The 144179-nt window shown below is 37.9% G+C and overlaps 5 protein-coding genes and 1 long non-coding RNA gene across 13 annotated transcripts in view; 2 read left to right on the forward strand and 4 right to left on the reverse strand.

Annotated features, from left to right (window-relative positions):
• LOC120301028 (membrane primary amine oxidase-like) overlaps positions 1-1936 on the reverse strand; it is an 8442-nt gene extending 6506 nt beyond the window's left edge. The window contains exon 1 of the mRNA XM_039327686.1: positions 1-1936. This exon is cut by the window's left edge and continues 6506 nt beyond it. The gene's annotated coding sequence lies outside the window, so the exon portion shown is untranslated.
• Positions 1937-11329: 9393 nt separating this feature from the next.
• Positions 11330-29062, reverse strand: PSME3 (proteasome activator subunit 3). 3 transcript variants are annotated; one of them, XM_039327675.1, is made up of 12 exons: positions 28855-28995; positions 22106-22204; positions 21237-21269; positions 20841-20903; positions 20593-20697; positions 20352-20400; positions 19157-19269; positions 18130-18198; positions 16379-16446; positions 16205-16259; positions 15273-15359; positions 11330-11950 (listed from the first exon to the last, which is right to left on the reverse strand). In XM_039327675.1, the coding sequence occupies exons 5-12, from the start codon at positions 20650-20652 to the stop codon at positions 11870-11872; spliced, it is 582 nt and encodes a 193-aa protein (XP_039183609.1). In that variant the 5' UTR covers positions 20653-20697; positions 20841-20903; positions 21237-21269; positions 22106-22204; positions 28855-28995; the 3' UTR covers positions 11330-11869. The 3 variants fall into 3 exon arrangements, with proteins under 3 accessions (XP_039183609.1, XP_039183607.1, XP_039183608.1); XM_039327673.1 differs by lacking the exon at positions 22106-22204 and having other exon boundaries at positions 28855-29059; XM_039327674.1 differs by lacking the exons at positions 18130-18198; positions 22106-22204 and having other exon boundaries at positions 28855-29062.
• Positions 29063-29132: 70 nt separating this feature from the next.
• Positions 29133-39908, forward strand: BECN1 (beclin 1). Of its 3 annotated transcripts, none has more exons than XM_039327670.1 (12): positions 29133-29279; positions 30889-31017; positions 31333-31400; positions 31633-31691; positions 33205-33295; positions 33513-33649; positions 34312-34506; positions 35032-35178; positions 35872-36021; positions 36157-36217; positions 38278-38420; positions 39135-39908. In XM_039327670.1, the coding sequence occupies exons 2-12, from the start codon at positions 30891-30893 to the stop codon at positions 39301-39303; spliced, it is 1347 nt and encodes a 448-aa protein (XP_039183604.1). In that variant the 5' UTR covers positions 29133-29279; positions 30889-30890; the 3' UTR covers positions 39304-39908. The 3 variants fall into 3 exon arrangements, with proteins under 3 accessions (XP_039183604.1, XP_039183602.1, XP_039183605.1); XM_039327668.1 differs by lacking the exon at positions 29133-29279 and adding an exon at positions 29327-29966; XM_039327671.1 differs by lacking the exon at positions 29133-29279 and adding an exon at positions 29327-29814.
• CNTD1 (cyclin N-terminal domain containing 1) lies at positions 39412-49257 on the reverse strand. The gene is made up of 9 exons (XM_039327672.1): positions 49203-49257; positions 48354-48417; positions 46015-46207; positions 45840-45915; positions 44902-45058; positions 44213-44375; positions 42661-42805; positions 40282-40378; positions 39412-40135 (listed from the first exon to the last, which is right to left on the reverse strand). The coding sequence occupies exons 3-9, from the start codon at positions 46184-46186 to the stop codon at positions 40028-40030; spliced, it is 918 nt and encodes a 305-aa protein (XP_039183606.1). The 5' UTR covers positions 46187-46207; positions 48354-48417; positions 49203-49257; the 3' UTR covers positions 39412-40027.
• Positions 49258-65593: 16336 nt separating this feature from the next.
• Positions 65594-114102, reverse strand: WNK4 (WNK lysine deficient protein kinase 4). 4 transcript variants are annotated; one of them, XM_039327650.1, is made up of 20 exons: positions 113426-114102; positions 90856-91028; positions 89472-89692; positions 88274-88431; positions 87403-87491; positions 85872-86091; positions 84889-85222; positions 84445-84554; positions 84259-84317; positions 82817-82958; positions 79018-79134; positions 78734-78910; positions 78263-78320; positions 77330-77482; positions 75959-76461; positions 75351-75447; positions 73824-74148; positions 73531-73733; positions 69699-69796; positions 65594-67769 (listed from the first exon to the last, which is right to left on the reverse strand). In XM_039327650.1, the coding sequence occupies exons 1-20, from the start codon at positions 113957-113959 to the stop codon at positions 67767-67769; spliced, it is 3774 nt and encodes a 1257-aa protein (XP_039183584.1). In that variant the 5' UTR covers positions 113960-114102; the 3' UTR covers positions 65594-67766. The 4 variants fall into 4 exon arrangements, with proteins under 4 accessions (XP_039183584.1, XP_039183583.1, XP_039183586.1 ...); XM_039327649.1 differs by having other exon boundaries at positions 65594-69796; XM_039327651.1 differs by lacking the exons at positions 65594-67769; positions 69699-69796 and adding an exon at positions 72622-73094.
• Positions 114103-114315: 213 nt separating this feature from the next.
• Positions 114316-118797, forward strand: LOC120301009. Its single transcript, XR_005554803.1, has 3 exons — positions 114316-114545; positions 114653-114824; positions 116545-118797. It is a non-coding gene; the product is annotated as an uncharacterized LOC120301009 (long non-coding RNA).
• Positions 118798-144179: the final 25382 nt, after the last annotated feature.

A 144179-nucleotide genomic window follows, 5' to 3' on the forward strand; every position in this document is an offset into this window, starting at 1 on the left:
GATTTTTCATCTGCCCTCACTCTGTCAACCAGGCAAACAACTTCTGTGTTACACAGAAATATGTAAACACTCTGCTTTCCTACCTTCCAGTAGAAACAATTAAATCCCCCCCCCCAAATTAAAAACCTGATTGGAATAACTGCCATGAAAAGGGAATAGAAATTCTCTCTCTCTCTCTCTCTCTCTCTCTCTCTCTCTCTCTCTCTCTCTCTCTCTCGTCTCTCTCTCTCTCTGTGTGTGTGTGTGTGTGTGTGTGTGAGAGAGAGAGAGAGAGAGAGAGAGAGAGAGAGAGAGAGAGAGAGAGAGAGAGAGAGAGAGAACAAAACTGGATGGAGATAACGAAAAAGGAGGCAGGAAAGGGAATACTGTTTACACATTACAGAAAGGAGTTAAAATTCAGCAGACAAACAGACTTGATGTATGCAAACATTTATGATTGGAATGGGACAACTCACTGCAGCCAATCTGCCACGACCAACTTGTCATGAGCCAACTTATCACAGGACAATTCAACAATTCAATTCAATTGTTTAAAATAATTAAAACATTATTTTAAGTTTTGTCATTCACATTTCATCCCTTTTTTTGCATCCTTTAATGATTCTATTCCACCTTTTTTTTTCAACATTAGCGTAACTTTTGTCCTGTCATCTCATGACAAGTTGACCATGGCAAGTTATCCTAGACTCAAAGGGAACCGTTAACACCTCAAAAGCCTGTTGGAAGGTCTGCCACATTAATGTAAAGAAGCTCTCTTGAAAGGACAAGGACTAGGGCTTCAAAATATGAAGGCTCTTCAATGCCTCAGTCCTGGATATCCAACACATTTGGTCATGGAATCAAGTTATTTGAGAAACTCATATTTGAAACTACTGAAACAAGCAACAGTTTCCTCTACAAAAAAATATCCTTGTAACTTTATTGAGAATTTCCAATGTTGAGAAAAGGCTAATATATCCTCAGATCTAATGCTTACAATTCAGCAGGAATTTGTGCTAGGATGAGGGATGGAGACAAAACAGGCAGATACACAGAATGTCTTGCTGTGGTCTTGGAGGATTCTTAGTCCTCTTGTTAATTTACATAAAAACATAAAACATCATAAAATCTCCAAAATGGTATGGTAGTCCAGCAGCCATTAACATACCACTCCAGATAAAATCATATACTAGACTGCTCTCTAGTTCATTTTAACTTCTTCCAGAAGGCAATCAAATTTGAAGTCTCTCTCTCTCTCTCTCTCTGTATTAGCATTCCAGGGGACTAGTACGACTACCAGCAATTCTCAGCAAAATTGAATTGGTTGAACCAACTCTACTGTAAGAATCCTGAAAGTATGCAATAAAAAAAAAATTAAAGGTAAAAATCAGCACTTCAAATTGTACCTGAAAGGACTTCTGGTCCTGGGCGGTAGTGACTGGGCTTGCATATTCTCCACACCCCCGCGGCTGATTTCGCCCTGCCTGGGGACCCTAAATGGGTCTAAGTCACCCCGGAGAGGCGACGAAAAAAGAAGGGTGCTCCAGCGATTCTGGAACGGTGGCGGTCGTTCCATTCGACTTGGGGAAAGCTTTCTAACCTGACAGGAGAAAGGTTGGCTCTATTGCATAGACCAACCCAAGCTACTTGCAACCAAAGTCCAAAAGTACTAACTAGCACAACTGTGAACAGCGTGCTTCAAACTGGGTGAGGAATTCGATCTTCTCTTTTCTATTCTATATTTAATTTCCTGGAAAAGACCCCCAAGAAGCAAAATACCTCCGAAAGGGAAGGAGGGGGGTTTCTGCCCCACCTTTATACTAACAGAAGTGGCGAATTAATCTTTTTATGGAGGATCAAAATATATGGAAGTGAAATAAATAAAAAACCTGAAATTTAAAACTTAAATCTGGATAAATCTAAAATTGTTTGAATGGTTAAGACTCTCATTTTAAAGATAATTGTTCATTTTGGAAATTGAAAAACAAATAGTTGCTGACACCTAGTGGTGGATGAAGACTATGACAGCTATGACTTTAATATAAGACTTGGCAAAACCTGGGAAAAGCTAATCTATGTTGTGACCTTCAAAGCTTTATCAACAAAGAACAGCTGTGACAAAAAAAAAGAAAAAGAAAAAAAGACAATAATGTGGGCTGTAGACAGAGAATTATAAATTTCAGAAAAAAAATATTTTTTGAACTATTTGGATTACAAATATCTACTTAATTGGGACTCTAAAGCTATTTGCAGAGAAAAGAAAGGAAGAGAAAAACTCAAATTCTTGGCCATCGTGGGTCAGAGACATGTAGAAAGAATATATCAAGAAAACATAAATACTTCACAGGAGGAGATATATATTATACTGCAACTATTTCAAATAACACTGACTTTAAACCACAAAAAAAATCCAAAATAACGTTGAAAATAGCAATCAATCTATTTCTAAGTTAACTGTACAACAAAAAAATTCCCAGAAAAAAACAAGAGAGAAGGAACAGATAAAACAGATAAATGGATATAGAATTGAGAATAGAGACTTAAATATGGAACTTAACAAAACAAGGAAATGTGATTTAATCCTAGTGGAAAAAAATTCACAAGAATTGGAAAAAACAACTTATCCTTTAAGACTACAAAATAAATTTGAGGACAAGAAAACAGAGTGGATAAAATGGACTGTAGAGATGTTAGGAACATCAGAAAGGAAATGATAAGAGAAGCAGAGAGAAAGAAAAAGATTTTCAACAAACATGGAAAGGCAGAAGCCTCGTACAAAGACACTTCACCTGATTTACTTTTTATACCTACAGCAATATTTACGAACATATGGAAAACTTTTTGATTCAGCAAAATACATTGATTAAGAAAGATACTGGGCAAAGGAAAAAGACTAAAGTGGAAACCAAGAAAATAGATGATGGGACTTACCAGAGAGAATACTTAAAAAAGAAACATTTGTTTGAATATGGTTAAAGAATAGAAACATTTTGGAATATATATGTCATTCTAAGAGGGATAAACTTCCTAAATAATATAGTATGCTTTTTTCCCATTTTGGTTCTCTTTCTTGATATGAGTAATATTAAAAAGTTGAAATGACTTAGATAAAGGAAATGTTTTAGATATTTAAATGTGATTGAATTTAAGAAAATTATAATGGATAAAAATGTTTTGAATAAGAGTTAAAGGATTAGATGACTAGATGTATTAAATGGAATGTTTAAAAATTAAACATATTTTTAATTATGGTTAAAAAGAATAAGAAATTTAGGAAATTATATATATATTAGCGTAGGAGGGATATATATTTTAAGTAGTATGTTATTTTTTTTTCACTCTTGCTCTCATTTCTTTTTTTAATTGTTTTATCTATTTCTTAAGAAATGTAAAAGTGTGAGATGGTTCATATAGAAAAATAGAATTAAATTTTCAAATGTAATTAATTTTTGAGAAAATCTTAACCAGTAAGAATACCTAGAATTTGGTGGGAGAAACAAACTAAAATAAGGACTGTAAAAGGCTCTATGATAAGGCAACCAGAATGATTAGATAGAAAAGAAATATTATATTGATAGGATTATTATTTTTAGGAATATTGGGAAAAAATTATATATTGAATTGTTATCTATCAAAACAATAAGAATTGTATTAACTCAATGTCTGTAAAAGAGGATATTTTGGGAAAAGAGGAAATCAATTAAAACCATTATGTGGATTATGGATTATAGAAATCAATTGTTAATGATTGTTTTACAAATGTAACCCAGACTACACACTGTTCACCAATTATTAAGTGATTTATGTTTTTTAAAAATCAATAAAATATATTACAAAAAAAAACTGTACCTGAAATCCTATTGGTAAAACCAGTGCAGGTTCACATGCATAAAGTTCTCTCGCTCTGGTGAGCAATGGCTAACATACAAGCTACAGTACTTTAAACTAAGTTGAAACGTCAGCTTTAAAGGCAGCCCAAAGTAGGTACTGCAGTGGTTCGAGTTGTGATGATAGCATGATAGCACTGTAATAAAGTTTTCTTCTCCTAGGTAGGGGTACAATTAATGAAGCAGCTAGAGTTGGCAAAGGCTTCTTGGCTATTGCCACCTGCTGTTCCTCCAAAGGTGTAAGTCCAAGATGAAACCCAAATCATAGACTGGGTCCTTCAATAGTGCTTCCCCATCAAGAGATACCATTAAAGCAGCCTATAAAGAACTGTGAGATTAGCCTTCAAGAAGAGGAGGAAGAACTACAGCCAAGACAATAATCAGACATAAATATTGGCCTAAAACAGGAATGGAATTTAAGAATCTCAGACTCACCAACAAGCAAGAGTCACTTTAAACACAATCAGTTTACAACTACCATTGCTGGAATAAGAGAGAAATAAAATAAGGCAATGTAAAAAGAAATTTAAAAAACAAAATGCTGCTCTTCTGAGAGTGTTAGGAGGTATTTATAAAATGAGCAAATCCTGTTCTTTCTTGCTATATTTTAATTACTTAGTATATACATACAACTCACCACAAAACCAAATTAGAAGCCTCACAATAAATCATGTGTAAACTGCCAATTCAACTTGGGGTTTGGATAAAGGCAGATTATGTATACTTTGCCCTAAGAGTACACTGAATTAAAAAATGAAAATCTGCTTTTTCATCCTTTGCCAACTGTTGCCAACATGATTTATATAGCATTTGCAAGTGGATACAGTGGAAGTAAACGAAAAACAAGCTTGGCATTTCTGACGGCATATTAGTTTGAGGTACTACATCCAACCGATTTATGATGGCAAACTGTTTTAGACAAAACTCTGCAACCCTTGCTGTGAAAAGGGGCTAAGCACAAAACTAATATCATTGGATGAATTCTAGGGGTTGTCTGGCCTAACATACTTACGCAGAAAAATAGTTCAAATTCTGTACTTTCCTTCCTCCTTTGTTACCAGTATTTTTCTTCTCTTCATCCTATAAAACCAAACCAATAAACCATAACACCACAGGAATTTATATCCTAAGAATTTAAATTATTAGCCTATTCAGTGTGACAATCTCGTCAAAAAAAACCATCTTGGCTTCCGATTTTGCGCAGTAGTGCAGCAGCCGAGAGATTGCAGGGCTCCACACCCTACAGTTGATTTCTGTAGGGGACCCTAAATGGGCCTGAAGTTGCCCTATAGAGGCAACAAAAAAGGAAGGAAGTCCAGCCGATTGCGGAGAGATGATGATTGATCCAATCGGCTTGGGAAAAGCCCTCTAGAAACTGGCAGGACAAAGGCTAGCTAACGTCAGAATCTAGCCCAAGCTACAAGCAGCTGAAGCCTAAAAGCACTATTTTAAGCTGACTATAAATGTGTTTCGCACTGGGTAAGAACAGTGATTTTCTACTTGAAAATTTTTTCCCTGTGAAAAAAGAAACCCTCCCCCAAAAGCAAAAAGCGTCCAAAAGTGAGGAGGGGGATCTTGGCCCCATCCTCCTACAGACAGAAGTGGCAAATTAAACTGTTCAGGGGTAACAGAAATATATTGAAATGAAAGGATTACAAGACTTAACTTGGATAAGTTTGAAATTGGTGGAATCTGTTAAGATTTTCTTTTTAAATCATGAAAATAGAGGTAAACAATTGTTTATTACTGAAAAATAAAAAAAATGATCTGGTGCTGACATCTAGTGGTGGATGAAAATATACAATAGCAGTTACTCTATTATAGGGATTGGCAAAGCCCAGGAAGAGATAACTGCTTCTTGATGACCTTCAATGTCTTAATAACAGAGAATAGCTGTGACAAAAAACCCCAACATTTTGGGCTATCTATGAAGTGAGAACTATAAACTTTTTTTAAAAAAATGATCTTTCTGGATTACAAATACTAACTCAACTATGATTCTAAACTGTCTGCGGAGAAAGGGAAACCCTGACTTTTGGCTATCATGAAAACTCAGAGATTTGCAGAAAGAATGTACCAAGAAAAAACAAATACTTTCCAAAAGGAGATCTATGCTATGTTGCAACTAATTCAAACAACAATTATCTCAAACCACAAGGAAATCAAAAATAACTTTGAAAATATAAATGGACACATCTCCAATTTAACTTTATAACACAAAAATTCTCAGAAAACAAAAATAGAGAGTGAGCAGAAAAAACAGACAACTGAATACAAGACAGAGGAGAGAAATTTTAAGATGGAATTTAATAACAGAAGAAAGTACGACTTAACCCAGAAGGAAAAAAACTTACAGGAAACACTAGATATGGAAAAGATAACCTACACTTTAAGATCACAAAATAAGTTTTGAGGACAAGAAAAAAGATTTGACAAAATGGATTCTGTCAGGAGAACTTGAGAGACAAAAAAATGATAAATAAAATCAAGAAAGGAAGATTCTCAATGAATACAAAAGGGCAAAACCTTCTATAGAAACATCTTACCTGTTTGCCCTTTATACCTGCAACATTTTCAAGATTATGGGAAGTTTTTTTGATTCAGTGAAGCATACTGATCAGGAAAGATGTTTGGCAAAAAAAAAAAAAAAAGGCTAAAGCAAGAATTAAGAAACTAGATGATGGGATTTACCAGAGGGAATATTTAAAAATTAAACGATTGAATATGGTTAAAGAAATAGAATTTGGATATAAATTAAAAATTAGTTTAAGAGGGATGAATCTCTAAAGTAATACAGTATGCCTTCTTTCTTTTTTCTTTTGTGTTTTGTTGTTTGATATGAGACATGAGAAATATAAAAATATTATGGTTTATATAAAAGAAATGTTTTCTGTTTTTCTTTTTCTTAAGATATGAGAAATGTAAAAATGTTGGGATGGCTCGTATGCGAAAAAAGACTTAAATACTTAACTGTAACTAATTCTGAGAAAATCTTAACCAGTAAGAATGCTTTGAATACTGTGGGGAAAACAAATTTAAATAAGAACTTTGTAAACAGGATCTATGACAAGGCAACCAAGATGATCAATCAGAAAAGAAATTTTATATTGATTTGGTTATTTGCAGAAATATGAGCAAAACGTTTATATTTGTCATTTATTCAAATAATAAGAACTGTATTAATTTAAGGTTGGCAAAAGAGAATATTATTGGAAGAAGAGAAAATCAAGCAAAGCCATAACATGGACAATAGATTTATAGAAATTCTCATTGTTTTTTAAATACTAACCCAGACAACATGCTGTTTACCAAATATTAAGGTGATTATGTTAAAAAAACAATAAAACATATTTTTTTTAAAAAAACCCTTCTTCACAAAAAGAAAAATACAGAGTCCAACCAATATCAGATCCATTAAAGGAACACATTCAAAATCTCAGTACTATAGACCCAGGTTGAGTTAGTGTCAATTCTGCTGCATGGATTACTTTACTTTCATTAGGAATATATCATTATATGAAAGTGCTTAGACATCCCTGGTCAATTTGTGCATGTTAATGATAAAACCTGTTTATGGTACAAAGATAAAACTTGTGTATGGTACAAAGATAAACACGACATTTTCCTGAAAATCTGACAGCATGCATATTGTTTATATAAGGCCTAATATTTCTGAGAAACGCTTTGCAAGAAAAAGTATTTGTGTGTTTGGGGGAGGGGAAGTCCAAAAACAATATTAGCTATCTATGGCAGAGGTTTCCAACCTTTTGGGCACCAGGGACTGCTTACATGGAGACAGATTTTTCCACGGATCGGAGGGGGTGTGGTTTTGTGTGCTGCCTGCATCCCACGGATGGGGCTTTGTTTGTTTGTGTGGCCCGGTACCACAGCATGCCAGAGGGTTGGGGACCTTTGATCTATGGGAAGCTTTTGGAAATTGCATTTCTGCCAAAAAGTGTTTCAAAGACTGAAAGAGTGAGCAAACCTTTGCACCTATCATTTTGCATTTATCATATTCATTATTCTTTTATTCTCAATCTGCAAGCTGCACATTAAAAAGCTTGCAGTTACAGAAAGATGTAATGTTTAATTCTACACTATGAGAGCTTGAACCATCTATTATACAATTAGGGATTTGACCAGGAGTGCCTAAATTTTTGTATAGAATTGTACCTTGCTTTAAAACAATGCATTTAATCAGATGATTTGCTGACAATATATAGAATATTTGAGTATTTCCCATACAGTGGATAGTACAGCAGAAAAATGGAATCTCTCATAGAGCAAGAGGCTTGAAGATAAGTTACATCTTGCTACTCTTAAGTGGAATCAAATATTCTATACACATTCCAGGCAACACAGGTGTTTATTCCTATGGGAAAGAGATCTCTGCATAGCTAGATCTTACTATTTCAACCATACACTTGCTGACTCACCATTACTATGCTAAACTTTACTTTATCACATTACTGGATTCTTCTTGCACCTTAGAGTATGAAATGGAATTCATGATTGCATTCATTTCATTCAGCATAAGAATTAATTGGGAGGTAGAAATAAAGCATTGATAACATAGAGAGATCCGTATGAAGAGCTGCAGAATTCACTAAATTGGAACCTCAGACCTTTGAGTTACCTGATCAAGTTTTTTTTTTTTTTTGCCTTTACTGCCCGATCAGATTATGAGAAGGAATTCTCCCACACCCAGGATAAACTCATCCGTATCTTCATTTAAACATACACTCTAATATTACTCCTTTTGATGTCTCCAGAACCTATAATTACTCACCTGCATTGGATAAATCAGATTTTTCCATACTATGAATAATTTTATTCATCTCTTCCCTATTTGTCTGCTGTGATGGAATGCTGGAAGGCTATAGCTCTAAAACAGACATGTCAAACTCGCAACGTCACATGATGTCATGCAACATATCAGAGCTTTTTTGCCATTGCCAGCAATGGGGTGGGCACGGCTGCGGTATGATGAAACCGGCCCATGGGCCGGCAGTTTGATACCCCTGCTCTAAAAGCTTTAAGTATTCAAATGCATAATACAAAATTTTAGTTGAGAACAGAATGAAATGCACTAGATCTGCAAAGTAGCACTCTTCAATTTCAGTTCAGGAAAAGTTAACAAAGACTATGGAACAGCATGACTGAAGGGACCAATAGTAAAGAGATACATGTTTTATTTAAGAAAACACACTCTGGCACTATTCATTACTAACCAACACTATCAATTCACACATAAAGACTGCAATATATGTATCTGAGACTTTGCTCCTGTCCCCTTATGATGAAATTCTGTTTCTTGTGGTTTCTTGACCATCCTAACACAGAGGTAGGCAACCATTTTTTTTCCTTATTTATTTCTGTGGAAGGCCATGTTCCTCTAGAACAGTGTTTCTCAACCTTGGCAACTTTAAAATGCGTGGACTTCAACTCCTAGAATTCCCCAGCCAGCAAAGCACAGTGGGGAATTCTGGGAGTTGAAGTCGATGCATCTTAAAGTCACCAAGGTTGAGAAACACTGTTCTAGAAGTAATCAGTCTAGGATTGCATCACATGCTGAGATGGACAGAGCTAAAGCAACTGATCCATTTAGCCAGAGCAAATTACATTGAGCTTATTCTTTCTGAAATCCCCCTTTTTTATCCATCTTTCCTTATTCCAATGTATTCTCTCTCTCTTTTCCTCCTTACAAAGAAGACAGATCAAGGATGCATTGCTTTTCTAGAAAAATGAACTGACTGATTGTAAAGGTCTTTCAATGTCAAGCTACATGAAATGAGACCAGAAATTGCAAACAGTTTACTCCTGCTTAAGCCCATTCTGAATGATCAATATTCATTCAACTTGGAAGCCAACTGGATTTCAATGTACACTACAAAAGAAGTATGAGTGCCTTCAAGCTTCATCCAGGAGACAGGAAAAAGTAAATACCACCACAGAGAGCAAAAAGCCTAAGGAACAAGATCTGAAAAGGGGCTTATTTCACATCACCATCATTATTGATAAAGCTCAGAGCTACCATTACAGAGATTTTTCATTTTACCCCATAACTTTCTAAAATGTCAGAGGAGAAACTTGGGAATAAACTGCAGACTCAAAATTATAGCTCCTTTTCATTAACAGGTCTGAGATAAGAATAATAAAGGGCAAAAGTCAAATGGATACAGACAGAAATATTGGTTACCAATGCACTGGTACCTATGAGGATGATTAGATTCAAAGTTCCCGTTACTTTTAATTTGTCGGCATAATAGAAGTTGTACAGAGGTTCAGTGTAGAAAGGGAATATAAACAATCCAACAAAGCAGCTGATACAAGGAAACAAAGACAGGGAAGGCTGCTCTCAGGAGCAGCTAGTGAGGGCAATTGTTATGTGATTTTTTTTTTAATCTGGGTAAGAGTAAGGCTTACCCAGCTACAAATGACAGTGAGGCAAAGGCAGTTGCAGTAAGTTCAGGGCAATGAACCTCCTGTGCCTTGGGAGATGGTAGAGAAAAGCCCTCTTTAAAACAAACAGGGAAAGAAGTCAACAAACTTCATTCATCGTGCCACTGTTGCTGTTGTCTATTTTTAAACAAATCTAACACCACTAACAAGACTACAGCACAAGATGGATATAAAGATAAATAGTAAATCTGAAAAGAAACTGCAGCATCCCACAGATAGCATCCCCTTTCTGTTTTCACGAAAACCAGAAAAGAGTAAAATGGAAGAAGCCAGCAGGATTTATTCAGACCTAGCAGAATATCTAAGACACTTTGAGCATTGGCCAGGCAAGGTCTCCAGAAACAAGTGCTAGGCTCATTTAATTAGAGTAGGAAAAAGAAAGGATTATGATGAAATATACTTCAGGTCTTCCGTGCTTGATCATTCATGCTGAAATCAGGCAGTCCAATCTTGCTAAACCATCTAACAGGCTTGCCTTGCCCCAAGAAAAGACGTGTGTGTGTGTATATGTATGTATGTGTGTGTGTATATATATATATATATATATATATGTATGTATGTATGTATGTATGTGTATATGTATATGTATATGTATATGTGATATATATATATATATATATATATATATATATTATATATATATATATATATGTAGGTCTTTGGTTGTTCGGGTTTTTCTCCCGCGTAAAATTGGAAGTGTCTTGGCGACGTTTCGACGAAGTCCATTCGTCATCTTCAGGCTGGTGTTTTCAGCTTCGTGCTTCGAGCAGCTCGAAGCACGAAGCTGAAAACACCAGCCTGAAGATGACGAATGGACTTCGTCGAAACGTCGCCAAGACACTTCCAATTTTACGCGGGAGAAAACCCGAACAACCAAAGACCTACATACAAACACCCGCGAAAACCTCAGAAAACATATATATATATATATATATATATATATATATATATATATATATATATATATATTCAGAATGATAAAATAAATGGAATGGAAGAAATACATGTAGAAAAGAGAAATTTATAATGGCATTAGAACTTGCATGATTGGACAAGTCACAAAGTTAGATAAGGGCAAACCATGTTGAGATGAAAAACTGAATTTCAGTGGGAAGACTAAAGTGAAGCTTATGACCAGAAACATCAGCTCTGGGTAGAAGTCGACAGTGCTCTTGGCAGGCACAAACTACCTACAAAGGAGTTTGTCAGGGATGCTAGATCTGGACTGTTTAGGGCTTCTGATCTTGGGATTCTTGCCTGGAACAGCTTAGCGAATCTCCTATTCCTACCAATATAGTAGGAGATGGTCTATTCTATCTTTCTATATCTCAAAGACATGGTAGGAAAAGGGAGAAATTCAAAGATCCAACAAAAAAAAAAACCAACCAGAAAAGGACTAGGAGAGAGTTTCTTTAGATGTTTAACTAAAAGTATGCTGAGGACTGTTTCCAGCCAGCTTCCCCATCTTGATAGTCACATAAACTGAGGCAAAGACTGTCTTGAGCCTACTGAAGAGTTCATAAGTTCAGAGTACAGCCACATCAGTAGAGGGTCTCTGCATTGCTGCTCCGGGGTCGCTTGATCTTCTCAATATTCTTTAGAATCATGTCATGCAGAGTCACCTGGAAGGAGAGAATCTGGCTGTTAGTTTTTTTCCCTGACTCTGACAAGTATATTTGTTTAGCCAAGAGTATCATATTTTTCTCCAGAGAAAGTCAGAAAGATTATTGCCCAACAACCTAACATTCTATACTTCAATGAATGCAAGGTCAGTTTGGGAACCAGTGAGTTAAAATTAAACCAATTTCATGGAGTCATGGGTTTCCCACAAATATTTCTAAGACACTATCAGCTGAACAGAAGATTCTTTTCACAAAATTATTAAAAATATAGTGGCTGAGAGATTGAAAACTGTAAGAGTGGTTCAAATAAGCTTGTATTTGAAGTATTGACTTGAATCTTGAATGCTGTTGTACTTGAAATGATAAACTGACACATTTATGATATCTACCAAAAGTGCCATAAGACTGAAAGTTAAATAGAAAAAGAATACTCTACCTTCAAATTAATCAACATATTACAGTAACACAGTCTTTCCTAGTCCCACACCTAACAAAAGTCATCAGATTTCAACTCCCAAAATTTTTCAGTCAGTGTTATCATTTGCCATTCTCTTGTCCCAATATTTTCGATAAACGAAAAGCATTTCTTTGGCAGACATTAACGTCCCAGACAGAATCCTAAATACCAAAGTTTTGAACAGTCCTGCCATGAGCTACAGTTTGGGAATTCTATTTCAGATCTGGAGGGCACTAGCAGGTCCAACAGCATGGAAGTACCTAATGCCTCTCCTGTCTATCATAATGAATACACTTCACAATGTTTGTCACTTTCACTTTCATCACTTTAACACATCACAATAATGAGGACAAGTTATCAAAAGACCTGTCAGGTTTATCAATGAGAAATTTGGAATTGCATTTCCATTAGCTACTCTTATAGTAAAGTATATAGAAGAAATTCTAAAGTGGACACAACACAATGGTATAAATTAGCTGCATGGCCTATGATTACCGTATTTTCCGGCATATAAGATGACTTTCTAAACCATGAAAATCTTCTCAAAAGTCGGGGGTCTTCTTATACGCCCAGTCGTCTTATACATTGGAAAATACGGTAAATATATTTTTCTTCCAATTGTAAAAAAAATATTAGCTGCTATTGGTCAATGTTAATGACTAACAAAGTGTCACTTTCCCACAACGTGAAAGCTTCTAAACTCCTGGTTGTAGCTGTGCCACATAAAGGGAGTATAAGAAAGATCTCTAAGGCTGAGAAAGAAACCAGAATTTCTCAAAGTGCTTCTCAGTGTGCCAACTGCAATGGCTGTCAATTGGCTTAGAGTGCAATGCAATGTGCTGATTATCTAAAAAGTCCTGCATTTCTTAGGTCCTGGTTACCTAAGAAACTAATTCCTGTTCATCAGTTAAGCTCCAGCAGAATGGATGTGCTGCAGGTACCCTCCACTAAATGTTGCCATCTTATGGGACTAAGGAAGTGTACCTTCTCTGTTACACCCCCGCCATGCTGGAACCGCATCCCTTAGACATGAGCATGGCACCCTCTCTTCTAGGGTTCTGGAAGGGTTTGAAAAACTGGCTTTGGTCCCAAGGGCTGATGGGGTTGCTGTTTGTAATTTGTTTAATGGCCCATTTTGTTTTGTGGATTTTATTAGAACATTTAATATTTTTGGCTGTTTTTACCTCTTTTTTAGTTTTGTGTACCACCAAGACTCCACTGGAATTGTGTGGTCAATAAATTTAAATAAATAAATAAATAAAAACATTAATAGCAATAAGCAGATAAGCATTTCAATAGCAGCCTTATTTGAAAGAAATGTACTTAAGTTTCACATTCTTGATGATTTCCTTAAACCAGTGTTAGTATTTAGGTTTACTTGGATTCTGTATAAATATATTCTTTAGCTTTTTGAAAACAATTTCAATATTTCTTTCACTGAGAAAGAAAAAGGAAGGTTTCTGTTAGAAAATTCTCTTTGCGTGTTGTAGTACTCCGCTATTAAGGAATTTATAAAAGGAAGTGAGCACATTTCCAACATTTCTCAGCAGAATTCTTATCCCCTCAATTAGTTTGCTGCAAGAGACTTTACACATTTAATTAATTTCAGATATGAAGCAATTTTAATTTATTGTGGTTTTCTCAATATAACATAAAAATATGTAAAATGGCCAAATAAACCAGGAATTTTTTTAAAAAAACTGTAGAAGTAACATAGCTAATTGATCATGTTTTTATCATTATACCTTGGTTCAGAGACTATACTATGCTCGTTTGTTTAAATATGGTTTGTGCAAAAAGCCATAATTGCCTGGGGTTACATAATATTTTGGTTTGAATTAGGCTTAGATTGTTATGTGAGCCCAATCTGTAAGTTCTACATATTATGTGAATAGAGTAATATTTCTCATTTTTAGGTTCACCCCCTCCAAAAAAGCATAGGATCTGTGTAAAATAGGGATCTAATTATTAAACAAGTAAGCAAAAATATTGTGTATTCTATCTTTATTTTTCATTACATTTTTCAAAGAAGCTACTCAGACTGATCAATTCTAGGCATGAACAGAAATTAAATCAGCATCACTTAAGCACTTGTCTGGTATTTGCAGATCCAAACAGATTGGAAAGTCTCACGTTATCAAAGGGTGATTCCTTAAATAAGCAGTGGGACTGTTCTACAATCAAGAACCCTGCACAATTATATAGAGACACAAAGCCAATTACATGGGGATTATGCTTAAAGATCTGCTGGTATCTCTCTAGCATAACACAGAGATAAGTTTTACTTCTGGTTTCTTTGTCTGTTTCTTGTTTCGTTAAAAGATGTCCAAAGGTTTACCTGTTAACTAGCATATAATTTACTGTATCTCTCGAGATTTCAATGGTTTGGGCAACATTAACAATTATTCTCAGATGGACAGCAATCACAATTTCATATACAGTTGTATTACAAACTAAAAATTATTTCTTCTTTCTTGTAATAATTTCAACCCTTTTCTCAAGACTTCCAGTATTTATGCAATTTGTTACTTACTAGCTTGCCTATATAAGTATTATTCCTTAGAATAATGCCATATCACTATATTTCTTTCAGCAAGGTTGAGACTTGATAATTGCTTCTGCTGGACAAAATGATAAATCTAAAGAAATAATCCAAGACAACGGCACAAAAATACAGTACTCAACATACTATTTATTTGGAACTTCCAATACTCCTCACTTGACTAAGGTAGCTAAAAGTTCTAGAAGTTGAATTCAGCAACAGATGGAGGTCAAAAAACACTTATCTACTTTTGTTAAAGGAAACTCTTAATTTATTAGAAGGGATATTATCTTCCAATCTGGGAAGAAACAACATTAACTTACATATTGATTTCTGAGCTCTGAAATGATCAGCCGGAGACTGATGTATTCTTTTTCATCCATTTCAGTCACTGTGCGGCGGTAATCTTCCTACAGAGACAGTCATTTAATCAGAACCATTTAGTTTCTACCATGCAATAAGCAGGAGTGAGGAATTTTTAGGATCCTTCATTATTAATGCTATTGGAAGCTGCAGTACAGATTTCCCATCTCTATACTAAGACAACTTATAGCTAAGGAGTTTCATTCCATCTCTCAGTTTTAACAGTACAAAAATCTGCTATCCTCAGGGTTTTCATAAACTGAACACCAATCATTTTGGAATGTTATTAAATTATAAAATTCTAGTTAGAAAATAGTCTTATGTGACTAGTTTACCTCCAGAATGGGAATCTGAAGTAAGGATGTGCATTTAGGGTAAGACCAGTTAACTTTTTCCAATTAGGGAAGTGGGAGGAGAGGGTTTTTTTTTTTTTTTTTTGTCTAGTGACAAGGGCTGCAAGTTAAGAAAGCTCATTATCATGTTTTACTTATACTTTTACTCTAAATCTCCAGAAAATATAATTAGTTATTCAGCAGTACAATTATGTGGGTTTCTAGGGACTGGCCACTTTTTATCTAATATAGGTCTAGGCATTTGATTCATAACGTTATTTCCAAGGAGAACACACTCTAGAACAGAGGTCCCTAACCTTTTGGGCATCAGGGACCGGTTCCGTGGAGAGAGGTTTTTCCACAGACCGGAGGGTATATGATTTTGTGTGCTGCCTGCATCTCGTGGATGGGCTTTGCTTGTTTGCACAGACCGGTTGCTGGCATGCCACGGCCTGGGAATTGGAAACACCTGCTCTAGAATCTTTTCAATTATTTCTAATCCGCCTAATGATCCTAAATCTAATCCAGTAATTAATTTAATATCTCCACTTAACACTTACCACATGAGGATATTTTGCTATTTTAGAAACCAACTTTGCTCGTGTGATGTAGTATCTGAAATAAAATGGGAAAAGTGCTACAATAGATGGTGTAAGTGACACACAACAATTTATACTCTAGAGCATTACCCCATTGGGGAAAAAACTTGAAATGCTCCGCAAGGAGATACTCACCTAGAGATCTGATCCAAGTATGAAGCTGCCTCACTCTCCACAGTTCGGAGTTCAGCTACAGTCTCTTCCTGCAAAGAAAGAAGCCAGCAAGAAAATATTAAGAGAAGACTTCATACTGAGGACAATTATAATTGGATATACCCAGATAGCTTTTATAGGTAGAATACAGGACCTTGTTTAGCAACAGCAATTGGGACTTGCAGCTCTGTTAAGTAAAATGGTTCCTAAATAGAAAATCAACTATAAGCAGTCCTCTACGTACAGCCATTCACTTAGTGATAATTCAAAGTTACAAAAGCAATGAAAAAAGTGACTCACAACCATTTTTCACACTTACAACAGGTTGCAGAATCCTCATAGTCACCTAATCAAAATTCAGGGGCTTGGCAATTGGCTTGTACTTATGACAGTTGCGGTGTCTTGGGTCATGTGATTACTTTAACACCATTCTGACAAGAAAAGTGAATGAAGAAGCCAGATTCACTTAACAACCATGTTACTGATCAACTGCAGTGATTCATTTAACAATTGTAGCAAGAAAGGTCATTAAAAATGGGACAAAACTCACTTAACTGTTTCACTTAGCAATAAACATTTTGGACTCAATTGTGGTTGTATGTTGAGGATTACCTGTAATTGGGACCACTTTCTTTTCTTTTTCCTTTTCTTTTTCTTGCTGGCTCAAAGCTGAAAAGACTAATCAGTTTCATACCCTAGGCTTTTTTTTTTTTTTTGCTTCTTAACCACTCCCCTTTGGAATGTTCATCCAGTTGCTGGGATAATTAGCAAGAATGGAATTATTATTTATATTTACATTTACATTCATTGGAGGAACAGATTACTAGAGAGAAAGTAAACACATAATTGGAAATAGACATTGAAAGCAATGCTGTGGTACCAGGGCTGGGAGCCACAAGACAACACAAAAAGCCTAGTATATTGCCCATTGTGCGCCTGCTAACTTTCTTATAATCTGTTGCTTTCCAATTTCTCTGCTCTGCAAGGGGAGACCAGGCAATTTTGGTAGGCAATCCTTCTATGCCTGACCCATTTTCACCCCTCATAAAGTGAAGAGATTGGAGATGGAGTACAAGAGAGTAGGTAGAAACACAATGGGGTATTTGCATGGCATGCTCGTGCATCCCAGCCTCAAACTAGTACCATTCATTCCTTTTGTATATATTCCCCATTCTGTGATTGCTTACTCCCTTCCTCTCTAATCATTCCTTGCTCTACAAGAGGGGAATAAAAGAAAAACAACAGGCCAGACCCCGGACAATGCATACCAATCATAACGGTGATCACATGATTGAAGAACACCAGCAATGTGATGTGGGCATTGGACATAATTTTTCTTCAGCACTATCATAATTTTAAATGGTTTCTGAATGAGGCAGTTGGTAAGCAAGGACAGTCTGTGATTGCAGCCATTAGGCTTATGAATTCTAACTTCCAATTTAAGTAACCTGAGCCAAATGAAATAAAAATAATCAAAATGCAGTAAAGTATAAAACTCTAGCACAATAACAGAATAACAGAATTGGAAGGGATCTTGGAGGTCTTCTAGTCCAACCCCCTACTCAGGCAGGAGACCTTATGCCATTTCAGACAAAAGCAGGGAAAGCGCTTCCTACAAGTCAGTCAAGTTCTAAATAATGATTTGTTCTTCCCCCATTAAGAGAAGGTTCCACCTATAGTACTTCATCCATAGGCCTAATTTCCCAGAGTTATCTCCTCAATTGTCAATTTACCTGAATAGAAACACCAAAGTTGTTTCCATCCTCTATCCTGGGAATCAGCAACTGTACCCACATTTTGACCTGAAGAACAAAACAGCATGTTAAAGAAATACTAACCTTCTGGATAGTCATTTTGCTAGCTGAGCTCTGCATGAAACATTTGCTTAGCTGAGGCCATTTTTTTCCAGAATAAAAAGTAATAACTTAACAAACATTTGATCCTTAGACTCTTATGATCAATTCTAACATTGAGTTAACACTGATGGATGAGCTACAGCCCTTCAGACACCAGAGCAAATCATGACTGACTGCTTTAGTCTTCCACCCAATCAACAATCCTAATAATAATTGTCTCTACACAGGAATTATCTTTGTGCACCACAGAAGCAGCCAATTACAACCACGCTTCTCTACCTTCTCCACTATATGGAACCAATTGTTTGATAGATGACATATAATTTAAAAAAATAGAAGATACAAGTAATCCTTGATTTACAACCACAATTGAGTCCAAAATTTCAGTTGCTAAGCAAGACAGTTGTTAAATGAATTTTGCCCCATTTTACAGCCTTTCCTATAACAGTTATTAAGTGAAACCTTGCAGTTGTTAAGATAGTAACAGAGTTATTAAGTGAATCTGGCTTTCCCATTAAAACTTTGCTTGTGAGAAGATTTCAAAAGGCGATCATGTGCACTGCAACCATCATAAATACATGCCAGTTGCCAAGTGTTTGAGTTTTGATCATATAATTATGGGAAATGCTGCAAAAGTCGTGTGGAAAATAGTTGTAAGTCACTTTTTTCTGTGGCATTGTAATGTCACTAAAGGATTAAGTCAAAGACTACTTGTAACAAATTTTGCCTTAATATAATACCTCTACAAAAGGTATCCCAAAGGTGCGGAAGATATTTATTGAATTTGTGTACTGCAATTTCAGAAAAGCATTTGATTTTATCCCTTCCCTCTTAAAACCAGCATTTCTAATAACTGTCCTGTAAGACAGAATCTCATAAGCAAAAAAGGCAAACCAATGCTTACTGTATTGCATTTCTCAATCAGCAGCCGAATCTCTGGTTTTACTTTCTCAATGATATCCACCAGCTGCTGGTTGCTCTTCAGCATCCCATTAGGCATTACAAAGACTTTGGTACCTAGTGCCATAGAAAGAGACTAGTTGTCAGGTTCCTGCCAGTTCCTGCCATCAAAGGCTGGAGAAGGGAGGGGAGGTGGACAAATGAGCAATATGACTGTGTGTACATGATGGGAAATAGGGAAGGGGGAATGACAGGTAATGAAGACCAGAGAAGCCCGGAATCGGTTTATACCAGAGATACCAAGGCCATGCCCTAAGCAAGGAATGTGAATTGCCCACATTTCAGTGTTCTCATAACATCTTGGCAAGCTCTGACTGGCGAAACATGGACTGGTCACAGAGAGGAGGGGAGAAGAGAACTTTTTGTGTATTTTATCATGCAGGAAAACTTTAGCGCTAGCCTGACTTTACTGCAACCAATTTCCTTAGTAAAAGAACCTTTTCCTTCAACCTAACGGAGTTGAGGGTCTTTCTTTCCTAAGGGACAGGATGGGAGCAGGTCTGACACTAGTTATTTATTCTAGGGAAGCAACCTACTCCAATTTCTCATGGAAATTCAAGTCTTTTTTTCCATTCCACTTTTAATCCAATTTTTAAATTCTATAGTTCAAGTGATGTTGATCTTTCTCATTGAGATTATGGACATAAGGTAATCAACTTCCAACCCAAAAGTCTTTGGGTTACATCCAATTCTGGGATCTCTATTCTGTATTCTTATTGGAAAAACTCAGTTACAACAATGACAAAAAGAAGTTGAAAACAACACTCAAATTAAAACTAAAGCAGCAGTGATTTCCTTAGAGAAACAAAATGGTTTGGAAATAACACAAATAATTTTTACCATCACTGACTGTTCAAGTTATATAGAGACCTTACTCTTTCTTTTTTTAAGATAGAAAAACAGCATTTCAAATTCCAATGAGCTAATCATATATTAAGCTGCTATTTGTAATATACATTTTGTTCATGTTACGTCCAGATGCAAAAGGCATAACATAAAATATGTGAATTTTGTTACCATATCAATCTTTTAGGATTCTGGACAGCTTTACGTACTTTATGTTCTCAGTGATTACCTCAATTAGGGCGAATTTCCAAAAACACAATTGGTAGCCAATAATTAACCAGCACAAAATCTACCTTGGAAGGTCTCTTCACAGTCTTCCAATTTTCGCTTTTTCATATTGGACTAAAAAAAAAGAGAGGAAATATTATATACATAACTCTTCTCTTAAGAGTAACCTCGGGAAACATGCTACAAAGCAGATACTTGCTTCAAATGTCAGAAAGCTTTGTTCTCTCTCCATAACTTATCAGCAAGTATAATTAATATGTTGTTTTGATCAATCGCTAAATGTTACAAACAGATGACCAATCTTACCCCATCCAGTCCATCGTGACTGTTTGTCAGCAGAATTGGGTCTGGAACGGGAAGGTTCATATCTGAATGGATTTGTGTGAGATCATGAATGTTCAGAATGGGATCCTAGGACAGAATATCCAAAAGAGTAAGGTATTTATGCTCAGGAATGGCATTAAAATATAATAACAACGGGAAACTTTTATTTGATAATGTATCATTCCTGAAATAAAGGTCGCCCTGGGAAAAAGCAGACTACCAGCTCTTACCTTAAGGAACCCATCAAGTTCTAAAAGCTTCTTTGGAAAAAAATTTGCCACTAGATCCTCAGCCTGAAAGAGAAAGAATGTCATCTATGATGCATGCATTAATATAACTGATGATTCCACAAAAGGAAGGCTAAGCCTAAGTCTTGATATGGACCAGGAGAAAGCACCAGATAGATAAAACTCCTTGAAAGCTGAGCTACTTCTAAAGATACACAAGTCCTACAAATCCCTGAGGTCAGTAAGCACTAAACTATAGGGCAAACTTGCAACATCACGTGATGGCCGGCAGTTTGACACCCCTGTTATAGGGAAAGTCTCTTTTATGAGAACCAAAAGCAAATGTAACTGAAACCACTAAACATTAGTTGAAATTGCAAGCAGAAATCAGGTACTTACTTCACCTGTGATTCTCTCCCTGAAAGAGTCTACCTGCAAAAGAGAAAAGGTGCATCTTAATACAGCATATCTGAATTAAATGCAACATAATCATTCCAAACATTTTACCTTTCTCACCTGCATAAATTACAGTTCTCCTCAGATACAAACTCCTATTTGCCAATGATCTTTTTGAATCATTGTTACATATCTAAAACAATTAGATACTAGAATGCCAACAGAAGAGTATTAGATTAAAATAGTTTTTAATGATTTTCTATAATAGGGCCCAATATAACCTTCTTCTCAAAATTTCACTGTTTTTGGAACCATATACCTGTAAGTCCTCAATTTACAACTACAACCTTAATTTCTGTTGCTAAGCAAGTTGTTAAGATAGGAACACAGTTATTAGGTGAATTTAGCTTTCCCATTGACGATAAGCGAATCTCTGCAATTGTTAAATGAATCATGTAGTTAATCCAACTTCCTCCACTGATTTTGCTTATCAGAAACTGACCCTAGGATGCTGTAACTGTCGTAAATACGAGCCAGTTTGCCAAGCACCTGTATTTTGATCATGTGTCCATGGGAATATTGCAGTCATGTGAGCACCAGTGCTAAATCACCTTTTTCAGTACTGCTGTAACTTCAGTCATTTAATGAATGGATGTATCACTTTTTGCTTCCTACTTTTAATTACAGTGCATATACTTTTATATTTTATTTATTTATTTATTTATTTATTTATTTATTTTTATCACATTTTTATGCCAAGCGACCTGGTGACCTAGAGGTGAAGACACTTGCCTCCCACCCAGAAGGTTGAGAGTTCAATCCTAGGAAGCGACTGATGTTTCTCTATCAGTACACAAAGAGAAAATATTTACTGTGAACTCCACGTAGGCATTCAGGAAGGGCACCCAGCCAGTAAACACTCAGCTCCATTCAGTCGCCCCAACTCAACCCTGAATTAAGGAATTACAAGGCTGTAAAAAGGAAAAAAAATCAATTTTTTCTGCCACCCATCTCCTCTCCAAGATGGATTTTTAAAACAGTCTGTAGAAAATAGTTTGAGATATTTGTCACCAATGTTATTCTTTCAGGAAGAGAACTACCTTTTTTTTACTCTTCTCTTTATTTGTTCACATTATTGCTTGAGCTTATATATATATATGAGTGTTTTCTCCAATATTTCAAAAATTCATCCTTACAGTTTCTACCTAAATCAGTATTCAAATTATCATTCTTCCATGTTGAAATTATTTTACTGATTTTTATCTTCTTGTACCTTACCATACTATTACATCAGCTTTTCTACTTGTTTAATTTTAGCTTCTTCAATTAATTTGATCAGTTCTTTCCTTTTTTCCAATGTGATCAGCTAGTGTTTTACATTAAATTTTAATTACTGACTTTTCAGTCTGAAATCCTAGAAAGACTAACTCAAGTAACATCACATTGAACTGAGTGGATTTACTTTTGTAACATGTGCAGAACTGAACCATACTTTCCTGTCGTATCTTGATTTATCTTCATTTGATCTGAGTTCTTTTTGTTTTAACTTATCCCAATTCAAAAGTGTATCTTTTCATTAAAGTTGCAATATTTTCATCTATCACATATTATTGTCTTATGCCTCAAAATTTGTGAACAGAGTCACCAAGGTCTCCTTTTATAATAATTATTATAACTTTCCTTCTTAATACTATATTTGACTTATTTCTTAATCTATTCCTAGATTATAGTTTGTTAATGTTAGCTTCTTTTAGTTTCTCCTAACTTGTGCAGTTCCTATCTTTCCCCTTTCATTTAAGAACAGCACCCAAGAACTAGAACCTCACCTAAAGATAAAGATTTATGTCAATAAATTTTACCATTGTCCTATTTTTATACAGTGCATTCAGAAAGTATTCAGACCCCTTCACTTTTGTCAATTTTGTTATATTGCAGCCTGATTCTATAGTTGTTGAAATTCATTTTTCATTAATCTACACTCAGTACTCCATGACAAAATGAAAACAGAAGTTTAGAAATGTCTGTAAATTTATTAAAAAGAAAAAAACTGAAAAATCACATTGGCTTAAGTATTCAGACTCTTTGCAACACTTGAAATTTAGTTCAGATGCTTCCCATTTCTCTTGATCATGGCTGACATGTTTCTACACCTTGATTAGAATCAACCTGTGGTAAATTAAATTGATTGGACATGATTTGGAAAGGAACACACCTCTCTGTAGAAGGTCTCACAGCTGACAATGCGTACTGTAGCAGAGCAAAAGCCATGAGGTCAAAGGAACTGCCTGCAGAGCTCAGAGAAAGGATTATTGCAAGGCACAGATCTGGCGAAGGCTACAATAAAATTTCTGCTGCAGTGAAGGTTCTTAAGAGCACAGTGGCCTCCGTAATTCTCAAATGGAAGAAGTTTGGCACAACTAAGACTCTTCCAAGAGCTGGTTGCCTGGTCAAATTGAGCAATCAGGGGAGAAGGGGCTTAGTAGGAGAGATGTGACCAAGAAACCAATGGTCACGCTCCAGAGATCCTGTGTGGAGATGGGACAGAGTTCCAGAAGGACAAGCATCACTGCAGCCCTCCACCAATCTGAGTGGACTAGAGAGAAGCCTCTCTACAGTGCAAAACACATGGAGCTTGCAAAAAGCATCTGAAGGACTCTCAGATTGTGAGGAACAAGATTCTCTGATCTGTTGAAACCAAGATTGAACTGTCTGGCCTCAATTCTAAACGTTATGTCTGGAGGAAACCAGGCACGGCTCATCAACTGCCCAATGTCATCCCAATAGTGAAACTACGTAGTGGCAGCATCATGGTAGTGGCAGCATCATGCCATGAGGGTGTTTTTCAGCAGCAGGGACTGGGAGACTGGTTAGGATTGAGGGAAAGCTGGTCAGAAATGGAGCAAAGTTCAGAATATCCTCAATGAAAACCTGTTCGACAGTGCTCAGGACCTCAGACTGGACAGAAGGTTCATTTTCCAAAATGACAATGATCCTAACCACACAGCCAAGACAACACAGGAATGGCTTAGTGACAATTCTGTGACTGTCCTAAAATACATACGTACATACGTACGTATATACGTACATACATACATACATACATACATACATATGAGAGTTCAGCTTTTATACACTTCTGGCAATAAGGCTCATTAAATTTTTGTTGTTGTTGTTAGTTGCGAAGTTGTGTCCGACCCATCGCAACCCCATGGACAATGTTCCTCCAGATCTTCCTGTCCTCTACCATCTTCTGGAGTCCATTTAAGCTCACTCCTACTGCTTCAGTGACTCCATCCAGCCACCTCATTCTCTGTCGTCCCATTCTTCTATTGCCCTCAATCTTTTCCAGCATTAGGCCCTTCTCCAGTGAGTCCTTCCTTCTCATTAGGTGGCCAAAGTATTTGAGTTTCAACTTCAGGATTTGGCCTTCTAAAGAGCAGTCGGGGTTGATCTCCTCTAAGACTGACCGGCTTGAACGCATTGCAGTGCAAGGGACTCGCAGGAGTCTTCTCCAGCACCATAGTTCAAAGGCCAAAATTCTTTGGTGCTCAGTCTTTCTTATGGTCCAACTTTCACAGCCATACATTACAACTGGGAAAACCATGGCCTTGACTATAGGCACTTTTGTTGGCAGGATGATGTCTCTGCTTTTTAGAATGCTGTCTAGATTTGCCATAGCTTTCCTCCCCAGGAGCAAGCGTCTTTTAATTTCTTGGCTGCAGTCCCCATCTGAGGTGATCTTGGAGCCCAGGAAAACAAAATTTGTCACTACCTCCATTTCTTCCCCATCTATTTGCCAGGAATTGAGAGGGCCAGATGCCATGATTTTGGTTTTCTTAATGTTGAGTTTCAAGCCAACTTTTGCACTTTCCTTCTTTACCTGCATCAAGAAGCTCTTTAGTTCCTCTTCATTTTCTGCCATTAGAGTGGTATCATCTGCATATCTTAGGTTGTTGATATTTCTCCCAGCAATCTTAATTCCAACTTTTGATTCATCTAGCCCTGCCTTTCTCATGATGTGCTCTGCATATAAGCTAAATAGACAGGGCAACAGAATACAGCCTTGCCGGACTCCTTTTCCAATTTTGAATCAATCAGTGGTTCCGTGTCCAGTTCTCACTGTTGCTTCTTGACCCACATATAGGTTTCTCAAGAGACAAATAAGATGGTCTGGTACTCCCATCTCTTTAAGAACTTGCCACAATTTGTTGTGACCCACATAATTAAAGGCTTTAGCATAGTCAATGAAACAAAAGTAGATGTTTTTTCTGGAACTCCCTAGCTTTCTCCATGATCCAGCGTATGTTGGCAATTTGATCTCTAGTTCCTGTCTCTTCGAAATCCTGCCTGTACTTCTAGTAGTTCTCGATCCATGTACTGCTGGAGTCTAGCTTGTAGGATTTTAAGCATACTTTTACTAGCATGTGAAATGAGTGCAATGATGCGATAGTTTGAACATTCTTTGGCATTGCCTTTCTTTGAAATTGGAATGTAAACTGACTTTTTCCAATCCTGTGGCCACTGTGCTGGCAAATTGAATGTAGCACTTTTACTGCATAGCCTTTTAAGATTTTGAATAGCTCAGCTGGAATACTGTCACCTCCATTAGCTTTGTTGTTGTTCAGATTTCCTAAGGCCCATTTCACTTCACATTCTAGGATGTCTGGCTCGAGGTCAGTGACCACTTCATCATGGTTATCTGGGACGTTAAGCTCATTCTTGTATAGTTCTTCTTCTTAATCTCTTTTGCCTCTGTTAGGTCCCTGCCATTTTGGTCCTTTATCATGCCCCTCTTTGCATGAAATGTTCCTTTCATATCTCAATTTTCTTGAAGAGATCTCTGGTCCTCCTGTTGTTTTCTTCTATTTCTTTGCACTGTTTATTTAAGAAGGCATTCTTATCTCTTCTAGCTATTCTCTGGAATTCTGCATTCAATTGGGTGTATCTTTCTCTTTCTCCCTTGCCTTTTGCTTCCCTTCTTTCCTCAGCTATTTGCAAAGCTTCCTCAGACAACCATTTTGCTTTCTTGCATTTCTTTTTCTTTGGGATGGTTTTTGTTGCTACCTCTTGTACAATGTTGTGAACCTCCGTCCATCGTTCTTCAGGCATTCTGTCTATCAGATCTAATTCCTTAAATCTATTTGTCACCTCTACTGTACAGTATATACATTAGGGATATGATTTAGTTCATACCTGAGTGGCCTAGTGCTTTTCTCTACTTTTTTCAATTTAAGCCTAAATTTTGCAACAAGAAGCTCATGATCTGCTCCTGGTCTTGTTTTTTTGACTGTATAGAGCTTCTCCATCTTTGGTTGCAGAGCACATAGTCAATCTGATTTCTGTGTTGACCATCTGGTGATGTCCATGTCTAGAGCTGTCTCTTGGTTGTTGGAAAAGAGTGTTTTCTATGACCATCGTATTCTTTTAACAAAATTCTATCAGCCTGTGCCCTGCTTCATTTTGTACTCCAAGGCCAAACTTGTCTGTTATTCCAGTTATCTTTTGGCTTCCTATTTTAGCATTCCAATCCCCATGATGATAAGGACATCATTTTTTGGTGTTAATTCTATAAGGTGCTGTAGGGCTTCATAGAACCGGTCAATTTCATACTCTTCAGCACCAGTGGTTGGGGCATAGCTTGGACTACTGTGATATTGAATGGTTTGTCTTGGATTCGAACTGAGATCATTCTGTCATTTTGGGGATTGTATCCCAGTATTGCTTTTCCTACTCTTTTATTGACTATGAAGGTTACTCCATTTCTTCTGAGGGATTCTTGCCCACAGTAGTATACCTGATGGTCATCTGAGTTAAATTCACCCATTCCTGTCCATTTTAGTTGCTGATTCCTAAGATGTCGATGTTCAGTCTTGTCATCTCTTGTTTGACCACGTCTAACTTGCTTTGATTCATGGATCTTACATTCTAGGTTCCTATGGAGTAAAGATCTTTACAGCATCAGACTTTCCTTTCACCACCAGATGCATCCACAGCTGAGCGTCCTTTCGGCTTTGGCCCAGTCGCTTCATTCTTTCTGGCGTTACTAGTACTAGCCCTCTGTTCTTCCCCAGTAGCATACTGGACACTTTCCAACCTGAGGGACTCATCTTCCAGTGTCATATCTTTTTGCCTTTTAGTACTGTCCATGGCAAAGATACTGGAGTGGGTTGCCATTTCCTTCTCCAGTGGATCACATTTTGTCAGAACTCTCTGCTATGACCTGTCTGCCTTGGGTAGCCCTGCACGGCATAGCTCATAGCTTCATTGAGTTATGCAAGCCCCTTCGCCACAACAAGGCAGTAATCCATGAAGGAGCATTAAATTTTACTAGTCTTATTTTTGAGCAATTTTTTAGGATTGAATTGTAAACAGAAAATTTAAAAAACTACATTCATAATTACATTTATATACCTTTCTTAAAATATAAATCCAACACCACTGGTCAAATTAATTTGGCCTAAAGTCTGCTCTTTTATTACAGCCACTAAAAGGAATCCATTTTACTTTATGCAAATTTTTCACCCATTCAATCACTCAAATGGTGAGATAGGTGGTGTATAAATTTAATAAATAGGATTTTGAAGCATAAAGTTAGATATATATTTCTCAGAATACAATTACTATTGTGTGCAAATCTTTTATATACCAGGATTTACTTTTAAAGTATACACAACTAACCCTATTTCTGACTATTGCAGAATCACATTTTTATTTTCTTTGGAAATTATTCAAATTATTCTTTAATTACATTTTGTTCATAAACTGATTATGCTTACTAGACATATTGAATGATATTGCTCTTTTAAATGCAATTTAAACGAATCCAATAACATAGTGAAAAAATATCACAATCTCGATATTAAATGGAACTACTGTTTTACCCAGTAACTATCTTTTTTTTTTAAAAAAAAAAACCTTTGTATATGCAATATTCAAATAAATAGTAAATGATCTTGTATAGCCTTCGTAGAATAAAAAACTAGAGAACATTTTTTAAAATCAAAATTATTCCAATAAAGCTTAGCCATCTTAGCCATTTCAAGAAGCATGCTGGCTGAATTATTAAGAATCTTGAATTATGTTCCTAGATTATATAAATTGGCGTGTTCTTCAAGGCAAATAATAAATATTCCATCCAGGAAATGTGTGAAACATACGGTTTTTCGTGGAATTCAATAATCTCGCCAGATAAAAATATTATATTCTAACCCAAACATCTGGATTTCATTGCCATGGGAAGCTGTAAAGGTTATTGCTTCGCGGGTTTTAACTCCCATAGTAAGAATAAATAGCAGTCTGCCGTGCTTATTTGGCTACAACCTGCACAACTAGAGGAATTTTCGTTTCATAAGCCGACTGGGTCGCGAATGAAAGACCAGTAACGCCGTAAAGTTCCCAATGGCAGATCACTTGACACCAACAGATCCAAACATGTAGCGTTCAACGGATCTGTGGTTTGTCACTGTACAAAAACTATTATGCTTTGATCACGGTTCGACTGGCAAAAATAGTTGTCGCGGCAGAAGCTTGTCTGGATTCCTCTTGACCTCCTGTAGCACTTTGCACATGCCTAAAGGCAAGCTCGTGGCGGGTTTATTAGAATTTCCCCCTCCTCCCATACCTTGATCTTAACTTCCGGGTCCACCTTGAGTAGAGAGGCCATAGCGGGGCGGGGAAGCCGGTTTCCCTAGCCAGATCTGTTTCCTTTTATCCCGCGCGCGCGACCACCTGAGAAAATCACCGGCTTCGTTACCGCCGGAAGTGAGAACATAACGCCCCGCCACTGCCCTCTCTTGGCCAATCACCGAACGCGATTTTAGTCAACGTGATTGTTCCTTGTGCCTTTGTCGGACGGGCCTTATCCGGTGCTGTGCACATGCGCTGAAGAAACAACTTCCGGTTGGTATGGGTGGAGCTCGGTACAAATATGTGAAGTGATTGACGTGGAGCCAAGCAGCGTAGAAGTAGGAAGTTGAGAATGGTTCGCGTTCGAAGTGACTTTTTTCCGGCAACTTAGAGATTATCTTCCGCTGTGTAAAATCCTAGGTATTATTTACTTCTGTAGCCGGTTCTTTAGTATTTTTGCCCCTAAGAGATGACCTGCCTTCCATGGTTCTCTTTTTTATTATTGTACTACTGCCTTTAAACTGAAGTATTTTTCTGTTATTAGATCTGGGCTGCGTTATTATGGTCAGTAGATGGCAGCAAAGAGTCAACCAGATTGTCCCAACATTGTCGTGAACCCAGTTCGTGGGCTTCCTCTCTACTGTGAATATGAGGGTGGTGGTAGTAACAGTAAAATGTTTCATGTGCGGTTTTTATTCGTACAAGAAGGACATCGCCGACTTTGCATCTTTGCAAATAGCTGTTGCAGTCCAGCTGCGCCGTGGCGGCACAAGCCCCATCTGATGCCACGGAGAGCGAGAAGGCGGTCCGGTTTCGGCGCCTCCTTTGGGCGTGAGCAAAGAGTGCGATATCTCCGGAAGAAAAAACTTTCTGCGAAGCCGTTTTGAGAGACTGCGGGGTTGCTTGGGAAGGCACTTTCAGGGAAAGAGAAAGCTGACTGTGTATTGTTGGGAGGGTAAGGTAGCCTGGCAGTGATTTTTACCGATCGATTTTGTTCGCTCCTGGGGAAACTTTAAATACATATCGCTTGGGCATCCCGCTTATCGTCAGGGAATCTGGTTATGGCCCCTTAACAAGCACATTAGTTCGTTGTTGGGCGTGAAGTAGGTAAGAACGACGGAGACATTTAGATAGAATCAAGGTAGATTCCAACAAAAGGTCATTGGAATTTACCTTTTTGTATTCCTAGCCATAATCTGTCTACCAGCTTCAGTTTAAACTGGACTAGAACAGTGGTTCTCAACCTGTGGGTCGGGACCCCATTTGGGGTCGAATGACCATTTCACGGGGGTCGCCAAACAAGGCTGTCCGCCATTTTTTCCCCTTTTCTTTGGCCACGCCCCTGGCACCCGGTGATGTATAAGTGGTTGGGGGTCACCACAACATGGGGAACTGTATTATGGGGTCGCGGCATTAGAAAGGTTGAGAACCACTGGACTAGAAGAAGGAAATTAAAGCTGACCAATATGTGCTATTCACAGGTAGTAAATGTCAGTAAACTACAGTAGGCCAAATTGTGCCTTCATAGTACCTCAAAAATAAGTATGTGTATTGTTCCAAAATCATGTTTAGGATTGAACTGATACCTGACTAATTTTTGTTAGTAGAGCCTAATTTGGACAGTTCCTGTTTTCCCAACTATACTTAGTATCAGAACATAACTGATTTCCTTGGGAGTTACAGCTGAAATGGTGGTGATAAACCATATGTTATTACTTGGATTGATTCAATATGTGTCATCAAGTTGTTGTTGACCTTTAGCCATAGAGCTAAGGTCTGTGCAGAGATAGGATATATAGATAAATGTTCTCTATGATAATGCAAGAAAAGGTGGATAATCACTGTAATGATAATGGCAGAAATATCAATTCATGCTACATGAGAGAAGGCAGTACACTAGTAACTACTCCTGAATTTTTAAATAGAACTACGCAGATAGAAAACACAAACTGGATAGCAAATATAAAATATATACTTTATACAACAAAATATTAGAAGCATTGTATTGACTATTTTTCTACTTTCACAGATATGGATGGGTATAAGTCACCTGCTTGCACCATGCAAGTCAGCTTTGTTTGCCAGCGTTGTAGCCAGCCTCTTAAATTGGACACATCTTTCAATGTTCTTGACAAAGTTACCATCCAGGAATTGACAGGTAAAAAAAATGTGCATAAAACCAGTGCAAGCCATAAATTCCATATTGTGAATGCATACACTTCTCTATTGCTGAGAAAATTTATTGAAAGTAGAATGTAAGGTTGTTGGAAACATTTAGTAACACATGTAGTTATGAAAGATTTCAACAGCGCTTAATCTGAGGCAGTTCTCAAATCTGAAACTTGTTTGAGAACCTGTCCTTAGAGTTGGGAAGCAAAAGCTCAAATGGAAAATAATATGGACAGATATAATAATCTTTCTGCTGAGTTTTAGCATTTATTTTTCCTTTGGTAATTGTTTATCTTTTGTCTAGCTCCTCTGCTTACTACTGTTCCAGCAAAACTGAGTGATGCACAGGAGGAAGAGATCCCTTTGAATGAGGTAAAGAGTTAGCATATGATTCTAAATTAAAAGCAGTGAGCACAAGGAATTAAACACCAGCCATTATTAGGAATTATTATTTTCTTGGCATTCATTCTGCAAAACCTGCTTTTTAAATTTTCCTTGTGATACGTGTACATTGCAAAGTGGCAGGTTGTTAAAACTGCTTATGGGCTCAAACATTTAACTCTCTTTGGTAAGGAAAAGATGCTAATGCTAAATTTCTTTTTAGGAAGTGTTTGTTGAAAACCGCCAGGATGGAGTGTCCCGAAGATTCATTCCCCCAGCCAGGTATTAATTATTATGTTCTCTGCTCTAATACATTTATAATAAATACCATTCTTTCAGAGGTTGGAAATTTTGACCAAACTCTGACAATGAAGTCTTTCTGAGGTTGTTGCATTTTAATTTGGGTGGAAGATCTACACACACACACACACACACACACACACACTCTCAACTGCCAATAAAAGCAAAAAAAAAAACTCTTATCTATAAAAGAAGCAAAAATTCTCTCTATCTATAGGCAGTGAAGGCAAAGTATACTTTAGTTCTTCCATCCTTCCTTTGAAAGGAAACACAAATAACCCTATGACCTTGTTTAACGACAATTAAGGATTATGACAGCACTGTCAAAAATGACTAATGAGTGGTCCTTACACTTATGATCAACGCAGTATCACTGTGGTCATACGATCAAAATTTGAGAGCCTGGCAACCAGCATGTATTTATCATGGTTGCAGCATCCCAGGGTCATGTTTATTACCATTTGTAACTTTCACGGAGAGTTTTCAACTAGCAAAATCAAGCCTAATGACTATGACAAAAAAGATTGTAAAATTATAAAATCATTAAGTGTGACTCAGTAATTGAATTGATGTAATGGAATCTGATGCTGAGCTATGGGAGGGAGGAATAAAGTGAAACATCAGTCTTGAGTTGTTGTTATGCAGTTAGTGGTGCAGAAGAGACCCTCATTTCTTCACAGTATTTATTTGATAGCTATGTAGAGTGTGCGTTACTCTGGGAAAATTCTGTCTTTGTGAACAGCAATTTAGAAAAAACTTTGAGTATTTACACGTTTAATTGTTGATTCCCCACACCTGACAATTGCTTAGCGATAGAAGTTCTAGTCCCAATTGTTATCATAAGTTGAGGACTTCTTGTAGTTCATTTTCAACTGGATTCTCTATTATAGGACAACAGTTTTCAGAAGGAATTTTGTAAAAGTCTGGGAATTAGAGGAGTTGGTCCAACATTAAGCCAGTAGATTCAGGAAGGCTAGTTTGGTTTGTTAGAAAAATTTAAAAAGCTAGATATGTTTCCCCCCACAGTAATGAAACCGAAGTATCCCTCTATTATTTCTGCCATAGGATTAATACATTTATCCCTGCCATTTTTTTTCAGATCAAAATAACCATTCTGCAAAAGTTTTTTAAGTGGCATGGTTCTCGATAATTTGTATGAATTAGCTAATGTATATTCTAATGAAAAGGGAATAGTTTTCTAAGAGGCTTTTAAATGGAATCCAAGTAATTCTTGGATGCAATGGATCCAAACATGTTTTCATTTCTTTGAATGGTATTGTCTATCTGTAACAATTCAGACATTTTCTCCTTGCAACTTAAGCCTGTAAACTGTAGATTTTCTATCAAATATAGTATATAGAGTAAAACACATTTACTATTTAGGAACTGGAAATAGTTTGTGGAACAAAATGTAAACTACTATGGCTTAATGTCAGATTTTTGGTGAAAATCTATGAGAATTAATCTTTTAACAAAATCATGCTGCATTTTTCAGAATGATGTCAACAGAAAGTGCCAACAGTTTCACTCTGATTGGAGAGGCCTCAGATGGAGGTACCATGGAAAATCTCAGCAGAAGACTCAAGGCAAGTTGTTCCCTAGTCTTGAATGTACTATCAGTATTTAGAAAAGAGTGATTGTTTGGGAGAATAGAATGCAGTAATTTTGCACTTTTTTTTGTTTTATCAAAGCAAAGCTCTGATGAATAGTAGTTTGGCTTGACAAAAGCTTTCTGTCTCATTTAATAAACTGTAGAACTGTTTTCTCTTTCTTTTGCTAAAATGAGCTCTTCCTTCCTTACAGGTCACTGGAGATCTGTTTGACATCATGTCTGGCCAAACAGATGTGGATCATCCTCTATGTGAAGAATGCACTGATACACTTCTAGACCAATTAGACACACAGCTTAATATAACTGAGAATGAATGCCAGAATTATAAGTGAGTAATAGATTTCAGAAGCACTACAATATCTTGACAGAATAAAGAAACAGTTTCACCTTGGTTCACTAAAATATTTTTTTACTGAAGAAGGTATCATATGCATGTCTCAGACACATATATATTCAAGCTGTGGCAATTCAGTTTCTCTTTTAAAGTAGAACGAATTGCAGTTAGTCCTTGACTTATGACCATAAATGATGAGAAATATGTTAAGTGAATTTTGCCCCATTTTACAACTTTTCTTGCCACATTTGTTAAGTGAATCACTGGAGTTGTTGAATTAGTAACATGTTTGTTAAGTGAATCTGGCTTCCCCATTGACTTTGTTTGTCAGAAAGTCACAAAAAATAATCACATGACTTCAGGACACTGCAACTATCATAAATATGAAGCAGTTGCCAAACATCTGAATGTAAATCACATGCCCTTGGGGATGCTGCAATGGTCATAAGTGTGAAAAACAATCTACATAATTTTTTTCAGTGCCATTGTAACTTTGAATAGTCACTAAATGAACTGTTGTAAGTTGAGGACTACCTGTATATCTACACAGATTTGATACTCGGGCTACTGGTTGGGTTTCAGGTACATAACTGAAAGAAAGTGAAATGGTTTTGTATGGCACATTGCCATCCCATAAAATCACAGTTTTTTTGTAGGAAGTGCCTTGAAATTCTGGAGCAAATGACTGAAGATGACAAGGAGAAATTACAGTTGGAACTGAAAGAATTTGCTCTTGAGGAAGAGAGGTTAATTGAAGAGTTGGAGGAAGTAGAGCAAAAGCGCAAGGCACTGACTGAAGATTTTGAGAAGGTTAAAATTGAGGCTGAGAAGTTGGATCAGGAGGAAGCTGAGTGAGTGTGAAATCTTGCTACTAACAATATTCCCAATGTTGTAATTTTTTGACTAGATACCTTGGAGTTCATCCCAAGTTTTCATGTTTATTGGTGACGGATTTTTCCCATTTTTTTTCCTTTATGCCTGTACTAAACATCTTTCCTCTTTTTTTATGCTGCTTTCCCAGCTGTTGCTTACTGCATCTCTGCCACACTGTTTTCTCCTTATCCCTGACAGACTTTTTATTGGTTCTTGTGTTTTTCACATTTGCTTAACACCCTGCCTTCAGCTCACTTACTCTAGCTATCCTATTTGATAGGAAAGTCAGAAAGAAGTATAGTGTGCTATTTTTATGCCATCTGTCTTAACACTAGATAGAAACTATCTTTTTTATTCAAATTAATTTTCATGAAATTAATTTCTAATTCATCTGAACATTTTTGAAGCCTATCCTTTTCTCCCTCTTAAGAAACAGATTTGTTCTTTTGGATTTGGCACTATTCTACATGTTGAATGATTTATTCTCTTGATGTTTCCTGGAGGTATCAGAAAGAATACAGTGAATTCAAGCGGCAGCAACTAGAACTGGATGATGAACTGAAAAGTGTTGATAATCAAATGCGTTATGCCCAAATGCAGCTGGACAAGTTAAAGAAAACCAATGTATTCAATGCTACCTTCCATATCTGGTAAGAAAAGCAAGTTGGATAGACTGGGATGGGAGTTAGCAGAAATGTAGTGGAGTACCAATAGTTGAATCTGGTTGGAGGAAAATGCATTTAAGTTGCAACATACATACAATAGCATATTTGGTCATTTAGGCAAAGTTGAGAAATTCAGAAGACTCTGGACAGTATTAGAGTGGATATAATAGTTTCAGTTTAACTTTGCTGCAAAAGTGTGACTGGATACTGTTTTCAGTTTATACTTTACAGTATTCAATCATGGTTGGATTCTCTTTCCACTTTTTAAGAAGCAACTCTTCTTTAAGAGTCTTAGGTTGTTCACCATAAATAAATAAGCTCTTTAATCAATATATTATTCCCCTTTTGGAGGGTACTATCTGTAGTATTTTTAATGAAAACTAATTAGTAATATTTCACACAGGGTCTTGTCCAAGAGCCTTCCATCCTTATTTTAAAATTTCTTTGCCAAACTGACTGGGCCTCATAGAGTTCAATTTTAAATAATCTGGGCAATACCAGGCTGACTTTCTCTGCTATAGACAGATTTTCATAAAAGCTATGGATCTTGATGTTTATGTTTGGAAAATCATTTAAACTTTGGACAAGTGTCCAAAAATTGCTTAAACTTGTTTGTACTGTGTTTAAGATTTTTCTGTTTCCCTCAAAAGCTAGCTGATTAGATTTCTTCTTGCATAGGCATAGTGGGCAGTTTGGCACAATAAACAACTTTCGACTAGGCCGCCTCCCAAGTGTCCCTGTGGAATGGAATGAGATCAACGCAGCCTGGGGGCAGACTGTTCTGCTTCTCTATGCCCTTGCCAACAAGATGGGTTTGACCTTTCAAAGGTAGATACAGAGACAACAAGCCATCACTCCTTTTGTCAGCCATAGAAATGGCAAGATTAGTTAACTTGTTTGCTGGTTTAGAAGGCCATACAGTACTTTTCAGTCAAATTATTCTTAAGTAACTGTTTCTTGCAGATACCGCCTTATTCCATATGGAAATCACTCTTATTTAGAGTCTCTTACTGACAAATCCAAGGTAAGAGATTTCCTCACATTTTAGTTTCCAAGAATCCTTTTCATCACCTGCATTTTGGACTTCTAGAGTACTGTATCTGTTTATACTTAGAAGAGATTAGTCAGTTCAGAACAAGCCTCTAGAACACTCAGTGAATTTCTTTTTTTTTTTTTTTTTTGAGCAATTCTCCAGATGCTGAGTTCTAAAAAAAAATCTAGGTTGCTCAAAGTTTTTAAAAAACATAGCTTGGCTATTCCACTTTAAACATGTTGAAATATATTGGCTTTCTGAGTATTGATGGGAAATGGGATGCTAACTTAATAAAATAATACAGAATGATTTAGCTAATAACATTTTTAGGCTAATGAAATACTCATACATGCTAAAATTTAAATGATAATTGAATCTATATTTTAGAAATATCAGTATAGCATTGTGTTTTATGCAGTATAAACAAATGTAAATATACAGCTTAAATATGTGAACATCATACTACATGTGTATTTAGGGATGTGTTTGAATGTTATCTTACAATTGTACTGTTTAATTTGATATATTATATAGTCTTCTTAAATATAGTACTGAATGTCTGGAACATCTGCATGAATAAGTGCTTTTTGGTAGCATCTCTCTACACTTTTTTTTTTTACCCTATCGTAGAGGCTGCCTATGTTTTGCACTGGGCATCAACCCCACCATGCAAGAAATGTAAAAATGAATTATAAGGTAGACTCTGTCTGACGGATCTGTATCAGTCTAGATGGAGAGCAGTCATTCATTCTCCTTGTGCTGAACTAGAATGGAAGGGAAAATGTCCATGGTTCTCCATCTCAAATGAAAAGGATATTTTCAGTAGGGCTTATTTTCTTACTGTGAATTTAGAAATTGAAAAATCATTGAAAAACCTGGATCCCATGAGGGAATAGGTTCTGCTATTTATTTGTATTTTAAAATGCCCTAGATCAGGGGTCTGCAACCTTAAACACTCAAAGAGCCACTTGGACCCGTTTCCCAGAGAAAAGAAAACACTGGGAGCCACAAAACTTGCGTGCACCTCTCCCCTTTCTTTCTCTTTCCTCTCTTTCTCTCACTCTTTCCTCCCCCTCTCTTTCTCTTTCTCTTCTTTCTCTTTCTTCTTCTCTCTTTCCTCTCTTTCTCTCCTTTCCCTCTCTTTTCCCTCTCTTTTTCTGTCTCTCTCTTTTTCTCTCCCTCTTTCTCTTTCCTCTCCCTCTCTCTCTTTCTCTCCCTCTTTCTCCCTCTTTCTCCTTTTCTCTCTCCCTCTCCTCGCTCTCTCTTTCCCTCTCTCCCTCTCTTTCCTGTTTCTCTCTTTCCTCTCCCCCTCTCTTCCTCTTTCTCTCCGTCTCCCTCTCTTTCTCTCTCTTTCCTCTCCCCCTCTCTTTTTTCTCTCTCCCTTTCTCTCTTCCTCTTTCTCTCTTTCTTTCTTTCTCTCTCTCTCTCCCCCCCCCCTTCCTCTCCCCGATCTTCTGCTCACCTGGCAAGCTGGTTTCAAGCTGTTCTCCAACAAGCTCACACACATTCTTATTGGGCTGGCTCTCTCCTGCCCTTCCTGCTTCCTGCAGAGACGCAGCAAAGGGAGGAGCCCCACCCAATAAGCTTGTCAGAGAATAGGGTGAGGCCACTCTCTTTTTTACACACAAACACACACACACACACACACAGAGAGAGAGAGAGAGAGAGAGAGAGAGAGAGAGAGAAGGGAAGCACAAGTGCCTCTCTCTCTCTCTCTCTCTCTCTCTCTCTCTCTCTCTCTCTCTCTCTCCAAATGGCAGAGGAGGCTGGGAAGGTTGCCGACCCATGCCCTAGATGCTAATTGAAAAAGAAGCTGAGGTTTAAAGGAAACAAGAATAGTTTTCCATTGGAGTAAAACAGATTTTATCTTCTTGTTTCCTGTAGTCTTGACTTGGTTTAGGGGAACAGTAATAAACAACAAAGATGATTCATGCTACCTAAGTTATAATGGATGCTCTTTATTGAGTAAAGAGGCAAAGCAGCTTCTTTAAATATTGTAGAACTGTAGGACAATTCCTTTTGTTTCTAATATTTACATTTATGTCTTCAAGGAGCTGCCTCTCTACTGTTCAGGAGGTTTACGATTTTTCTGGGACAATAAATTTGACCATGCAATGGTGGCATTTCTAGATTGTGTACAACAGTTCAAAGAGGAAGTAGAAAAGGGCGAGACCCGTTTCTGTTTACCTTACAGGTAAATGTCAATGGTGCAGAAAGTAGATTTCTTTTACAAACTTTTTAATTCAGTCTGGTTAATCTAAATTAAGTATCACTTGCTAAACTATTATATAATTAGATGCTATTAATTTTAAGTTATCTCATGTATACCAGAAGTTTTGCTTTTCTGTTTTTAACACAATATATATTAACAACAGCTGGATTACTATGGTTCTTCAAAGTACTAATGCACTAATAAACTACCACATTTAGTGATCTTATTATGAGATTGAGTCAGATAGCTGACTACTATTGGAATAGTACTGGAATAGTATTTTGTTTTGATACTGGTAACAATTTTTCAAGCACTGCAAATATAACTGCTCTTGATACAGTGTTTCTCACATTTCTGGCTGCTTTATCAAGTTATTATTTTAAAGCAAATATTTATATACTTTCTTTTAAAATATCTTTTTAGACTTACTGTTAAAAATGTGTATCCCACTGAATTATTAAATTTCATTTTTTTAGTTTAGTCTGCTTTGTCATTTGGTTGTTGAAATATTGTGTCAGATAAAGAAGATTGAGGTACTCTCTCAGCAAGATCTTTAACATAAAACCTATGTCTAAAGATTAATAAATCAAAGCATTACAAAAGAAGAATGGGATTTATTAGAAAATAATGTAGTGCTAATCTGAGACCAAATGCCAGCTGTTTTAATGCCTAATAGGATCTGTTTTTCCAATACAGAATGGATGTGGAAAAGGGCAAGATTGAAGACACAGGTGGAAATGGTGGTTCCTATTCCATTAAAACCCAGTTTAACTCAGAGGAACAGTGGACAAAAGCACTCAAGTTCATGCTGACAAATCTGAAATGGGGTCTAGCTTGGGTTTCTTCGCAATTCTATAATAAATAACGATTATGAAGGAAAAACAATGCAGCATGATGCAATGATGCCAAAAGTAGGACTTGGGACTGTGACAGCCATACATTATTTTAGAAGAAGAAAAATCTGCAATCTTGACATTTCATTATAAAATGGAATGAAGGAAAAAAAACTTCATAGCATAATTTAGATAACATGTAAATAAAGTATACAACTGAGTTTAGGGGAAAAATCATGATGTATTTTCTCCAATAGGACAGATAAAGGAGACAATATTAGTGGTAGAGACTCTGTTTAGTTATGAGATTATTGCAGCTTCATTATTTCACAGATTTATTTTCAGAATAATTTATCAGTTCTAGAGAGAGTAACACATTAATGTATTTTTTTCTCAAATACATTTATTGGTCTGTGCTAAAGCTTCTGCTTTTACATGTAACATTTATCTCCATAATCCATACATCTAATATCTGTCTTAAGCTGCTACAGTTCTTTGTGTTGTAATGGTTATGCAAGACTGCTGTAAATGGTTTTGATGCCCTAGTCATGGACAAAATACCTTTCTTTAAATCTTATTCCCTCTTAAAGGATTAACATAACAAAATCTGTGATATCCATTAAACTATTGAAGCGCATGAGAATGTACAGTGCCTTTTTAGTAGTTATCTGCTTATGAATCCTATGTCTATGTCAAACACTATATAGTACATTTCTTGATAAGCAGGCTCTTCAGCTTGAGAAGAACAAAGGATTTCTAACAACTATCCACTGTACTACCGAGACTATGCTTTAGAATTGCATAGACTGCCTCAGTAATGCTCTGAAGACTGATGCCTGTGGTGCTATTGAGGTAGTCCACAACCTTTCAAAAGAAAGAAAGAAAAAGTTTTAGATTGATAAGCCATATCCTGTAGCACTAGGGTTCCTAGGGGTAGCAAGCCAAATTTAGGAGAGAAAAAAATATCTTGATTTAATACATTAATGGACTAAAAGATAAACTATATGTACCTGATTCCAATCTTCATGCTTTAGCAGGAAAGAACTTGCACCAATTACTCCTACAGCTAGTAGCATGAGGTCTTCCTTTACAGACACAAATTTGGCTCTGTGAAATTAAAATGACAAAATGATGTATTCCAGCAATAGTAATAATGCTGTACATTTAAATGTACAAAGCTATTTAGATATATCAAAGCAATATGATTAAACAGTTGATTATTTTTAAAGCATTTCTCTATTACATTCACTCATTTTTAAAATTAAAAGATATGTTTTGAAGACTTCCGCTTATGATGGCTAGTGTCAGAATCCAATTATATTTCATCTTTAATTATCAAATATAGAAACTCCCAATTCTGCCTTCTCTGGATTCTGCCATAAGAGGGAGAGAAGGGGGAGAACAAAGGGGCTTTATGGCCCTCACTTCCTTCAGTACACTTCAAAGAGCTGAATGCTGAATGTGTGTTTATTGTAATCTCAAAGCGTTAGCACCAGAGGACCTTATCATAACAAAGAAGGGTATTTGCCTTTCATGTAGTTATCTGAAGTCTCCATCCAGACGGAAGAAAGAAGAAAGGGGGTGGAATTGTGATACTTGAAACTATCACTGGAAGGGGGGTTGATTGGGTGGGACTAATGGGGAACCCCTTAAAACCTTGAATGGGAGAGCTTGAACCCCAAGTCCTGTCTAGCATGCCTGCAACCATTTCTTCTTAATAAAGGATTCCTGTTGGAAGAATTATTCCAAGAGTTCTGTCTTCTTAAGATGCAAAGTGGGGTGGGTCCTTACAGCTAGAATACCTATAACATTAAACTAAAACAGCACATTTCTCACAAATCCATTGTATTGGTGGAGCCCACTTTTGGTAAATAGGTATTGCTTACACACCAAAAGGAGGAGCTAATTTTCAACACAATGTATTCTGAGATGAGGATTGCTGCGTTAACATGGACTATCTATACAATAAAACAGATGTTTTTCTCTACAGTTCTCCTATTAGATTGAGTATATTAACAACAGTACTGAGTCATGCTGTATTTTGCTGGCAGATAACAATGAAGAGGTGAATTTAATGTTTTCATTTCCCAAAAAATAAACATTAACAAAATTCAGTGTTGTGTATAATTAAATAATAGCAAAATTCCAGTAACCCTACCAGCATGGGAAAAAAATTGTATTTTTTCAATTTCAGTGTATTGTGCTAATGGGTGGGAAATGTAACATTTGAGAACAGAAGGATTTCTTAAGAAAATATGCAAATTTAATAAATTAATTAAACATTTCTGTAATTAACAAAAAACGACCCCAGATTCTAAACGGTTATTTGAAATGTTAAAAGGCAAGTAAAAGGATCCAAAATGAAACAGTTTCTATCTAGAGGTTAACTTTAATGCAGGGGTCCCCAACGTTTGGGGCACCAGGGAGAGAAGCTTTTCTGCGGATGGGGGGGGCGTGGTTTCACATGCTGCCTGAATCCTGGGGATGGGGCTTCACTTGCTTGTGCGGCCCGGTTTCTGGCATGCTGCAGCCCGGTGCCAGTCCATGGACCAGGGGTTGAGGACCCTTGTTCTAGTGAACCCATATAGCATCTCCAAGAGGATCATCATGCATCATTTTAATAAAATATTTTCTATAAAAAATAAGCCAATATTCATCCATTGGCTGTAACAGGAATTGACCAACTATCTTGTCAGTCAAACATGACATCTTGGACTGGGGGGAAATGACTTGCCCCAAGTTATCCAGTCAGCTTTCATGCCTAAAATGAGACTAAATCCTGGTTTCTATCCTGGAGCCTTAAAACACTAAACCAAATTGGTTCTCTGGCTATATATCAGCTGCTCTGAGAATATTTATTCTGAAGGATAGCACAGAAAAGATTAATACAAAATATCTAGAGGGAAATATTTATCCAGTTTAATGACTTTTTAAGTCATTTTTCAGTTCTGCTTTTATTTTAGGCTACAATAGCTCATACCAGTGATCTCTAAAACAAAGTAATTATATCTTTCCAGTAACTCCTCCAGTTCATATGCAGTAATTTATCATAGGGAATACTTAGGTATATTTAAGGTTCAAAACTATCTCATCCAAGTAAAGGATTGCCTTAAGCTGAGAACTGCCCATATTTAAACGTTCTGCAGAAAGAAACATTAATATGATCCAAAGAAAAATCAGAACATTGTTGACGTATTGAAGCTAGATTCTATTAGGACAGCATTGTTTACAAACATCTCTGTTAAAATCTGCTAGTGGAAAACTAACCCAGATTTTCTTGATCTATAAAGTTCTTTCTCCATTTGTTCTTTTCAATATGCACAACTTCAAGTTTTGATTTTCCTTTACAGCACACATTTATTGTTAGCTTGCTTCTTTCTAGAACTTACAGTTGAAGTTCACTTGGCGAGGAGTTTTCTATTGAAGACTTCAGCAAGGTATCATAAATATTGTTCCGCAATAGATATGATAAACTCAATAAATGTTTGCACATTTCATGCAGCTCTTTTGTCAGAAGTAAATAGCCATTGTATCCTAGTATTGGGGGGGGGAAAGCCCAAGAATTAAATGTTGCAGGGAAGACAGTGGGTTTCTATACTTGTCATTTAGTTAGCTCCATATCCAAGGCAGGGCTAGATCTTATTATTTCCTGCTTTCTAGCCTTGTGCCTTAACCACTACACCAAACTGCTTCTCATATTATAAGAAACCACAAAACTTCATTAAATCTGTGATGCCTATGATGATGATTGAGAATGATCACTGATCCACAGTCCATTTTATTAAAACATTTTGCTTTCTAACCACCAAGAGCAAAAAAAACCCAAAACAAAACAAAAAGACAAAGAAATAATAGTATTCCTAAGAACAACAGGGACATGTTGTTCATTAGTAACAAGAAAATGTGTGGCCACTGCCTTCCCCTGAGATGTTCTGTGAATTGTCAGTTTATCCTACTGCTTTAGGACAGGGCTTTTCAACCAGTGGTATGGGTACCACCTGTGGTACATTGGCACCTGGCAGGTGGTACATGACCATCTTAGAAAAGTGGTAGCGGGGGAGGGGAATGAGCTGAACTGGTGGCAGCATCGCACAAACCTGAGCAAGAGATGGTTGGAGCTGCAGGGCTGTTAGGGCTCAGGGCAAGCGCCAGGATCAGCGCCAGGCTCCAGCTGGAGCTCAGCGCTGATCCTGGCGCTTGTGCTGAGCCCAGAAGAAGCGCTGATCAGCTGGAATGTTGCAGCATCTCCAGGGTCTTGTGATTTACATTCAGATGCTTGTCAACTGATTCATATTTATGACAGTTGCAGTATCCCAGGGTCATGTGAAGTGACCAAAACCTGCTGTAACCACCCAGCAGACGGGGCAAATAAAAACCAAACACCCCCAATCTACCCCCACTGCCAATCCTCAACAGAAATGCTCACAACAATGAAAACCTCGGACAGGAGGAAGAGTGCAGCCAGGCGGGCAGGCAGATGTCTTGCTTGGCTGTGTCTTGGGGGGCACTTTTTTCAGTGCCATTGTAACTTCAAACAGTCATTAAGCGAACTGTTGTAAGTCGAGGACTACCTGTACTTTACCACTTTTTTCCTTTGGGGGGGGGAGATCATCAAGTTTTTGACACCTTGCTAGGCGACTGGTGGTACTCGGATATTGCCATATCCTAAAAGTGGTACAATGGGTGAAAAGGTTGAAAAGCCCTGCTCTAGGATGTGACTTAAAGATTTTTTTTTAAGAGTAGCAAAAGTTGACTAAGTGCTGCCACCTGCTGTAGAACCTAAGCAATAAAAAGATTACCAATTTAAGTGTGGCTGCTCAGTTAGGAGGGATAGATAAATCAGCATCATATCAATATTTTTACTAGCAGAGCAATATCAATATTTTTACTAGCAGAGCAAAGCTGTTTCATGACATAGACTATATTGTTTCCTGGGTTTACCTAAAACTTCTAGGAGAACTTCAACATAGGCAAGTGGAACTGGAACATTGACTTGAAAATGCAGAGCTTTCAAAATAGCTAGTTCTGATTCTAATAATTCTTCTGTAGTATACGAGAAACCCAAAGATTTCAGAAACTTTAGAACCATTTTGTTATTAACAATCTGTATAAGAGAAATAAGAACATTACATCCAAAATGTCAATTTTGCTTCACCATAGTTACTATGTTTTGTTGGAATGGTTTGTATTGTATATGTTGCTGTTTTTAACCCAACATGAATCAAAATGATACTAATAAGCTGCCCAATTAATTAACATTTTTGTTTATACTGCTAATAGTTTATATTTATTTATATATCAAATTTCTTAACCATCCCATCTCCCTCATATTTGATACTTCATCACTGTGAAAGCCAACTCCATATACAGTATTTCATACATTTCATTCATTACTAACCCAAGCTATTTATGAAAAGACACCATTGCTTAGCAATTTATAACATCTATTTTCATCTTCTGATCAGATTCTCTAGCAAGAAACAATTATATTTTTCCCAAATGCACATGTGTACTTAACTGTCCTTTTTCTGTCATTGAGAAAGTCCATAAGATGGCTCAGAAATTAAAAAAAAAATGAATGAAAGTTATATAATACTGTATTGTTCAAGGCAAATCTTGAATCTCCTTACTTTGTAATGAAAAGAAAGCTTGCTGGCAAGTTGAATGCAAGAAACTAAACGCAGTATATATGTACCCTCCATTTGTACTTTCAGTGAGGCCCAGCTGCTGTCTTCTTCCTTTTCTGGAGTCAAATTAGAGAACTCTTCTAAAAATTTGAGCATATATCTAAAAATACAAAAACATAAATAATATATCTAGAGAAAAGAACAGGTACATACTTGAAATTTGCTTTACAGTTTATAGAAACAAATATCAAAACCATGTAACCACACTGATTTTACAGAGCAAAAGCTATTCCAAAGATCATGAAACAATGTATGAAACAGGTAGAATAAGCTTTAGGACCTTCACCAGCCCCTCAAGAATCAAATTGTCCATTAGGTCTTTCCTGAGTTTTCTCATGGTGCAATATGTTCACAACTGAATATTAACTGGGATGGCACAAAATGTTGTTTAAATACTCCAGACTTATTCTCAGGCAAGGTTTTATAAAAAATGAGCTGGGAAAGAAGTATGCAAGGAATGAAAAACAATCCTTGTGATGTAAACTGTATCTGAGATTGTATTTGTAGACTGAATGCATTTTTAGTGGTGCCCACAAATTCCGTTTCTGATTGACTTTGGGATTTTGCTATTCAAAGCTAGTCATTAAAGACCTTTGGATTTGTAACTGTAACTAAGGTATTCCCCTCAAACAATCCTTTTAGATTTTAAAAAGGAAGAGTATATATTTTAGTTTTTTTTATTTATAGGTTAAATCTGTGACTTGGCTGTTCTAACTACATCTACAAAACAATAAAAGTATAAGTTACAGGAAATAAAATTGGAACTTTAAGGACATCTACTTAGAGGTAAATCCTACAAAATGAATATTGTTTACTCTGTGGTAAGCATATAAATTAATAGTTTTCTCCTAATATCAGTCAAAGAGAAAATAAAGAAATACCTTTCAAATATCTCTATTGCTTGATAGGTGGCTGATTCACTTAGATTCCACTTCCCAGCTAAAAGAAAAACAAATTCTGACAGAGACACAAGAGAAAATGATCATAGTTAGAAGTTCTTCTAAAATGTCTTTCAGAATTTCATCTGTTTAGAGAACCTGTTAAGGCCAATTTTACCTACTATCTGTGTGTCTTTGAAGCAGCCTGCCTCATCGCACAGCTTACTCAAATACCGCTCATTCTCCATAGCCATGTGAAGGAAAGTATCTTGGATAATTCCAGGAGTCACTACTCCAAAGATAGGTTCTGAATACTGGTATTGGGCTGATACTTGTGCAGGTAAGCCCATCCTAACAGTATTGTTAATACTCTGAAAAAATAGTAATGTATCATTAAACTACAATAATTGATTTCTTCCAACAGTTCCTTCCAACTGTTTCTATTAATAAGGAATATAATGATGGTTAAAACAGAGTATAGTGGCATCTATCATATTAAGATATTATATACTTCATGTTAATGCTGTTTGTGTAAACTACTTAGATTTAACAGTATTGAAGTAGTATTAAAGCATCACAAATAAAAACAATTCAATATAAACTTTATGAAAGGCCCAAGAAGGAAATTTAGAAATGAAAAGATAAAACTGATATAAAATTGTGCTCTCTTTGAGGTTCCAGTTGCTAATATTCCTAAATGCATCTATGACTGAAGATTAATTGATGGGTAAGAGAGAAGAAAAGGGCACCCTGGATACCGAAGCAGTAGATACATCCATGATATGGTTAAATGTCTATGGAGATTCTCAGTTATCCAGGTCATAATTATCTCAAAGGTACTTTTTTTACGAGGCAACTAGACTTTCTTGTTTTATTTTGAAGATGTTTTGCTTATCATCCAAGAAGCTTCTTCAGTTCTGACTAGATCACAGCTGTCAAACTCACTGCGTCACCTGTGTCATGACATATCACAATTTTTTTCACATTGCCGGAGCTGGAGTGGACACGGCCTCCGCATGATGCAACTGGCCTGCAGGCTGGCAGTTTGACACCTCTGGACTAGATGGTGGAGAATGGAAGGATTTATATTCCTTGCAGACAGCTGCTCATTTGCATTCTTTTAGAGAGTCATTGAGGCCACATGGAGGTTTATCTGTGTCCTCAGGGTCACCTGAGTAGTGCAAATGGGTGTGGAGCCTTCTTAGAACTGCAGAATGGACTGTGTTTTAGACTGGAGATAGTTGATGTTGGATCCCCCCCCCCTTTGTTGAGAGAGGGCTGTTCAATTTTGGCATAGATGGCCTCATTGACCCCTCTTCTCTCTGTCCAAAATGTGGACTTGGCTGTCTTTGAAAGAGTGGCCTTTGTCTTTTAAATGCAGATGGACTACTGAATGTTGTCCTGATGGGTTTCTTCTATGTTGTGCCATGTGTTTATGAAGTGGTTGTTTTGTTTCCCCAATGTAGAGATCTGCACATGGCTCAATGCATTATACTGCATATATCAGTTTGTGTCTAGGTGATTTAACCTTGGGATGGACAAGCTTCTGCCTTAGTGTATTCATGGGTTTGAAATGTGCACGTGTATTGTATTGGCTGAAGACCCTCTTGAGCTTTTCCGATATTCCTACAATGTATGGAATGACAATGTTGCTTTGCTTATTGGTTTCTTCTTTGTCTGTTATGAAAGAACTCCTACTGAGTCCTTTTTGGGATTTGTTGAAGGCCCACTTGGGATAGCCACATGTTCTGAGGGCTTCCTTGATGTGTTTTAGTTCTTTTTCTTTCCCATCTTTGCTAGCAGGCAGACCTTCAGCTCTGTGGTGTAGAGTTCTGATAACTCCCATTTTGTGCTCCAGTGGATGGTGAAAATAAAATATAAATATTGATCAATGTGTGGGTTTTTTTTGTAAATTTCAATATTAAGGCTTCTGTCTTCTTTAATGTATATTGCACAGTCCAGGAAGGCCAGACTATTTTTCTTAACATCTTCCCCTATGAATTTGATGTATCTGTCCACAGAATTGATGTGTTTGGTGAACGTTTTCAATTCCTGTGTTTTCATTTTGACCCAAGTATCATCCACATACCTATACCAGTGAGTGGGTGGAATTCCTGTGAAGGAATTTAGGACTTCTACCTTTTCCATGTAGAGATTGGCCACAATGGGGGACACAGGTGAATCCGTAGTGCAACCATGTTTCTGTCTGTAGAAACCTTCATTGTTTCCAGAACCTTCATTCCAGAACCTGAAAGCAAGAGGCCTTACCCCGAATGTCAGGGGGCAATGGCTATCAGCATTGATCAGAGAGTGGAGGAGGGGAAACCCTCACCCTTAGAGGTTACGGAGGCGGTAGCTAAAATGTAGGTGGGAGCGGCAGCCATGATGGGGAAATGCAGGGGGAATGCCTGAGACTAGGTGATGGCGTGGCTCAGCAAAAACGCAAGGCATCCCCCTGGGCGTGAAGTTTGACGGACACCCTCAATAAGTTGGGTTCTTCCTAGCTCATGTCCTTACCTATATGGAAGAGTCATACTTTTCTGAGAAGATAGCTGAGGCAGGACCTCACACATGTGCAAATCTGTACATTGGGGAAACAAAACAACCACTTCATAAACGTATGGCATAACATAGAAGAACAAACCCATTAGGACAAGATTCAGCAATCCATCTATATTTAAAAGACAAAGGCCAAACAGCCAAGTCCACATTTTGGACAGAGAGAACCACTGGTTTGAAAGAGGTGTCAAAGAGGCCATCTATGCCAAAATTGAACAGCCCTCTCTCAACAGAGGGGGAGGGATACAATATCATCTATCTCCAGTCTACAATACAGTCCTTTCAGCAGTTCCAAAAAGGCTCCACACCCATTTGCACTACTCAGGTGACCCTGAGGACATAGATAACCTCCAAAAGGGCCCAACGATCCTCTTAAATGAATGCAAATGACCAGCTCTCTGCAAGGAGTATAAATCCTTCCATTCCCATCCAGTCAGAGCTGAAGAAGCTTCTTGGATGATAAGCAAAACATCTTCAAAGAAAAACAAGAAAGTCCAGTTGCCTTGTGAAAAAGCACCTTTGGGTCACAATATGGCTAGTAATATATTTCATATAAGCCTATCTTTAGAAAATTAACAGCAACCTTATTTAAAAATTCCCGCTTTGTTTAAGGGGACAACAGGAAATACGTTCAGAGTTGTATCATTAAATTGCTAAACTCAATTAGAATGTGTGGATATAGTGAATATATTAAATACCTAGTCAAGGAAAGAAAAACTATGCTTCTCCAAGTTTTTAACCTTCACTTTGAAGGGCAGAAAAAAGATACATAATTAATTTAAGGTTAAACTCTTTTCAATTCCTCACCTATCATACCGTGTCATAAAGTTTATGACATAAATAAATTGTCAGTTCAAAATATATGTGACTCCGCCCCCTTTACTTAGTGTTTGCCCTCACCAAAGATGGCAAAAAAAGCGTAATCGTCCCAGTAACAGTCGGGTTCTTTTTTAAAATGGCTGACGTCGTGACAAGCGTAGGTCACAGCCCTCACCAAAGATGGCTGCCCGGTCTTCACTGTCTTCTGGCGTTGGTATATACTTTCTTGTCAAGGTCCTGGGAAAGATGTCGGCGCCGCAACAAGGAAGAGAGTTTTCGCGCGTGCCGCCAATGAATACCAAGCCACAAAGAATGGCACCCGTTGGATTTAATCCAGGGCCGGGCATGGGGATGGTTCGGCGAGGGATGAACACTCGCAACAACGCCTTAGCGCTCGGGCTAGGAGTTGCCGCCGCAGGAATCTGTATCCTTTGGTAATCTGAGCGTCATGGCTGTCCGAGAGGGAAAAGCATGTCGTGGGCAAGTTCCGTTGTTTGTGTCCCTGGGCTCCGGGGAGCGCGTTAGTAATCTTGTCTGATTCTTGCGCGTCTCCATAAGTCCACAGAAGCAGGTTTAAAATAAGGGGCGAGAGCGGAAATTCAGATATTTTCTATTGTACGGTAAGCAGAACCTTGCGCCCTGCAGACCTACTAGACGTGGATTGTTTGTTATTCTAGTTTTCTCTCCCTGATTTTATGAGGGGGGGGGGAGAATCAAGATTGTCCTATTTTGCCTTAGTTTTATTCTTGCAGTTATAACAACGCAAGAAATGACTGGCTGACAATTACTCTTCCAGTGCCCTGGTCCAGTGAATCCAAGGTTCTGTTCTTATAAGTCAAAACTTATTTACTATACACCATCTGAAACTGAAATTTAGCAACTTTGGGAGATGCCAGATTGTACTGTTTTCACAGTGAATGGCATGAAACGGAGTTTCCTTGTATGTTTTTGTTCATAGCTATAGGGAATCAAAATGCATTGCTCCTAGCAACATTCCAGCCTATTTCCTGGATCCAGATGGCTGAGAGTTTTGAGCTAGAATTTGCAGGTATCGAGATATTTTTCTGTTCAAGGGTATAAGAGGGGTTTTGAAATGTAAACATGTATTTAACTACATTTTAGTGGTCCTTTCTGCAGAATATGGGCCCATCATTTGTTCATGCAGAATGAGGTGGACATTGTGTTTCTTTGTTAAAGCACTTCTGACATAATTTTTTTTTTTTTTTTAGGAGAGGTAAATTTTGAAAGACAAATGGTATTATCTTTCTTAATTTTTCCAGACTTTTCCTTTGCATCCAGTTTAGGGCACAGATAGTGTCATGGTGTAATGCCTTTTGATTGGTGGTGGAAATGACTAAGTTTTATTTAGTAGGGGCATGCATAATGTAATCTTTTTCCTGAGCGTTCATGTGCAGATGCCTACACCATGTATGCTTTCTCCCAAGATGTCTTGCTGAATGAAGTAGAAACAGAGGCTGAAATCATGCGAGCACAGGCAGCAAAAACCTCATCAGATTGAGATTGAAAAAAACTGAAGAATTACCCATTGTAGATGTTGAAAGTCAACATTCCTCTTTGTTGCTGAGACTACTTGAGGATAAGTTATACAACTCTAAGGATAATGCCCTGCATTTCAAAGTGTTCATTGATAACATATATTGCCATGTCTAAGCTATAAAAGCTATTTAACCCTTTTATCTGCTTTGTGAAACTCCAATAAACAAACTCAGTGGAGGATAATTGTGTGTGAGAAGTTGTTTTAGGGTAGAACTCCAAACTGCCTGAGGAAGAAAGCTCAGAACTTTTCAGTTCTGAGTTATGTTTTAAAATACATTTTACATCTGAAAGAAGATAATGATTTATCTTCCAGTAGTATAGATTAACTCTTTGTTTTCCTCATATACATGTAACTTACCAAGGTATCAGTCTTTATCAACATATATTTATTAGAACTATATAAACTTCAAAGGGGTATTTTATTTTCTTGGTGCTTTGGGGAAGAATACTCCTTCAAAGCTGCTTTATGAAGTAAATAACTTCTACTGTCATACCTTTGCTTTATATTCTGTAGTTCCCTCCAGCCACCCCCCTTAGCTAGATGTCTCAATAAGGTTACCAATGTTGCCTCCACAATGCAAAACACTATTAACCATGTCAAATTCTAAATTCCTTGCTAAGACCAAACATTTATAAACATGACAGGAAGCAAATGTAATAAGAATCTTGTTCAAAGGATTGATTTTTAAATATTTTAAAAATTCTTAGTTGGAATTGTAGGTTTTCAGTATATCTTTGAAGACTATTGGCCTAAAACATATGTTACAATTATATTTGAATTGTTCATTTTTTTCCAGCAGCTGGCTGCATAACTTTTTAGTCATTTTTTATACTTTAAATCTTTAAAAATTGGTAATTATTAGTAGCAAAGAAATAAATACTAGCTGTCTTGAAACTCTCACCACCCATCTTAAATAATCTGTTTAGAAGTATGAGAGGTAGATATAAAGATATGGAATAGATACAAAGCCAGGTTGTGCCCAGAAAAACTTCTGTGGATATCAGCACAAAAAGCATTTTGATAAAAAATAATAGGCAAAACACAAATGGTTAATTTACTGCAAGATACTAAAGTTTTGTCAATTCTAAAATGAAACCAAGAACTGATGGCAGAAGGATATGTAATAGTAATTCTCTTATTTACAATTAGAAAAGTAGGTAAGAAATTATGATTTTGAACATTAATGTTTAATTTGAAATAAAATTCTTTACAAATATGAAAGACCTGGAGGAACATTGTCCATGGGGTCGCGATGGGTCGGACACGACTTCGCAATTAACAACAACAAATATAAACATGTAATTACTGAAATGTATAAACATTTATTGAAATTTGAAACTAGAAGAACAAGTAAGAGAATGTATGATAAAGGTGGACAAAGGTGTGGCAGGCCCCACTTTCCTGACCTTTCAGAAAGTTATGAAAATTTAACCCTGGCCTTGTTTGGAATACACAGAACAGCATGCAGCCTTAGGGCTGGTTAGCACCTGAAAGCCTTCCCTGCCTTTTAATTAATTTTTAACATTGATTTTTATTTATGCTTGCTTCTTACATTTTGTATACTGTTTCTGTGTTTTAATGTTTTATCTGTACACTGTCAGAGTGACTCTGTGAGGGAGATGGATAGTTTCAAAGTTTTTGGTTATAATATCCAGATGGAAGCTATTCACAACTTCACAATCCCTTTCCTAATCCATATCCATATTGAACCCAATCATCTATGATTAGAAGGTGTTTTTTTTTTTACCAAAATCTGAATTTATTACATTTTTATATCAAATCACATGCCAATTTAATCCTTGCCTCTAAATGTTTGCAGCAATCTACAGTCTCTTCAACTGAATCATCTAAAATTATATTATAAATAATATAATAAATAAATAAATTATATCAATTCATTGGAAGTTAAATTAAAAATACTATCCTTTGGAAATACTTTATTTAAAACTAGTTATTGTAAGACTTGTCTTTTCTTGAAACATTTTTTTATGCTTTTTATGCTTTATGAGGTATTAAAATACCTCATCGTGTGGACAGTTTGCTCAGGATGATTTTGAAAGTTATAAACAGTGTCTACTGAATCCCACATTATACATGTATTTGTTGCTACTTTAGATGAGTAAGCCAATTTAACTTTCCAAAAAAATTGTCTTGTAATGTTAGATTAACTGGTCTATATTTTCTTGTTCTCTTCTTATCCCCAAAAAGATAAGACATCTTTTTTAAAAAAGAGAAATGTCTGATTAGTGTCTTCTAGCACAGAGGTTGCACTTGGGATTACAGTATGTTAGGCTTGAAAACAGACTAAAATCAGCTTCTATAATTATCCAACTGCCCAACTATTAATTTTATTTCTTCTTTTAATGAGTTTAACATTAAATCAATATTGAAATTTCTTTAAGGATCCTAAAAATATATATATTTGCACCCATTATTGTTGTTTTACATTCTTTTTGTTGTTTAATTACCAAAAGGAAATATAGGCACTGCCTTACTTATGAACATTTGAGTTACAAACTTTTACAAACAAACCTGTCCATGACTCCAGCCTTGAAGATTCTAGAAAATAGGTTAGTTTATGGCATGCTATGAGCCTCCCATCAAGAAGGTGGCAGCACCCCACACCCTTGAGCAGGAGCGTGTTTGGTAGGCTCCACTGAGCCTTGACTGAGTGAAGCAGGGATGGGCATGAACATGCCTGAAACGGTCCAAACACCCCAGGAAAATTGCTGATGCATTAAAACGTTGTCTCAACCTGAATGCTGACACAGGAGTAGGCTCTATCAGAGAAGAAAAATTGACTTGTGCACATGCTTGGAGAGACTTACAGCATGAAAATGGGGTTGCACGAGAATGGGCCTTGGAGCTGGGAGTCTTCCACTCCTGGGAAGCTCCCACCAAATTTGCTCCTGCTTATTCCTATGGAGAATGAAATGGTGTGGGCTGCCTACCGTTGTTTGTATGGTCAAGACCAAACAATGTGCACCTCATCCTTTTGCTTATGGGTTGTGCTGGTTACCTTGCTGGCAGCTCTTCCCCAGTGAGGGTCCCAGTGATCTGTGGGATGACTGGCTTGCCCTTACCCCAGTGCTGAGGTCCGAGCAAGTCAGTGAACAGTGAGAGAAAGCTAAGATGCTCGCTGTTCCTTAAAGGGCATTAAGAGTTAGGGTTAGTTTGCAACTAGTCAGGTGAAGAAGAAATGTAACATAACATTTTTTAATATTGGATGAACTTATGAAAAAGGCACTTAGTAATAGCCTCTCGGAACACAATCTGTTCATAAGTAGGGGACTTACTTTTCTGTAATAGCTACCATGATATTATTCATTAAGGGATACTTGGCTATTTGGACTTAAAGATACTTTGCTTACCCTCAGCCTATTTAGGATTTATCAAAAACACACGGGATCACAATTCTATTTATGTAGAACAAAAGACAGGCAAGTCTCTTAAAACAGCCTTTTCAGATCAGATTTGAAGATTGATCCTCAAGATAGCTTAGGCTAGTAAGGTCAACCAAGGCATGACTAATATATAATTTCTACTGAAAATCTCCAGGGAATTAGTACAATGTTTAAATAAGATAATTCTATTATCACACATAATTAGTACTAGCATACTAATATTTTTCAGTTATTAGAAATACATTAGTCACATTTAATTTTTAACAGCCTTGCAAATCGTATTAAAATACTTCAGAGCATCAAAAGTAACAATATTTAATGAGGCTCAGAATATCTGAAAGCCCCCTTTCAAAGTAAAAGTGCTTCAGGAAGTGGGATTTCAGGGTAGGTATGGCAAATGAAAGATGGCTCTGCCAAAGCAGAGCCAAAGATCTTTGCCAAAGGAATTGGTAAGTTGATTCCTTGGAATTTCTCTGGATAAAGAGCATGCTACAGTTATTAAGTGAATCACTGCATTTATTAAATTAGTAACATGGTTGCTTCCCACTGACCTTGTTTGTCAAAAGGTTGCAGGTGATCATGTGACCCTAGAACACTACAACCCATCATAAATATGAGTCAGTTGTAAAGTGTCCAAATTTTGATCACATGACCATGGAGATGCTGCAACAGTCCTAAATGTGGAAAAGTGTGGGAAATGGTGATATGTCACTTTTTCCAGTGCCATTTTAACATCAAATAGTCACTAAACAAGGGGTTGTGAGTCAAGGACTACTTGTATGTTCAAAATATATTATTGAAGAAATATCAGATGTAGAACAAATGTTATTTGACAAGATAAGAGATGGTATCAAAAGAGAATGATTTAGAACAGTGGCCCCCAACCTTTTGGGCACCAGGAACTAGTTCCTGGAAAGAGGTTTTTTCAAGGACTGTGCACTGCCTGCATCCCACGCATGCGCCGATGGGGGCTTCCCTCATTTGCGTGGGCCTTTTCTGGCACACTACAGAGCCAGTCCCCAGACTTCACTGATTCTACAAAAGAAATTAGTTAAAGTTTGAAAATTAAAAGGGAAATACAAATGATAAACCAAGAGAATGAGATAATTTTTCCCAACTAGAGTTTCAGAAAAGGTGGGGTGGAATGTATCTATGAAGGGGAGGGGAAGGATTAAAGAAAAGCAGCAGATTCCTTACAAGGAGGGAACACCTTTGAAGAAGGGGGAGGGGCAAAACAAGAAACATCCATCACAGAGCTGAATTGTAGGAGGAGAAAATGATTTAGGATAGCCAGCCTTTAGAATCTCCCAAGATATATCCATCAGTTTAGGGTAGGTTTACTCTGGCAAAAATCTTCCTATACAGTGTAAGCAAATAAAAAATTGAACTTTGGCCGTTTTGTTTTGTGTTGCTTTGGGGCTAGGCCTGACAAAGTTTGAATATCTTGTGTGATGGGACAAAGAAGAAATGAAGAGAAATCAAATCCTACAATATTTAACAAACTAAAGATTAAGACTGTTAGAAGTAAAAGGAAGGAATATAAAGATGGATTTCTTTGAAACAATTAAAATAAGATACATTGTTATTTCTAGCTACCCTTTATGGATTTTCTGGTGAAACTGGGACAGAAAAGATAATGCTTTATGGAATAGATAACAGATTGATGACCTGGTTATATTTTTGCAAGATCCAAAAAATAATACAGAATATCTGATGAGAAAATTAAATGAGTTTGGAATCTTAGTGGGGTTTAAAATAAAGAGAAAACAACAATGCTTATTAGGAACATGACCTTTCAGGACTATGATATATTGATTTAAAAACCTGGTTTTAAGGATGAGAAAAAGGTGAAATATCTGGGGGTTATATTGACAAATAGAAACACAAAAATGTTTCAAAATAACTATGTGCCTCTTTGGAGGAATTTATTAAGATAGGATAAATTGCATTTATCATTGTTGGATAGAATTTCTGTAATTAAGATGAATGTTTTACCAAATATCTTTCAGATGTTACCAATACTTGCAACTGATATTCCTTTTAAACAATGGCAGAAAGATATTTCCAAGTTCATATGGCAAGGGGAAAAAAACAAGAATTAGACATAAACTTTTGCAAGATGCTAAGGAAAGAGGAGGTTTGGGTCTGATGGATTTGAAATTGTATTTTGATGTTGCTATTTGGTCTGGCTAAAAGAGTGGATAAACCTCCAAAATATGAGGTACTTGATTTAGAAGGTCATGAATTAAGATTTAGATGGCATGGTTACCAATAGGATGACAAAGTAAAGTAAATATTGATTTTAATAACCATTTTGTTAGGCATGCCACCCTAAGAGTTTGGAATAAATAAATAACAAGGCTTTCTGTAAAGTTGCCTCTGTGTGTGTTGCCCAGAGAGGCAGCATTTTTTTAAGAAAAGAAATGGTGGTGATTATATACTTAAGTCTAAGGAGGAGTTAGAATCAGAAGGAAATGATTGCAATTGGTTTACATATTTACAACTGAAACAAAGATTTAAAGCAGATAGAGTTATGGGTTTGATTTGTGAAAAACAAACTAGAAATCTTACTGTGTGGTAGTCATGAATATATTGTTGCTAAAGTTTACAAATTGTTATTGAATTTGAATTTGGAGAATGAACATGTAAAGCACTGCATGATTCAGTGGGCAAGAAATTTTGGATATAATGTCATGCTTGAACAATGAGAATATGTTGACGAAAGGTTTAAAATTTACATTAAATTATAACTTAAAAGAAAGTAGTTATAATATGTTGTATTGTTGGTATTTTAACACCAGATAAGTCGTCAAGAATGTATAAAGTTATTTCATATGAATGTTAGAAATGTAAAAGTAAAGAAGGGACCTTTTATCACTTTTGGTGGACATGTGACAAAGCAAAGAAATATTGGAGTAGGATTCACATCTTAATACAGAATATTGTAAAAGTGAATATGAAGATAAAACCAGGAACTTTTTTTGGGGGGGGGGGGTTCAATGGAAAAAGACTTTGGGAAAAAAATGAAATTTTGATGCTATATATGTTGATGGCAGCAAGATTACTTTATGCACAAAAATGGAAAGACGCTTTGATTCCCACAATGGATGAATGGCTGCAGGAGTTGATGGAGTTAGCAGAGATGGCTAAACTGACCGCTTTGATTAAAGACAAAAATACAACTACTTTTGTTTCTACTTGGAAGCCGCTCCTGGACTTTGTGCTTGAGGTGGAAAAAAATGAAACTTTGATTTTGGGTTTTACTGATTAGATTGTTGTTGTTGTTAATTGCGAAGTCGTGTCTGACCCCTCGCAACCCCATGGACAACGTTCCTCCAGGTCTTCCTGTCCTCTACCATCTTCTGGAGTCCATTTAAATTCACACCTACTGCTTCAGTGACTCCATCCAGCCATCTCAATCTCTGTCGTCCCCTTCTTCTATTGCCCTCAATCTTTCCCAGCATTAGGCCCTTCTCCAGTGAGTCCTTCCTTCTCATTAGGTGGCCAAAGTATTTGAGTTTCAACTTCAGGATCTGGCCTTCTAAAGAGCAGTCGGGGTTGATCTCTTCTAGGACTGACCGGTTTGAACGCCTTGCAGTCCAAGGGACTCGCAGGAGTCTTCTCCAGCACCATAGTTCAAAGGCCTCAATTCTTTTGCGCTCAGCCTTTCTTATGGTCCAACTTTCACAGCCATACATTGCAACTGGGAAAACCATGGCCTGGACTATAGGCACTTTTGTTGGCAGGGTGATGTCTCTGCTTTTTAGTATGCTGTCTAGATTTGCCATAGCTTTCCTCCCCAGGAGCAAGCGTCTTTTAATTTCTTGGCTGCAGTCCCCATCTGAGGTGATCTTGGAGCCCAGGAAAACAAAATTTGTCACTACCTTCATTTCTTCCCCATCTATTTGCCAGGAATTGAGAGGGCCGGATGCCATGATTTTGGTTTTCTTAATGTTGAGTTTCAAGCCAACTTTTGCACTCTCCTTCTTCACCCGCATCAAGAGGCTCTTTAGTTCCTCTTCACTTTCTGCCATTAGAGTGGTATCATCTGCATATCTTAGGTTGTTGATATTTCTCCCGGCAATCTTAATTCCAACTTTTGATTCATCTAGCCCTGCCTTTCTCATGATGTGCTCTGCATATAAGTTAAATAGGCAGGGCGATAGTATACAGCCTTGCCGGACTCCTTTTCCAATTTTGAACCAATCAGTGGTTCCGTGTCCAGTTCTCACTGTTGCTTCTTGACCCGCATATAGGTTTCTCAAGAGACAAATGAGATGGTCTGGTACTCCCATCTCTTTAAGAACTTGCCACAATTTGTTGTGATCCACACAATCAAAGGCTTTTGCATAGTCAATGAAGCAGAAGTAGATGTTTTTCTGGAACTCCCTAGCTTTCTCCATGATCCAGCGTATGTTGGCAATTTGATCTCTAGTTCCTCTGCCTCTTCGAAATCCTGCCTGTACTTCTGGTAGTTCTCGATCCACATACTGCTGGAGTCTAGCTTGTAGGATTTTAAGCATAACTTTACTAGCATGTGAAATGAGTGCAATGGTGCGATAGTTTGAACATTCTTTGGCATTGCCTTTCTTTGGAATTGGAATGTAAACTGACCTTTTCCAATCCTGTGGCCACTGTTGAGTTTTCCAAATTTGCTGGCAAATTGAGTGTAGCACTTTTACTGCATCGTCTTTTAAGATTTTGAATAGCTCAGCTGGAATACTGTCACCTCCACTAGCTTTGTTGTTGCTCAGATTTTCTAAGGCCCATTTCACTTCACATTCTAGGATGTCTGGTTCGAGGTCAGTGACCATCTCATTGTGGTTATCTGGGATGTTAAGCTCATTCTTGTATAGTTCTTCTGTGTAGTTTTGCCATCTCTTCTTAATCTCTTCTGCCTCATTTTGGTCCTTTATCGTGCCCATCTTTGCATGAAACGTTCCCTTCATATCTCCAATTTTCTTGAAGAGATCTCTGGTCCTCCCTATTCTGTTGTTGTCTTCTATTTCTTTGCACTGTTCATTTAAGAAGGCATTCTTATCTCTTCGAGCTACTCTCTGGAATTCTGCATTCAATTGGGTGTATCTTTCTCTTTAATAATAATAATAATAGTAAAGTTGGAAGGGACCTTGGAGGTCATCTAGTCCAACCCCCTGCTCGGGCAGGAAACCCTACACCATTTCGGACAAATGGCTGTCCAGTCTCTTCTTAAAAACTTCCAGTGTTGGAGCATTTACTGCTTCTGGAGGCAAGCTGTTCCACTGATTAATTGTTCTAACTGTCAGGAAGTTTCTCCTTAGTTCTAGGTTGCTTCTCTCCTTGATTAGTTTCCACCCATTGCTTCTTGTCCTGCCTTCAGGTGCTTTGGAGAATAGCTTAATTCCCTCTTTCTCCTTTGCCTTTCACTTCCCTTCTTTCCTCAGCTATTTGCAAAGCTTCCTCAGACAGCCATTTTGCTTTCTTGCATTTCTTTTTCTTTGGGATGGTTTTAGTTGCTACCTCTTGTACAATGTTGCGAACTTCCATCCATAGTTCTTCAGGCACTCTGTCTATCAGATCTAATTCCTTAAATCTATTTGTCACCTCTACTGTATATTCATCAGGAATATGATTTAGTTCATACCTGAGTGGCCTAGTGCTTTTCCCTACTTTTTTCAATTTAAGCCTAAATTTTGCAACGAGAAGCTCATGATCTGAGCCACAGTCAGCTCCTGGTCTTGTTTTTACTGACTGTATAGAGCTTCTCCATCTTTGGCTGCAGAGCACATAGTCAATCTGATTTCTATGTTGACCGTCTGGTGATGTCCATGTGTAGAGCCGTCTCTTGGGTTGTTGGAAAAGAGTGTTTGTTATGACCATCGTATTCTCTTGACAAAATTCTATCAGCCTGTGCCCTGCTTCATTTTGTACTCCAAGGCCAAACTTGCCTGTTATTCCAGTTATCTTTTGGCTTCCTACCTTAGCATTCCAATCCCCCATGATGATAAGAACATCATTTTTTGGTGTTAATTCTATAAGTGCTGTAGGGCTTCATAGAACCGGTCAATTTCATCCTCTTCAGCACCAGTGGTTGGGGCATAGATTTGGACAACTGTGATATTGAATGGTTTGCCTTGGATTCGAATTGAGATCATTCTGTCATTTTGAGGATTGTATCCCAGTATTGCTTTTCCTATTCTTTTATTGACTATGAAGGCTACTCCATTTCTTCTGAGGGATTCTTGCCCACAGTAGTATACCTGATGGTCATCTGAGTTAAATTCACCCATTCCTGTCCATTTTAGTTCGCTGATTCCTAAGATGTCGATGTTCAGTCTTGTCATCTCTTTTTTGACTACGTCTAGCTTGCCTTGATTCATGGATCTTACATTCCAGGTTCCTATGGAGAAAAAATCTTTACAGCATAGGACTTTCCTTTCACCACCAGATGCATCCATAGCTGAGCGTCCTTTCGGCTTTGGCCCAGTCACTTCATTCTTTCTGGCGCTACTAGTACTAGCCCTCTGCTCTTCCCCAGTAGCATATTGGACACCTTCCGACCTGAGGGGCTCATCTTCCAGCGTCATATATTTTTTCCTTTTAGTATTGTCCATGGGGTTTTCATGGCAAAGATACTGGAGTGGTTTGCCATTTCCTTCTCCAGTGGATCACATTTTGTCAGAACTCTCTGCTATAACCTGTCCGTCTTGGGTGGCCCTGCACGGCATAGCTTATAGCTTCATTGAGTTACGCAAGCCCCTTCGCCATGACAAGGCAGTAATCCATAAAGGGGACTGATTAGATAGGTTTGTTATTATAGAAATGGCTAATTTGCGTAAAAATACAAAGTTGAGATTTGATGTTATTTTGTTATTCTGCTGCACCAAAGGAAGTCAGAAATCAACACTTTTTCTTTCTTTTCCCTTTTCCCCACACTTTCCCCTGCCCTTTTCCCTCCCCTATCTTTCCTACCATTTTCTTTTGTATTTTTGCATCTTATAGTATTAATACACAAATAAATTTATTTGAAGAAAAGGAATAGATAACAGATGAAATATTGGATAAAGTGATAAATGTTTGTAACTTTAGTGAGGCTGAAGAGTTATTAAATTTTATACTTGTGATGGTTTGATATCACCTCTTTATATTTATCTTTTGTTCTTTTTCATTTTTCTTTTTTTTACACTTTTTATTCCTTTTCTCTATTCTCTTTAAGTTTAGATATATTTTACTATTGTAATCGATATTTTTAATAAAAAATATATAAGGGTGACTTCAGAAAATAGAAAAACTTGACATATAATATTTAGTATTTAGATGAGCCTGTACTTTCCCCCCCCTTGTAAACAAATCACTAGCCTACAAGGACAGATCATTTACCTAGGGTCTGTAATCCGTGCTCTTCGGGCAGAAATTAGGTGTCCAGTTCAGCCCCTCTACTCTAGTAAGCCTCCCTGCTATCAGCCCCCTTTACCACAAAGATCCTGCAGGAAAAGGGCAGTGTGGACAACCGTGGGATCTGGCAGGGTGAGAGCTGTGAACCATAAACACAAAGCTTTCGCTGTGTCCCTGCACAACAGCTACAGTGCTCTTGCTGACCTTAATAGGGACATTAAGGAGACTGGTAAAGGTATTTGTGAAGATAACTCAAATAAGCAGGGGATTGTGGTCCGAGATGAAGAACTAGATTTTGACAGGGAGAAGTGTGAATCAGGTATTGCACATCAGTCATGCAAGAATAGAAAGGCTCCCAAAAAGAGAAGCTACCTTCTGGTAGGTGATTCAATTATAAGGGATGTAAATTTAGGAAAGGACACAGAGGCTTTGAAAGAGGTCAGGTGTCTTCCAGGTGCTACTGCCAGTAGGGACAAGAAGCGTATTTCTAAAATAATCAAGAATGGCAGCAAGGACTGTGATGTGGAGGCTATTGTACATCTTGGCACTAATGATCTGTCCCAAAAAGATGTACTCTCTGTGCAGAATGATTTCCAGAGCTTGGGGAAGGAACTTAGCAGAATAGGCTGTAGGCTTACTTTCTCAGAGGTTTTACCAGTGTATAAGGAGCAAAACGGAAAAGGCCAGCGCATAGCACAATTCAATATGTGGCTAAAGGAGTGGTGTAAAGGGGAAGGCTTTGGATATATTAGTCACGATGTCAGTAGCTGGTCCAATCAAAAGATGTACAAAAGAGATGGTTTGCATCCATCAAAAAAAGGGACTGAGTTACTCGGCTATAAATTCACAGATTTTCTGGAGGGAAATTTAAACTAAACAGCGGGGACAGGGAGTTAATTGATACGGAACAACCCTGTCCCCGGCAATTTAAAAACTATAGGGCTATCAGTGCATGTAGCATAGATGTGTGTGTGGACAAGAATACCAACCTTGCTACCAATCAAAATGAAGCCTCTAATAGCGAGTGCCACATAAAGTGCACTAACCAAATAGGTGGTAAGACAATAGGGGAACTCAGGCACCACACAGGTTATGTAGAAAGGAAACACAGGGCCACCCACAAAGGACTCAAATGTTTATACACCAATGCACAGAGTATGAACAGCAAACAGGGTGAACTAGAAATTCAGGTTAATGAGGGCAGATACGATATTGTTGCCATTACGGAAACATGGTGGGATGAAACTCACACATGGAACACACAGCTAGAGGGATTTAAATTATTTAAAAGAAACAGACCAAATAAAAGAGGAGGTGGAGTTGCTCTCTATATAAGAAATAACTACATCTCCACAGAAATAGAGTACAACAATGATAAAAACTCTCTTGAATGCATTTGGGTCAATATAAAAGGGGGGGGGAAATGACATTGCCATAGGTGTATACTACAGACCACCCAACCAAACAGAGGAAATAGATGAACTTTTTGCTAGTCAGCTAACTAAGGTATGTAGGAAGCACATCACAATAGTAATGGGGGACTTTAACTACCCTGACATCAACTGGGAGACAAACTCCGCACCAAGTGGAAGATCAAACAGGTTCCTGGCAAACCTAGCAGACAACTTTGTCTCCCAAAAAGTAGAGAAGGGAACTAGGGGATTAGCCATTTTGGATCTAATTCTCACTAACAGAGATGAAATGATAGACGGTGTTGAAGCCATAGGAACCCTGGGAGGAAGTGATCATGCAATATTAGAATTCAACATTATAGAAGCACAACCAATAGAACACAGTCAAACTAGAGTCTTGGACTTCAAGAGAGCTAATTTCAATAAACTTAGAGAGGGCTTGGGAAGGATTCCATGGATGAGAATCCTCAAGGGGAAAACAACTCAAGAAGCTTGGGAAATTTTGAAAAATGAGATAATAAAAGCACAGTCTAGCACAATACCAACAAAGAGGAAAAATAACAGCTCTCAAAAGAAACCAGCATGGCTGCATAAAGAACTCTCTGACAAATTGAAAGATAAAAAGGACAAGTACAGAAAGTGGAAAGAGGGGAACATAACTAAGTCAGAATATCAGCAAATAGCCCGAGCCTGCAAAGATGAAGTGAAGAAAGCCAAGGCTCAAAATGAACTAAGGCTTGCGACCAAAGTCAAAAATAACAAAAAAAGCTTCTTTCAACATGTAAAAAACAAGAAAAAAGTGAAGGAAATGATTGGTCCATTAGTGGGTGGAAGTGGCAAGAAGGTGACAAGCAACAGGGAGAAAGCAGAACTATTTAACTCATTTTTTGCATCTGTCTTTACACAAAGGGAAAAAACAGACCAACCTATCAAAAATAGTGCCATAAAAAACAAAACAGAAACACAAGTTAAGATAGGCAAGAAAATGGTTAGGGAGCACCTGTCCAGCCTAGATGAGTTCAAATCGCCAGGACCAGATGGATTACACCCCAGAGTTCTCAAGGAACTGGCAGATGTGATATCGGAGCCACTGAACTATATTTTTCAAAGATCCTGGAACACAGGGGAACTACCAGAGGACTGGAAAAGAGCTGATGTAGTTCCCATCCTCAAAAAAGGAAAAAAAATGGATCCAGGAAATTACAGACCTATCAGCCTGACCTCAATACCTGGGAAGATCCTGGAAAAGATAATCAAACAACGAATCAACGAACACCTAGAGGCAAACAAAGTCATTACTAAAAGCCAACATGGGTTTGTCAAAAATAGATCATGCCAGACAAATCTTATTGCATTCTTTGACCAAGTGACAAAATTAGTGGATCAGAGGAATGCTGTGGACATAATTTACTTGGACTTCAGTAAGGCATTTGATAAAGTAGATCACAACCTACTACTTGACAAGATAGAAAAATGTGGGGTAGACAGAACCACCACCAGATGGATCCGTAGCTGGCTGACCGGCCGTACTCAGCGAGTGGTCCTCAATGGAACTGCATCTATATGGAGGGAAGTGTGTAGTGGGGTGCCCCAGGGCTCTGTTCTGGGCCCAGTACTCTTCAACATCTTCATCAACGATTTGGATGAAGGGATAGATGGGGAACTCATCAAATTTGCAGATGACACCAAGCTGGCAGGAATAGCCAACACTCCAGAAGACAGGCTTCAGGTACAGAAGGATCTGGACAGACTTGAACACTGGGCACTAACTAACAAAATGAAATTCAATGGTGAAAAAAGCAAGGTTCTACATTTAGGCAAGAAAAACCAAATGCACAAGTACAGCATAGGTGGCACCATGCTCAATAGTAGTAACTGTGAGAGGGACCTCGGAGTCCTAGTAGACAATCAGTTAAATATGAGCCAGCAGTGTGCGGCAGCTGCCAAAAAGGCCAACACAGTACTAGGCTGCATTAACAGAGGGATAGAATCAAGATCACGCGAAGTATTAATACCACTCTTCAATGCCTTGGTAAGGCCACACTTGGAATACTGCATCCAGTTTTGGTCACCACGATGTAAAAAAGATGTTGAGACTCTAGAAAGAGTACAGAGAAGAGCAACAAAGATGATTAGGGGACTGGAGGCTAAAACATATAAGGAACGGTTGCTAGAATTGGGTATGTCTAGTTTAACGAAGAGAAGGACAAGGGGGGACATGATAGCAGTATTCCAATATCTCAGGGGCTGCCATAAAGAAGAGGGAATTAAGCTATTTTCCAAAGCACCTGAAGGCAGGACAAGAAGCAACGGGTGGAAACTAATCAAGGAGAGAAGCAACCTAGAACTAAGGAGAAACTTCCTGACAGTGAGAACAATTAATCAGTGGAACAGCTTGCCTCCAGAAGCAGTAAATGCTCCAACACTGGAAGTTTTTAAGAAGAGACTGGACAGCCATTTGTCCGAAATGGTGTAGGGTTTCCTGCCCGAGCAGGGGGTTGGACTAGATGACCTCCAAGGTCCCTTCCAACTTTACTATTATTATTATTATTATTATTAAATGGCAAAAAATCAAAAATTCTTATTTCACAAATCCCTAGCCCTGAATTACTGAAGTTTTTTTTTTTTTAATTAAGCAGAATTCTAGCAGGCTTTGGCAGTTCATTTCCAGGCCATATACTTTTTGATGTGCTACTCTGACAACTGTATTGTTGCTCTTATTGTTTCTTACATGTTTAGAGTAAGTGAATCATTAAACCAGTAATTGACTAGAAGCCAGACAAGGCATTTATCAAATGCATATTTCTTTAAAGTTCAAAGAAAAGAATTTTCTTTTTTATAGAAAATTTCCCCTATATTATTTGTTTGCAATTCAGATTTCAATAGCAAGAGTTTCCCCTCTTATTAGAATTCTAGAATATTTTCAAGTCTAGAATTAGGGCAATTATAGCTTAACCTTCTAATTCTATTTCTCTAGAGTGCCCAGCAATCTATTTATATGAACCAAACAAACAGGATTGAGCCCAATAACACTCTACCACATTCTTGGAGAGTAAACTACCTAAATAGTTGAAATGTGTGACAGTTCCTGCTTGTTGCTTTCACTCAGATATCTCCCATTGCAAATTTCATCCATTTGTCTTTATTGTTTCTGTTAGATTCTCTCCTCTGCTTATAAAGAGTTTTGATCATGAGATTGTTCATCTTTGGTATATCCCAGCTATGGTAGTTTTTATAAATATATTTCTTTTACTGTAGAATGTGCCTTTTGCATCAAAGAGGTTTATTATTAAAATCATTTTATTGGAAATGGGGGCAACAAGAAAAAGTAGAATGCAATGCTTTCTTGGATTGTGTCAGTATTGAGAAGAGGTGCATTTTATAGTTCTTTCTCTTTTATTCCCTTGGAAGTTCTGCTGATGATAACGGAGCTGAATTCATCTGTATCACTATTACCATAAATTTGCTGCTTTTTTGCACATTTATGTATTTATAACACCAAGGAAATGGAAAACTAGAAATCTTCAACAGCAATGGTTGTTTTTTGTTTTGTTTTTGCCTCTACCAATAATGCTGATGTGCAGAACTGGAAGTCAAGAGAGGTGGGATCACCCCTCAGTGCAGGAATGCAGCCTTCCTTGCTCTGTGAGAGGGGGATTCAAAACAGCTTCTAGATCCCAAAGTACTAGCTTCCTAATAAATATTTTATTGTGCTAGTGCCTGCCTTATTAACAGAAATACTTGGGGGAAGGTATGGATCAATGCCATTGTTTCCTACTTGCAACCCTTGTTTTTTCACTACCTGCTTCTCATTTTTTGAATCTAAATGGAGGAAAAAGGAATACTCTCCTAAAAGCTCTTGGCCTGAACACAACCTCAATGGGGAGCTCGAAATATAATAGTAAGTATTGTACAGGGAAGAGAGAGGGGAAAAGGGTCAAAGAATCTGGACTGTTTTTTTCGGAATTATGTTTATTTATTTTCATTGTTCACATTTTTTATTTTGGCCAGTTGGTGTTGCCTTATGCAATATCAGCTTTCCTTTCAAAGCCTGTCTTTATATATATTACAATAGATGTACAGCTTCATGTACAAGGCTTTCACTCCAAAGTGCAGATACCCTTGTAAGAAAAGTTGAACCTCAATCAAGGCAAATTTTTCCAAAAGTGCAGAGGAGATCAAGTAGATTGCCACTGCTGTTGGGGCTCAACTTGCAGCTGAAGTAATGAGAAAAGGACCTATTTCTTTTAAGACTACGGCATAGTCATTTCCCATAAGACAGCTGTTTAAAAATTTAGAGAAGCTTGAGGTGGCTTTGGGAATTAAGGAGAGCAAGTAAGATCTATTCTAAGTCGATCTTCCTCTTATCAAGGCACATAGACCAATAAGACTTGAAGCATAAGGATTCCACTCCAGAGCACGAAAGATCCCATAGGGCTCACTTTGCTTCTATTTTAATTGAATTCCTTTATAAGGCAGAAGCAGCAGAAAAGCATGCACATCTTGACATTTTCATGAGAAATCCTCCCAAATTGCAGGGGTTCAGCATCCTTTTGCATATCTGAAGCTTAGAAACTCAGTAGCACTGAAGTGTTGTCATCCTTACTTGATTGGTGCAGACACAATCCTCAGAGAAATCAATTCTATTCCTTTTATCAAAATATCTTTGCCATACTGAATAATAGTGCCTGCCCTTATAAACAGAGCAAAAGGCGTATGTTGCAGAAGGCCCTTTTATTCCATCCTTTTGAGGATGGGCAGCAGGCTGAGGTAGAATCCACAAAAGTATCCACCAATGGTCTGCTTACTGAAGAAATAAAAAATAATTTGTGAGAACAATGAATTTTAAATAGCAAACATTGGATGTCTATTGCTGGTTGATGAAATGGTTTTACTTTATGTGTTAAGCCATAAAAATGCATCATTTTTGTAGAGGTTATAATAAGATCATCCTTATTACTCAGTTGTTACTATACTTCAACTCATAACATGCCTTGCTATTGGTATTGCTGGCTAGGGCTAATGGAAGTTTTAATTCTGGAGTGTCACAAGTGGTTCACTTCTGGATTCACATGATATTTGAATCTTATTACATGGTTTAATAGATCTGATTTAGCACAATATATGTGTGGTTTATTTCATTTATCAAATTTATACAGCTGCCCATCTCAATGATGTGACTCTGGGTGGTGTATAATAAAACTAATAAAACAATTTTTAAATAACCATTAAAACAATGGTTATTGTTAGGCTATTGTCAGATTAAAAACAATTAACCTAAAACCAACTTTTAAATAATAATTAAAACAATGAACTTAAAATGCATCAAATCCCACATACATTATTTCATGGGCTCTCTGTTATTATAGGGTCCTCAAGCCTGCTGGAAAAATACCACTTTTAAAGAGATTTCTGGAATGCCAATAGGATTGAGTCAAATCTTGCCTTGAGGGAATGATACTCCAAAGTGTTATGGGTGCTATGGCAGAAAAGGCTTGTTGCTCAGGTGCCATCAGATGGAAATCTTTAGCAGATTGGACCATAACATGCCTTTCCTATCAGATCTAAATAGATAGCTAGATGTAACCCAGAAGAGGTGTTACATGTTATTTATTAATATGTGTCTAAGAAACCATGCTTAGTACATTCAATCCAGACAGTCTAAGGAAGATTTATATAATGGCATGATTTCTTTAGCCAGAATTTGATACTTGAGAATTTCAAGCTCCTATTTATGCTACACATAACTAGAAATTTGGAGAAAAGATTTCAAGTGTTATTAATGAATACCATTATTCTAATTTCTGTACTGAAATATTAAACATGGATTTGGTCATCATATTTTGATTACTATAGCAAAATAATAAATACATATACTTACACCTGTGTTTTTATTTCTGAAACTTTTGAAAATTAGTGTGCTGCATTCAAGTTCTGTTGTTTGACTCTTATGGGGTCCTGATCTATATTACATATTATGATGGACTACGCAGTGAGTCAGTTGTTTAGACTAGATTTGGCATTTTTGCCCACCTATCAAGTCCTTCCCAAGGTCCTGTGATAGGCAGATGTTGTTTGACTGTATTAAAAGTAACATCGCAAGATATAAGCTGTTCCAAAGTAAAGCTGCCTTTTGCAATTGACTGACCACAAAATAGAAAAAAAATAATAAAAAATAAAACCGTACTCTGGGATTATAAAATTTAAACAGACAGAATAGGCTTAACAATTATCGAAAAGAAAAACAAGGAAGTCTGGATATTGGATATGGCAGTACTTGGAGACAGTAGAATAGAAGAGAAAGAACTGGACAAAAACAGAAACTGACCGTAGACCTGCAAAATAGAATGACTGGCAAAAGAAAGCAAATTACCAATAGTAATAGGCGCCTTAGGTGCAAAACCACTGGAGCGCCACTTTAATACCATTGCCAAAATCATCACCAGTCAATAGCAAAAGGCAGCTTATTATTATATTTTTTTATCTCAACTTTTATATATAACTTAAGGCAGCAAACATACCTGTAGATACCATGCATGGGGAAAGATTGATCTAATTTCTTCAAACAAGAAAAAGGCAAGGTGGGTTGCACAAGACTTGCCTGCTCAACAGAGGCTAGTTAATTGCTGGCCCAGAGCAAACATTCTTGAAACATTCTAGTGTTTCTCAAACTTAAGACGTGTGAACTTTAACTCCCAGAATTTCCAGCCAGCTGCTGGTCTACTCCATTCCTTACCAGACATCCAATATCACTAGCAAACTTTACACCTTTACTTTGTCGCTGTTCCTGGGAGGCAAGGCTGCTGCCACTCACAGAATTTCTCCTCATGATCCCTGCAGAGGTAATAATCACATTAATGCAAAGACAACTGTAATGAAAATCAGTATGTAAGTATAATATAGATGGGAAGCTAACATCATTATACAATATCACACACAATTACAATATGCATTTTATTTGCATTGGGAGGGGGGTTTTGTTTAAAAAAAAATCTCTCCCACCCATCCATCCTACCAAAATCTTAATCAAGATGGTTTGTTTCTTCTAATATTAGAAACAAGAAAAGAGTTATTTTAACTACTGCAATGGGGTGAGTCAGGGTAGTTAAACTCTCTTCCCTTCTCAGGGATTTTTTGTATTTGGAATCAGGTAAGAGAATGAATGGCTATACAATTTGCACTGTGAATGAGGCTAAAAAGATTTATCCCTAAAAAGTTGTATTTGGTCACTATTAAAGTGTTTTCATTGAGATCAGGCCCACAGTCTTGTTATTTCATTGAAACAATTCTCCATAGATAGGTAAGTATTTATTTAAAATATAACAGGTTCTCAGTTTATAGATGCCCAGGAAATGTCTAGAGATTATTAACAAAGCAGCAGTGCTGAATAGTTTCCCACAAAACATTGAGCTGCTGTATATAGAATTAGGGTGGGGCATATTGTATGAGTTCTATATTCCTTTACCTGCCAAGAGCATTTTCCAAAGTGTCACAAGACATTTCTCATTTAAATAGGCTTATTAAAATTTGCTTTACAACTAGATTAGTCAATTAAGTCTGTAGCCATAGCAATCCGTTTCTTGCATGCACTTAGCACAGAGGTAAGAAAAGAGGACTTTAAAGAACAACAAGTACAATGTACTGAAAATCTAGACAACCAAACCCTGATTGCAACTAAAGAATCTACAACCCAAAAAACAACAGAAGCGGAAGAAAGTAATACCAAGATCGAGGGTGTTAAAAATCAACAAGTACAGCCTACTGAACCAAACAATAACCATAAAATTGGATATGACTTTCTACTTACACCAGAAGAAACCTGAGGAAGAAGACCAGGTTGAATTGAAGACAAATATATTAGAGCAAATTTCCTCTGGAAAATTGATAACTAGATGGTCTCCTTTGATTCAACTAACATGCACAAAAATGAAGGGAGAACTATCTGATGATCTAAAGCAGACATGTCAAACACAAGGCCCGGGGGCCGGATGCGGCCCGCGATGTGGTTTCATGTGGCCCGCAAAGCCATCCTAGAAACAGTGAGGGAATGGCCCCCTCTGCCTTGGCCCTGGCCCAGGCCAGCCAGGAGCCAATGTACAATTTTGTGGTGGCCATCTATGCTGAAACGCATTCAATCTTAGCTCCACAAGGCTGTCTGGAAACAGCAAGGAACCAGCCCCTGCCGCATCAGCCCCACCCCCTGGGTGCATGCTGGAGAGGTGTCAACCTTTGTGAGGAATGAAGAAATGCACCATCGCCTGGAAGTGGCCAGCAAATGGCTATTGCCTACTTCACATGTCCGGCTTGATGGGCTCCGGGGGAGGGATTTTGGCAGGCAGTGGGGCGCTCTCCTCACAGCACCAAGAGGCTGAGCTGGGCGGCACAAATCCAAAAAGAAGTGCGAGGCCGCCCAGCTCCCAGCGCGAATCCCAAAAGAAGCACGATGCCAGCCAGCCTGGCAGGCAGCGGGGCACTCTCCTCACAGCGCTGAGAGGCTAAACCGGGTGGTGCAAACCCCAAAAGAAGTGCGATGCCACCCAGCCCCCAGCCTGCCCAGTTTTGGCAGGCAGCGAGGCGCCAAGAGCTGAGCCGGGTGGCGCGAATCTGATGAGAAGTGCAATGCTGCCTAGCCTCCAGTCTGCCCAGTTTCAGCAGGCAGCAAGGTGCAAAGCTGACGAGCTTCGCACCGCCTGGCTCAACCTCTCTGCGAGGAAAGCGCCCCGCTGCCTGCCAAGACTGGGCAGACTAGGGGCTAGGTGGTATTGCGCAGGTAATGTTGACTCTCACGCTGCTCATGGCATTCCTTCGCCCAGAGCCCACCAAGCCAGATATGTGAAATAGATGAGGGCTATGTGCTGGCTACTTCCAGGTAATGGTGCACTTCTTCATTCCTCACGAAGGGTGACTCCTCCCCAGATGTGTTTGTTGCCTATTTTTTTCCCTCCCTCATCTCAAACATTTTCCCACCACTCTGTACTTAGGAAGGAAGGAAGGAAGGAAGGAAGGAAGGAAGGAAGGAAGGAAGGAAGGAAGGAAGGAAGGAAAGAAAGAAAGAAAGAAAGAAAGAAAGAAAGAAAGAAAGAAAGAAAGAAAGAAAGAAAGGAGAGAGAGGGTCTGAGGGAACTCCTGCCTTAGTCTTGCCCTGCTGCCCTTTCACCATCTCCTTGCTCCCTCCTTCTGGCCTATCATGGGATCTCCCATCCTATTGCTAAGGAAGCTTTAGATACAAAGCCGGGTCTCCTCCCATGGGAATGGGCCTCTCTCTGACTTTGCCTTCGTACACATCATGAGCAACCTGACTAAGGAGAGCAAGCACAGCAGCAGCCGCCTTGAGGATGAGATAAGTGCAGCTGGGCACCCCCTTGAGGAAGTGGGGCTGGGCTTGGTGCCTTGGGTGCTCAAGGGCCAGGCTGGGCATTTGACCTCTGCTGCCCAGGGTTCTGAGCAGCCTGCACCATCATCCAGCCCCCCCCCCCCCACATGGCCTGAGAGGAACAGTGAGGCTCTTCTAGTGACCATTCCTTGGCACTTGCCCTGGTCCCACCCCCTTCTGCCAGAGACCCTCAGATCTGTCCACTCCTGCCCAGGCCCCCACAGGCCCCCTTGACGTGAACGATGTAGAGCTGGCCACGCCACCCAGTAGGCCACACCCACTCCATCCACACCCACCTAGTAGGTCGCACTCACCCTGGCCACACCCACCCAGTCCCCCAAGGGCAACCGCAATGCTGATGCGGCCCTCAATGAAATTGAGTTTGACACCCCTGATCTAAAGGCATTGATATGGAAGCTTGGGTGGTATAAAAAGAACGCTAGAGTTAGATTTTAAAAAATGGGGTCTTTTGACTTATTAGAGAGGATCCTAAAGTCTGAACTAATGGGCGAAAGGGAGATTTTGAGATGAAAGGAAATATGATTATTAGATTTAACTATTGTTGGAAAATGATAAAAATGGTAAGGGATTAATTGGCCTAATATTGAGGATTTAGATTTATACGGGAAATGAAAATTAACTATTAGGAAATAGCTTTGAACTATTATTTAGCCTGGATAACATAGAAAATGTATCTGAGACAATAAAGGATATTCCGTTAGTAAGTGGTGATGTACTAGGATGAGAAATAGAAAATGTCTGTGAAATAAAATAAGAATATAGTTAAGTCAGTAATAGGTGTAATTTAGATATTATAATTTTTATGTAGTGAAATAAAGGAAATTTGGGTTACCCGAAATCTAAATACTATGGATATTAAAGATTAAATTGGAATACTGTAATTAAAAACTAAAAATTAGGTAAAATTTAAACACAGGACATGAATACGTATAAGCATAAATATACTGATAAATGTTTTAACTGAGCTTGTTATAATTACAAATTTACCAGCTTAAATATGATACAGTAAATGTTAAGGGAAATAGAGAAGGAATTTTTTGACGATGTAACCTGAGATATGTACTAAAGATTTTGTTATTGTACTATTGATTACCCAATCACCATGCTGCTTTCTAAATACTTAAATATAAAACTGGAAAACCAATACAAACTTGTTATAAAAAAAAAGACTTACCTTGGGGCTGCGCTGTGTCTGGGCGCTGTAGGCTGCTGCGCCTCAAGGGATTGAAGCTTCCCTTAGAGAGGCGGCGTTGGCGACTAGAAAGTATCGTGGCAGGTGATACAATTCCAGCAGGTGGCACCTTGCCAAGGCGGGCATAAAGCTCCTCTATTTCCTGTTTCTGCTGGGCCTGGAGCTTTTCCACTTCAGAGAGATGCCTGAGAGAGAAGGACAGAATGAAAGGGGATACTACTGAATGGAGTAGGGAAAAAAATTATTTACTGCCAAGTAGTATCAAAACTACTCACTTCTGGCGCAAGGCTTGTAGTTCAACCCAGACATCATCATCATCTTCTTCTGTGCTGTCTGAATCATCACTACTGGGGTAGGAAGGGCTGTGTATATAATTCATCCAAACGATGTTGCTATGTGTAGTCTCTCCTTCCCCCTCTCCCTCTGCCACAGGAGTGGTGCCCTCCTCGCCTTCCTGCACAGGTGTTTCACCAGGAGATCCACTATCAGATTCAGAAGTACTTGAGATGTCAGGTCCATTGCCTTTGTGGGAAGATTCTGATGGGATATTCCGTGTGGGTGTCACCTGGAAACGCCCCAGGATTTGTGGCTTGGGGTCTCCTGGTAAAGAGAAACAAAGTATGAGGAAGAGCTGTAGGCAAATCTTCCTGTAGAGCAGTATTTTTCAAAGTTGGCAACTTTAAGATATGTGAACATACACTCTTAGACTTCTCCTCTAGATGTTATAGTTACCAGCCACTGTTCAAATAATATCTTGAAGCCCAAGCAATGCTACTTAAGGTCACTTGACAACCTATGCAAATTCTTCTCCCGTGTTGGATGTGGAGAGGCTCACAGTATGTCTCCTTGTATGAAGTATCAAAAGGAACAAGTTACCCATGGAAAGAAAGACTTTGTTATGGTCATACTGTAGATTCCATAGTTCCATGAAATCCATGGCCCCAAACAAGTAAAAGAGAGCCAAGCAAATAAAATAAGAGTTGGAACCTTTGCCTCCCATTTCATTTCATTGATGCCCTGGCTGTGGCTCATTTTGAAAGCTGGTGAAAGGCCACGGCTTATACAGTGCTTATATACATGCTTCCATAAGAGTGGTAAACCTTCCCTTTAAAGTAAGACAATCAAGGTTTCAGTGAGAGGGATACATTTAGAGCTCAGATGTGGTGTCAAACAAAATCAAAATGAAAGTGAAAAGGCTAGCTCAGGTCCTCTTCTCTCTCTCTTTGTACCATGCCTGGGAGAGCAGAAAAGCAGGAAAGTATGGTTTCAGAACTTTTCCACCATTCCACAAGTCTGCTGAGTACAGCGGCAGCCTTATGCCACCTGCAGCAACACAAAAACTAGCCACTGAGTCAAGTGATGCTGGAAGAGAAAGGCACCAGGGAAGGCTTCTCAGGGACTGGAAGGACTATCTTGCAGCCTGCGATGACCAATATTTACCAGTCAGACTACCCATTAAGGTCACTTAACTACATCAACAAAATGGATGCAATCAAGCATGTGAAGTGATTTTGCACAATTTGCAACTGTTGGATGGTACTGTCTTATATCTAAGAACAATGTAAACCTCGCTCATAGCAATATTTGTAGACTATTGTGGCATGTCAAAATTTGCAAGATGGCAGATGTAGCATTCTGATGCAAACCTTGCCCCTTTTGAACATGTATGCATCATCACATTTGGCACTGTGCTGATTTTGAGCTATCCACTATGGATGCTGTTCTGAGTCATGACTTTTCACGATAGCAACCTGTAGAGGGCTCCAGATTTCCTGCTCCAATTCTTCTGAAACACTTCTTACCTTCACTGATGGTTGTGTGTTCAGCAGAGGAACCATTGGAGGTAGATAGATCTGATATGGTTAATTGTGATCCAGACCAGGAAGAAACAGGAGTTACCTTTGGAGATAGGGAAATAAATCAGCAGAAAACTTTCTATTTTTGGTCCATTCACTATGCAGTGGAACTCCAGTTTGTTTCTTCATGAGATGTTTGTGTTATCCATTGATAATTCATTAAATCAGAGGATTAACCTGGTATTAAGGCAGTGCTAAAATAATGTACATCTGACCCTAATATGGAGAAGTTGCTACAATTAGGAATTCTCAATCAGTGTTTAACTGAGGTTCCTATGGAGCTGAGGTAAAGCGTCCAAGGACTGTTCCTCTATTATAATAAAAAATCCCCAGGCCCATTGTTAAAATTGCTAGTTTTTGATGACTAAATATAATACAAGCATTCACTATTCCCTAAAATGAACAAAATTCCATGTAGCAATTTCCCCATTTATGTTCACCCATCATAATTAAGTAATACATTTCAACAGTACCTTAGAACTGAGGCATGAGGATACAATGTTTTGTTTTCCCTCATCTATAGTCACACAAGATACTTGATTCAAAAGACTTACTGGATTGTTTTCAGAATTCCCAGCAACTGAGGTGACTGGAGATGGCTTAAAGCCTGGAGACACCACTGGCCCCAACATCCCATTGGCTAAGTGAACTGGTTTGGGGGAAGACACCAGCTCAGGATAGATAAAACGTACAGTAGTTGGGGTTGGTGGACACAGAACTGGTGGCTGTGGGACTGGAGAGGTATAGAGAGGCCCTGTCTGGGCAGTCCCTACTGATACTGCTGGTAGAAGTGATTGGGCCATACTCATCATAGCCAAAGAGAAGACATTGGCAAGGGAGAACAATGGGGAAGTAGAGGGAGGCCACATGGGGATAGGTGGTGCATGCACAGCAGTTCCAATGGATGGGGCAATGGAAGTGGTTGGGGGTAATGTGGGGAGAACAGAATTTGGTGGTGAAATTGGTTGAGGGATGGGGACAAGGTAAGAGGGTGTTGTAGGAGTCCCTGGATATATATGGTAAGTTGGCCAGGTCTGTGCAGGTATACTGGTGACACCTGTAAGGAAAAAGGCAAGTTGTCAGGTCAGTTGTCCTAGAAGCAAAGGAAGGGAAATCAGCTGTATCTCACTGGTTATGCATCATTGCAGAAAGCTTCCTCCAAGTTTGCAGAGCAAATGGGCCCAGTTTATTTTGTTCTTTCCTATCACCAATCAGCTTTATTTTTTAATTAATATTAAGTGGATCTTTTGCCCAGTTTTTTCCATCAATGTCCATATTTTGCACCATGGGAACATAAAGTATGTGATGAATTTGGCATGGCAGCTTATGTATTGATTTTGGATAACACTTTTTATTTCAAAAGGTTTAAAATATTTTTAAAAGAAATAGGGGACTAAGAGAATAGTATAAGATAAGAGTGGAAGAGATAATGTATTGTGGTATATAATTCATTCAGATTTTTCCCACATTACTGGGATTAGCCTTACCCCTGCCCAGATCACAAATAAGTAAACCATTTATACATTTTTCCAATTCAGAAAAGCTAAAGTAAAGTTTCTTTCCTTCTGTTTTTTTTAAAAGTCTGGTTCATGTAGGATATTAGACTCCTCCAGATTATTCCTTTATTGTTGAATTATCTTATATTATCTATATACTTTGATTCAGTAACTTTTTCTCAGCTCAATCCACTCACAGGGTTGTTGTTGGGAAAGTAGGAAGGGGTGATATATATACACTACCTTGGGTGGTTCAACATAAAGGCAGGAAATAATAGTTGCCATCATCACTATCATCTTAGATATCTAGCCAGTGTCCGGCATTTTGCACCACTGGATAAAGATCCTTCAAGATAGCAAGCCTGGTTAACTTCCCTGAATCTATCTACTTAAATAGTATTTTATAATTAGAAGTAACCACAGTTTTACCTGCAGATGTAGTTGAGAGCAGTGGTTGCCCAACGTTTTGGGTAGCTGATGGGGGAACGGTGGGGCTAAAGGGCTCATTCTCAGAAATTGCATCCACCACTGAAGTATGGATAGGTGATGACACAGGCTGTCCTGAACTAAGGCAACCAAAATCTGTAAAATGTTGAATACTTAGGATATGTATTTAGATCCTTTACTACAGATTAGTATCCCTTAATGAATATCCTTTAAGGCTGAGTCTTGCATCATTTCTAACTTTTAGGTTTGCTAACATATTCATATTATTTTTGATAAGGTATAGCATTCAATCATGATGTCCTCTTTTCTTGTCTTTTGACACACATTTATATTGTAAAGCAGCAGAAAGCAGAAAAACTCTGTTTCAATTTTTATTAAAACCATGAGAGTTGGCAATTTCAGCCTAATGTAAAAGTTATACACTTAGAATTAAATAATTCTGAGTTTACAAATATATTTTGTGTACCCAAATTGAATGGCATTTATAGTGCTTCTGTATAAAAAATACTATCATTTATTCCAAGTATTCTTTGTTTCAGCAATATAATAAAAAAAAGATTGACAGCATATGAAAAAACATTATTTTGTTAATTCCCCAGAAATCTGTCTCCTGCATTCCTGAACTTGTTTGAAAGTAATAGAATCCTAGGGGGAACTGTAATTCTCTGAACGTATCAATAGCTGACTGTTAAATTTTGGAAAGATTTATCTTTCATTCTTATAAATAACAAAGAGTAGTAGGAGTAATATTATTTTGGGTTAAATTCTCAGAGAAGGACTTCAGTCCTATTTCTTCTCCTATTGCCTGTTAAGTTTCAGTATCTGATAGATCAGATCCAGTAAATGAAATAGCTTTTCAGATAGTACCGGTAAGTGAAAAGTAATCTGGGTTGAGCAAATGTTGTATTATATTACCAGTAAGAGATGAGGATGAAGAGATGGAACACGAGAGGTCTTGCAGTGGCAACTCAGCCTAAAAGAAAATAGGAAAAAGATAAAAAAAAATATATTTAATAGATAATGAAATGAGGCCTCTCTGACTATGTGAAGAATGCTCTGTCCTTCTTAGCTATTATGATTTGTGATTAATGAAAAAAGACCCTTATTCAGTTTCCAGACAAATCTGAATTATAGAACTTTTCTATGTAACAAAGTACCTTCATGAAAGAGGCCTCAGCATTTTAAGATATTTTAGAATGAGTGAGGGACAAGCCAAAGGAAAGATGGCTTATCTCTGAAGATCTGTTACTGTGCTCAGCTGATTAAAAAGATGAGGAGATGTAGCTGCTGCTCATTTGGAAAATAACAAAAATAAGCAAAGCATTTCTGGATGCTAAATATATATTTTCTATCCTAATTCTCAACCAGCAGAGGCCTGAAACTCACTGAGAGAGCATTAGTAGCTGAAGTAGGAGATATACATTGCACATCAGGTTTGCCCAGAGGACCCTGTTCTTTGTTCAACTTATCCTTCTGGAGGAGTGCTTCTACACGCTGGATAATATCATGAATTCCCTGGATGAATCGTTCCTGTTCAGATTTCAGGATAAATTCCTTGGCAACCTGGAAAGCCAGAAACATAGTCAAACCAGAATTAAGGAGGTCACATCATGCCCCCAGTTCCTATTAATGGTATAGATAATGTGAATAAAAGAAATCAACATCCATACCATGACAGCTGAGATTTCCTCAGGATTGTCTCCATCCAGGTCAAATTTGAAGGTGACCATCTTGTTATTATATGTTTGTAGTTGACACTCAACTATTTGATCATTCTGATTTGGCATCTACAGAAATTGGGGGGATTAGTGTTAGGGTTTCTGCTACTGTAGCATGTGCAAGCAACACACACAGAGACACAGACACACACACAAACCCAGTGTGGCCAGATAGGAAATCCAGTCTTCTTGATGGGCTTAAAACTTTGCAAGGTGGAAAGGTAGAAACTGCATGCCTTTTTCTTCCCTTCCCCTTCCACTACTTGTTAGAACATGGGTAACTTGGAGAGGAATTTTTCCTGCCAACACGTTAATCATATAAAAAGGTTTTTTTCCTGCATACATTTACATGTATTTCTGCTGGTATATTTTAGAATGTTACAACAAAGTGGATTGGCAGAAGCCTGATACATGCCATTCAATTTACATAATTTTGTTATTATGACTAAGAAAAGTCTCTACAGTAATATTCTGAATATGATATTTATATGATTGGTAAAAATTTTAAACATATATACATAAAAGATTTATAAATTATGGAAATGCCACTGCATAAAAATGCTAAATTCCTCTGAACAGATTGTTTCTATATGCTACTTACAAAAAGTAACCCTCCCCAAGGGTTACTTTAATATAAAAGACCCTCTGAAAGTCTGAAGGTCAGACAAAAATAAGTAGTTAAAGTAGTCTGTACTGATCCCTCAGGCCAATTTGCTGAATTAATAAATGGGAAAATCCAGAGCTACCTGCCTAACTGAAGCTATAATGAGAATATTTGGAGGGCTTTCAAATAAGAAAGTAGGAGTCAGTAGGGTGTAATGGTCAGTAACTGTGTAATGGCCTAGAAACTAGGAGCCTGACTTGTAGTCCCATCTTAGGCAACTCAGCTAGCTGGGTGACTTTCGGCCAATCACTCTCTCCCAGTTCAACCCATCTCACAAGGTTATTGTTGTGGGGAAAATAGAGGAAGGAATATTAGGTATGTTTGCCACCTTGAATTACTTATAAAGTAATAAAGGCAGGGTAAACATTTAATAATTAAAAGGTAATTTACTGGATGATCAAATCTTACAATAGCAATTCTAAAAGGAGATATTTAGATTTTCATTTCAAATAAAATAATTGTAGAAAACTTGTTTTTTCTGTTATTTACACATTTCTGTCCCTTGTATTGCAAAATAGTTTTTATATGTATATGTTAGAAGAGAGAGGGAGATTCTAACCAGGACAGCAGGAACATAAATACATAATATTTATGTTATATTAAATATTTCCTCTATTGATAGTGTGCATTACACTTCAATTCAACTCACTTCCACAAATTACTGTTTGTTTGTTTTTTTAAAAAAATCAGTTTACAGGGCTAAGCCAGTTTGACCCTAAATGCAGACTTTCAGGTATTTATTAAACAAATAATTCTCTATTATATGGAAAAGAAGTTGAGAGGTGAAAGGAATAATAAGAGAAAATATATGTTACTCACTAAAATATTAGATGGTGATTGTTTTTAACATTTTCCACATTCCCATATTTGATGCAAAACTAAATATTAAGTATAGCTTTATATCTTACCTTAATCAGTATTTAATTTCCTTGCTGCCTAATTGTAAATATCATTTGATCAAATTATGTTTTTCACTTACACTTGAAATATATATATATAGTTATGTAACCAAGAAATCCAGGCAAATGTCTACCAAAGTCTATCTGTAAACATATAGTACAAGGAATGAACTACAACTGCTTATCTATTCGTTTCTGAAATCTAATTCTTATTACACTGTACTTGATGAAGATACTGGCTAAAGGAAGATAAGGCTGGTAAGTCACTTTGATCTTTTCCATTTGAACCTAAATGTGACAACCTCCTTTTTCTACCATGTTTGTATCCTCAGGCCATGAATGAGTAAGATGGCCGTAAGTCATTCTTAGTGGTATTAGTGTTATTCTGATACCATCCATGTGGAACTCAAGTTATATTAAATCTATGAGGCTTTACCACTCATTGCCTTGGAGAGAAATGCAAGAATCAGCAAGAAGACAGCAAATGTCACGGTGGTTAATCTGGCTCTAGAATTGCTGGGTAGCAAATCAACATAGTAATGGGGAAAGGCCACAAACAAATTATGCATCTTAATACTGTGTCCTCTCTTCATGATTTAAGACAATGTACCCTGGTTCTAGATCTGCTAGACATTTTTTTCTCACAGAATGCCCAGAACGGAGTTTTGGCACCTTTTTTGGATGGAACCTTGTAGAGTAGGCAAGGCAGGTTGTATGACGTGTGTGAGTTGCGGCACCTTTTTTTTTTTTAATAGAAAAAAAGCACTGGACATAATTAAATTTTACCCCAAATTGCCTGGTTCCAAATTCTCATAAAGACCCAGCTTGGAGTAATGATTAAGGCACTAAGTTAGAAACCAGAAAATGTGAGTTCTATCCCTGCCTTAGGCCCAAAGCCAGCTGGGTGACCTTGGAATGGTTATTCTCTCTCAGTCCTAGGAAGCAGACAGTGGCAAACAACTTCTGAAATCTTGCCAAGGAAATTGCAGGGACTAGTGCAGGAGTTAATATGACATATAGGCACTGAATATAATTCTCATGAACAAATAATGAGAAAGTTTTTGTTCTAGTATGCAAGACTATCACAGCTATACAGGTAGTCCTTGGCTTACTACAACAATTGAACCCAAAATTTCTGTTGCTAAGTAAGAAATTTGTTAAGTGAGTTTTGCCCCATTTTACAACTTTTCTTGCCACATTCGTTAAGTGAATCAATGAAATTGTTCAGTTAGTAACACAGTTAAGTGAATCTAGGTTTCCTATTGATTTTGCTTGTCAGAAGGTTGCAAAAGGGAATCACATGACTCTGCAACCATCATAAATATGAGCCAGTTACCAAGCATCCAAATGTAAATCACATGACCACAGGGGTGTATGAAAAATGGTCATATGTTTTTTCAGTGCCATTCTAACTTCAAACAATCATTAAATGAATTGTTGTAAGTTGAGGACTACCTGTATTTGGGCTAGATCATGAACCTCACTGTACTCTCACTTCAAGACCTTATGACTACAATTACATTTAAGAAGCCCAGGAAGGTTCCTGGTTCTGACAGTTGTCCGGATGAATGTATTACCTATGCATGTTTTTCTGTGTCTGTATACAGGTTTATGTGTATGATGTATGTATGATGTACATGTAATATATACTATGGCTTTTATATCTTAGGGTAATTATATTTTGAAGCCTGTTTAAATAGAATACCATTCCCCAGTTTCAATAATGGTAACAGTACAATCTTTCTTAATCCTGGAAAATATGTTCTAGTTATAGATCTATTTTCCTTATTAAGTTGATTTTAACAGTTATAGTCCCATAAATTAAATACTGGACTTTTTGTGTATGAGGGATAGCCAAGTGGGTTCTACAACACAGAAAGAATAAATCTACAGATGATTTGTATTATATGTTGTTATAATTATAATAATAATAAAGTTGGAAGGGACCTTGGAGATGTTTTAATTAGTCATTTTGTTCTTTTTTTCTGACAAATGAGTAAAAAAGGCAACTTTCTGGAGTTATTTTGTTTATGATTATAATTTTCCAGGCCTACGTTTTATTTTTTCCACTTTTAATATCATCTCACAATCTTAGTACAGCTTTATCTACATAAATCCTTCTTCTACCATTTTCTGTTAATTACTATCATTATTAAAACATAAGGCTGTTGCAAGTGATAGCACTCACATTGGTAATGCGCAGACGAGATCGAGCACGACGGCGCAGCAGCCTTCCAGAGCCTCGCTTGGCAAGGGACTTTGATCTGTCCTCACTTGCAGAGAGACCCTCATAGCCATCACTCAAGCCAGATGCCACATCAGATGTGTAACTATTTCCAGATGAGGAGGAGGAGGGCGAAACAAATTAGAAATGTGATCAGTTTGGATGTATCATAAAATTCATCTCACTTCCTGTCCTTTCTAAATTTCTTGTTTCAGGCAAAATTGAGGCTTTCAAGAAATGGTCTTAATTTCTGCTCAGAGAGAATATATACCTTCTTGTCCATTCCATCCTTTCCACACTGACTATATGCAGAGAAAGGGGTCTGGGATATTGCCACAAGATTCAAATGTACTCCCATCAATGATAATTTCACCACATCTCTTCTGCTATATATATTCAATCTATGTTTGTAATTCCTTGCTACCCTTAACAAATTATCTTCACCAAACTTTGTTTTGACCAAAATGAAATTCTAATGAAGTCATTCTGTGAATGTGAGCATTTTCTTTCTCTTAGGAGAATCTACCTGTCATGTTCCTTAAACCTCTCTCTTTTTTTCTCTATTTAGCAACAATTTGGGGGAAGCCTTTGAGAATAGCTTTGTTGTTTGTTGTGTATTCTGGATTTAGGTCGATTGAGCCCCATGGTGAACCAAATACCTTTTTTACTTTTCTTTTTGTTTCAGATAGCACTGATTATTTGGATTGGGGAAATAAAATCAATAACTGGTAAACTTCAAATAGAGAGAGCAAGCACCAGAGTTCTATTGTTGGTTTAGCTTGGGCTCAGTAATGGTTATCAGAAGGTGCTCCATACAGCCCAATATATATTTGGCATCCCCAGATGCCAAAAGCAAAGTTGTTGAATCATGGTACATTGGAAGTTATTTAATGTATTTATTTAAGAACATTTATAAGCCTGCCCAACTCACTCTCAGTGACTCTGGGTGGTTTACAAGGATAAAAACCCAATATAAAAACTACACGAAGCAATAAACCCCCACCCTCCTGGCAACAACCAGTCAATTAAATAAACCACTTGATGGACTCCATCCTACTCTGGGTACCCCACATTCACCAGGTCTTCAGAGCCTTGCAAAAGACTGTCAAAGGGTGGGCTAACGTTATCCCTGTGGGGATGATGTTCTAAGTTATTTAGAAATTAACTGTAAGTAGGGCTATTGTGAAGACAAGCACTAGAGGAGGAAAGTCCAATATATAACACAAGTTTAAAAAGCACATCTTCCTGAGTAATCCCTATAGAGATTATCTTTATTCTAGGGAATTCAGCTTTATTTATCTCTGTACAGTGTATGGTTTGGTTCAGAAAAGAAAGCAAGCAATAAGATTTTGTTCACTCTATATTCTGAGTCATAGCCCATAGCATCTAACCTGAAACTTTCCTACCTGTCGACAGGGGAAGAGATGTCACTGATGGAGACAGGATCCAGGCTCACAGCAATGGTCTGTGGGTATAAAAAGGGAAAGGAAAGTTGCAGTGCCAAGCCAGTTCACCTTCTCTCCATGTCTAAGCCATATGCATCAGCCTCACCCAATGCAGCTGTGTATGCCAGAGACAGAATTTCCACTCACCGAAGCAAAGGAATGTTCCAAAACAGTTACTGGGCTAGAATGACTCTGCAGCTTGTCAGGCAACTCCACAAATCCAGAAGAACTTAAGTATCCATCAGTTTCACAATCAGCTGTGGAGGGAAAAGAAGAGAGATAAAATAAGATCTGACTGCATCTAATCTGGTGGCCTCTTACGTTTTCCAGTTGACTGCCAATTTTGCCCAGCTTCTTTGAAAATGTCAGACCCCCTCAAGGACAAACAGAGAGCAAAAAATCTCAGCAAAAACTGAGAGCAATACTTAAAAGTTGCAAGCTGAGGTTTTCAGAATGCTGTATTGCACAGCCAAGTCATATTTCAAATGCTTCTCTGTCGGGGAATTATAGAAACTGTGGTCCATTATGCTGCAGGGCATTGGTTATATAGTCATTGGTTGAAGAGAGAGATAACAAAATGAGTGTGCTCACATGTGGTAGAGGAATAATTAGGATGATACTGGAATGGCTGGTGCTGATCAACCTCTGGCTCTTCTGGCTCTGGGGGAAAAGTTGATCCAAGGGCAGAATCAGCGGACCCCGGTGTAGTGGGGGTTGAGGTCTGGATAGGACTGAGAGGCGAGGGGGAATCCAGGTCCAGCAAATGCAGGATATCAGGAGTCATTGCCAGAGATTGCTCCTGACGCTTCTGCTGTTCCTGAGCTTGTTTGGTCTTCTCACGCTGGCGCTTGATAGCAAGAACTCGCTCTCGCACAGCTTTGGCCACTGGCTTGTAGTCTGCCTCACACACAAAGCCTAAAACCACCTGCATGATGGGTCAGTGAGATGGAGTAAGAAGGAGAGCAGAGCAGAAAGATAGAAAAAAAAAAGGACAGTCAGTCATGGCCATACATCTTGCCAGCCATCTGCAGTACTGTCCTCAGAGCAGGCTCTATTGTACAATTAAATTGTAGGTTTATAATCAATGTGTAATTAAATTGCAGGTGAGTATGAGGTAGGTTTGTGATTAGATATATTTACACACACAAATCTTTGGCAGTGTGAGCAATTCCTGAGCTATTAACAGACAGCAAGTTAGGCTTATATGGACATTTGCAGAAAAATTTGCATCCAATGTGACATTGTAAGGGAACAGATAAAGAGTAGATCTCAACTGTGATAATTTTCATGACGCAGACTGCAATGTGACAGAAATGATTGTGTGAAACTACTGTGATTTTAAAATACACATTTGAATAAATAATGATTATTCATATGTTAGGATGTGATACTAACATCACAATGTACAGCAACTTCCCTTAAAAGATGTGCCAGTCTTAGGACATGCTGATACAAAGTGCAGTTAGAAAAATCAAAGACAGAGGTGGCTCTACTTTAAATCTCTTATTTATAAAACATTCTAACCTGGAAAGATTTGGAGAAATAGTAGAGAAATGAATGACAGTAAGATATACCATTTCTTGGGCAACTTCCTCAGCCACATCCTTATATAACTCGAAGTAAAACTCCAAGGCATTGTTGTCCTTGTACTTCCCATGCAGTTTTTTAGTGTCATCCATCCGTAGCCAAAGCTTCAAAGTGGTCTTAATACCATCATCCTCTTCAGCCAGTTCAACATGGACTCCCGTATCCTCATGGAAGAAGGAGTGGTCCAGAAGATCCTGGATAGTATATCTGCAGGGAAGATAGGGAAGCAAGTTGAATTTAAACTATTCTGCAAAATGAAGGTAACAGAAAGTAAGTTTGAATTCACAGATTGTTATTTCAATATTACTTAAAAGAGGTACCCGGGCCAGGATCTTCATAAGTATATGAACATCAATCTGTTCCATGCCTTTAGCTACACAAACTTAAAACCTCCAGTTATAAGCAGCATAGAAAAACAGCAGAATATAAAGTTCAGAGCATAAAGTTCAGTATCAGATTTAACTTGGCGGAAGGAAAAGAAAGGAAGCTATTACCCATATAGCCCCTTTTTTGTTAGATAGCCTCCTCATTATTCAGCCAGTTGTGAATGTCTGAAACTGTTGTTTGGGGCTGCAGAAAGCAGACCAATCCATCCTACTATCTAACTGTCTCCATAACACTACTGTCTCCTGCAGTTTGGACAGGTAGTCCCTGAAGTAGCATTAAGAGTCTGAAGGTCTCAAATTCCAAGGGAATTTGAGATTTAGGCTGAGAGTATTTTAATTGGTGATTCAGTATTTTATGTCCACCCTGACAATAGGCATATCTCAAATTGCAATGCATTTGAACCATGTGCTATTTTGAATCTTTGCATTGAGTTGTCTACCTAGAAGAATTAAAAAAAAAAAATCTCTGTTTGGCTGTCAGGTTCTGCTAAGATTCTAAGTGATTTCTAAAACAAGAATACAAGTAGTTCTTGACTTACAACTATAACTACAAAATTTCTATTGCTAAGCAAGACAATTGTTAAATGAATTTTGCCCCATTTTGCAATCTTTTTTGCCCCAGATATTAAGTGATTCACTGCCGTTGTTAATAACATGATTGTTAAGTGAACCTGGCTTCCCCATTGACTTTGTTTGTCAGATTGCAAAAAATGATCAAGTAACCCTGGGATCCTGCAACCGTCATAAATGCATGCCAGTTGCCAAGTGCTCAAATTTTGATCACGTGACCATGGGGACGCTGTAACAATTCTAAGTATGATTTTTTTCCCACACTTACAACTATTTTTCAATGTTGTTGTAACTTCAAATGGTCACTAAACAAATGGTTGTAATTTGAGGACTACTATATTTTAAATAGGCAGTGAATTTTTTCTATCCATTCCTTACCTAGGTCTACCCATAGTTTCTATCCATATCTACTCAGATTACTTTACCAGATATTATGGAATTTTTAAAAGGGATGCAATATGCACTTTTGCACCCATAGGCAGACATGCATGTACAAACCACAAAACATCAACAATATTCATTGATTTAGCATAATCACATAAGTAGCTATGCTGTTCCCTACCTTTCATTTTTGTTCATTCGGATACAACCCTCAATTATCTCCTTTAGTTCAGGCACTTTCACCTTGTAAAAACTGTTTGGTTTCATACCCTGTTTTGAGAAATAAGAAAGAGGATCAATTTGGAGGGGGGGGGGAGTAGAAAGGAGAATAATATAGGCATTCAATCCCTTTTCCTCTTATGACGATGAATCTTGCTTGCCTTTCCTGCTATAGCGAAAAAAGGTTAGCTTTTTTCTGTAAAACATTCTATTTACCTGGGCCAACACCTTAAACTGATCTGGATGTCTGGAACTTATTTCAGTTTTCAATCAATTTTCCATTAGAGTAAAAATAATATCCAAAATGGGATACAATAAAATAGACTAAATTAACTCTGACTCTGGCCAATTGGAACAAGACTTCTATCTAAAATATGAATGTCTCCAAATAGGCTGGATTCTCATTTATCATCTCTTTTTACCAATTTAAATCTCAAATTAATATGAAACAAAGAATTGGGATGAAAAAACACCCCCCCATCTCACATTGGAAGCTTGTCAAATGCATTTTGAACATGAAAATGATGGTTCTGTACCAGATTAAACACATTTTTAAAGTTTCGTGATGTTACAAGAAAAGCATTTGGCCAGAAGCTAGGAGTAGTAGAGAGTTGCACTTCTCTTAAATTCAACCCAATTTTATTGCCATAGCTGCTCTTGACTGGTCCTAATTAGCAAAATGTTATTCTAAATCCAAAATTGCACTATAACTCAGATTCCTTAGAAAGTAATCATGGGAAAGTTCCTTTCCCCCTTTCCAATGCATAAGGATACTGCAAGAGATAGAGCCAAGAATGCAGAGAAATGAGAGAAGGTGGAGGTTGTACTCTTACCGAAGTAACCTTACGATAGATCTGAGCTGCATTCTGGCATTCTGAATAGGGGTATTCTGAGGTTGCCATTTCAAGCATGCACATGCCAAAGGCATAAACATCCACTGCTTCATCATATTTTTCTTCATACATCTCTGGAGCCATGAATTCAGGGGTTCCTGGAAAAGGAAAGAAAGTATTTACCTGAGACTCAGTCCCTTAAGTGAAATCATGGCAGTATCCAGGACTTCTGAAATTTCAAAAATCTTTAAACCATCTCCAGTTAACATACTCAGACAATAATGCCCAGATCTACAACGTTTTTAAACAGGCCCTGGGCGAAACCATTCCCATTTAACCATGAGATATACAGGTAATTCTTGACTTACGACCACCATTGAGCCCAAAATTTCTGTTGCTATGTGAGACATTGGTTAAGTGAGTTTTGTCCCATTTTACGAGCTTATTGAGACATTTGTTAAGTGAATCACTGCAGTTGTTAAGTTAATAACATGGTTGTTAAGTGAATCCGGCTTCCCCATTGATTTTGTTTGTCAGAAGGTCACAAAAGATGATCACATGACCCCTGGACACTGCAACTGTCATAAATAAGAATCAGTTGCCAAGAGTCCGAATTATGATCACGTGACCATGGGGATGCTGCAATAGCAATAAGTGTGGGAAATGGTCATAAGTCTCTTTTTTTCAGTGCTGTTGTAACTCTGAATGGTCACTAAATGAACTGTTGTAAGTCAAGGACTACCCATATAAAGGCTATAAATGACCCACTTAGCTCAAGGGCAACAGTAATACATTATCCAAGCAGGCTTCTGAGAATCAAGAAATACTTAAAGTATCAATTCTGTCCCATGAGGTTTTGCTTAAAAGATTGTATCTTCCATAGGAAGTTCAGAATAGAATAGGACTTGACAGGAGAGGACAGAATAGAATTCTTTATTGGCCAAGTGTAATTGGACACACAAGGAATTTGTCTCCAGTACATAAGCTCTCAGTATGCATAAGCTCTCAGTTCCAGCAAATTTCTGTCTTTTAATACTATTATTAACTCATGTTTATTTCCAAATTTTGGAAGCAAATAGATCCAAATAGCTTAGAAGGGTAATCCTAATAATTACTGTTACTGAATATAGTTTTAAAGATGAATGGATACATAAAGTCAAATCAATATATTCTGCTACACACTTTACCCATCAAGTACCTATGACACTCTTGGCAAATGAAGCACGCTTGAGTGTGGCCAGACCAAGATCTCCAATTTTAACTGAGCCAGTAGGTCCTGTAATAAAAACATTATCACATTTCAGGTCCCGATGGATGATTGGAGGGGATCGTGTGTGTAGAAAATGGAGTCCTCGAAGAATCTGTCTGCTCCATCTCTGAAGAACTTTCATCTTCATCTCCTTGAATCGCTTCAAATATCTACAAAGAAAAAGAGAAATCGATCTGGTTCAGAGCCACTTCATCATCATCGTCTGAGGGCCACGATAGGCAGAACCTGGATGTTTTCAAAATACCAAAAGTATTGATGAGGTAAGAGCTCCCAAAACAATGTTCCCAAACAACCCCATAATGCCTACTCAGTGATATAACCATATGCTGATGGTTAGAAGTTTAATAGAAAATTAAAAGAAAAGGAAATAAAATGAAGTTTCCTTATCGTTGAGTTTTCTGAAATTCTGTGAAAGAATAAAAATAAACATAGATAAAATTTCCAATTTCATTGTTTTAGAAATATTTCTCTTTTATTATTTTAATGCTTTTAATTGTGTAAGCTGCCCAGAGTCATTTATGAGATGGGCAGCAAATAAATATGAATGAATGAATGAACGCCATATAGTTCATGAAAGGACCCTAAAAAAACAACCCAATGAGACTGAATGTGAGGATACCCTGACCACAATATCTATCATCCCACTGATGATCAGAGTTGATCAAAGTAATCTATCTGGCTATCTGGCTGTCTCCTTCTTTCCTTCCTGCTCCATGTGCATCCCTCCCAAAGTTGCGCCCTTGGTGGAAGATGACAATCATCTGAAATACAGTGCATCAATCTTTGGTTCAGATATACCTCCAGAACTGGTTATTCGAAACTATATGAATTGCAAATTCAAACTCATTTGTAGTCTGAAGGAATTCACCTTAATGTGGCCAATTATCTTTGAAAGAAAAACTTTCTTTCATTGTCCTACAATGTAGCACAGTGGTCCTCATTTGAATCACATTCCCACACTGATTTATTGCAAGCACTGTCTTTGCAAGCAATTAGCATTTGGGCAAATGGTTTGTTGGTTAGCAATTAAAAGAAAACATGCAGGAAATCTGAAGACCTTAGTTCAGACATTTTTCTTCAGAGTAAAGATGAAAGTATCAGACAATCTTTGAAATGTTTTCTAGAGAAACGGCAATGTTATTAATATTTTGCTGCACAATGATGCTCTGTGTGGCTTGTAGACCTGTCCTTTAAGACAGGAGATGGGCTAAAAAATGCCCTTTCCTGAAAAAACAACAACACCCAACATAGTCTCTTCAAGGCTGCTTTTCATCCTAGCCACCCATTCCCATCCAATCTATTCTGTACTCACGTTTTGAGGGTCCCCGAGGTCATGAGTTCTGTCACCAGTACAATGCAGACTTGTCCTTTGATGGAAGACTTCCATGAGTCATAGAAACGGACAATGTTAGGGTGTTGGAGTCCCTTCAGCATCTCTACCTCCTCACTGAAGCGCTGCCTTTCCATTTTGGACAGTTTCCGTGTCTGACAAACATGAAGAAAAGAGAAAGAAACTTAAGAACCCAGTGCCATTTTTGAGGCAGGTGAATTCACATAAATGTTTTTAGACTTTGAAATCAAATGTTCACATTTTAAAATGGTCACATTTCATTTCAAACTAGAATTTTGAGAGACATTTTTATTCACAATATTCACCTCCAAGGAATGAATCCTTTGAAGAGAATAATTTTCATCTGCCTTACTTTTCCAGATGTTCTCATGAGTAGACTATTAGACATCCATCAATGCCTATCTATCCCTTTTAGTTTTCCCAGATTAGTTATCTTTATATCAGTGGAATAACTATTGATCTCTGAGTATCAGGAACTTATTACATGAAACATAACCAAAACTGTTGCCAGCAGATTACTGTACATGATTAGCTGTGTGATATCCTCTACGATCTTCACATATCTATCTAATCCTCCAGACTTCACAATTAGTTTTCATTTACTGAGCTTGTCCATCCTGGCCTTCTCGCTGTCACTTGGTGTCTTTCAGGATCTCGGACATTGGTGAGCTCTCCCCTTATGTTCATATTCCTCACAAGCTTATTTTATATACTTTTAATTGGCTTTGTGCCATTTTCTGTTTTTGCTGCTTGAGATATTTAACTCATATCTTCTTTACTGTTTATCCTAACATTTTTATATCTGGAACTGAAAAACTTACTCCTCATAGACCTCATCAGCAAGCTTGCCACATTGTTTTATTCATGGCTGTCTCTTAGCTAACTTCTCCTATGGTAACTGCTCCAGTCAGTAACAGACTATACAAAAAGGGATTGAGATTCACTAGATACTGGTATGGAAAATTAAACAGAGTTAAATAATCCCCTTAGGAAAATTGAATTTTGAGGATATTTTTATTCATATTTTTAATCAGAAGAAAGGTCAGTAAATAGTGATTAAGGAGAATATGTAAACAATTATACTTTTTTGAGAAAGCACATTCTGACTTATTATACAGCTGCATCAATATTATTTCCTAAACTTACTTGAAATTTTTAACTAAGCACTGAATTCAACTGTGAATAATACAGGTATTGGGAAAATACAGAGAATATGTAGTATATTTGAATCAGGTAGTTAGAACAAGGACCCAAAGTCTTTCTAAATTTACCTCAATTTTAACCCCATCATATCTCCTCTCCTCCTACAAAAGAAAAGCCAGACAGAATCTTACTCAATTCATGGGCCTTACTGAGAAGAAATTAAGAAGAGAATGGGAGGGCAAAGTGGAGAATTAGACCTGATATATCTATGCAAAATTATGAGGTATAATTAGAACTGATGAGGATAAATTAGAGGGTTGAATTTATGAATGTTCCTTTATATCAGGATTGTGCAACTTCTGTCAACTCAAGAGTCAGACCAGGCATTTGGTGGCATGCTAACAAATATACTATAAAAATGGTGAGGCCAGAATCTAAAATGGAATACATTTAGGAGATTTGGGTGCTTTGAAGAAGGGTTTAAAGGGTGGAACATATATATAAGCTTTGTGCAATCAGCAGGGCACTTCTTTGGTAAGGTTTTTCTGTAACAGTCCAGGTAGTCTGCCTATGAATAATATTTGATATTCATTTCAAAAGACCATGTTAGGTAGAAGAGAAAGCCAGACAGCTGAAATCTAGTACTATCCAGTCTGAACCAGCATCAAATTACAAACTGGTGGTCCCTGAAGGAATACTTATTTCAAACATAAAACCAGAAATAATCACTTGATGTTTTATTGCCTTTGCAATCTTCACCACAGTACTGTATATTAATTAATCCAGTCTCTCTTGTAGAAGAGAGCACTGGAGGAACACTTTACAAATTTCCTTGCTCAAAGTTTGTCTACACAAATTTCAATGGCCAACATGCTGAATGTATCTGTTTTTATAACTAGGAAGCAAAATGAAATAATCAGAAAGTCCTGTGGGAACTCCTTGACTGCCATTATCAAAACACATAGTAGAGGTACCAAACTCCCCAAATTAATGCTCATTTCTCTGACACCCAGGAAAGAACCAAGACCGAGAAGAAGGTTATGAGAGATAGGGAAGATAACATAAAAAGCCAGGAATCCTGGACTCATTTTGCCATTTTGGGGAAGAAAAAGAAGTCTAGGGCAAAGTTTATCAACCCTGCTACAGAAAAGGAGCACTCTCGTATGAAAATGTGGATTAGCTATTTAGAAGATCACAGTCATCCTCACTCAAGCAACCTGTTCTTCTAATAGCTATTTCTGTATGTGCAATGGGTAGATTGTCTTCGAAAAGACTACAGGAGTGGGGGAATTAGAGGTAATGGCAGTAATCCAACTATTTTTCTTGCAAACCAGAATTGGATTCAATTGGCTAAGTGTCAAACTGCTGCCACCCCCAAGTTCTCTGTTCCATCCACTCAGTGCTGGAACAGAGGCAGTATTGGGTTGGAGAAGCCGTCTGTGTTAAGAAATTTGTCTGTGTGCCTGTGTGTATTTGCAAGAGGAAGAAAGAGAGAAAAACCAAAGTCTCAGGAAAAAAACACCATATAGCTGTCCATGCCTGCCCTCTTCATATCTCAAGTAAGCATATTTGGAAGAGAAACAACAGGCAAGCAGATGAAATTTGTTAAAAAGCAGCAGTTTTGCCAGAGGGATGGTGTCTGTGATGGCCCTGTGCCCACCTGTTAGACCACACTTCCTCCCTGTGCTGGCAGGAACCGCCTCACCTCCCCATTGGCCAGAACGTCTGGTGGAGTTGGAGGTGGATCATATTTTTATACTTTGGGGTGTTTATGAAGTTTTGCTACAAATGCAGCTGTGTGCCATCAGACACTGTGAAAGCTTTATTGTATGCAGCTCAGGAGGGGCTAGAAGAAGAAATCCAGAGCTGGAACAACTTTATAAATAGGGATCATCTATAGCAAGGAGCGTAATTTTCATGGAGGTGGAACTGTTACACAGGAGGTTTATTCCCTCATGAGAGTCTTCTGAATTAGCTTCTGTGATAACACTTTTATGGCACTACGGCAAATGTGGTTCTGCATCCCTGCAAAATCTACATATTAATTATATTCATATATCACACAAAACCAGGATATATTTAACTATGTGTTTGTTAAATAAGCTACAACTAGCTTACACCTGGATTTACAAAGCACAGTGGCTGGACGGGCCCCATCTACATCACAAAACTGTGTTTCTAAATAAGCTCTAAAAAGCCAGGTTGGAAACAATTAGAAATGGAAAAAAATTAGTTTGGATGATATTCTATTAAATTTTCTGAACAATTAGATACAAAACTAAAATATTTAGAAAACTGAGTCCATTAAGAATGTCATTGCAAAATATGTGAAATGCTGTGAAAACATTAAAATGGCATTTGAGAAAAGTTCTTAGGAAAAATTCCTATATTTGGAAAAGTCAGTGTAAAAATGCATTTCTTAAGCAGTATGCATATACTGCTTAAGAATTTGCAAAATCATAGGGCAAAATCTTTATAGATTTATCTTTTACTAGAAGCAAGTCTATCTAATTTGGAAGATTTACCTCCTGAAATTAGAGGCATAAGGAATGAATTCTTTAAAAGAAAACAAATTAATACTGAATGCCTATATAAATTTGACATCTATTATATGAGATTTTGATTTGTCTTAAACAAAGGAAACCACTTTTCTGAAATGTTCAAATTCTTGAGATTTGTATTCCCTAAGCCAGTGCTTCTCAAATAGTGGGGCGCGCGCCCCCCGGGGGGGGGGGGCGCGAGGCTCCGTAAAGGAGGGCTCGTTTGACCTCGGCAAATACGGTCATATTGGATTTCTAGATCGGATCATCCGACTCACTCGCAAGCGGCGTCCCACACGGCATTGGTTGCCTAGCAACTCTAGAGCTGAAGAGAGGGAGCAGCGCGGCGCGAACACTGAAGATTGTCCCAGCGCAGCCCCAGTAGCAGCCCGACGCGGAGGACAACGTGACCGCCAACGCACGTGACACATGCAAAGGACCCGATTGGATAGACATGATGCTCTATCCTGATTGGCCAAACCCGCCCATGTGACTTTTAGATCCGGAAATCGGTCCTCTGTACAGAAAAAAATTTTTTAACAGGGATGAGAAGACAGGCGGAGAGAGAAGGAGAGAAGAAGATAAAAGAAAGTCTTCCGAAGGCTAAGACGAGGAAATATGACAAGGCGTATGTAGCGCTTGGCTTCACTGTGACTACGGTGGGAGACGAGGAAAGACCGGTGTGCTTACTATGTCTAAAAATGTTGGCAGCGGACAGCATGAAGCCAAATAAATTAAGTCGTCACTTAAAGACATTACACCCCAATCACGCTAATAAGTCGCTTGAGTATTTTCAGCGAAAACATGTCGAATATTGCAAACAATCATCCCACTTTCTGACTGCTGTGCACATTCTTCTTCCATTTGCAACTTCTTACTTGTGTGAGATTGGCTTCTCTGCTGTTGCTGCTCTGAAAAGCAAATACAGGTCTCGGCTACACATTGAGAAGGAGCTGAGAGTTGCTGTGTCCTGCTTCAAACCCCGCTTCGAAAAGCTATGCACTGAAAAACATGCTCATTGTAGCCATTAATCCAGACATCAACTCTGATTAAAAAATCAGCTCAAATTATTTTATATATTTTTGTTTTGCAGGTTAAAGTTTTTTTTTAATATTGTGCTCCTTTAAATCTTTTCTGCTACAGTTAATAAAGCTATTCTTTGTTGTAAATTGATCCACATTTCTTTCTTTTTTTATTCTCATATACGTTAATAAGGATACAGTCTTATGCAGAGGTGTATTTATAACAATTTTATAGACAAATGATACTATTTACAGTCGCGCGGGGGGCGCGAAATGTTTTCTTCTTCCTAGGGGGGCATGACAGAAAATAATTGAGAAGCACTGCCCTAAGCCAAGGCAGACCCATTTCAGCTTAGCTAGTATTTTAGAAGGGAGGTATATAAGCAATTCTAGGTCCCTAGAAATACCTTCCCTTTAATTCATTCCCATTCTGAAAGAAGAAGAGATGTGTCAACATAAAATTGCCTAGCCATGGACATCACCTGGATTCTCTTAAACTGCCCAGTGATTCTGTAAACTTATGGCCCCACTTGTAGGAATTGACCAGGCTGAATCCCTGCACGTCCACAAAAGATCTAAGTCCAGACCATCTGGACTTAAAAGTAGAATTTCTTCTACTCTTATCTCCCACTAATTTCCCTTGGTCCTTAATAGTTCAGATTCTTGTAGAGAACTCAAGCTTACAATAAATCTTTATATTCATTTTAACTGTCTGGGTCTCCTGATTTTACTGGTGCTTGACATCAGTCATACAGAGAGACTGGGTTGCTACTGAGCAAAATTAAAACTTACTAGATTACCAGCTATCAAGATATCTTAATGTATAATAAATCATAAAATCAAAATTCAAACCAAAAAAGTTAAAAACAACATAGTTAAAATTAACCTCCATGGTTAATTTAATAAAAATAAAAATCCATGGTTAAAGATTTTATCCAAAGCAAAGTTTCTTTGGATAGTGAGATGGGTGGCATATAAATTTAATTAATTAATTGAAAGCATGTTTCAAAACTCCACTTAGAAGCCAACAAAATTGTGAGGTCTCTCGGTTCAGGGCAGTTGTAGAAAAGAGAGCTTCTGTGAGATGGCCCTTTGGCAACTATAAATCAACTCCTCAGGTTACTTCAACGAGATATGGGGCAAGGGAAAGGGTCACATAGAAAAAGATGCCTTTCCAAAATCAGTTTAATGGCAGATACAATTTGCTGCTTGAGCAGTAGTTTAGACAATATAATACATGAACTTTCGTCAATCTGTTCTCATTAACAAGGCACGATTCAATATGATAAAATCATCTGTCAGGACAGGGTGCATCCCCAGCTGAAGGGACTAGTCTCCTTTCTCATTGCTTGATAAACTATTAGTTTTTGTAGAAATACGGGTTGTTTAAACTGACCTACTCCAAATTACAAATTGGTAGAATGAAGGCTGATACATATGATTTGACAAATGGGACTTATTGTAATTTCTGTTTCATTGTTGTGAGCAGTTCAGAGTCAATGAGAGTTAGACAGTATACACGTTTAATAAATTGGCCACACAATCAGTTTAGACTGGATTTGGCATTTTTATCCATCTATCAAGTCTTGGAATAAGAAGATGTGGTTGTTTGATGCTATTAGCTGTTCCAAATAAAGCTGCCTTTTGCAATTGTGTGAAGGCAATTTGTCGATGCCAATGGTGTTGTTGTTGTTGTTATTATTATTATGGATCATCGCACAGTGAGCCAGATGTTCAGACTGGATTTGGCATTTTGTCTACCTATCGAGTCCTTACCCAGGATCTGGGATAGGCAGATGTGGATGTTTGATGGTATTACAGATATCGTCGCAGGATGGAAGCAGTTCCTAGTAAGGCCGCCTTTTGTAATTGACTAATAGCAAATTTGTCAATGCCAATGGTGTTCAAGCGGTGCTCCAGTTGTTTTGGGATTGCACCCAAGGAGCCTATTACTATTGGTACTACCCTTGCTTGCTTTTGCCACAGTCTTTCTATTTCTATTTGTAGGTTTTTGTATTTTGTTATCTTCTCCAGTTCTTTCTCATCTATTCTGCTGTCTCCAGGCACTGCCACGTCCACTATCCAGACTTTTTTATCTTTCTTATCGACAATTGTTAAGTCTGGGGTGTTATGTTGCAGGTGCTTGTCTGTTTGAATTCTGAAGTCCCAGAGCAGTTTAATTTTATCATTTTCTATGACTTTCTCTATTTTATGATCCCACCAGTTTTTGCTTACAGGCAAATGATATTTTTTGCAGATCTTCCAATGCACCATTGTTGCTACTTTGTCATGCCGCTGCTTGTAGTCAGTCTGTGCAATCTTCTTGCAACAACTTACCAAGTGGTCCACTGTTTCTTCAGCTTCTTTGCACAGGCGGCACTTACTGTCTGTTGCTGTCTTCTCAATTTTGACTTTGTATGCATTTGTCCTTAAGGTTTGGTCTTGTGCAGCCAGAATTAGTCCCTCGGTCTCTTTCTTCAATTTTCCTGCTCTTAGTCATTGCCAGGTCTTATTATTATCTGCTTTCCCAGCTATTTTTTTCACGTATTGGCCATGTAGTGCTTTGTCTTCCCATGCCTCTATTCTGTTCTTCATTTGGTCTTTCTTGTAGGCCAGTTTGGTCTCTCCAGTAGTCAGTAAGCCTTCCTGATATACTAATTTCAGTGCATCTTCATCACTGTTCTTCAGATATTCTTCCAAAGCCATTTTTTCTTCTTCAACCATCTGATGTACTTGTAGCATTCCACGCCCACCTATTTGCCTTGGTAGATAAAGTCTATCAATGTCACTGCGTGGATGAAGAGCATGATTCATTGTCATTATTTTTCTGGTCTGCCTATCCATTGCTTTTAATTCTGCTTCAGTCCAGTCCACTATTCCAGCTGTGTACCTAATGACTGGAATTGCCCAGGAGTTGATTGCCTTTATGGTATTTCCTCCATTGAGTTTGGACTTTAAGATCTTCTTTACTCTCTTGATGTATTCACCTCTAATCTTCTTCTTGACTTCAGTGTGCTTGATGTTGTCAGCTTGAAGGATACCCAAGTATTCGTAGTACTCTTCCTCATCCAGACTCTTAATGTTATTTTTGTGGGGCATCTTGATTCCTTCAGTTTTCACTACTTTTCCTTGTTTAATAGTAAGTGTGGCATATTTGTCCAAGCCAAACTCCATAACAATATCTTGGCTATATATACGGACAGTGTTGAGCAGCGATTCTATTTCAGATGATGTTTTTCCATACAGCTTCAGATCATCCATGTAAAGGAGGTGGGATAGTCTAGCAGATGTTTTTGATGTTTGATAGCCATGTCCTGAGTTATTCAGTATTGTTGACAGAGGAAACAGTGCAATAACAAATAGTAATGGTGATAATGAATCTCCTTGAAATATTCCTCTCTTGATATTAACCTCTCCCAGTCTCTCACCATTGATCTGCAACTGGTCTTCCATTGTGCCATTGATCTTTGCACAAATTTTCTGATGTTTCTACTGACTCCTGTTATTTCTAGGCACTTTATTATCCAATCATGTGGCAGAGAGTCAAATGCCTTTTTGTAGTCAATCCATGCCACATTCAGGTTGGTCTTCCTTCTCTTGCAGTTTTCCAAGATCATTTTGTCTATTAGGAGTTGATCTTTTGTTCCTCTGCTATTGGGGCGGTTTCCTTTCTGCTCAGGTGGAAAGAGATTGTTTTCAACTAGATGCTGTTGTACTGCATCAGCTACCACACCAGTTAGTAATTTGAAAGTTGTTGGTAAGCAGGTAATTGGCCTGTAGTTGCCTGGTGTTGCCCCTTTTGCTGGATTTTTCATTATTAGGTAGGTTTTCCCAGTTGTTAGCCACTTTTCAATTTCTCCTCCTTGTAGTACATTGTTGAACTGCTTGGCAATGAGTGGGTGTATAACAGTTAGATGTTTCAACCAAAACCCATGCAGTTCATTTTCACCTGGTGCTGACCAATTTTTGATTTTCCTTGCTCTTTTTTCTACCATTTTTGTTGTTGTTACTAGCTCTTTCATTTCAACTTCTGTTTTATTTGCATCCACCTCTTTTAACCAAACCGCATCCTTGTTGTATTTCTTTGGGTTGTTGTTGTTATATTATTATTATTAATTATATTATCATTCATCGCACAGTCAGCCAGATGTTCAGCCTGGATTTGGCACTTTGTCTACCTATCGAGTCCTTACCCAGGACCTGGGATAGGCAGATGTGGATGTTTGATGGTATTACAGGTATCGTCGCAGGATGGAAGCAGTTCCTAATAAGGCCGCCTTTTGCAATTGACTAATAGCAAATTTGTCAATGCCAATGGTGTTCAAGTGGTGCTCCAGTTGTTTTGGGATTGCGCCCAAGGAGCCTATGACTATTGGTACTACCCTTGCTTGCTTTTGCCACAGTCTTTCTATTTCTATTTGTAGGTCTTTGTATTTTGTTATCTTCTCCAGTTCTTTCTCTTCTATTCTGCTGTCTCCAGGCACTGCCACGTCCACTATCCAGACTTTTTTGTCTTTCTTATCGACAATTGTTAAGTCTGGGGTGTTATGTTGCAGGTGCTTGTCTGTTTGAATTCTGAAGTCCCAGAGCAGTTTAATTTTATCATTTTCTATGACTTTCTCTATTTTATGATCCCACCAGTTTTTGCTTACAGGCAAATGATATTTTTTGCAGATCTTCCAATGCACCATTGTTGCTACTTTGTCATGCCGCTGCTTGTAATCAGTCTGTGCAATCTTCTTGCAACAGCTTACCAAGTGGTCCACTGTTTCTTCAGCTTCTTTGCATAGGCGGCACTTACTGTCTGTTGCTGTCTTCTCAATTTTGACTTTGTATGCATTTGTCCTTAAGGCTTGGTCTTGTGCAGCCAGAATTAGTCCCTCGGTCTCTTTCTTCAATTTTCCTGCTCTTAGCCATTGCCAGGTTTTATTATTATCTGCTTTCCCAGCTATTTTTTTAATGTATTGGCCATGTAGTGCTTTGTCTTCCCATGCCTCTATTCTGTTCTTCATTTGGTCTTTCTTGTAGGCCAGTTTGGTCTCTCCAGTAGTTAGTAAGCCTTCCTGATATACTAATTTCAGTGCATCTTCATCATTGTTCTTCAGATATTCTTCCAAAGTCATTTTTTCTTCTTCAACCATCTGATGTACTTGTAGCATTCCACGCCCACCTATTTGCCTTGGTAGATAAAGTCTATCAATGTCACTGCGTGGATGAAGGGCGTGATTCATTGTCATTATTTTTCTGGTCTGCCTATCCATTGCTTTTAGTTCTGCTTGAGTCCAGTCCACTATTCCAGCTGTGTACCTAATGACTGGGATTGCCCAAGTGTTGATTGCCTTTATGGTATTTCCTCCATTGAGTTTGGATTTTAAGATCTTCTTCACTCTCTTGATGTATTCACCTCTAATCTTTTTCTTGACTTCAGTGTGCTTGATGTTGTCAGCTTGAAGGATACCCAAGTATTTGTAGTATTCTTCCTCGTCCAGACTCTTAATGTTATTTTCGTGGGGCATCTTGATTCCTTCAGTTTTCACTATTTTTCCTTGTTTGATAGTAAGTGTGGCACATTTGTCCAAGCCAAACTCCATTACAATATCTTGGCTATATATACGGACAGTGTTGAGCAGCGATTCTATTTCAGATGATGTTTTTCCATACAGCTTCAGATCATCCATGTAAAGGAGGTGGGATAGTCTAGCAGATGTTTTTGATGTTTGATAGCCATGTCCTGAGTTATTCAGTATTGTTGACAGAGGAAACAGTGCAATAACAAATAGTAATGGTGATAATGAATCTCCTTGAAATATTCCTCTCTTGATATTAACCTCTCCCAGCTCTCACCATTGATCTGCAACTGTGTCTTCCATTGTGCCATCGATCTTTGCACAAATTTTCTGATGTTTCTACTGACTCCTGTTATTTCTAGGCACTTGATTATCCATCATGTGGCAGAGAGTCAAATGCCTTTTTGTAGTCAATCCATGCCACATTCAGGTTGGTCTTCCTTCTCTTGCAGTTTTCCAAGATCATTTTGTCTATTAGGAGTTGATCTTTTGTTCCTCTGCTATTGGGGCGGTTTCCTTTCTGCTCAGGTGGAAAGAGATTGTTTTCAACTAGATGCTGTTGTACTGCATCAGCTACCACACCAGTTAGTAATTTGAAAGTTGTTGGTAAGCAGGTAATTGGCCTGTAGTTACCTGGTGTTGCCCCTTTTGCTGGATTTTTCATTATTAGGTAGGTTTTCCCAGTTGTTAGCCACTTTTCAATTTCTCCTCCTTGTAGTATATTGTTGAACTGCTTGGCAATGAGTGGGTGTATAACAGTTAGATGTTTCAACCAAAACCCATGCAGTTCATCTTCACCTGGTGCTGACCAATTTTTGATTTTCTTTGCTCTTTTTTCTACCATTTTTGTTGTTATTACTAGTTCTTTCATTTCAACTTCTGTTTTATTTGCATCCACCTCTTTTAACCAAGCTGCATCCTTGTTGTATTTCTTTGGGTTATCCCATATCTGCTTCCAGAATTGCACTGTTTCTTCCTTGTCAGGTACTGACTGATTCCTTGCAGTTTCTCCATTGATGGATTGGTAGAAACGTTTCTGATTGGATTGAAATTGGAGGTTCTGCCTATAGTTTGCAATTCGAGCTTCATATCTACTGATTTTCCTGGCTATAGCTGTTATTTGTTGCTTTATTATTTCCAGTGCTTCCTTGATCTTCCTTGTTTCTAAGTGGTATTTCTTGATTAGGTATTCTTTGGTCTTCTTGTTCTTCAGCTTCTTTTCTTTCATCTGTTCTAGCTTGCTTGCATGTGATCTTAACTTGCTGATCTTATTTTCTAGTCTAACCTTCCATTTTTCTGGTGCACTGTTTGTTTGTTTTTCTTTTTGTTGATTTTACATCCCAGGTATTCTGTTATAACTGCAGCTGTGCTGTACATTAGTTGGTTTGTTTCTTGCAGTGAATTGGTGCTTATACTTGATATTGCAGTATTTGCATCTTTTAATGCTTGTGCTAGCTGTTTCTTTGGAACAAGCTTCAATGCAGGCAGCCTTATTCTGTTGTTTTTGTGCTGTTCTAGATGCTCAATTATTCTTTGTTTCAATTCTTTTATTTCTTTAGTTAGAGGGTTTTGTTCTTCCTGAGGAAGAGGTGCCTGGTTTCCAAATGAGAACAGTTGTATATCTCTACTGGATTCTTTCACTGCCAACTCCCCCTGGTTTGCCTCTACATTCTGAATTACTTCTGTAAGGCTTTGATTTCTTTGCCCTGGGTAAACCTTTGCAGTTCGTCCAATTCTGTTTCTGTAAATACTTTATTTCGTGTTATAAATCGGCGTTGATCTGCTAGTCTCTGTTCTGTTATTTCTGATTCTGGATGTTGTTCTTTCCAGAATTCGTGCATTCGTTTTAGATATCCTCGTCTTGTTGGACTTGATCTGTAGTAACAGATCATTATTTCTTTGTTTTCCATCACTGTGTATCTGCGACGGGTAAACACCTTTTCTTCCAGTAGTTCTGCAGCTGCTGGCCCTGGTTGCTCAGCCAACAGTCCTGAGTCCTGTAACCCATTTTTCACCAGATATCCAGGAACTCCAATATCTAGTGCGGACCTTGTTAACCCGGGCGACGTCCGAGCCGGTATGGCATTCTGCAATTTACGTCTCACCATATTTTTTATGGGAGAGACACTCTTTGTCTGACTCCTCTGATGAGACCTGTCCAGTATGGTTGAACCTCTGGCATAGCTCTCATCTTCCTCAGAGTACACAAGCCCCACAACCACGTCAAGGAAGTGCCTCACTGGGGGTTATTATTATTATTATTATTATTATTATTATTATTATTATTATTATTATTATTATTATTATAAAAACGGTCTACAGTAAAACTCTATCCATAGTAGCAAATGCATGTTTAGAAGTTTTATTTCTTGCTTCTCCCTTCCTTGCAAGTTTGCCATCTATTTCTCGACACAGGAAAACAGCTTTCCCAGGGATTCCTACTCAATGGCAGGACCACAGATCAGATCTTAAGACAAGAGGTAGGGCACTGGGTTCAAACAACAGCTGTCTGAAGAGCTGACACCCAGCCAATACTATTCCAGGCCTTTGCTGCAGCCTCAGGTAATTGATATGGATCAATCTCTTAATCTTGGACATGATCAAGAATGCCTGGCCCAGGAAGGGTACCTCCTTGTAATGATATCTTCAACATTTACACTTACATACTCTGCATATTCAACATTATTCCCCAACCAGATTCTCTTAGAGCTAGATACTTTTTTGCAATAAAGACAGTGAAGATTCAAAGGGGGCAAATTAAATTAATGGGGATTTACTCATAGGTTACCTTCTAGTCTACACACACACATTGTTTCAGTATTTAAACTACTCTGAATGTTAGGTTTTGCTCTAGTTGTAGAGACCATATTTGAAATAACTAAAGAAAAATTCTGTGCATATATACTGAGCTTTCTTCCCATTCTGTAAAACCCTGGTTAAGTGAGGGCAGTTTTTCCAGATGGGATCCCCCTTCTCTCATTTTAGAGTCACTGGCCATTCATACTATCCATTCACAGTACATAGGAATCTCAGAGCTAAGAGAATGTCATTACTAAAATTGTGGAAGAATCCTAAGCAGAGTAGCTTAGGAGATGTGGCCAGAACATTTGGCATCATGGAGATTGGGAATAGGTGGCATACAAATTATATTGCAATGAATGAATGAATGAACACACTGGCATTTTACATAACGCACTGGTGACTGTACCTTTCCCCACATCATTAAAGAAGTGAAGAGTAATTCCTGACATTTTCCCTTATTTCTTGAAAATAGTGCTTTCCAAATATTTCATAGAAGTCCTGTTTCCCAGACACCTACTTGACTGACTATATATATGGATACTGGATACTTTGGTAGGGTGGGAAATTTGCAGTTCCTATGTTATTTTAATTTATATGCTTGTACCTTAAAATTAATACCAATAATACTAAACCAATAAATAAATAATATTATAGACATATGTCTATAATAAGTTAGGGACTGCAAATTGCTCATCCTACCAAAGTATCCAGTAACTGAAAAAGTCTGGCAACTTAAGAACACAGGAATAATTACTACTCTGCTTTAAAGTCATGACACCCAAAATAGCAATGTTTGCATTTTGAATGTATTTACTGAATCTTGAATCCTGATTCTGATCCTACAATATCAATCTCAGGTTTATTCCCCTTTCTCTTGGGACCACAAAAGCATTCAACTCTTCCTTTAGAGTTTGCAAGAAGATAGTCACTTCAATATTTACCTACTCCTGACCTCCTCACCACTTTTCTTCCCTATACTTCCCTCACCCCACAAAAGAGGGCAGGCATAAAATTGTTGCTTGAACCTCACTTCTGGAAACCAGAAATAGACCCAGACAGCCCATTTTGGATGAAGAGTCTGGGTATCAACCGCTTACGTTTGTGGTTTGCTGACCACAGATATTTTAATAGACAACATAATGACCAACTCTGCAAGGGAAAAAATAGGACAGAACAGAACTTTATTTAAAGAACAAGTGACAGAAAGTCCTGTGTTTCTACAAAAGTCTTCTCCACATATAAGAAATGCTTTAAGTAAAAAAGGGAAAGAGAGAAGGAGGGAAAGAGAGGGAAGGAGGGAAAGAGAGAAAGAATGAGAGTGAGAAGATATTGTAAATTTTGGTTAGGTTTTTTTTTTATTTTTGGTTGGCTTTCTGCATAGCACCTGCAAATTGAAGAACATCACTGGAGACTACTCAAGGCCTGTGATTCGTATTCAACTCTGCAGCCTCCTACAATTATGTCAATGAAATCAGGGCCAGCTTTAAGCTAAGATAATGAAATCTATCAATATATCCAATCAATCAGTCATTTACCAATTAAACAGAACCTTTTTCCAAAAGATCTCTTAGGAGCTTTATTTGAGTGCAAGTACTTTGTTCAGGGATTTAAATCTATTCCAGAGTAGCATTATAGAGCTAATTCTGTGTTCAAAAGAAGCCCATATTTGTACCAAAATCTTGCACCATACCAGACCAACAGGTTTAGTCCTCTGTCAAAACTTGCCCAGTAGGGGCAGCCAATTTTATGCCCTATAGTTTTCTTCTGGCTGAAGGACCACGGATAGCATTTAAATTCAGTTATGAGAAAGAGACCATTGTTAGTTTTGAGTATATACAGAGTGTTTTTTTCTTAGCATCTAGTAAATTATCATCATCACAACCTTGATGTGAAAAAAAAGTTCAAGGTTACCCTATGTCACTTTGAGGCAAGACCCAGCCAACATCCTAATTCCCATCCAAGAAAACTGCTTTCTTACCACTGAAAAACATTCCCTTTATTTTGAGAGGTCAAATTGTGAATGTACTAAATAGGATGGCAAGGAATGCAACAGGATGCAGATTCCCAGAAACAATTTTAATACCAGTATCACTTGTTCATAGTTAATAAAGATTTATATTCACCCCATGCTACAATCATCAAAGCCCTTACCATGGATATCTAACAGGGCTAGATCAATAAGAACAGAATGTGGTAGAAAAAAATCAAGATCTACCCAGTTTCAGTGCATAAGCATAAATAAAAGCTAACCGTTTAAGGTGTTCTTGTCCTGTACTCAACTAAAGCACTATCTGCATATTCTAATTGATGAATTAAAATGATAATTCTTCAATTAATAAATATCAGATGGATTGGGATTGCTTAACTGATTCATAGCAAATTTAATTCTGTTCTTTAAGGACTCAATCAAGTTAATGGGGTGTTAATGTACTACAATAAATGAGTTAGATTTCATGTTACAAATTTGTATATGCACAAATTCAGTTTCCATGAAACAGATTCATATCTCATAATGACCCTTGTAACCTCTCTTAATGTTAATGACATTGTATAATTTGCTCTTAATTGTATCACTTAAAAATGATATGATGCAATCATTTTCTATACATTTTTACCACTAAACTGTGACCTAGATTTAAAAAAGCTACTAAGGCTCATTGAACCACATACAGTTATTATTATTTATCAGATTTGTATGCTGCCAATTTCATTATTGCATAGCAGTTACAATAGCTATACTTACAGTATACATAAATATTTGCTTTTTGTTTCATTTATATATCGTGACTCTGGGTAGCTAATAACATAGCACACAACATAGTAAATACAAATTAACATCCAAACAAAATGTAAATATTATAATGTCCAAGAAGAAGAAGAAGAAATAGGAACATTACAAAAACAATGACAATACCCTAAGCCAGCGATGGCGAAACTTTTAGAGACCGAGTGCCCAAACTGCAACCCAAAACCCACTTATGTATCATTGGGTGCCGGGTGGGTGTGGCCAATTGCATGGGTGTGGCCAATTGCATGGGTGTGGCCAATTGGGTGGGCATGGCCCTTTGGGTGGGCATGGCTGGACGGGACTAAAAAGTTCAATCAATCAATTCCAACTTTGTGAGATCTTTTTTTTCCCCTGAGAAGTTGAAATTGATTGATTGAACCTTTTTTTTTTTTTTTTTTGCACACAGCGCCAGAGGCCTAAAGTGAAAAGGTTTTATAAAAGCCAGCTGAAGGCCTAGGATTGGGGCGCGCCACCACCCTAAGCCTTATCATACTAGTTTTTTGTGCCTTTGAGCCAATGTTGACTCCTAGTGACTGTCTGGACTAGTCTCTCCTGTTTTGTTGGTAAGATTTTCAGAAGTGGTGCCATTGTATGCTTCCTTGGGCAGAACGAGAGGAACTGGTCCTCCTGGCCAAAATCACTTAGCTGGCTTTGTGCCTAAGGCAGGATTAGAACTCAAAGTCTCTTGATTTCCAGCCTGGTGCCTTACATATTACATTAAACTTACACTCCATAATAAATGAATATATTAGAATGCAATATTCTTAGAGCAATGCATTCCCCGTCATTTACTAACATAACAGTAAATCAAATTCAAATCTGAAACTTCCTCCAGAATAATTCAGTCTTAACTATTTTCTGGAAGGCTATGAATATGGCAGGTAATCTGTAACCATTCAGAGTCATTGGACAGTGATATGGGCCTACGTTTGACAAACAAACAAACAAGCAAACAATTCACAGGAAAGTTTTTCCATGCTGTTGGTACTACAACTGAAAAGTACAATCTCCTTGCCTTGATGCCCTTGATTTCCTTAAAAATTAGATTACCAGGAACTAGATGAATTGGTTCTGTTTGGAGAAAATAGTCTACTTGCTACCAAGTTTTATATGCTTTATAGATCAAAATCAGCATTTAGAACCACACAGATAAATTTATTGGCAACCAAAGACCATTGATATAATATGCTCTTGGTAGTTAATAAATAGCTCTCAGCAATTCAGACTGCTGCATTCAATACCAAAGGTAACTTCTGGTTGATTTTCAAATGCAGTCTCATATACAACAGATTGTAATAAATAATAACCAACCTTAGTCATGTTGAACCAGAAGGACTTGATTTAAAAAGATACTAAAAAGAATTTAGAAAACAAGATTATAGAGCAGTGGTTCTCAACCTTTTTAATGCCGCGACCCCCAACCGGTCATAAGTCGAGGACTACCCAACCGGTCGTAAGTCGAGGACTTTCCCTGCCCGGGAGCGCCGCGCATGCGTGGTGCCACCCCCTGCGCTGTCTGAGGCCTAGCTGGCAAGGGGCAGCGACAGCATAGGGTGACCACCGGCTGGGCCACCAGCTGGTCCAGCCCAGGCAGTAAGGCACCCGCCGGGCCCCACACGCGCCAGAAACCCTCCCTGCGCCCGCCGCTGCCTTGCTAGCCTTACCTTCGCAGCCACCCATTTGGGGCGGCGGCAGGCAGGCCCAGGCGCTCCTGGGCAGCCATGGCAAGCGGCAGCGACGGCGCAGGGCGACAACTGGCTGGGCTACCAGCTGGCCCAGCCCAGGTAGGTAAGGCACCCGCTGGGCCCCATGCATGCCAGAAACCCTCCCTGCACTCGCCGGCCTCCCACCTCCCACCCCTGGTCCTCTTTTACTTACTTTTAGTAGTTGCTCAGCAGGGAGGGAAGCTTTCCTTGCAGCACCGTTTGCAGACTGGGGCTTTTGGCGGTCTCAGCAGGGCAGAGACAGCCTGGACAATTCCTATTGGCTTTTGAAAGCCAACAGAATTAAGACTCTGTTCAAGAGAGTCTATTCTATTGGCTTTTGAAAGCCAATAGATTCTATTGGCTTTCAAATGCCAATAGAATAGAGTCTCTTGAATAGAGTCTATTCTATTGGCTTTCAAAAGCCAATAGAATAAGAGGGAGTAGCACAGCTAAAGAAAAGGGGGAAAATGGGGGGGGGGGAAATGGCAGACAGCCTTGTTTGGCGACCCCCGTGAAATGGTTGTTCGGCCCCAAATGGGGTCGCGACCCACAGGTTGAGAACCGCTGTTATAGAGCAAGGTAACATTGGGTTAAATCTTATCTTTATAAAAAGACAGGGATAATAATAATAGGAGGTGTATATAGTATGGTTGAGCTGCCATGTTATATGGGGAAAATACTGAAGTGAATCCTCAAATAATCTATGTTTTAATAAGCATGTTGTAGTAGCTGTCTTAGGATTCAAGAAACTTTTAACATTTTCACGGAAACGACAACCAAAAATTGCTTCAACAATAGCTGCAAGCACATTTGCTATAACATGTCTGAAATCCATCATTGCTCTAATAAATTGGACACTGCTGGTTGATGTGATATGAGATTTGATAAAATTTGCACAAAGGCTGAATTGTCGAAGAGTTGTACTGAAATAATGCAAAGGTCTGCTTTTAGAGGGAGCTATGATCAACCAATCATGCATAAAAGGAAACATATAATTCCAAAAACAGAAGCAATTATTGCCATGTACTTGGTGAATAAAAAAATACATGTGTGTGTTTGTGTGTTTGCATGACACTCCCTTATGGAGTTGTGAAAATAAGCATCCTTTGTTCATGTACTCAAACCAATCTTCTTTGTAGACTTAGGAGATTGTGGACAAAAAATCCACTTAGGACTCTTAGGAGAAATTACTACATAAGCAAAACTAAAATGTTGAGATTTTGAATTACAGCAAACTTCATTCAGCAGCAGCAGTAAAGTACTAAAAGAAGAAATGTCTGAGACTGGAACTAGATTTATCTCCTCCTTCTGCAAAATATACATTTCTTTCTTCAGAACAGGTAAAGTGGGGATAACTGGAAAATGCCTTTCAAGGGGAGATGGTCATGGTCTATATATGATAGTTATATCTGCAATAATTAGAACTCATTTGTCCATGATGACCCTTGCCTTCTTCTAAGGAAAGTGGGCAAATATTTCTTCAGCATGGATTAGGATCAAATATGGATCCCTACTGAGATCAAAGAAATGCCAGTTAGTATTCAGTACAGAATCCAGTGACACAATACCATAGGACTAGTCATGTTAATGTTTTGTATAACTACATGTTTCATTCTGATATATCCTCTTCTTGTCCTCAGGCAAATAATTTATGAACCCTAAGGTCTTCATCCAAAAAAGAATTAATATCTCACCATGCCAGCTATGCATTAGGACAGATTCATTCATTTAAACTTTGGTCCACTGGATATAATTTCCTTCTTTCTCTACCTGAGTGTACAGCAGAGATCATTCTCTCTGATATTCCATATCTGATTCCACAATAATGGAGTTCAGGATTGAATGCTGAAATAAAATTCCTGGATACAATAATTTCCCAAAAACTTAAAAGTGGAGAATGCTGATAAAGGGTCCTTACGCCAAGAACTATTTTTAGGGATTCTAGTTCACATTATCAAAACATTAATACTCCTTGTTGCCCATTGGCTAAACTTTTGGGGAATAAAATGCTGACAGATATTTAACCTCCTTCAAGGCACAATGAGAAAAGAAATGTGCAAATAAATATTACAGCTTTTTTGGGGAGGAGGTGGAGGTGGTGGTGAAGGAGGAGGAGAAGGAAGAGGAAGAGGAGAAAAAGAAGGAAAAAGAAAAAGAAAGAAGAAAATAGTAGTAGTAGTAGTAGTAGTAGTAGTAGTAGTAGTAGTAGTAGTAGTAGTAGTGATGCTTGCCAAGAATTGGGCAAGCAAGAATTTCTGGGGCTGGAGGAATGTTTTCTAAGAAGTCAGAAAGCAGCAGAAGGGAAAAAGAGAGAAATCAAGGCAGAATTTCACATTCGTAGTTGTTTTTCTTTAGTTGCAGTTATCCAATTAGCTACATCAATCTTTCTTATCCTGGTTGCTGTCTAGACTTGATGGACTACAGCTGCTGCCATTTAGCATAACTACTGCCAGCTGTAGATGATGGAAGTTGTAGTAAACTTAATTGGGAATTGCTGTTAGAGTTTACTACACAAATTAGTGGCTATATCTGTTTTAAATAATTATCTGACTTTAGAAAACATTTAGTTGAACTCCTATACTAGGCTTCATAAATAGGACATCAAAATTATGTTTTTAAATTATGTTTTTTAAAAAATCTGTTTATACTACTTATACTGTTTATATAGTTCTGAACTACAGAAGCTTTCCATGAACACTTAATCAAGCAAATTGTTGTTTTAAACTAAGGTAACAAAAATTAGACAAAGTCCTTTAGAGAGCTGGTATAATGCCTGGAAAAGTACTTTGGCCTTTTCTATTTCTAAGACTTTCCACTACTATCCACTCTCAGAAAAACATTTTTATCATATTTCTCCTAACTATTTTTCTAAAACCTGAAGGATTCCTTTTACTATTCTTAGAATACATAAAACAAGCTCATATATGTCTCAATCATAAATGCACACATAAACATTTATTTCCAGATACTTATGGGAATATGTTTGCTTCCATACCTTTATGGCACATGACTTGCCAACAAGTCACATTGAACTCTGATGAATTAATCCCTCTGGCAACAAAGGAAAGAAAATAGCTGCCAGCCTAGCACTTTCTCTGACCCTATCATGCTATGCCCTGGAGACTAGAAACTAGTCTTGATGGGATGAAAAAACAGGGACAATTGCATCTTTTAATCCATGGGAGAAGGCAATTTTGTCAATATATACTTTTACTTCAATTGATTCTGCAGGAGTTACTGGAAGTCATACTCAAAGAAAGATCAGTTTGTGTCAGACATCAATCTTGGAACCTGGATGGATACCAGAGCTAAGTTCTAAAAAATATGACTGCAAGAGTCCAGACAGAAGATCATTCCCTCATTGCTGAAAAATAAATCTTGAACTTGAGATTGAAGAAAGAAGTCTTCAAATTAAACTTCCAAGTAAACATTTCTCCAACTAGACACATGTTGTGAGTCCTATTAATTCTGACTATGCCACTGCTCTGCCTGTTCCTCATATCTGGAGGAAAAGTAGGCAAAAAGAGCTCATCTTATTTTTTCTTTTTTTAGATATATATTACATAATGTTCTCCAGGTTGTTTGGATTACAACTTCCATCAAATCCAGCATCACCAGAGTGTAGGAATTCTGGGAGTTGTTGTTTAAAACATCCTTTGAAGTAATTATGTTTAAAGGTCAACTAATTACAATTAGAATTAAAACATCACCTATACCAACTATATCTCTAAATTTTTTGCATTAGCATTTGTAGGATAATAATTGTTCCAATAAGTTTTTCTAAACAAAAAAAGTTATTTTATTTTATATATCTTAGTTAACCTTTAGAATTGGCAACTGTATTGTTTCTTTTTTCTATTGCATTACAGGGTTCCTTTGGGAGAAATAACTTTATAAAAATGAACGACTGAACAAATAAATGATACATGTAAAATAGTCTTAGATTATTTTAAGACATCCACAATTCAGCAACAATGGCTGAGACAATCACAAAAATAATGCAGTAGTAACTATAGTAGTAGTTTTTCAGTGATATATAACAAAGTTCAACCAATGGGTTTGAGATATGAAGTTGGTCTTTCTTCCTTACTCAAATCTAGGCAAAGGGAGGCCCACCTATTAATTGTCTTCAAGGCAGTACCACAGACACTCCTTCATTGCCTCTTCTTGGCTCAGTTAAAACTAGCTCTCATATTTATCCTATTTTTGTTTTAGAAAGTTTTCTGTTTCCCACATTGATCATCTTCCCTAATTCTCCAAACACTCTTCTAGAAGATAACTTGTCAGAGGCAGCTTTGCTAACTTTCTAAAAGTATTTCATTTTGACTCAGGCTTGGTTTAAAGTTTTCTAGATTGGCTTAAAGATTCATTTTTCACTACTTCTTAGTACAACTATATTTTCAATGCCCCTTTTCCTTGAAAACAGGATAAATATGAATGAAGCTGCCTCCAAACTGGTAAAAAACCTAGTTACAATATAAATTGAGAAACCAGAAACACAAGACTTAGAAATGACAGGAAAATGTATGTGCAGTACTCAAACACATGATGTGCAAATAGTTTATGAAGAAAACAAGGATGTAAATGCTTCAAACTTTGATCAAATGACAATCCAGTAAAATGACTGTCATTTGAATCATTTTTAGCACAATGGAGCTAAAAAAAAACAAGAAAATGGAATTAAAAACTAAGAAAAAAGGATTTGGCATAACCTTCCTCCCATTTCATGCTCCCTTCATCTCTCTTCACTGTTGTCCCAATCTGAAATATTCTCCACGTGCCCAAACTATCATATTCCCAAACCAAACTGCTCTGTCGCAAATGAATACATTTCCAGGGGGCTCAGCCTGTCGCATTTTGAGCTTTGTCTTGAATTTATTCCAGGTCCTCAGGAGCCCTGCTCGTCAGAAAACGAGGAACGCTCACTTTACCGCGCGGACCGTGGGACGCCCACTTTACCAACCTGCAGCTCGCACCAAGCCACTTCGACAGTGGTCTCCGTGTCTAACCCTTTGTAAACAGTCTTGAAGGAGCCGCGGCCAATCTCGATGTCAAACTTGAGAAAACGACCGTCCGGAGACGTGGCCACGGCCCGGGTCTCAGCCTCTTCGTTCTCCTCTTGTTCCCAGTGTTCGCGATCTTGGCGGCTTTCCGTGGAAGAGAGCAGAGGGCGTGACGAGACGGCCTCCGGAGGACTCTCGCTGCCCGCAAATCCCGTGGCTGAAGCAACGTGGAGACTTCGAGACCGAGAACTCTCTGAAGCTACAGCGGGCGTCCCCATCACCTCCAAATCCACGGGGTCGGGAGTTGCGGCTACAGCGCAGGCACCGTCTTCGTTATCGTAGCTCCTTAATCCAAGCTCGGACGAACTCCGACGACTGATCTTGTAGACTGATGCGCGGCGACCTGAGACTCCGAGAGTCCGAGCACCCTCCACCTGGCCAGCATCTTCATCCCTGCCGCAGCTAGTCGGGTCCATCCTTTCGGGCTGAGGCATGAGCGCTCCGGCAACGGGGCCCTAGTTTGATGCCCGCAACATTAGCATCAAACAGCCAGACAAGAGAAGACGCTATATCGGAGTGCGATGGCTTACTACTAAGCCGGCGGCCAGGCAGCCGCTACGTGCGCTCGGCGGCGGCACCGCCCACTCCAGGCCTGGTAGGGCGGCCGCGCGGTTTTCTCCTCCCCTATTTTAACTAACCTGTTCTGCTCGCCTCCTACCTCTTTTCCCCCCAAGGCAGCCACAGTGCATTGCACCGACACGACACGCCCACCCCAGAGGGCTGGAAACGCTACCCTTCCAAGAGCCTTCTTTACGCTCAGTAACTCGTGTGTTCGAGAGTAGCAAGAGCACAGCAACGGGATATCCTGCTGCTGCTGCTGCTCCTGCTGCTGCTGCTGCTGCTGCTCCTACTCCTGCTCTTTTTAGTGGGTAGGAGAAATGCAAAATGTGTTACTTTTGCTTTGGGTAAAACGCCTTTCAATGAAAAAGGCTCTTAAAATCCCAAGTGCGTCAGTGGAGGCCAATTGTATTGTGATCATCATTGCCTTCATGTTTTTCTAGTTTTATGGCAGTTGACAAGGTAAAAGTTTGTGGGCAGAGCAGATTTCTGTATTCTCTATTATGCCTTGACTTTTTGATGAGACGACATAAACTTGAATGACTCAAAATGTTTGCTTTTTAAAACAGGATCGGAGTTTATCAATCTATTTTCATTGCCACTGATATCAACTGTAAAAAATATATGCAAAGGCACCTACAACCCCTGCTGTCCCAGAGAGTGATGGGACGGAGCTTCCCAGCCTAAAGCTTCCTTTTAGGAATGACTACCATGATATGCAGTTATTTTTCATCCATGAATGTGAGTCAGACACTATTCCTCAACAAATGAAAGCTGAAACTGAATTGTAACAGTTTGCTCAAGGTTGTACCAATTTTTTTTATGACATTTTGGCATAATGTCTTTAGGTAGGAATCTTATACTAGAATAGTAGGATAGTAGACTTCTTAACTCAGAATTGAAACTTGTAGGCCCGCTGATTTTTAGTGTGTTTATTGTATGTAACTCTGTGGCTTACGTTTCCTGCACCAAGAGCCATCCCAGAAGCTTTATCCTGACATATATGAATGGGGATGCAGGATGCAAAAAGTGTATAAAGAGTGGTTGTACTTCTTTCTGGCCTACAATGTAATGGAAATCCCCTATTAACGTAGTTCCCACTGAAACTCTTAATGATGAAAAGTCTATTCTGGCAATATATCCTACATTACACTTAGATGAACTAATTTCATAAATTGTCTATGTGGCATCAGAGAAAACTGAAGGCAGAAGACCAAAGAACCCATTGCAACCCATAAGCCCTCCCTTCTCCCTGAGATTGCTGTAACTATCATATATTTTTCAAAGAAATGCTTTGTCTTGTTAATCCTTCCAAGCATTTGAAAATGGCATTTTTAGTGGTGTGATGCTCAATGGATAATGTGTTCAGTAAATGTTTTAAGATCAGTACATTATCTTTTATAATTAGTATTTCCTTAGTTATATATAACTGTTTTAGTGATTCTTATTTTTACATTCAGGTTATATTTGTAGTATATTGGTTGCAACTCACCATTATTAATTTTTTTGTAGGAGGATCACCTTGTCCTTGCAGGTGTATTTTCCTCCTCCACCCTAGCCTTATCTGCTTATCTGTGAAATACTTCTTTCTCTTTGGGGCACAGTGTTTTTTGACATTTACTTCCTTGTTTTACTTAAGACTGAAAACTGAATATTTTGTAAAAAAAAAAAAAAGACAATTGGCAACTTTAAAAAAAAACGCTTTCAGACTAGCAGAGGTAAGGAGATATTAAACCACCCCTGCTATTAGTAGAAAGAGAACTATACCATTGTTGCAAATGAGAGTTGACATCAGCCTGGATTGGGAACATAGTCTCTTCCCCCCTACCCTGTGGCTTTTCAAAGGCCTGAACCTATGATTTACTTTAAAAGCAAGCACAGTCATTCAGAGAATCCTCAACTGTGTGAAGGGTCACTTTAATGGAGCCATATGCTCAGACCCCATTTTGTGCTTAACTATGTGACTACACGTGACCTTGATTAAATTAGGAGCATAAGAGGACATGATCATATAACAGCCTACTTTGTTCTGGGAACAGGCCAAGCTTTACGAGGGCAGAGGGATGCTTTGGAGATTTGGCAGGAGAGAAGAACACAAAAAAAGTGAAATAGGTTAACAAGTGAGAATATAGATATAAGTATGACTGGATAGCATAGGAAAAAATATGAGGAAGAGCATTTTTTTTCATAAAACTAAAAACATTCATTGAAACAGCAGATCAGGAGATTCTTTATGAAGCAAAACAAGAACAAATATGCTAAAAGCTAGCCATTAGAGGAATCTTTTTCTGCCTGGATGGTAAACTCTTTGTCCTTTTAATTAAAAAAAATTCTTGCTGTCACCACTACTAAATGTTCATGGAATGAATTAATATAAATACAGGATTGTTGGACTGGTAATGCAAATTAATTACACTGTTGTTTTTCATGAGATTTTGATGGGTTATCTTTTATTTTTTAGATTGCAAAGGTGAAGAAATGAAAAACAAGCAAGTCTATCTTAATGATATTCTTAGAGAAGGTAGTCATCTTGTTCATGGATTATCTTCTTTTCAATAATACAAATGAAAGCTTTTCTGCTCTGTTATCTGCTTGCCAACTCTTGTTATGCTTTCTTTAGTTGCAGAATATGGAGATATTGGCTTGTTATATTAATCATGAGTTCACATGTTCCACTAAACCATAATGTGGTTGGTTTGCATTAGACAGTATGTGAATGTAACCATTGTGGCTTGTAAACCAAAATTTGTAGGTTAGCATAATATGTAAAGCCAGTTATTGTGGCTTATTCAAATCCTGTTTAAAGTTATGTTTTACTAGAATAAAATAATTCTAGTTAGGATAACATCACAGTTCTTTTCAGAGTCAGACTTCACTGAAAGTATGAAAAAATAAAGAGGAGGAAAAAAGTCTGAAGGAAAGCAATGCCCAGCTACCAATATCTGGTAGAAGAACAAGAACTCAGAATGCAGCTTGATGTTAATATTTGAAACTTACACACATTTGAGAAATGCCCAATTCATTCATTTCATTTAGATATTTTCTTCAAGATCTTAAGAAACTGTATGTTCTTCTTTTTCTGGTTTTATCTACAAGTGTAAGGCTAATTAGGCCAAGAAGCTTGCCTAGCTCACCAACTAATATTTATGACTGAGCAGGAATTTATTTTGCCTCTCCCCAGTCTTGTAACATTTTGGTGCACAGGCTAGAAATTGGGAGACTATGAATTTTAATCTCACCTTGGGCACAGAGCCAGCTGAGTGACTTTGAGCCAATCCCTCCCTCTCAGTCCTAGGAAGGAAGCAATAGCAAACCATTGCTGAAAAACCTCCAACCAAGACAATTGCAGGGATTTGTCCAAGTAGTCAAAAGCTGACTTGAAGGCACACACGCACATGCTTGCACGCATGCATGCCACACACACACACTCTTCTAGCATTATGACACATGGATTCTAATGAGACATAGCTATCATCAGCTGGGGTTTATTGTTTTTAACCCAGGTTAATATCCAATATTATCCCTTTGGATTTATTTTATCTAAGTAGTCTAATTCATAAAGTTGAAATATAGCGAAACTATGGAGGTCCCTTCCTGTGTCTTCCCCATTTCTCCCAAAGGCAGTTTGTGCTAGAGATGCTGGGAAATGGTTGCTTCCTCTCCCTGGATGAAGTCCCTCTTTTCTTGCAGGAGAAAGCAGGAGCAATTATTCTTAACCTCCTCCTGTCTGGCTAGAGGGAGAAAGTGAACGTAGAACAAGGGTGCTGTGTGTATGTACATGTGCACACATGAATAAAATGATGAAGTTTACCTTCCATTCTTTACAGGGATGGGTAAATTACCCAAACTACCCAAATTGATGCAGCAGAGTGACAGTGAAAGTAAGGGAATGATTTTATTTTCATTGAATTATTTAGTCATAACTTTCTGAGAGCAAATTTCACTTAATTCTGGACTTACCAAACCATGATTTCCAAATCCATTTTTATTGATGTTTTCATGTCCTTAGCAGCAGCAGCCAGTCATTGGGCTTCCTTATGCTGAGGCAAACAAACCAAATTATATCAACCTCTGTTATCCAATGTTATTTTAACTTACTCGAATCAAACTTTATGGGAAGGAATGACGCACATATATAACTCAAATGTACACAAAGGTGCCCAGTTCAGTTGCAACTGGCGGCTTAAGAGCATCAAATGGGCTGTGGGGGCAGGTGCTGTTTATTGCCCAAAGCATCCAGTTCCAGGTGTTGGCCAGCTTCACTTGTGATCGATGGTTATTACTGGCTCCCAGTAAGCAGACAAGTAGTCTGAACTAATCCCTAAGAATGTCTGATCTGGAGAGTGAGTCTTTTGGCATGAGGGACAACAACAAGAGACTTTATCATGAAAACTCTTATTAGTTTGTTTAATTCACTAAACTGTATTTACCCAAAATAGCAACTGTGGCTGGGATTAATTTTCAGTTCCCTAAGGTTAAATTGTTTCCCTTTCACGATAAGAGAAAGGAAGAATTAGGGAGGCATGGAGTTGAATGGCCTGATCTGTTCTAATTCACCAAATATTCCCTGTCAAGGGAAGGGACATGGTTCATGGCACTTTGGTAATGGGCCCTGAAGCATACAGAACCCAGCTGATGATTAAAAAAAAAAAAAAAGCACATGCCAGCAACCAAAGTTTCAGGAAAGTTACAACTGTAGAAGCCCGCTTCCTAATCTTATGAGGCCCACTCTTGTTTAGCATATATATATATATATATATATATATATATATATATATATATATATATATACTCACATACACACACACACACACACACACACACACATATATTCTGCAAATGCTCAGGGGAACTAATCTTTATGATCGATTTTATGGACTAAATCTTTGTATTGAAAACAAGTTTTGATTGATTAAATCCAGAATAAATCACTGACTTTTAAGAGGATGACATCAAGTTATCTGATAATAAATCAATACCTTGTTTGCTTTTATTTGCTCTCAGTTCTAACTTCAGCCATAGAAAATTTTATGTGAAGTAATAACAGAACAAATGGGACCTTTCTTTAATCAGGTAGCATTAAAAATGGCTGCTTTTACACTCTAAAAACAAATCTGGTGTGATCCAAAATTTTTGTGTTAGTGTTCGGCTTTCCAAAACTTCCTGAACTTTCTTCAGTAGATAGCCTAAAACAAATATACCTTTATCTGCTATAACAGAAATGAATTTAATTACTGGTAATTCTATTACATTATAATGCTTATTGTTACAGTACAATGGACAATGAAATGGAATGAATTGCCTTTAACACTATATTTGTTCACTCGCATTCACTTTCTCTAGCTAAAAATTTGTAACAATCTTTTTGATCAAGAGAAGGAGCCACTAAGCCACGCAAAGATTGATCTTGGGAAAGCAAGCCATAGAGTGTAAATCCACGATCTAGCATATGGTGGACTAAAATTCTTACCTCATATTATACAATCCCCTACCCTTTCTTTTTCAGGGTGGGAGGAGTTGCAGCCTATTACATGTAGCTTCTTTATTCTAAATTCTTTAGTAAATTTCCCACAAAATTACAAAGTTGGAAATGTTGCAAAATTCCAACCTGAAATTTAAAAATCTACTTTCAGAATTTAGGTCTTATCAATGTATTAAGACAACAGTTTTATTATGTTTTGGGAAGTATCTCTTAATTCAATCAATTCCCCAGATGACTTTGAAAAAAATGTTAAAGATTGTTGAGTCAAAATAGTTACTATTTTTTTCACACTGTTTTAAAAAAACAAATATATGCTATACATTGCTCACTTCCACCTACTGTCATTAATATCAGCTGCAGGTCAGTTCATCATAGCTTCCTCCATTTTGATTCAACTTCCTACCCTTGGTGACATGATTCTCATCAGATATTGTAGTTATTTTAATAAGTGATGTCGAGATTAGTTTATGTGCAATTGTCAGTCTGATATTCAAATTCACAATTCCTTGTGCCCACTAAAAGCTTTTTGCCTGATTTTAAAGCTCTGCCCTACACTAACTTTGCTTCCATATTTCTAGTCTAGATTAATGTTTCTCAACTTTGGCAACTTTAAGATGTATGGACTTTAGTTCCCAGGATTCCCCAGCCAGTGCATTTGGGAATACAAGGAGCTGAAGTCCACACATCTTAAAAATTGTCAAAGTTGAGAAACACTGGTCTGGATGAAAGCCAACAGCCATTCTCCACACCATTTGTGAATAAAGTGTGTATAAAGAAGCAGAGCCAATGGCCCTCTAAGTTTTGTTTCAGCACCTTCACTTACCCCTAACCACGATAATAGTTCTTTTCCATTTCTGCATAACTCTTTGCACTTACAGCTCCAAAAGTTTGACCTTTCCTAGCATATTTCACAGATATTCCCACCCTCCCCTTCTACAACTTGTCAATGAGACCAGAATTCAAGCATGATTTGTTGCTTCTTCCTTTTCTGGTGCAATTATAGTTTTCCAACAAAGCTAGTTATCTGAATATCTTAGAGAGTAAATCTGCAACTCAAACAGTCAAGGGTCCTGTGAAGAAAGAACTTTGTACCCTAACCTGTGTCCCCTGCCGGTCAGGTTGGCCAATTTTTAAGGTGGATAATGGAAAATCAGCAGTTCCCTTGTAACACGTGGACATTTATTTAACTCCCTTGTAAAAGTCAAGCTGTTTTAATGCATTTTAGGTGTCTCTGAATTACTTACAGAAGAAATGTTTAACCTGAACAAAGAACTGAACAAAGATGATTAGGGGACTGGAGGCTAAAGCATATAAGGAACGGCTGCTAGAATTGGGTATGTCTAGTTTAGTGAAAAGAAGGATGAGGGGGGACATGATAGCAGTGTTCCAATATCTCAGGGGCTGCCACAAAGAAGAGGGAGTCAAGCTATTTTTCAAAGCGCCTGAAAGCAGGACAAGAAGCAACGGATGGAAACTAATCAAGGAAAGAAGCAACCTAGAACTAAGGAGAAACTTCCTGACAGTTAGAACAATTAACCAGTGGAACAACCTGCCTCCAGAAGTGGTGAATGCTCCAACATTGGAAGTTTTCAAGAAGAGTCTGGACAGCCATTTGTCTGAAATGGTATAGGGTTTCCTGCTTAAGCAGGGGGTTGGTCAAGATCAGTGGTTCTTAACCTTTTTGAATGAATTGCCCCCTTGAGCCAATGAGGAAGTTGTCATCGCCCCCCCCCCCCAACATAACCTCTCAATCACAACATAGGAAATAATTCTTCAATTTATGCAAACACTTTTTTGTGTTTTCTTTAAAATTGTCATCAGGACATATCAATGCAAATAATTTATTTCCAGTCTTTTTCCCATATCTCAACTGTGTGAAAAATTTTGGTGCCACCCGTCACTTTATTCCCAAACTTCGTGATACATGTATTTCATTATTATCTTATTTATTCAAGACACTTAAATGTAATGACCACTGAAAACAAAATTCAATTGCAAGAAAGTGAAATCCCTGAAAAGAAAAACAGTAACATTTAATGATTGAATTACAAGTGAAATTTAAGACGCAAAAAGAAATATAAAAAGGGCATAAGAACAAACCGCAATGCAGGAACTAAGATGAAATGGACATAAGCCAATAACAAGGCTTCATTTTCACAAATCGTTGACTCGTCAATCTGCATCACGAATTCTGTATTTTTCAAGGTGTCAATAAGCCTTTCTTCCACATCAGCAAACATTTCATCAATTCTTTTTCATATGGTGTCATTGCTCAAAGGAATCGATTGCATGATAGAGCTTGCGCTGGGCCCCAACATGGTGGCAACAATCTATTTCACTGCTGGTAAAATCAGCGTTTCTCCGATAGTGTGAGGTTTGCCACATTTTGCTATCAACAAAGATACTTAATAGGAACAAATGAGCCCCTTGTCGGCGTTGAGTGATGATTTTCCAAATAACTTCCCAACAGTGCTGCTACCCTCAAACTTGGCCTTTAAGGATTGGAAAAACAATGCCAGTTTGTCGGCTTTATCTGAATGAATTCTTACCAAATGGTCTTTCAGTCGGGAAGGCTTCATCACTTCATTTGAAAATGTTTTCTCACAAAGAAGACAAAACGGAAGCTATACGTTGGAAGGAGATGGAATGAATCCCAATTTTAGGTATTCCGTCGAATATTGGTAACACTTCCTCTTCTTGGCTATGTTGAGAGGTCTTCAAAATGAAAGGCACTACCTGCAAATTAAATTTTCGACTCCACTGGAACACTAGAAAAATACACGTGGACGTCGATAAACCTAGTTTCAACAGTTACGTTGACATTACAGCTGACGTCACAGGGGACAGCCACTCAGCATGCGATGTTTTGAAAGAAGTGCTCCCCCCTCCATCACTGCCCATTCTGGCCAATGGTGCGCCACTGTATGGGTACAGGCTGCTGCGCAACGCGCATGAAGATAAGCAATGCGTATTCACATATGTATGGCATTCTGTACTGAAGCTAGCTGGAGGAACATTTGAAAACACAATTCAATCTACTAATAGCGAGTGATCTGATATTTTTGTATGACAGATATACAGCGATTCACTGTACGAAAAAGTCTCAAAAGTGTCCCCAAAACTTCTTGCTCTATCACCCCTTATTGCCCCCTTTTCGTTCCTTCGCCCCCGCGTTGCCACTTCCATCGCTCCCCTGAAAAATGAAATCACCCCCTGGGAGTTAATATCGCCCAGGTTAAGAACCACTGGACAAGATGACCTCCAAGATCCCTTCCAACTTTACTATTATTATTATTAACTTTTTATGAGATGCTTACTTATTGATTCTGAATCTTTTCCTCAACCAAATAATACTTCCTTTGGCTCATTTTTCTCCAGATGTCCTGTGTTAGAGGTAACCTGACAAGCAGTTTTCTATCATAAGAATGTTAGTATGTATTTGATCACAGTTATGACAGACAAAAGGATTTTTTTCATTGAAATACAGGGATAATAATGATCTTCAAAACTAGGGAGTGACTGAATAGAGCATAGATTGATGAGATATTACCAGGATAACTACTATTCTTTTGTCTGTGGCGAGTCTTAGTCATTACGTAATAGTTGTCTCAGGTGCTTTTTTTTTTTTTCCTCCAAAAGGCAACTGGACTGTTTTGCTTCTTATCCATCTCATTCTCATTCATCTTTTATAAAACTTCTTGGATAAGAAGCAAAATGTTTTCTTCTTCCTCAAGGAAAAAAACAGTTCAGTTGCCTTTTGAAGAAAAAAAAGCGCCTTTGAGAGATCTATTCTTTTGGGGCCCAGGTTTGCCTAAATTGCATATCCTTTAGAAGTTCTATGAGTTTCAGATTGATGAGACTGAGCTGCGGCTTTTCAAGACTAATAAAAATTAACACTGTACAAAAATTGTCTCAAGTTATGCCATCTATGATCATATAACAGGAAGAAATTCAATGGGGCAAGTTTTTACTATTACATTTTTCAATGTTAACTAGCTTAAATCACATGATAGTGAAAAAAGATTTGTGACTATCTTATTTACATTTGTTTCAGCTTGGATGCCATGATTAATGCACCTATGTTAAGTTTAAATAACAACTACTGATCTTGGTAGTCAATCTAGCATGAATAATAATAGAAATGTGTCCCCGTTGGTTATGCTAGACTTTTCAGTAGCTTTGATGTTATCAAAAGTTATAACATCTCGACAACCTGCTTGGTATAAGATTCAAGGAGATATTTTTCACCATGATTCCTACTATTCTTTGGTGAATTAACTCTAGACAATAATTTCAAGAGATTCCTTTATACAACTTTGACCATTATTCTTTTTGGGTCAGTGAATGCACATAGAATATTTGTTGCTTACTAAGAGCACACACACAAAAATGTTTGGCTAGAAATACATTTATGAGAAGACCAAGTAGTAAGAGTACCATTTTTTTTTATATCTCTTGGATTCTCTCTACTACTTAGCTTCTTTTTTTGCACATTGGTGTACTTCCAGAGAAAACTGGGCTACAGCCATTCACATTTATTTTCTAAGAATGCTTTCACAATGTATGTTGAGCCTACAGACATTTGTGGAAATATATATCACTAGGAAACAGCAGCCCTAATCTCCACTCCTGGCTCATGTTTAATAAGTTGGACAGTAGAGAAGATTGTGGGTAGGATACCCCAACAGGCAAGAATTATGTGTAGCCCATATGCTTGGATGTTTCTAGAAAATCCATTGCTCCATTACTCTCTAGTGTATGGACATAGAATTTTTTTATAAATCACACATTTAGAAAGGCTTCCTAAAAATATAATGTATTCATTAATTGGTATACAGATTTAGTGGAAAGGTTAGCTTTTTTAAAAAAATAAAGGAACTTCAGAACCAGATGGCAATGAGAAGCATTTACCCAGATTATCTTTTAAAAGCTTGATTGTAATTACTGGAAAGACCCAGATTCAAGGCCGCATTCAGCTAAGAAAGCTCACAGGTGACTTTCAATTAGTAACTCTTCCTCAGCCAAGTTTACCTCTGAGGTTATTGTTGGGAGGAATAACACTGGAAATGAAAATGCTGTATGTAGTCTGCCTTCTGCAGTTAAGGCAAAATACAAAGACGAAGAATATAAAAATAAAGTGTTGCTTTTAATGATGCCTCAGTTATCATCAGTAACAGTTCTGTGACTTTTTCAATATATACATTTCACTGAGTAATTTTTGTAGTTCATTTCTCTCTGAGTTAATTACTTATAATCCCACATTCCCTGAAAGACACAAATATAAGATTGTAAATCAGCATAAAGCTTAATGCACTTGTTGAAATAGATTCTAGACTACAAAAACAGATGCCATAATAAATGTTTTTGGTTTTGAAATGCTGCAATACGTTGTTTTTAGATAGGTGAAGTTTAAATTTCTCTATCAATCACAGAATCTTGTCCAACTTATTTGTCCTTTATTTTTCCATAGATTATTTTAAGAAAGAAAGCAGTGTGCACAAGATGTGTCAAAATATGCTTTGTAAAAGGGTTTAAACAGAGATATATTTTTCTCAGATTATTACAATGGCACATAATACCCTGCATAATTTTGAGTTTTAAATAATTGTGAGTAGGATTGCTTTTCCACTGAAACTAATAATTACAAAAACTAGGCTTTATATATATTTAAATATAATAGGATGAAATGAAACATTATTTCTTCAAGATTTCAAAAGGGTATGCCTTTAAAACTGTATTTCTTGAATTAAAATATATTTGTTGCAGAAATAAACATTTTTAAATGATTCCAAAATGATTTTAAAGCAAATTCTAAACTAACCATACTTAGAAATTGGTTGAATGAATATTCAGTGAATATTTTGAATTATACTGAACATTCACATGTAAGTAATTCTGCTGTAAAATTATAAAAAAATAACAATCAAAATTGTATTGATTCAAACTGCATTCTAGTGAGCCTCAACATTACTTCAACAGTACTCAGTAGGAATAATAGCAATTACAACAAACTTCCTTGAAAAGTTTCCTTCCCATCACACCCCAAATTACATGGTTACATGGAGAGGCAGAACTTGTAATAGTTAGAAAAATATTGGGCATCTTCTTGGACATCCCTCTAATTCCCAAGATTGTGACCATAAAGTGTACCCTAAAATATGTCTTGAAATCCTTTGCTTTGCACAGAATTCCACAGCCAATGAAGACCTACCTGATAAGTTGCTGGAGATCAGTAATTAAATATTTTTTCTCTATATTTTTTTAATAAAGAGTAGTTGCAAATTCAGACTCAAACTGGTGCTGCATTTGGAACAAGTAGAGCTATATAAAGGGAGTGGAGGGGAGTGTATATTTTTCTTGGGTTTGAAAGTCCTCTATCTGCTGCATAGGTTGCAGCCCTATATAACGTAAGAAAAATCTGAGACATAAACTGTGGACTCTGCGTGAGGACACCACAGAAATGGAATTAGGGGACCGGCCGTACTTAGCATGTGGTCCTCAATGGAACTGCATCTACATGGAGGGAAATGTGTAGTAGGGTGCCCCAGAGCTCTGTTCTGGGCTCACTGCTCTTCAACATCTTCATCAATGATTTGGAAGAGGGGATAGATGGGGAACTCATCAAATTTGCAGACGACACCAAGCTGGCAGGAATAGCCAACACTCCAGAAGACAGGCTTATGATACAGAAGGATCTTGACAGACTTGAACATTGGGGGCTATCTAATAAAATGAAATTCAATGGTGAAAAAAGAAATTCAGGCAAGAAAAAACAAATGCACAAGTATAATATAGGTGGTACCTTGCTCAATAGTAGCAACTGTGAGACGGATCTTGGAGTCCTAGTGGACAATCACTTAAATATGAGCCAGCAGTGTGCTGCAGCTGTCAAAAAAGCCAACACAGTGCTAGGCTGCATTAAAAGAAGGATAGAATCAAGATCGTGTGAAGTGTTAACACCACTTTACAATGTCTTGGTAAGGCCACACTTGGCAACAAAGATGATCAGGACTGAAGGGTAAAACATATAAGAACGGTTGCTGGAATTGGGTATATCTAGTATAATGAAGAGAAGGATGAGGGGTGACATGATAGCAGTGTTCCAATATCTCAGAGCTGCCATAAAGAAGAGGAAGTCAAGCTATTCTCCAAAGCACCTGAAGGCAGGACAAGAAGAAATGGATAGAAACTAACCAAACAGAGAAGCAACCTAGAACTAAGGATAAATTTTCTGACAGTTAGAACAATTAATCAGTGGAACAACCTGCCTCCAGAAGCTTGAAGAATGCCTCAACACTGGAAGTTTTTAAGAAGAGACTGGACAGCCATTTGTCTGAAGTGGTATAGGGCAGTGGTGGCGAACCTTTTAGAGACCAAGTGCCCAAACCGCAACCCAAAACCCATTTATCGCTGCATGCCAGGTGCGCATGGCCTTGGTGATCACAGCCAATGGTGTTCAAGTGGTGTTCCAGTTGTTTTGGGATTGCACCCAAAGAGCCTATTACTATTGGTACTACCCTTGCTTGCTTTTGCCACAGTCTTTCTATTTCTATTTGTAGGTCTTTGTATTTTGTTATCTTCTCCAGTTCTCTAAAAGGTTCACCATCACAGACCTATTCTATACCTGTGCATTTGTTTTTTCTTGCCTATGTCTAGCACCTTTGCTCAGCACTGAATTTTATTCATTAGAACCTGGTATTCATGTTTATCAGGATCCTTCTGAATCTTAAGTCTATCTCCTAAAGTGTTAGCTATTATTCCAGCTTGATGTCATCTGCAAATTTGATGAGCTCCACTTCTGTCCACTCATCTAGAACATTTAAGAAGGTGTTGAAGAGCATTAGGCCTAAGACAGAAAACATACTTTCTTCCATATAGGTGCAGTTTCATTGAGGACTACATATTGAGTGTGATTGGTCAGCCAGCTACTAATCCATCTGATGGTTATGCTGTCTATCCCACATTTTTCTATCTTACCAAGAAATAGGCTGTGGTCTACTGTGTCAAACGCCTTACTGAAACCTAAATAAACGGTGCCCACTAATTTAGTAACTTTGTCAATGAAAGCAGTAAGTTTTGCCTGGAATGATCTGTTTTTGAAAAACCCATGATGACTTCTAGAATCATCTTGATTATTTCTGTGCACTGCTTGATTATCTTTTTCAGGATTTTCCCAGGTATTGCTGTCAGGCTGATTGGTCTGGATTTGTTAATGGTTAAAGATAGAAACAAGCTGCTTATAGTTTTCAGTATCTTGTTTAGTTCATATGTATGTAAAAGTAGAAAGGATTTATTTAATAACTGCTGCCTAAGCTATTTTGTATTTTTATGTGCCCTATAATTTTTACTCCCTGTCTTCTGAAGAGAATGCCAGAAACCACAGGCAAAAAACACCCCCAAACCTTATCCCTTTCCTCAAATTCAGAAGTGAACAGGAGTCAATCTGTTTGAAGTTCAGAGACAGCCTCAAAGTAATGAGCCCATCCCATTTGTATTTTATAGGAAATGTGGTGGTAACATATGCTAATAAATACCTTCTGGGCTTGAGTTCAATTCTAGAACTGGTTTCCAACAAAAACAGCCCTAGAAAATGTGAATTATCTGTGTGCACAGGAAGTTCGGATTTCTTTCATGGAAAATGGAGATTCCTCATTTTTGCAGATATAGAATAAAAGGCTGGAGTATGGAGGGATTTTTTTTCAGTTCATTGAACAGAAAAAAATGCCCTTTTCTCATTAGTGGTATTCAATATTTAAACAAACTTTGTCCGGGAGAGGACCTCTTCTGCAACTGCAGTTTTCTTCATAATGAAGGAATAGCACCTTGCACTACTGTCAAAATGGTGACAACTGATTTGACTAAAAACCTTATATGGATTTTTTGCTGAAAGAAGGAAGAAATAACAATCATTTATGGATTTAAAAAATAAGAAAGATGTAGGTGGCTGAAGAGACTTGAATAAAATCTAAAAGGGAGGAGAGACTGTAAGACTGTAACTATCTGTTGAAAAGAAGACCAGAAGTCATTTACTTAATATAATTTACTTAGCTTTTTCCTACTCTTTTTTCATTTCTTGCATTTTTTCCTTTCCTTCCTTTTTATTTCTCTTTTATTCTATGGAAAATGCTTATTAAGTATAAAACCACTTTAAAAAACAGTAACAGTTTATTTATGTATGTCCTCTACTTGTCCAATCAAATACATTTGGAGATGTAGGCATTTTTGAAGATATAAGGTCAACTATATCTGTACATGACCTTTATATATTCTGGTTAGCTGATTGACTACTGGGAATGATGCAAATCTTCCTGCAGAAAATGTAGTTCCTATAAGTTTTAAAGAGACTTCACATGTGCACCCAAATATACACACCTATTTTCCTTAATTCTACTTAACAGGGTAGGTTTAAGAAAAATAGGTGTGTGTATTTGAGTGCACATGTAAAGTTTCTTTAAAATATTGAACTAGTTTCTAATATGCCATTCTTTGAAAAAATGCTAAGGAGGCTTTGCAGATCCCTTTTTTTTTTTTTTTTTTGTAGAGGAAAGAGATGATTTCGGACTCAAATTTTAGCATCTAGACCAGTGGTTCTCAACCTTTCTAATGCCGCGACCCCATAATACAGTTCCCCATGTTGTGGTGACCCCCAACCACTCATACATCACCGGGTGCCAGGGGCGTGGCCAAAGAAAAGGGGGAAAAATGGCAGACAGCCTTGTTTGGCGACCCCCGTGAAATGGTCATTCGACCCCAAATGGGGTCCCGACCCACAGGTTGAGAACCACTGATCTAGACAGTTTTGGTGAATGAACCTTTTGAAGGCCTGAAAATATTGAAAACATCTCTATTCATTTGTGAACCTCTCTGGCTTTCCATAAAGTTTCAAGAGATATGGGATATGATATTATGGTGGCTTCTTCCTAGAGGACTAGCTTCACAAGATATTTTCCATGGGAAATTTGATCAGCATCTTGATTACTGGCATCCCTCAGACTTCCTTCCTTCCTTCCTTCCTTCCTTCCTTCCTTCCTTCCTTCCTTCCTTCCTTCCTTCCTTCCCTCCTCCCTCCCTCCCTCCCTCCCTCCCTCCCTCCCTCCCTCTGTATGCTGTCTACTCCTAATGACTGTATAATTCACATGTACTTATGCTATTTAATATCTGTATGAGAAGGTTTCTATATGAGATAAAGATTGTGAAAAAATTAACCTCATGTGGAAATCTTAATATATACATGCAAATTTGTTTCCCATATTGAAATAATTGCATTCTTTTCACCAAGTTAGGTTTTTTTCAGTTATATCCTTTGTATTATTTATTGTATTATGCAGAGATACTGTCCAAATAGAGCTAAAGATGATCATAAATTTAAATCAAACTAACACAGAATTGGTAATTTCTTAAAAAACCAGGCAACCAGTTTGGGGATCCTTCTGAAGCCAACATCTAATGGGACATCTGTTGTATGAATTATATTCATTTCTGGAAAGTACAAATTTGTAAATTCCAGTTACATAGAGCCTGGATTAGGATAATACACTTTACATGAAGCTATCTTTGAAAAATATATGGAAGCTACAAATGAAGCAAAGAACTCCCTTACCAAAATCATTACACTGGTACCAAGTTGTTGTTTTTTGGCTAACTTCAAAAAGCTTAGGGTGATGAAATTTTTAAGGAAGGAAAGAAAAGAGAATGGGGTTACAGCATAAAAACCTGAGGGAGTCTCTTTCTCTCATACAGGATAGCACAGTGATTGAGTCAATTTTTAGAGGCCTTCTTGGATATTCCAACAATCTCAGATAATGAAAACTGAGATTAAGCAGAAAATCCTTGAATATCTTGGAACTTAATTAAAGATTCAATTCAATTTAGAATAGAGCTGGAAGAGACCTTGGAAGTCTTCTAGTCCAACCCTCTGCTCAAGCAAGAGATCCCATTCCATTTCAAACAAGTGGCTGTCCAATCTCTTCTTAAAAACTTCCAGTGATGAAGCACCCACAACTTCTGAATGTAAGCTGTTCCATTGGTTAATTGTCCTCACTATTAGGAAGTTTCTCCTTAATTTCAAGTTGCTTCTCTCCTTGCTTAGTTTCTTGACTTACTCTCTGGTGCTTTGAAAATAAATTGACTCCCTTTTTTTTGTGGCAGTCCCTCAAATACCTGAATACCGCTATCATGTCAACCCTAGTCCTTTTTTTTCTAGACTAGCCATACCCAGTTCCTGCAATAATTCTTTGTATGTTTTAATCTCCTGGCCTTTAATTATTTTAGTTGCTCTTCTCTGCGCTTTTTCCAAAGCCTCAACATCTTTTTTGTAATGTGGTGACCAAAACTGGATGCAGTATTCCAGGTATAGTCTTACTAAGATTTTAAAAGTGATACTAATACTTCACATGATTTTGATTCTATGCCTCGGTTTATATACCAAGAATTGTATTAGCTTTTTTGGCTCCTGATGCATACTGCTGGCTCATATTTAAGTGATTGTCCACTAGGACTTCAAGGTCCCTCCCATAGCGACTGTTTTTGAGCCAGGTTTCATCTAATCTGTATTTGAATCTTTGGCTTTTCCTGCCTAAGTGTAAAACCTTGCTTTTCTCCAAATTAAATTTCATATTGTTGGATAGGGTCTGTCAAGATCTTTTTGTGATCCCGAGCTTGTCTTCTGGGGTGTTGGCTATTCCTGCCAGTTTAGTGTCATTTGCAGATTTGATGAGTTCCCCTTCTATTCTGTCATCTAAGTCATTTATGAAAATATTGAAGAGCAGTGGACCCAAGACGGAACTTTGTGATACCCCACTGCTTCCTTCCTTCCATATAGATGTAGCACCATTAAGGACAACTCGTTGAGTATGGTTTGTCAGCCAGTTACAAATACATCTGGTGGTGATGCTGTCTATCCCACATTTTTCTAGCTTACCAAGAAATAGGTTATGGTCTTCTTGTCTTACAGAAATCTAAGTATACTATGTCCACAGCATTTTGCTGGTCTATTAATTTAATCACTTTGTCAAAGAATGAAATCAGATTGGTTTGGCATGATCTGTTTTTAACAAAACCCATACTGGCTTCTAGTTATAACTTTATTTGTGAGGTCCTATCTCAATCATTTTGCATTAATATCAGTTTGGGAAAGCATGCATGCAATTTTATGATATTTTGATTGCTTGATATTTGTTTAGGGTTTTTTCTCCCCTAGGGGAGGTGAGATAGAGGTATTTTGATTGCCATTATATCACTGTTTTCTTTGCTGCTTCAGGTCTGAATTTTTTTTTTATTATTAAAATTTTTTTATTTTTTCCATATAAACATTATAAAAAAAAGTACAATACAATTTTGAAATAAAATAACCATTAATACGACCTGCCCACTCCCCCCGGCCGCGTCCACCCTCTCTTAAAACATTCCCTACTTCCCTCCTCTTTCTCACCTCCCATCCTACTCTCTTCCCCCCCCCTCTCCTCTCACTGCCCTACTTCCTCTCTACACTTTCTCACCTCTCATCCCTATCAAACCCATGAACGCAGCATAAGGGGAGTGCCCAGGCCGCACCCCTATAAGCAACCATTATCTATATTACACTTACCCCCCCCCACCTTTCCTCCCTCCCACCCCCAACCCCCCTCCCTTCACTTCCCAGAGCAGAATACAGGGTTAATAATAAGAAAATTTGTAATAATAAGAAAAAAGAAAAGAAAAAGAAAAAGAAAAAAAGAAAAAAGGAAAAAAAAGAAAATATCATACTTAACCTTTAACTCCAATAACCTATAAGACAATTCTCTATAATATTTACTATAATATTCATTCATAAAATAAATGAAACTTTTTAGTTCCATACTTTTTCTGAATATAATCTATCCATCTTCTCCATACAGTAATATATCTTTCTTGTGTATGATCCTTTAAATAAGCAGAAATTTTTGCCATTTCTGCAAAACTAGATACTTTAAATACCCATTCTTCTAAAGTAGGCAAAGAATCTTTCTTCCAGTATAAACCTATTAATAACCTTGCAGCAGTTAATAAATTCAACATCAAAATAGTTTCTTTATCATTTAAGTCCACAAAGATACCCAATAAAAATAGTTGAGGAGTAAACTTTATCTTCCTTCTAAAAATCTTTTGAATGTTCCACCAAATCATAATCCAAAATGCATTTACCTTTTTACAATTCCACCAAATATGAAAATATGTCGCATCTTTATTACCACATCTCCAACATTTGGGCTGTATATTAGGATACATACAAGATAATTTTTTAGGATCTAAATGCCATCTATAAAACATTTTATAAAAATTTTCTCTCAAATTTTGAGCTTGTGTAGGTCTGAATTTTTAATATTAGTTTGTAAACTGGCTAGTATAACATTATATCTAATAACACTGAACTGTGCAAATATAAGATGGGATAGGAATTTTTAAAATTATAATAGCAGAATGAAAAAATAATAGAGTAATAATATATAATAAATCCTTGCTCAAGCGGATACAACATTTATTTCTTTTTTTATTATTAAAATTTTTATAAACTTTTTACAATAAAATCCCTCCCACCTCTCTCCCTCCCCCCTCCCATTAACCCTCCCCCCCTTCCCAGAGCTGAATACAGAGCTAAAAACAACAAAAAAGAACATAAAAATTTAAATAAGCATCAATCAGTTATAGATAAATCCTAAAAAATTTAAGAACCCCTTTAATTCCATTATAATAAAATCAACAAATCTAACCGTAACAACTTTACTCAATAAGTTATTCAAAAGCTAAATAATACTTTCTAATCCCATATTTATTCTGAACGAAATTTACCCATCTTTTCCATACAGAGTTATATCTCTCTTGCGAATGGTCTTTCAGATAAGCCGATATTTTTGCCATTTCTTATAAATAAGAAACTTTAAAAAACCATTCCTCTAAGGAAGGCAAGGAGTCTTTCCTCCAATATTGCCCAATCAATAACCTTGCTGCCGTAATAAAATTCAACATTAAAATAATCTCTTTACTATCACAATCTTCAATAATATCTAACAAAAATAATTGTGGTGTGAATTTTATCCTTCTATTAAAATTTTTTTGAATATTCCACCAAATCTTAATCCAAAAAGCCTTTATATTTCTACAAGACCACCAAATATGATAATAGGTTGCGTCCATACAACCACATCTCCAACATTTGGGCTGTAAATTAGAGTACATACGAGACATCTTTTGTGGGTCAAGGTGCCATCTATAAAACATTTTATAAAAATTTTCTCGTAAATTTTGAGCTTGGGTAAACTTAACGTTCCTAACCCAAATTATCTCCCATGTATCTAATGGAATCGGCTCTTCAAAATTTTGAGCCCACTTAACTATACAATCCTTAAATAATTCTGTTTCTGAATCCAATTCCACCAAAACATTATAAACTCTTTTTATATGGGCTCGATTTTGATCTCTAATTTGTTTCATCAGATTTGCATCCTCCGCAATAAAACCCACTTTTTGATCTATACTCCATCTTTCTAATAACTGCCTATACTGAAACCAAGAATAAATAATATTTTCTTGCGATAAATCATCCATCGATTTTAATTGCCACTTATTCCCTTCCCATTTAGTCAATTGCTTGTAAGAAATCCTATCCAATTTCACTCCTTTCCTTATTCCTTCTATAGCGTGCCCAGGAATTCCCCACAATGGTATTCTAGAATTTAACCTATAATATTTCTTCCAGACACACAGTAAAGCAATTCTTAAAACATGGGATTTAAAAGCCCTATCCACCTTTTTATTATAAATTAAATACGCATGCCATCCAAATAATAAATCCCATCCTTCCAAGGAAAGTATATCTAAATTTGTTAAGTTAACCCAATCACTAATCATAGTCAGAACCACCGCATCATAATACAATTTTAAATTTGGTACCTTGAGTCCACCTCTCTCTCGAACATCTTGAATAATTTTAAGCTTAACTCTTGGTTTTTTCCCAGCCCAGATGAATCTATTAATCCCCCTCTGCCATTCTTCTAAATTTGCCTCTTTCTTTAAAATAGGTATCATTTGAAACAAAAATAGAAATTTTGGCAGAAGATTCATTTTCACTGCAGCAATTCTCCCTAACAAAGATAGTTGCAATTTCTTCCAATCATTCAAATCCTTCTGCATTTTAAACCATAACACTTCATAATTATTTTTATAAAGTTTTGCATTAGAAGCAGTTATATAAACCCCCAAATATTTTACCTTTTTTACAATTTCGAAACCTGTCAAATTAAGTAACGTTTCCTTATCCAAATTAGGCATATTTTTTGTTAAAATGTTAGTCTTATTATTATTAACTTTAAAACCAGAAACTTGCCCATACTGATTTATAATCTGTAGCAACTCTACTACTGAATCAGTTGGTTGAGACAAAGTTACAACCAGATCATCTGCAAAAGCTTTTAATTTATATTCTCCCTTGTTGATCATTATTCCCTTTATTTTAGAAGATTCACGAATTTTAATCAGCAAAATCTCTAACGTTAAAACAAACAACAACGGAGACAGAGGACACCCCTGTCTTGTGCCCTTTTCAATTTGAAAAACCTCAGATAAGCCTCCATTAATTATAAGTTGCACTGATTGTTTTGATAAATACTTCTAAAAGCTTGCAAAATTTTCTCCCCAAAATTCATTTCTTCAATCAATCTCAACATAAATTGCCAATTCAACTGATCAAAAGCTTTTTCCGCATCTAAAAAGATCAAACCCGCAGAAATCTGGTTGTTTTTGTCCAAATATTCAATTAAATTAATAATTTGTCTAGCATTATTCTTCATATACCTACCAGTTATAAAGCCAGTCTGGTCAGTATGTATAATTAGACTCAATACAATCATGAGTCTATTCACCAAAATCTTTGAAAAGATTTTATAATCTGTATTCAAAAGAGATATAGGTCTGTAATTCTTAGGTAAAGTAAGATCTTGATCCTCTTTTGGAATCAAAGATATAAAAGCCCTTCTCCAAGATGGAGGTATCTCCAAACCCAATAAGATACTGTTAAAAAGTTCCTTTAACGGTTCAATCATCTCCTCACTTAAAGTTTTATAATAAATTGATGTCAATCCATCCGTGCCAGGTGCTTTACCAACTTTTAATTGTTTAATTGCCTTAATAATTTCCTGTGAAATTATTCCTCTCATTAATCTCATCTCTTTGATCATTTGTTAGTCTAGGAAAATGAGCATCTTGTAAATATTTATCTATATTCAAACTCTGAACCTTCTGACCCATATATAATTTTGTATAAAAATCTAAAAAAGATTTTTTTATCAATTCTTTCTGAAAAACCACTTTTACCATTATAATTTATTTTCTCTATAATTCTCGACCTCTGCTTCTTCCTTAACTGATAAGCTAACCACCTGCCTGGTTTATTTGCATTGCAAAATGTATTATGTTTCATAAAACTTAAGTTGGTTGCAACGTAGTCAGCCATTAACATATTAAATTGTGATTTAAGCAAATTTATAGAAGCCTGTACATTCTTGTCCAAAGGATTCGTAATTAGTATTTTTTCTTTTATTTTAATCTTCTCCTCCAATTCTTTACGTTTTTGCATTTGTTTTCACCTATAAGAATTATTCATTTGAATCAAAAACCCCCGCATATAAGCCTTACTTGCATCCCAAACCATTGCCATTGAAGTTCCCTTAAACATATTTAAGGTAAAAAATTCCTTTAAATGTTCTCTAAGTTTCAATACATTCACTTCATATCTAAATAAATTTTCATTCAATCTCCATGATCTCCTTTCCTCCTTCTCAGGAGTTAGTTCCAACCATACAGGGCTATGGTCAGTAAGTGTCCTTGGAAAATTTTTTACATTTTTAACACTCAGGTATAAATCCGTAGTAATCAAGAAAAAGTCAATTCTTGAAAACGATTGGTGTCTGTCAGAAAAAAAAGTAAAGTCCCTATCATCTATATTGTGCTCCCGCCAAATATCTCTCAATTCCAAGTCCTCTTTCAGTTCAAAAAAAGCCTTTGGTAATTTAGCTTGCTTGAAGAAAGTGGAAGATCCTTTCTTATCTTTGTATGCATCCAAAACACCATTCCAATCTCCCATCAAAATCACAGATTTATAATCCAATAAAATCAATTTTTGATGTAAAAACTTATAAAACTGTTTTTGTTGTTGATTAGGGGCATACAAATCCACTATGAGCAGTTTCTTTCCATATAACATCACTTCAATCATAACATATCTTCCTTGAGAATCTGAGTCTATTAATTTAGCTGACACATTTTTCTCAACATAAATAACAACACCCCCTTTTTTCTCTGGAGCAGAAGATACAAAATGAGAACCCAATCGAGCATTTATCAAATATTTTTGATCCTTCAAAGTAATATGAATTTCCTGCAAACAAACAATATCATTATTATGTTGCTTTAAATAGTGAAATATTTTCTTTCGTTTCTGAGGAGAATTTAAGACATTAACATTCCAAGTCAGGAGCTGCAAGCCTGGAGAAGACTGTTTGAAGAGGATCGAATCGAAGATCTCTTAGGTCTTGCTCCTCCCACAGGCTCAAAAGCAGATTCTTGAGTAGACTCTTTTGTATCCATCTCATGTTGCTCTTTTTCTCTTCGTCTATGGGCTGCTCGGGTCATTCTCTGCTCTTTCACCTCAACAGACTGCTGCACAGCCTGTGATTTTCATTAAAGCAGCATTTCCAACCAGTTGCTCTCCCTCTTTCACATCAGGGACTTTGAAACTTAAAGGTGGTGGTGAGTGAGCTCCCAGGACCGACATATAAAACTCTTTGGCCTTTGCAACTGTATTAAGTCTGTAACGTGTCCCCGCATGGCTCACCACAATTCCAATTGGAATATCCCATCTGAATGGAATCTGCCGCTTTTTAAGTTCCTCTGATAAAAAGGCAAAAATCTTTCCTTCTTCTTAAAATTTTAGATGGAATCTCCTTTAAAATTATCACATCCTGAGCAGCAATCTGAAATCTCTGATTATAAAATGCTTGTATTACTTCATTACGTAGAGATCTTTTTCCAAAGTAAACCACCACATCTCTTGGTAAGTTTCTCTGCTTTGCAATCCAGGAATTAACTCTAAATATTTTCTCTATTTCCCTCAATATCTCCTCTGGTTCCCTCTCAAGTATCACAGCAATATCATTTGCCACCACCTCCCTCAAGTTTTCTTGCATATTTTCCCTCAAACCTCTGATTCTCAAAGCGAACTCCATTTCTCTATACTGAGACATAAGAATTCCATCCTGTGAAGTCTCCACTGTTTTTTCTACATTTTCAACACGATCTTCCAATAAGTCCACTTTATCATCAACATCCTCAATACGATTATCCAACTTTTCAACAACAGAGGCGAATCCTTTCAAAGCCATTACTATATCCTCCCTCATAACTCTATTTCTCTCTTCCAAAAGTTCCTTCATTTCTTGTCTGATTTGACGAACAACATTCCCCATAACATCTTGAATGTCTTTTACCGTGAGTGTTGGTATCGGCGGTGAGGGTGGTGGTGATTTAGCTTTAGGTTGTTGCACTGTAAGTATTGCTGGAGAGGAAGCCACTTTAGGCACAGCAGAAGTTGCTTGACACTTGGAAGCCATTTTAAGAAAAACTTTTCTCCAAAGAAAAAATCCAAAAGACCAAAAAAAAAGCAGAAAAAAGAAAAAACAAAAACCCTCTTATAATTATATGTAAAAAAAGAAGAAATAATATATTTACCGTTCTCATGTGTCCACTAAAAGTCTCAAAATTTCGATCAAAAAACATTACTTGAGAAGAAAAAACAATTTATCACCATTTTATTTCTCCCTTATAACAAGAACAAAAGAAAAACTCTTCTTCCAGGAGTTAAAGTTCAAATTAAGCTATAAATCTGTTCGCCTGATCAGCTCTGTCCGCATCCAGAATTAACTCACCAATTAACATAAGTAGCGGAGGTGGGAGCTGTGTCTTGCTTCGTCCCCCCCCCAAAAGGGGACAAAGGCGTCTGAGTCGCGGAGTTTGCCTAGGACTCCGTGGGAGCTCACCCTTCGATCCCGAAAAAAACCCTCGAGATCTTCGTGGCTCTACCACTATCCACAAGGCAAAAAACCTCACTTCTCTCCCTTTGCCCGGGAGAGAAGTTGATGTTCGCTTTCACCACAGTTTTCATACGATCTCAGGGGGACAGCTAGAATGTAGCCACCATCGGCACAGAATGACACCACCAGAAGTCCACAACATTTATTTCTTAACAAGAAAATAGGATTTCCCAATTTAAAATCATGCCAGAGCCATAAAGAGATTAACAAAGTGTTAACCAAATACGGAAGGAATTAACACAGCTACTATCAGGCTGCCCTTCTCATTACTTGTGCTACAGCTTGCCACAAACTTGAGAAGGAGGGGAATGGGGAGGAGTAAGAGTGCTTGTTGAAAAAAGGGGGCAAAGCCCAGATGGTGGGACCATTGAACCCCACCTCCGGGGTGAAATTCAGTGGAGATCTGAGGAACCTGGGATTTTTCATCACCCAAACCTGGACTTACATGCAGCAGTAATGAAATGGAAGATCACCCTTCACAATGTTCATGTTACAGAGGTGGGCAACTTTAACCTCTTTATGATGGCACTCCACAGGAGATTTGAGAATCCATTGGGTGATCATAAAGCCCAAACCCAAATCAAAGACATTAGCCAGTGGCACCGATCTATGGATGTTTACATTGAAGAGTTCTGTGTGCTGGCGTGCAGACTGACTGGTTGGTTGCTGAACTTACTCATCAAATGTTTCCAGGATGGGCTAAATGATGATGTCTACAACACCTGCATCCCAAGGGGCCCCCTGCATGCTTCATGGTTGGTATGTCCTGGTGGAGGAAGCTGAAATCGATCTGAGCCACTCCCCCCACTGCTACAACCAGAGCTGGAAGAAGCCTTTCCCAGCAAAGAGGAGAGACGGTCTAAAATGGGGGGGGGAGAATAAGCCTATGAAGGCACTCTACCACTGGCTGTTTCAAGTGTGTGAAGGAGGGCATTGGGTTGCAGATTGTTGCGCAATCAACTTGAGCCCAAAGCACCAGCTAAAAAGATGGGGAAATTGTCCCTGAGGGCTTGTGAAACAGCAATAAAGGGAGAAGAGGTCATTGAGTTGCCCCCCTGAGGACGAGGGTGGAGTTCTGACTGAAGCCCTATGGAACTTTGACCAGAAGTGACACCGACACTGATAAAGACTCCTTGGTAAATTGGGATGCTCCTCCTGTAACCATCCCCATAGAACTTGAAGTGCCCTCCTTTTGGACTTGGGCTGTAACCAGATGTCTGGTACAGATTGGTACACTGAGACTTTGTCATGACCCTAGGAATGGAGAAACCATGAATCCTAGGCATGGCATGGCTTCTAAAGTGGAACTCTTGTGTGAATTGGAGGAAGTGGATTCTACAGTTCAAGCAGCAGGACAGTGGGGAATTTCCAAAAAGGGCCCCAGCTGACCACCGCACCTATTCCACCAAGGGAGGATTTAGGTGGAGCCATAAGAGGGCAGTCACCATCAGACCCATGCATCCCCCAGGAATATTGGGATTTGAGAGAGTTGTTCAGCGAAAAGGGGTCAGATGAGCTTCCCCCTCACCGGCTAACAGACTGTTCCATTGAGATCCTCCTAGGGGCAAAGTTACCTAAACGAAAACTGTACTCAATCCTGAATGACTGGATTTCCATAGACAAAAACTTAAAAGGGGGTTTCATCTAACCTGCTAAGCTGCGGGTAGCCGCCCTGATGCTTTTTAGGGGGGAAAAGGATGGGTCCCTTTATCTGTGCATTGACTATAGAGCAGGGCTTTTCAACCGGTGGTACGCATACCACCTGTGGTACTTTGTCACATGGCAGGTGGTACGCGATTGCTAGCCAAGTGTAGCAGGGGAGGGGAATGAGGCCAGGCAACCCAAGCCTGAAAGAGAGGCAGCTGCAGGACTGTCTGGGTTTGGCAAAAGCCCCAGGAAGCGGCAGGGCTCCACTGATTGGCGCTTCTGGAAGCAGCACAGAGCTGGAAGTGAACTGAAGAAAAGTGGGGGGAGGAGAGGAGAGGCTACAAAAGGAGGTGGTTTCGGTGGGAAGGGGGAAAAAAGACAACAGGGAAAAAGAAGGAGAACTCGGCCAGCAGGGAGAAAACAGGGACAGAGAAGAAGCAGCTGTTGCTGGAAGAAAAGTTCCCCTTGTTCATTTTCTCCAGACAGGAAAATGCAATCAGTGCTGATGAAATGAAAAGCCGGCTTGTTGGAAAGGAGGTGGATTTATTTAGTTCTGGATCAGCTGGGTTACCATAAGGATTTTTGTACAGTTTTTACAGCGTTTTGTAATTCAGAGACACCTTTGTGTGCTTTGATCATTGGAATATTTTAGTCTGTATTTTAGGCTAGCAATGAGTCCAAAGTGTTGACTTCCAAAGGATTAATCCATTTAAACAAATGTAATTAGTTTTATCCCCTTATCTTGAATCTGTCTATGGCTTTTAGAAAGTTTTCTTTGAAGGCAAACAGGCTTAATTTAAAGCTAAAGCTTTGCCCAATTGCTGGAGCCTTTCAGTCTCAGATTGCAACATTGTGACAGGTGACACGCCTGAGGCAGCTTAAAGAAACCCCCCCCCCAGAGTTTATGTGCTTATTTTGTGAGCCTTTCCTGCTTTGCACTTGATTCCTGTGTCTTTAAGGGTACAGGGAAGGAATTGGGGGGGGTGAATTCTTACCACACTGTGGAAGGAGAGCTAAGAAGGGTTGACCAGCTAGTGCAGGGGCCTACAAACTTAGCAACTTTAAGACCTGTGGACCAACTCCCATGATGGCTGAGGAATTCTGGGAGTTGAAGTCCACAAGTCTTAAAAGTGCCATGTTTGAAGACCCCTGAGCTATCTGGTAGTGGTGCATATTAATAAACATGGATAAATTCATCATACATTTGTCAGTGCAAAGCAAAAGTGATTCAGCAAAGGAACAGCCACCAAAGAAATTAAAACTGGTACTTTTTAAACCTTTTTCCTACAGTTTGTAATATTTTATTAGATTATAGAATAAAATACAAAAATATAAAAGCAAATAGTAGGACACAATGGGGAGGAAAAGGGGAGAGGGAAAGTGAGGGGGAGGAGGGAAAAAGAACAGACTTCCTCTGTTGCAGTAGAAAGAAGCACTAACTTCAACTTTTTACTTTACCATAATATTATAAACTAGCCATTTCTATAACAACAAATGAATCTAATCAGTAAAACCTAAAATCCTCCCCCCTTTTTTAGTCATCAAGTTTTTGATACCTTGCTAAGCACTGGTGGTACTCAAATATTGTCATGTCCTAAAAGTGGTACAATCTGTGAAAAGGTTGAAAAGCCCAGTCCTAGTGGACAATCACTTGACTATGAGCCAGCAGTGTGCAGAAGCAACCAAAAAAGCTAATACAGTCCTGGGTTTTTTAAACAGAGGCATAGAATCAAGATCATGTGAAGTATGTCAACACTGCTAATATTGAATATTCTTGCTTTGACAAAATATACAGAACTGTCTGGTATTTTTAGAGTTAATTCAGATGACAGAGAAAAGGGAGGAGATTAGTAAGGAAAGCTCGGGAAAATGAACGGAAGTGAATCTTTGCCCTCCAGGTTAATTGGAAGATGTGAATCATGACCCGAAAATAGGGGAGGGGAAATGCCTGGAATGTTATGTACAAAGGGAAGGGAAATTCAGATCTGGGCATCCATTATGCTGTGCTGACACATCTCTACACTAATAAAGGCTTGTTTAGGTTAAACAATGCCTGAAAGTTCTTTGAAGTGTTTCATTAGTCAGACACATGACATCATGCCAAGATCCACAAATCTTTTAAACCAATTACGAGGTTCCGGACCTCGGTTACTATTCCTAATCTAAAGGAGATAGATGACAGAGGTCCGGGGAAGATCTCATTATGAAAGGAGAAAGATGGCTTGAGGCCAGCCCCTCAGCAGCAGCACCTTCCCCAGGGAGTGGAGCGGCAGCCAGCCAGCCTAGGGAGAAAGAATTCTAGCAGATCTCCCAGCTGGGAGCAAAGACTTCAAAAGCAGAATGGAGAGATAACGAAGTTTTGGGTGAGTCACTGGAAAGATTTCAAAACTCAGAGGTGAAAAGCAGAAATCAATTCCTGGAGAGGGGAGCCTATATCCCTCCCATGGCCCAGCAGAAAGCCTGTCAGATCCTGTCTTCCCCTGCCAGGGACCCCAACCCTGAAGAAAGAGAGAATTCCAGTCTGAGGCATCAGCAACAATGGGTAGATACGATTCCCCAGCAGATGGATGGTGAGAAATTTCTGAGCTTACCACAACTAATAGAGGCCTTGCAACAGCTTGGGGTGGTGCAGAAGTCAGGAGATCAGCAGCTGGTGGGAGACCGACCACAGCAGGGAGATTGGCCACAGTCCCTGAACGTGCAATCCCTGGGCATAAATCTTCAGCCAGGATGGGGCCAGCAGCAACAGCCACAGTGGGGGCCCCAACAGCCTATATTTGCACCACTTTTAGAGCAACCTTCGATGGGGACCCAGAGAAGCTGGGTTTTTTTCTCAACCAAATGTGCTCTTATTTGAATTGCTGGGCCTATCTCTACCCAGACCCGGGGGCCATGGTCAATGTGATTGCATCCAGCCTAGGGGCAGAAGCCTCCGAATGGCTGAACAAATTATATAATGAGCAAGCCCTCGAATTGGAAGACCCCCACCTCTTCCTCCCAGGGCTGAGGGAAAGATTTGAGGACCCATCTATTGGTCTTAAAGCAAGAGAACAGATCCACAAAATAAAACAAGCTGGCAGGCCTGCCTTGGAGTACGTGTGGAAATTTTGCAAGATAGCAGGTCGAATAGAGGGGTGGCCAGAACAATCCTTAATCCATCACTTCATAGAGGGATTAGACGATCTATTGAACCATACCTGATCAGCTGCAAGAATGGTACCAGGCAGCAGTGAAGCTAGATGTTCAGCTCGCCTGCTAATAAGAAGCCTCCCCCACCTGAATCCACGCAGCCGCCAGAGCAACCTGGATAACAATCACCCCCACAAAAACCTCCAACTACTGCGATGGCTGAGAGACCCAGACCACCTGCAGGCCCATCAAATAAGTGTTTTTGGTGTGGACAAGAAGGACATTGAGCGGTAACCTATCCAGTCCCCTACCCCTGACTGCAGAGCAGACCGGAACCAGCGACGAGAAAGAAACCTGCTCAGCGGCTAACGAGAGAAAAATCCAACCGGTTCACGCAAGAACCTGTTGCCCAGATTACACCTCCCACACAGGAGGATGCCGGGACTCCAGGTGGACCCGCCCCGCTCTACCCTCCTTTGACAGCGATGATGAAGGAGAGAACAACCCGATGGTGAGTTGACAAATCCCACCTTTTTCACTGGCCGTTAAACTTTTAATCCCTAAGTTTGGGGTACAAATGGACTTAAACGTGCTAATTGATTCTGGATGTACCCGCTGCATTATTAGTCTGCTGTTTGCCATGAAAATGGGCATACGGACAAAACAGCTTTCCAAACCTGTGAGGTCCGAGCAAGCCGATGACTCCCTGATGGGAGGGACTCTTGTCACACAAGTAAC

The sequence above is a fragment of the Crotalus tigris genome, unplaced genomic scaffold (genome assembly GCF_016545835.1).
Source record: "Crotalus tigris isolate CLP2741 ecotype Arizona unplaced genomic scaffold, ASM1654583v1 scf7180000024364.846960, whole genome shotgun sequence".
NCBI lineage: Eukaryota > Metazoa > Chordata > Lepidosauria > Squamata > Viperidae > Crotalus > Crotalus tigris.

Excerpts from the sequence above, each read along its gene's own strand:
- PSME3 (XM_039327673.1), bottom strand. The coding sequence starts at position 28,896 with ATGGCCTCTCTACTCAAGGTGGACCCGGAAGTTAAGATCAAG. Across the intron at positions 20,904-21,236 it reads GGGAGAGAATCACAGGTGAA|GCTGAGGATCTAGTGGCAAA; the intron begins GTAAGTACCTGA and ends TTTCTCTTTCAG. Across the intron at positions 11,951-15,272 it reads CAGAGCTCAGAAATCAATAT|GTGACTCTGCATGACATGAT; the intron begins GTAAGTTAATGT and ends CTCTCCTTCCAG.
- CNTD1 (XM_039327672.1), bottom strand. The coding sequence starts at position 46,186 with ATGGGCTTACCTGCACAAGTATCAGCCCAATACCAGTATTCAGAACCT. Across the intron at positions 45,916-46,014 it reads CAAAGACACACAGATAGTAG|AATTTGTTTTTCTTTTAGCT; the intron begins GTAAAATTGGCC and ends TGTCTCTGTCAG. Across the intron at positions 42,806-44,212 it reads AGTTCTCCTAGAAGTTTTAG|GATACAATGGCTATTTACTT; the intron begins GTAAACCCAGGA and ends CCCCAATACTAG.
- WNK4 (XM_039327649.1), bottom strand. The coding sequence starts at position 113,959 with ATGCCTCAGCCCGAAAGGATGGACCCGACTAGCTGCGGCAGGGATGAA. Across the intron at positions 84,318-84,444 it reads TGGAACATTCCTTTGCTTCG|ACCATTGCTGTGAGCCTGGA; the intron begins GTGAGTGGAAAT and ends TTATACCCACAG. Across the intron at positions 76,462-77,329 it reads GCTCTCAACTACATCTGCAG|GTGTCACCAGTATACCTGCA; the intron begins GTAAAACTGTGG and ends TTTTCCTTACAG.
- BECN1 (XM_039327670.1), top strand. The coding sequence starts at position 30,891 with ATGGATGGGTATAAGTCACCTGCTTGCACCATGCAAGTCAGCTTTGTT. Across the intron at positions 31,401-31,632 it reads AAGAGATCCCTTTGAATGAG|GAAGTGTTTGTTGAAAACCG; the intron begins GTAAAGAGTTAG and ends ATTTCTTTTTAG. Across the intron at positions 33,650-34,311 it reads AATGAATGCCAGAATTATAA|GAAGTGCCTTGAAATTCTGG; the intron begins GTGAGTAATAGA and ends GTTTTTTTGTAG.